We start from the raw sequence: 144179 nt of genomic DNA, 5'->3' as shown, positions 1-144179 counted from the left end.
AACAGTTTGGGTTTTTAAAAGCCTGTAAACATTCCCCTTATGAAAATGAAGGAATTATCTCAAATCAAAATTTAGTTTTTTTTCTGGTTTTATTATTCTTCAGCTACGCAACATTAACAAAAATTAATTATATGTGGCTGAATCATGCTAATATATACTGTGCTTGACAAGCATAAAAAAACAGGTTCAGGACCTCACATCCTATGTAAAAAACTGATTTGTCAAAAACTTGAACACATCACATCAAACGAGCAACAGTCTCCTAAAAATGGCCCAAAAATCTATCTTGTTTCCAAGGCCTTGGGTTATGACTCAAGTAATTTAGATTTAAATTAACTGAAGCTTCCTTACTCCCTTCAAGACCAGCATCTGTCCTTCCCTACATTCTGAAGTCTCTTGTGTGTTCCTGGAGAAGCCACTGAACTCCCTATTCTCAGACAGACTAATGATTCAGCTTAGAGGACCAGAGAAACTAAATCCCTCACTTAAGTGGAGGGCTCATGTGCCAGTGTTAAAAGCTGCACACTTGCTTAGGTAGGAGTGGTTCAGGAACCTGAAAGCCTAAACTTAATACAAGTCAACAGAGAAACAGAGAATAAAGGTTTAAATGCAAGTACCATCCAGGGCTGACGTAGCAGATTTAGTTGCAACTGATGTGCCACATAAACACATGGAATTCTTTCCACACCAATGTGAGAGACACAGGACAAAACCAGCAGAGGTCTGTTCGGAGGCCCGAGGGCTGGATCAATCATGGCCAAAATACGAGCCCATTCCTCCTGACGATCATGCTCTGAGAAACAATTTTTAACATATGAGTCTTAAATACACACAAATCCAAGGAAGCATTTTGTTGTTATTTCGGAGGATTTTTTTAATTTCTTTTTTTATTTCAGAGGTGACAAAATAGAGGGTTGGAAGGGCGAAATGATCTAGTTCTGCCTATCACATTACTGATTCACCTGCACTCATGTCACACAAATATTAATGTCATATTTAGATGTTATTTAAGGTCTCCATAGATTCTACAGGCAACCTATTTCAGTCCTTAACATCAGTGTTTTCCTAGTACCTTACACAGATCAAAACTGCAACAAGCCATTCAGACATACTCACATACTGTACAGTCAGCAGCTCTTCCCTACTGGGTGTACTTTTCTCCTTAGTATATCCCTTCACATTTTTTTTACCCACTTCTTTTCTGAACTAGTCCTTTCTCTCCATTTAAAGCTGATGAACGTAAAGGTAGTTACAGTAATATTTGGATTATTCTCTTACAGGACTATACTAATTTAGACTAATTGCATCTTTTACTGAAGTTTTCCTGGTGAAAGTTCTGTTTCCAGACTATTACACCACAAACAATGTATTTCAGGCTTTTCCTGCACATGGTCAAGGGTTTTGTTTATGTTGTTTTTTAATCCAGATGATTTCCAACATGTAATTTAGATAGCAATTGTATCAGTATGTGCCCCAAACAAAAGAAGGAGCCATAACCCCTCAAAGGTTGATGAGAAAGTGTCTAGGATAGGGAACCTCTTCCACAGGATAAGCCATGAAGAAATAGCACTAATAAAGCAAATTTTGAAAGGATGAGAATGTGGATTTTGATGTATTGTATATTCTTTGTAATTTTTATAACATTCCAATTATTCTCAAAGTATGAATAAATAAAGATAAAGCCCTTACTTTTATGAGCTTCTGCATTAGCAACATAAATGAATCCATCCACTACTTCGCACACCTTCTTCACTTGATCTATTACACTGTAGTGCACGGCTTGCTGATTCCCTTCTGTGCTGTTCTCTTGGTAAAACATCTTATTCACAGCAACAGCTTGCTCTGTCCTTGCTCTCCTCCTTTCCACACTGGAAGATATTTCAATATTTCAGTAGTCAGGTTAACTGAGAAAGCAAAACTCAATCCTAAGAGTCTAGGTAGCAGAGGAAAGGGACAAGAAAATGGTATGAACCAGCAAAACGATTTTGCTCCCTCCTGCCCCACCTTCTTTCCTGGTGTTCATATACAGATGGCTAGCAATCTGCATATGAAAATACACCCCGGGACGAATTTATATAGTGTTGCAAAAGGGAATCAACCAAGGTTTCAAGAGGGATTGAAGCACCTGTACTGTAGGTATGTAAGAGGCTTGGAAAAGGTTTATCACTTCCATGTGAAAACTCAGCAATTGAAAAAAAGAAAGGAAAAGCAAAGATATTGATGCTTCAATTTATAGGGAATTTCGATGCATGTGAATGCACATATAGAAGTCACATGACAAAAAGATGAGGAAGGTATGAAATGAATGAGAAACTGTACTTTTTATTTAGCAGAGACCAAATCTTATCTTACCTGGTGGTGGAGTACAATGTCAGAATATTGAATTTTTGACTGTTATTAAACTGAAAACTGACTCCTGATCCAATTCCTACAGGGAAAAAATGAATATATGAGATTACAACTACTTGGCTACTGAATATAATTAAGTAGTAGTCTGAATATTCCAGTGGTGCTATAAAACGGATATATTCAAGCCTAGATACTGCTGCTAGGGGTAGCAGATTTACTATCTTACAATTAAACTTTATACATGCCCTAATTGGTCAGACTATTAATTTAATGAAAATCAATTCAATTATATTAAAAAAAATGAGGCATTTCCATATTTCTGATAATTAGACTTGAACCTAGAAACCCAAATCAGAAAGGAGGCAGACTTGTGTTTCCTAGCTGAAATTGTCATAGCAAAGGCTCTAGTCTGTTAAAGACAAGCTGCATTGAAAAGGATGGAGAGAAATTAAAAAAAAAAACCTAAAAAATAATTTTCACACTTCCTACAAATACAGTTTAATTATTCTAATTCTGATGTGCTGAAATAAACATTAGTTAAAAAGTAATACATTTTTGTCTCTGGTTTGGACTGAAGTGAAATTACAGATGTTCAAAGTTATTCTTTTACACACCAAAAAAAATCCTTCACCTGCTCCTGTAACTCTTCTAAATGAAATTTACACCATTTGACATAATCATGTAAAGGATCAGTCTTGAGTTCTTGTATAAAAACAAAAACGTGTTTTTTAACCCCTCACTGCAAGCAGTAGTACCTAAACGAAGTTCTGTCTGCATTTATCCATTATAACAAGAGCTGTAACATGGAATTTTGGATGAAGTAAATACGAGGAGCAAAATGATCCTTCTGACATTGTGCAAATTTAGTCATAAATTCACTGCAGCTATTAGTTTGTCCCAAATGTTCTCTGCATTTATCCTTCTGAATGAATACAAAGAAAGAAAATGGGTTTTTTCCATGATGTTACTGAATTTTATGGGGACAAAAAAACCCATCCTTTTTCTCTGTTTCTCCAACCACATTTTTTTGTGTTATATTTGTTCACAAAATATAAAGGTCAAAAGCCAGAACCATCATTACCATGAATTTGTCTATGAGGTAGGCCAGCTACTACCAGAATTTCTGGGCACGTCATCATCTTTTGCACTAACGAGTCGTCCAGCTCTTCCAAACCCGGCCCAAACATGGCAAAGCGAGGTTCTGCCTGAGTGACCAGTGATTGCAGGAAGGAAGTCACAGCCCCATACCGGGGTCGGCTTGATCTCAAACTTCTTCTACCCTGAGGACAGCTCTTTTTGTATCTGTGTAAAATAGATGCAACTAGAAATTAAACACAAGATACAGAAAAGGTATTAATCAAACAACATAAATTGACTTAGGTCCCACACTTCTTATGCTTTGCTACTGGTTCAACTCAGAAAGCATAGGTCAAAAATTATAGAGTTCCAAACTGATGCTTTCAAACACCAGTACAAAGCAGGCAAAGACATCCGTTGTTTTGAAGTCCAAATACTGACTTTTTGGACCTTGTTATGTTGCTATCAATAGATCCTTCAGTTTATTTAAAATAAAATAAAATAAATTAAAATAAAATAAAATTACACATTCCCCCACCCTCATTGAACACACAATACAGATAAAATAACATCAAAGCAGATGAGTCACATAAATTAGGAAAATTAGACTGGTGAGTGTGCATTTCAAACTTTAATTAGACTGCATCTGTGCTTGAATCAGGTAACCACCTGAAATGGACCGTGTCCCCTGCAGGTACAGAGCATGCATGCTGTGAAAGATGAGTGTTGTTTGCAAGCCTATACGCTCGCTTGGTGCACAAGCTAGAAAACGTGAAAAGACTTTGGTAACCAAGGGGAAGGGTAACAGTAAGACAGATATCCTAGAGCAGCAGCTTCAGTCTGCTTCTGCAGTCATGGTAGGCTGTTGCTGGACAAACTACTTCTAAATGAAATTTACACCCTGTGACGTGATCATATAAAGGATCAGTCTTAAGTTCTTGTATAAAAACAACAAATGTCTGCTCTTCTACACCTACACTGAGATACTTCAGTTGAGATCAGCAGAACCACTAAGTGCACACAGACACAATAGAAATCAGTGGGAGGTGGTTTCAAACAGGTGATGCTCTGAAGTATTCAGACCTGAAGAGATTTAAATCCAATTTCAAAATCAGTATATATTTTGCACTTCAAATTCTGGGTGCATTGTTCCTGTCTGTAAAGTGGGGCTGAAGGGCACAGAGATTGCAGAAGCTAGTCCATTTAACGTGAAAAAACACGTTAAGCATCACTTTGGAAAATTTAACTGCAAATAAATAAAAAACCCCAAACAAACCCACGAACCACTACTACAAATTAATCAATGGAATTGAATGAAGTTAAAAAAAAAATCCCACAGAATAATCTGCTTAAGAAGTTCTTGTCAGTCATCTAAACACATTGTGAGTGTTGCTATTCTTGTCAACTATACTATCTGAAACCAGTCTTTTACAGCCTTCAACAATCAGAGCTATAGCAATACTACTTGTTCTTCTGTGCACATTCAAAAAAACTTTTTTTTATCATTAGGTCTTCCATGTAAGATGAAAAAAATAAAGATTCATTCCACTTGCCGTAGTTTGAAAACTTCTTAGTACTTTTATTAAAGAAGAAATCACTTGCCATTGTACTGAGAGCAAAGAACACTTCTTATCAACAGTATGCAGAGCTTTTGAGATGACTGTATTTCTGTGGCATAGCAAAGCATAGCAAAGAACAGCTTTAATTAGCTCTTTTTTTACAATGTCTTACATTCCTGTTGAGCTACAAACAGAAAGAGCTGACCAGATCATCGAACAGCAGGAAACTGTATTTCCAAAATAAACGATGGATAAAAGATCAAAACTTAAACAGGAGATTACAGCAGAGCTTTATTGCTGTATACATGAAACATGCCTGTGGGCTGAGTATTACTTCTGAAGAGAGACTGAAAGTCGTGTAAGGGAACACGAAGATACTTACACTGCCATGTAATCATACAGTGCCTTATCGCTGGCCTCTGAAAAGGCTTTATTAAAAACCTCCACATCTGGAAGCGACTTCCAATCAACAGACGCCCAGAGGGGGAGATCCCGCAGGAGAAAATACCTCCACAACAACGGGTCCCGCACCGCCGCCCTCCAGTAACTACTCGTGCTTCCCAGGTGGCACAGATCTTGGGGCGAGAGGAAGGACATGATGTTCAGCTGCACGTCGATCTGAAAACCAGGGAGAGCAGCGGTTTAAGCGACTCGGGAATGTTCCGCGGCGGAGCCGGGATGTCCCGACCCGGGCCCCACTCACCGGCAGCCTCTGCAGGGCGCTCGCCTCCTCCGCATCTCCGCATCTCCCGGGAGCGCTGGATGCGGGGGGGCCGCGAACGCGGCGGGACCGCCGCGTTCGCGGCCCCCCGCATCCAGCGGCTCCCGGAGAAACGCGCAGCCCACCCCTCACCGCCGCTTCCAAGCCTCCTCCCCGCTCTCTCCTCCCTCAGCAGCCATGGCGCCGCCGCCGCCCCTCACACCCGCAGCGCGCCGGCGCCGCGGACTTTGCACCGCCGAGGAGGCGCCGCGCCATCCTGCCCGAGGGCTGGTTACTTGGCAGCTTTGTTGGAGTGTGTGTGGGGGGGGTTTGTTTTGTTGGGGTTTTTGTTTTGTTGGGGTTTTTGTTTTGTTGGGGTTTTCCCACTCCCCCGCCCTTTCCCCTCAGAAATACTGGATTACACTTTGGACCTCGGCATTCCAGTTCTTTGAGACTGTGCGTGTGGGTTTTTGTTTTTTTTTTTTAATGCAGCAGAAGTATACATTTCGATTTAAAAATTAATAATAATAATGATGATAATAATAATAAAAAAATAAAACCAGACACGGAAGCAGAGGCAAAACTCCTTAGTTGTGCTCCGAGGACACGGGGTTTCTTCCGGCGGCGGATCTTAGCTGTGGGATTTCACCAAGTCACGCAACATTTGTTTTGCCGCCGTCGTGTTCCACCCTTGGCCTTTTAAAGGTCCCTCACACACGGTCACATACTTCGTTAACATGTTTTTCCCTGTTTCTTGGAAGTCCAGCCACACGCTCTGTGTTCCGCTGCCCAGGCTGCTGTCACACACAGGATCTATTGACTCAGGGCTTTCCTGCTTCCCTTCTCCCCCGTGTTTCAGTCCCCAGTAGCACATTTCTCCACTGTACATCATTGCCAGTAAGTGTGTGTCACTAAATATACCTGCAAAAATAATTTATATGGAGTACTTTATTGTTCTAAGAAAGTACACAGCTTGTTAACTTTTTTTTTTTTTAGTTTCCTGGAAAAAAATTCCAAAATGACAGTCTCAGCCTGTTAAATAGGTAAACCAAGAAACCAACTCTTAACCTTGAGATGACTGACAATGCCCAGAAGAGAACACAGATCAAGACTGTGCTTATTACTCTGTCCATTTTGGCCCTCCATAATGCTAAAATCTTTAAGATTGCCATCTAACCAAAATTCTGATAATTATGTTTGCCTATTATCGTTGAGAATTTCAGTATTACGCAAAGGTATGACTGTGCATATTTATGTTAGAATATTTCCGTGCCTCCTGTAATTCAAGACTGAAAGAAGATAGTTCTATAGATTGCTCTATAGTAATGCAACTTACATAAAGCTATATAGTGACAGAGAGAATTTGCTAAATCTGAACAGTTCTGCATGTAGTTTTTACCTGTGTGAAGTCTTTAATTCTTTGTACCTGTGTTATCCTAGAGCTAAGCAGGCAGACCAATAGGCAAACATCTAGCACCCTCTGCAGCCGTATCTGTGCCTTAAACATCTGTCAATTGTCAACTGGATGGCTGCAAAACACACATGCTCAGCATAAAACACCCGCAGTCTCAGTTCACCTTCATCCAGTGTGCTCAAAAACACAGGGAAAATGACCACCACCACTTTCTAAAATCCATGAGTCAAAAAAGAAGGGGGTGAGCACTGCTGCCTGCTTATTTGCCTCATTATTACCTTCTTGTTCTAAAAAGTGACAGGTTTTGAATACAAATTCAAAAAATGAAAACACACAAAAAACCACTTCATAAAGTGAAGCAGTTATTAAGAGGAGGGGGTTGTGGGTCAGGTTTTTTGGGGTTTGTTTACCTTCACTGAGTAATCTAGCTGTGTCTTTATCTTGAAGTAAGACATCTTCATTTAGCTGAAGAGGGCATCTAAAGCTAAGCATCTTCATCAAGTAATGAACTCCATCATTAAGACACTGAGTACGGTTAAAAACAAGGAAAAAATAAGTTCTGGTTAAATTAATGGTAGCCAGAAATACTTCTGTGAATTCCCCAAAACCCTACTAGAAAAAAAAAAAAATAAAAAGAAAAAAAGATTAAAAAGCAGCCATATTTTAAAAGTGAAGAGTCAAACTTTAAAGCTGTATTCACAAGCTCATAGAATGTTTTCATTTACTTTACCTTTTTAAACGTGGCAATGTTTCCTTGTAGCCATTCTCTCCTTTCTTTTGCTGTATGACAGTACATGTAAAGCAGGGCTCCTTTCCTCCAGTAAAGACATTCTAACAGTTCTGCACCAAGGATGTTAATGGGCTGAAATAAAATCCAACAAACTGGGCTAACACAAAAATAACCCACCTGAACTAGTCATAAACACAGTAACACATGCAAAGAGTCTCTTACTTCAGAGGCTGTACTTGACAGCAACACTCAGAAACACAAGACTAACCGAATACTGAAAACGGCCAAATCAAACTATCATTAACATGTCATACAATCGTAAAATGTCAGTGAGAGAAATTCTGAGCGCGCAACAAGTTATTTGAAACAATATTTTCAGGAATCAGTATTTAAATACAAGAAAGAGTTGAAAATCTTTCAAAATTCCTCAAGGTCTGCCCATCAAAAATACAAATACTACCATCCTGTTTCAGATTTTTTATTTTAAAATACTGAAATAATTAATCCTCTGGCTCAAGAACATCAGTACTCACTTCTTCATCTACGTTGCATTCCCTCACTAGATCTTCTGGTTCTGAAAGAATACAAATAAGTTCTTTAAGTTTTTGCAAGGAAGTTTCTTCTGGAAAATCGTCATCCACAAGCTGGTTTTCCTCAAAATACGTTATGTCTAGGACAGCCTATGAAAACAAGAAGACATACAAAGGAAAAACGCTACCGGCAAAATAATGAACTAGTGGTGTGTTGTAACATAGAAAACTTATTAGTTTATAAAACAATACAATTTGAAGGTATTTTTTTACATTTTGTTTACTAAAGGCTCAAGTTATAAGTATTGAAAGATTGCTGGCAGTGAACGTAAAGTCAAACCCCTTTCTGTCCCTAAAGTATCAGTACAATTATTCTCGACTCCCCAGTTATCCAAGTCAACTGCAGCCATGTGCTTCGCAGATGTTCACCGTACAAACCAAGTAACAAGATATCCTTTTCTGCTCTATCCTCCTTTTTACATCAAAGCTTCTCTCACAATATACACAGATTTTCTTGAAAGTCAGCTTGATGGTTTAAATACAATACCTGGGTATAGAGCTGAAAAAGAGCAGAAGGAGGCTCTTTCCCTTCGTTACAGAGGTCCTTCAGCTTCTCCAGAGCAGCTGAGCCTTTTGCTAGGAAGGTATCTGAAGGAAGAACACAATGCTTCCTTAGCACTGAAAGGCACTCAGCAGGAGCCTCGCTTCCTCTCCTTTTTCACATGGCTTCATCCACCCTCGCGGTATTTACAACAGCAGCTGGGTAACACAGCGCTTAAGCAAGCCAGCTGTCCTGTTAGCCCGCACCTTTCACAATTAAACTGAGGGCATCCGCGGCACGCTCCGCTGTTCCCAAGCCGACCCCCACGCTCCGTTCGCGGGGATGCCCTACACCCCGCCCTGAGGGCCGCCCTCCGCCTGGTTCTCGGCCCGTCCCCCCTCGCAGTGCCGCTCACCGTCCCCGGCCGCGCCCCGGGGCGCCCAAGCCGCCGCCCAGCGCCGCCAGCCGGGGCCGCAGCGCGGGCACTGCCGGCAGCGCCATGGCCGCGCCCGCGCACACGCGCAGGCGCAGCGGGGCCGCGCCGGCGGGCGGGAGCGGCGGGCTGTGGCACAGCAGGGCCGCGGGAGCGGGCGCGGTGCCGGGCGTCGGGGCTTGCCTCGCCTCCCTCAGCTCCCGCCCCGCCGGGACAGCCCTGCGCGCAACGAGGGCCGCGAGGGCAACTCTGTTTGTGTGGAGGTGTGAAAGCTCTTGAATAACAGGCGTCCAGGGCGTCTGCGGATCCGTGTCACGGTCCCCCGGGGAGAGTCGCTCGCGTGAGCCTGTATCAGCAGAATTTATGTAGTGAGAACTTACATGTTGGAAAAGATCTTTGGGATCATCCAGTCCAAGCTATGACCAAACACCGACATCTCAACTAGACCATGGCACTTAGTGCCACGTCCAGTTTTTCCTTAAACACCTCCAGGGGCGGTGACTCCACCACCTCCCTAGGCAGCCTATTCCACTATTTAGCCACTCTTTCCCTGAGGAAATTCCTCCTAATGTCCAACTGAAACTTCCCCTGGCACAGTTTAAGACTGCATGCTCCTGTCTTGTCTCGAGTTGCCTGGGAGAAAAGACCGATCCCCTCTGGCTATAGCCTCCTTCCAGGTGTTTGTAGAGAGTGATGAGGTCACCCCTGAGCCTCCTCCAGGCTAAACAACTCCAGCTCCCTCAGCTGCTCCTCGCAGGACTTGTGCTCCAGACCCTTTGGCAGCCTCCATGCTCCGTGCTCCAGCACCTCAATGTTCTTCATGGATTGAGGGGCCCAGAACTGGACACAGGACTTGAGATGTGGCTTCACCAGTGCCAAGTATAGAGGGAGAATGACATCCCTGGTTCTGCTGGCTACACTATTCCTGATACAGGCCAGGATGCCGTTGGCCACCTGGGACACAGCTGGGCTTTGTTCAGCTGGCTGATAACCAGCACCCCAAAGTCCTTTTCTGCTGAAAAAACTTGATGGGGGTGCTGTCCCCATCAAGTAATGCTTTCCAGTGTCCCTGTAAAATAGGTGTTACCCATAAGCAAACTGAAACAAAGGCAGCAAGGATCAAACAGTGTATTTATCAATAAATGTTGTTTGTTTGTTTGTTTGTTTTTAAACTTACACTTTAGTGTTGAATTACTTATCATGCAGAGGTACAGCTGCGAGAGTACACTTAAATCATCCTGAGACCACATACTTTTTGTTAGAGGAATCAGGCACTTTCTCCAACATTTTGTCCAGCTTCAAACAGCACTCTTCATGAACTTCAGAAGTTATGAGTAGTTTTCCTTTTATTTGTAACAAAATCTTGCTACTATGTGACAGTAAATCATGCACTATTTTGTGTTGTTTAGTTATAATAATACTGCATTTCACTATACTGTTTCCCTAGCCTTCACCATCTCTTTACCTGCCTGGAAAAAGCTAATGCATCAATGTCTGTTGGAGTAATGTGTCATGAACTCACACAATATTCACGATATTTTTACTTGAATATTTTAAAAAAAAGTTTACTAAAGACATTCTCCCCTTTTCAAGTCATATACTGTTCATCCTGTTAGAGCTTGTGACCCACTAAAGTACTTAAGAAAAAGGTGCAATTTACTTGGGTACTTTAGGCCATGAAAAGCTGTCTACTTGCAGGCACAGATGTTTTTGCTGTTGTCTGTCTTATGAAAGAGTTGCCAAACAGATCAAATACAACAAAAAATGTAGAACTTAAAAGGCAAAATTGCATCTGCTTCCAGAAACGGTTCGATTTATAGAAGAAACCCGTGTTTTGATTGGATATGTATTGTTGTTCATTCCTGCATGGTCAATAGTCAGATACAATTTTTCATCTAAGGAACAGCCAATACTAAAAGTATTCTGGTAGTTAACTATATCCCATCTGTGAGTGGAAGAGGTGGTGCTTCATGTCTTAAGTAAAATACAATGCTTTCCATGTTGTCATCTTTGGGACTGAAGAATGCCTGCGACATTGACAAGTGCCGTTCTTCAGGTCATTTGCTTGCTTGGTCCTGCCCTTACTTCTCTGTTCCAATACCCAGCTATGATTTAAATGTTGCTTTTTTTCACAGTTAGTCAAGTGGGCAGGTGTGTCAGCCCTTAATAGTGAAGGAGACATCATCCAGCTTTCAAGATGTGTCCTGTAAAAAACTAAAAAATTAAACCCCGCGAAGCAACCCAAAACAAAACAAAACACCAAATGGTTGTGTGCTGACTCATTTGATAAAGGAAGTGGTGTTTTCTTCCTGTGCCTCAGGCACTGCTGCAGCTTACTTTAGCTCTGTCTGTTTTGAAAGCTGGATGTATACGCAGTGACTGTTTTTTTTCCAGAAATGGTTATCCATGCTTTCTTTAAATATATAGTGAAATCTGGCTTTGACCTTATCAGTGCCTGAAATGGAAGAGGTGTGTGGCTGTTAATATCAGGTTGGGAAAATAGAATTTGCTCCCAATTTTTAAAAAGAGGGTGATGCACAGTTCTCTTGGAAGATTTGTAGGGGGTTAGGTTTTAATTTCCCCAAACCTGATTTTGTCATGAAATGTGTGAGGGAGCAGAAGACACCTCTAGTGGCATTTTTCTTGTATTATACCTTACATACTCCCACTGGGAGATGGTTTGTGAGAAATAGAGGTGACAGGACTTCTGGGCAAATACCCAAGAGACTGCAGAGCCTGGAAGAGGGGCTGGGCTGAACTAGGATGGGGGTGGTGCCTCCTCACTGCAGTGGGGGGGAGCCTTCACCCCTCCCTGGCAGGGAGCTCTGCCTCCCTCCTGGGTGGAGTAGCCTCTGGGCAGCCTGTGTCCTTCCTTTCTTACCTCAAAGCTGTATTCCCTTTGCCACTAAACCTGCAAGTTAAATTTTATAATATGTGGAGCTGCCATGGTAGTCTTTTCCCACACCTTCCAAAGTGCTTTGGTGTCAAGAGTGGTGAAAGATAAGGTGTCTGATTGAGGGAATGGTGATTTCAGTTTGCCTTTTGTTTTCACTAAGAATCTGTTCAAATAAACTCCCTGCCAGATATTTGAAAGCCAGTGGCCCAGTTAGGGCTTTACTGCCTCTCACTGTTCTTTTCAGGGCTTGGAAATCTTAACGTTCAGATTTTTAGAGCTTCACACAAAGTTGCATCCCAATATTTTTCTGAAAAATTCTGATGTTTAAGAAGAAACATTCTTTCTGAGTGACACAACATAAATTATGTTGTAGCAAAAAATGTTTCACTCCATATTCTAGGGAACAGTTAAAGTAGGGTAAAATGATCTCAGATGAAGGGATCCATGTGGGATTTGTGATCTGTCAGTGCCTACAACTACCTGGTTTTAAGGCTGCTGTTACTAATGAGGGAAGGTGTAGGGTGCTGACTGTTTAGAGACAGGCTCTGTTCCTAAATTGGTGGAAGAAAACAGGAAAAGTGTGGTGCCAACAGTTGTGGTTGATGGAAGAGAGAAAGCTGTGATTTTGTCCTTCAGAGGCATTGCCACAACTGTTTTCTTTTTTGGGATTTGTATATAAATCTTTCTCTATATATGCAAAGGTATATATGGTGTGAGTGTAAATTAGGTTCTGTAGATTGCTGCAGTAGGTTCTGATGCTTCTTTCCTTCCAAACCCTTAACTCTTCCTGTCCTTCTTGAGATGTGTGTGTAAATGTGTATGCTGCTAGAGAACAGGCTGGTTGTAATTAAACATTTGGAATTATTTTTGTCCTATATATTCTGTCAACACTTACTAAGTGCTCTAATATATGTAACTGTGAAAGTGGGCTAGCCTGATGTCTCTGAATACCTGAAAACTTTGAACATACTAGAACAAGTAATGTCTTGGATATACATAATTGTCCTACTTTAGTAGTTCTAGGACAACTTCTTTTTGTATTGAAAATTAAACAGAGCTTAAAACACAAGAGTGTCGTTCCTTTGTATATTTAATATTATTTAAACTAGGGAAATGTTTTTAGCTGTAATTAAAAATACAGAGTCATTTAAAAAAAGCAGATTTGCGCAGCAATGACTGATACATTTTTATCATTATTAGCAGCTTCAAGAACTTGTAAGTTTTGCAGGTTGTGCAAATTTTCTTGAACTAGGGCACTTAAAATAGGTGATAATGAACTCGTACAAATTCTTGGAGAAAGTAGCCAAGACAGGAATTTTAGTGGGTTCGAGTAAGTTCATGTTCATAGAATCACAGAATACTGCAGTTTGGAGGGGACCTGTAAGGATCAGGAAGTCCAAATCCTTAATGCCCAACGTGAACTTCCCCTGATGCAGCTTCATTCCATTTCCTCAGGTGCTGTCACTGGTCACCAGAGAGAGGAGATCAGCAGCTTCCCCTCAGCTGCCTCCTCCACATCCAGTGGGGAAGGTGTAGACTGCTGTGGGATCCCCCCTCAGCCTTCTGATTGTGGATGTTTTGTTCTCTAGGAAGAAAGCTGAAAGAAAGAGGTTTTACTTTCAGCAAATTAGTCCTCTGAGCAGAGGTTACTAAGCCTGATGATGATCACTTGATTACTTACTGCTTTCTTTGGTTGTGAACTGACTCTTAATGTTTAAAAAAAAAAAAAAGAGGAAGAAAAGAGTGTGTGTGAAGGTGGAAGTAGTTAGTAATGGAAAAATTGAATGGAATTAGAGAGATGGAAACCTACATCAGACCTATTCAAATAGGACTCAAATGATGTCAGACATTATCCCTTATCTGGCAGATTCCTAACAGTTTTAGAGTTTGTGGTCAAATTTTGTATTTGAAATGAACAGAGAAGACATCATGGATATTAACACAGAAGTATTTGGCTAGTTTGAGTTTATAGCAAGTGAATCAAGTATAGCATGCTTCAAGTCCTGTAGAACCTGGGAGAAATGATAATACTGTATTTGGTACAGCATCTTAGAACGATGCTGAATTACTATAATTTCAAGGCACATATTTTGACTCTTGGGGTGGTCCTGTACAGGGCTAAAAGTTGGACTCCATGATCCTTGTGGGTCCCTTCCAATTCAGCATACTCTGTGTTTCTGTGATTCTGTGAAATGTATGCCTTTAATAATGAGTGGCCCTCATAAATTATAATAGGTAATTTAAGTGTTGGACTGCAGTCTCTGAATTCTATACAGCAATTATAACTGAGACAGATGTGAGTTGACTTAGAAATTATGAGATAGGCATATTCATCTATACGATAGGTTTCACAAATGTATTAAATCTCTGGTAAAATACTTAAATCAGGAACATATTTATAAAATATTAGGCAGTAATGGTGTATTTTTGTTAGCAAAGAAATGAGACTGACTTACCTTCTTTGTTTTTTTTTATTTATGAAAATTGCTAACTTTGACAGTCAATAAAAGCATAACTGCCTAAATCGATAAATGCCATTTTATTGGTTCTTAGTGTGAATTCAGGATTTTATCAGAAATTTTTTGTGCATGGTGGACATTATGCTGATTTAGCTGTCTTAGGAATGAGACTGTTATGGTGCATCTCTAGTAACTAAAGAGCCACTTCACAAAAGTTAATGAAAAGTACCTGCTCTTTTTACTTACTTATATGTATTATTGAACATTTATTCATATTTACCTCCTGTGGATTTGAGTTGCTCAAAATAAGTTTGAAGTTTATTTCAGATCCATCTTGTTTCATTTTGATGAGTTTTAGTGAGCAAAGAGGTGAACTGAAGCAATGTGCCTTCACAGTCTGTTCTGTGGCTCCCCTGGTCAGAGCTGCCTCAGCAACAACTGGATTGTTGCACTCAGTCTTGGCTGTCAGACTTGCGCCATAAACTGTGTTAGCTGAGAAATATGAGAAGTGTTGTTTATAAAACTACTGAATTTATTAAAATGTGTTACAGAATATTTGGTCCTCCACATATGTTTCATCACTATATTATTTGAAGTAAATATTCCTGCTCTTGAAAATAAGCAAAATAAATATTTGTATTTATGCACAGAAAATATGAAACAGAGGTCTTTATTTATTGTATGTGAGTTTCATTAGTTTATTGTATCTAATAATATCTGTAAGAAAGATGGTCAATACTATGGTATCACCTTTCAAAATCCTCAAATTCAGAAACCCTCAATACTTTGGTATCACCTTTCAGTTCCTCAAATGCAAAAAAGGAAATGTAAGTTCTGTCTTGCTTTCACTGTGTGGCTTTGCAATTACCAGGGAAGGGGTGTAAAACTGGAATTTATTCAGAATAATGCTAAGAAAGGGCAGATAGTTACCAAAGATTTCCTTCCTATTTGTGAGATGAAGGACTATGAAATAATTTCCAGAATCCAGTGTCATGTTGAATAATGTCATGGTATTGTTCATATAATCATTGCTCATGAAATTATATAATACAGTATCAAATTCAGTCAGTCCTCTTAAAATGAAGCTGTGCGTTTAGCCTGAAATTTATCTAGTTCAGAGCTCAGAGCATTTGTTACACTGTCAATGCCAAATGTGAAATCAGGGAATAAGGGTGATCTGTAATGGAATTTTACCATTGTGTCAATAGATGTGAAATAGATTTATTCTGCAGAAGCATGTGAGTGCCAACAGTTAGTGAAATTGCGGGTGTGTCGTATTTTTGTTTCCCTAGCCTTACATGACTTTGTTCTACCTGCTTTCTACTTTCAGGTGGTGCCCTGACAAAACATAAACCAGCTGCTTTCTTATAGCCTGCTATTGGGACAGTACCTGATTTGAAAAGCTTCTGAACATAAAAAGTGATTTGGCAGTTTGATTTCTGGTTGTTAGGGTGGCATGCACTGAACTTTGATGTTGGAATTGCTCTCTTCTACAGAGACCGGCCTAGAAGAGGGGAGCATTAGAGGCTGACAAATAGGAACTTCTTCCTGTTTGAGGGAAAGCTGAACTAGCTTCTTTTTAAAAAGCAATTGTAAAGTGTAAAATATTCTGTAAGGGAATGAAACAGTTTACTTGCAATAGGCAAGGAAATCTGTGTTTTTCTATTTTATGGTTAATGAACAAAGAATGGTGTGTACTGTGGACACCTTCATCCAGAAGAATGCTGTGCCTACCACATGTCATTTGTAGGCTCCTGTCAGTGTTGGTCTGGTCTGGGAGAACTTGCTTACAGCAGTCTCCATCTCAGTCTCCAACTGTTACAGATCACTGTGCATATAACTGAGGGTATTGCTTCACAGTCGGCTTCTAGAAAATGCAGAAGTAATGTCCTTTGGTCAACAGACTCATGTCCCTAACTGCATGTTCCCATCTTTAATTGTATTAATTCTAGAGTCATGTGATGACTTGGTGTATAAGGTCTGCTTGCTTATCTGACTGAATGCTGCCCTTTTTTCCCACAGACCTAGTCTGCAGTTGGATCACCAAGCTGATCTGAATGGCTGTAAGATGAGACTGTAGCTTCCTTCTGAAACTGTAATATGTAGCATTCTGTGAGAGAACCTTTATTTGGCTTTTACTCAAGCTTTTTTTGCCCCTCTAAGAGGTTTATACAGTTAATTCCCTTGGATCATAGCAAAATTAAATCTACTAATTTGTGTATTGTATTAATCTATGTAGCAGTCAGCATTAAAGTTTTTCCATTTCTTCTAGGGTTTCTCTTTATAGGAAAAAAACACAAAACAACAAAACCAAAACCAAACAAAAAACCCCAACCAACTAACATTCCTGAAAGGATCATGGAATGGATAAGAAGCAATGTAACAACTGAGGTGTACAGAAGACAGGTGTCATGCCTTAGTCTGGTAAACATTAGTTTCAGAAGAATACTAATTTAAACGTCTGCTCTGCTGTCTTGCCCCTTTTCCCCCCTCTTTATGAAAAGGCGTTTTAAGTTGTGCTTATGTGATTGTATGCAGTGAAAATCCCTCACTCAGCACCCTTTGGGGTGAAAGAATCTACGGGAGACAGACTTTGTCCGGGCAGAACTCTCTTGCAACTTTATTACTCCATTTATATACAGAATAAGGATCTGAGCTATCAAGCCAGGCCAGGTGTTATCTGCACACATTCTACAGGGACACTCCTGTGGCCGTCTTCGCCCACAAAGAACAATCATGATCCAAGCGGCTTTCCAGCTTTACCTTGCGATTCTTTTCACACACACAATTAGCTCTGGCTCACTCAGGACCACAATATTTTTGCTTTAATATTTTCTTCTTCTATCATCCAGGTGGCCGATGATGTCTTTAGCTGCTCCTACGTTTGTATCTTTCAGATGAACATGACTGGGAAGCTCATCGCTGTTAAAAGCCTCCCCACCCCTTTTCTAGTACTGCAGTTGAATGTTCAACCATGCAAATCCATGTACTGCTCTTGCTGGAGCAAGAAATCCATGTTTGTTGAACGTTAAGTGTGGAGTAGAATGTGAAATGTCTGTGGTGTTCTGGCTGGCTTGCTGGAAATCTGCTACCTGGGAGTGTGAGTGCCAAGAGTACCCTCTTGAGTCTATGTTCAACTAAATATCCATCTTTCAAAGTCATAAGAAAATAAATACAAACATACTGATTTTGAAGACCTAAGTTGTCACAGGTAATTCTTCTGTTTTGATGCAGAACTGTTGAAGTGTCAAGTTATGATAAGGTTTTACACTGTGAGGTAAATGGAAAATCCAAGATTGCTGACAAATTTTGATTCCTCTTGCAGATAAACTTGCTAGCTGAGTGAAATTCTGGAAGTGCTTGTTTGAATTCTTAGCAATGTAAATGCACTACAAGCAAAAAGCATCATGTTTATCACTTGGATAAATGTTCTAGTGACGTGAATTACACATTTTAAAATTATGTGGTAATCTGAGACCCTTTTTGCCATTCCCGTAGTAATTAGTTTCAACCAAGTTTTTCTGGTTACCATTGGTACCTAATGTTCTCCATGCCACACGTGCTACAGAAGTAGCAACTCGTTGGAGCCTGTGAGTCCTAAGTGAGGACAGGCATTGGTGCTGAGAAGACAAAGACCTCGAAGCCATTTTTGTTTGAGAGTTCAGCAGAACGCCACAGGGTGTCACCAATACGCTCAGTATAGTCCAGCTTTTAACCATGACATTTCATGGAAGTGATGTCAATATGAAATGATTGTGTTTACTGAAACTCTGCAAACCCCAAAAACTGGAATATAGAATTCTTCAGGGAACAGCTGGGGTATGGCTTCAAACTGACTCCTGAAAGAAACCATCAGGATCTTTGACAAGATGTTTTGAACTGGTGAGATGGTGAGCAAGAGGCCTAAGAGCTCTGTGACAAGAAACAGTGTGCTTGTAAATGGAGGGAATCTGCTGCTTAGGCTTATCTCTGCTGCAGGCTTCTGAGCTCCTTGTGAGTGTGTATCTGTAGAACCAGGTTTAAAATCCAACTTTACCAAAACCAGGGAAGAGCGGAGGGAAACTAGGATGCTCTAAGACAATGGATTCTGAAGGCCTTTTAAAAAGATGGAAGAGTGAATGGTAGGCATTAATTCTAAATCACTTTCTAAAAGAAATTTTTAAAAGCTTCAGATTTTGCCATATATCTTGTGTGAAAGTTTTTACCTTCCCTACAAATTCTGTTCATGTGATTGTGACTGAGAAATGAAATGTCACAGTAAAGGCCTATCTGCTTTTACATGTGTAAGTTTTGGACCAATATTAACCAAGCCGCTGATGAGCTGCCCACTGTCAGGGGGAAGCCGTTCTGACAGCTGTTCCTCCTGCAGTTGGATGTACTAGAAGAATTGGGCAAAACAATTGGCACCCAAAACAGGTGGAGAATGGATTGGCACTTGATTTTGTCAGTGCATGCAGGGAATTGCCTCCCTTGTCAGGAAATGATAAAGTAATTACAAGGGCTTAGATTGCATGCACGAGTTTGTGTGCTAGACTCTTGTAGACAAGAAGCAGTCCTTTCCAGTTAAGCTCCACACCCACAGAACAGATGGCAAAGTCCAAGTTTCAAAGGGGGAAAACCAGAGTTACAGGCAAAACTTGCTGCCAGGCAGGTGTTGCCTTTCTTCATTTATATGCTTGGGCCTGTAGTCTTGCTGTGCAGAACCAGCGAGGTGCAGAGTGAGGTGTGCATGAGATCTGTTTACTCTGTACAACCTCTGCAAAACAAGGTTTGCATAATCATCTTAGGGCTCTGTTAGTTGTTTTGTTTTCTTTTTTAATACACTGTGTATCAAACACAAGGAATAAAATTTCTTCACTCGTATTTTTACAAAGTCCACCTAGGTTCTGTGTTTATGGTACCTTCTATTGCTGTTGAGGTTTGTTTGAAAGAACCCTGTGGAGCTCATTAATGTAACATTGCACTGCAGAATCTGGAAAAGCCTGTTACAGTAGTGCTATCAAACATGAACTGACTTGCAGTGTGACAGCTGCTCAGGATTCCTGTTTACAGTTTACTGTTTCTGTAGCCACTTTTGCTGTGTTTACTCTTACAGCGCTATTGGTTGTAGCGTAAAATAAACCCATTCTTTCAGCTTGTCCAGAGGGTGTGGGGGGAAAGACTTTCCTGTTCTATTGCATTCTTGCAGAAAAAAAATCGTGGCAAAAGTGAGGAGTGAGAAATTAGTAGGGTTTTCTGAATAGGAATTTAAACCATCCTCCAGAATTATCAATACACAAACATATGGAACTTATGCAGCTGATGTCTGCAAGTATCTGCTGAATAGGCATTTTGGTTTTTCCTCACTCCTGCTGTAAAAGAATGATAAGTCACTTATCCTTTCTCCAGAACTACTAGACATACTGACTGTCACCTTAGCTTGTTTAGACAATGTTAATGCCAGTTACTAAATGAGCAATATATGAACATGAATGGAAGTGCCAAGGATCATACTGAGTAACAGACTTTGTAGTTCTATTAAATTAAAATGACACCTTAATTTTAGGTGCTGTATAATTAAATCTTGTAAGTACTGTGGTTTTGAATGAGGTTGCAGTGTTTGCACTGGTCAGAAAGCTTGAAGTTTTGTCATTTTTTTAAGACAACCAAAGTGAAGTAACTACTTAACCGTGGATTTAAATGCTGATATTTCAGGGGCTATTTCTCAGTGCTGTCAAGGTTAATTAGCTGCAGTAACATTAATTATCAAATTTTGCCCAAGTATATAATGTTCAGTGGCTTTTAAGAAGTTCTGCATAGTTGTTTATCTTAGCTCATAATAATGAAATAATAGTCTGACAAGATATAGAAGTTTCTGTATCCTTTATATGAGAGCAGGACATTCTACCTAAAATATGAGACAGCTGTACCTAAAATTCTACCTAAAATTGCCCAAGATCGTTTTTCACAGCATGGACCTCCTCATCCAAGTAGTAGGGTTTTTTTATTATTATTTTCTTAATTAGATGACCTCCTGTATTTTATTAGGATATTAATTGTAACAAAAATATTTCATGACTTACTGTTATCTGCTCAAGAGGTCCTTCAGGGATAAAGAAGTAGTCTTGCCAAAGGATTGTTGATTCTTCCTTATTATGTAGCTTCATGATCATTTCAGAGTTTTGTGTCCTTCTTTATCTTCAGCTTAGGACAATGAATGAAAAATTGGCAAAGAGATTCCTCAACAACTCCACATATTTCTTTCAAAAACCTTGGCTCTGTGGTTCTTTCATTTGCTTTACATTTGCATCTAGACAACAGCTTTTAGGGCTTGGGGTTTCTAATTGTTTTTTGTTTGTTTTCCAATTTAATTTTGCCTTTGGTATTTATATTTAGTTATGTTTGAACTTTCATTTGCCAAATCTCTGCTGATTTTTAACACGTGTAATTTTCATTAGACTTGCAAATATTCATTGTAATGACCTTCCTTTCACTGAAATCTTATTAATAAGTTGAGTATTTAAGTTCACATGGTTTGCTCAGTCATGTAAGCATTGGTCATACAGGTGGCAGCCCTCTTCTCTTAGTTAATCATACATCCTGTAAGTGCTATGAGTTGATCTTAAAATTGTCGAATGTATTGCACAGGGGCTTGTAATTATTGTCATGTTCTCATCATATTTATAATTATGTAATGCCTTTAGGTCAGTATCACTCTGTTCTCATAGGAATATGAGAATGCTATGAAATAATTTTTCAATTTTTCTTTGACTTTCCATCTCATATCAAAGGAATCAGGTTTATTGCACTTTATGAAAGATGAGTTGCAAGTGCTTTTAAATGACTAATATAAAAATACTTTAATATTTTGAGTAATAATCAAAAGTACTAAACACCAACCTCTTGTTTCAGAACTGGGACCTACTAACATGTTGAAGGTAAGTTTAGGTGTTCTCTGTGTGTTCTAGTTGCTGCATAGTTAAATGAGCTTTCCCTTCTCCTTCTCACTGTGACTCCATATGCAGTTTTCATGCCTCACTAACTGAATTTTCTTGCCAAGTTCCAATGGATCTGAAAGAAATTACTAAATTTTCATTAGCTAAAATCTGGATCAAGTATAAGCAAATTAAAAAAAAAATGTCTAGAAACAAAGTTTTTCACCTCAGATTTCGGGTTGTTCCTCCTGTGCAGGTAAATGAAACTTGCAAACTCTCTGCTAACTCTTTGATGGCTTCTTGGGGAAATACTGTTTCACTGTATTGGAGTTCTGACTTTGACATCTTGTGCTTGATGGCAGTATAAGTAAGCTGGTGTTATACAGTGTGTATATAATGATTAACCTGTGGTAGCTGTAGAATGCCTACCTGCTGACTTGTTTTGGGCACCAAGGGCTCAAAACTCTCCTCATTTGTAAATGCTGTTAAATTTGGAAAGTGTTTTGACTCACATTTACTGCTGTTATGTGATTTACTTCACTGAACAAAATATTAAAAACATTCTTGATCACTTTAGAGACTTGTTTCACATTGGCCACTTAGTTGTAGTTCTTGTTGTGTGACGAGCTTTAAGACATCTTAAAAAAAAAGACAAATTAGATGATCTACTGTCCTTTATAAACTCCAAACCAAATTATTTTATCTACTCTTTCAGTCATGCTTGGAGCTTTTCTAAGCCAAAATAAGATGCTTGCAGTCCAAAATATGTGGACTTTTCAATTTTTTAAAAAAATAATTTTAGTCTTACATAATCTGTAGCAGATGATAAGGAAAAGATAGTTTAGAAACTGTAATTTATGTAAGTAGAATAACCACTTTGCATAATAGATGTTCCAAGTAGGTATTAATACTCACTCATGCACATATACAGTTAGCCCCTTTCCTTCAGTCTGCAAGAAGGAATGCTGTTGGAATCCCAAATAGTGCAAACTCCATGCAAAATAAAATGCTAGCTGGGTATGTAACAAGTACTCAACACTGAACACTTTGATAAGTTTGAGAATGCACAGTATTGGTTTAAAGGAAGATAATTTATTTAACTGAAAAGAATAAACTTACTTTATTGAACTGAAGAAAATAAACTTAGTTTAGACAAGTTTTTCTATGCTTAGGGAAATTTTGTCATGAAAGGAAACATGACTTAAGGAATTTACATGTGTATATGAAATTTAGGAGGAACCAAGGTTCAGAAATCCAGCCCTGTGAAACTTTTCTGCTAATGCTTAGCCCTGGAAGAATACAAGCTGTGCTGTTATTTTGGTTTTAATTCATTAAGCCTCTATAATTTGTAGCTTTTGACACCTGGAACTGGCCCAGACTTAACTGACTAGCTAAATATGATGAATAACTAGAAAAAACTAACCAACCGAAAACCTTCACAACAGTCAAGGCATCACCACCACACTTCATTGGCATCTGCAAGGTTTGTCTGTTATGTGAAATATAACTACAGGTCCCACCTTTTAAAGTGGATAGGAGAGTGGCATGCCACAGGCCATGAACCAGCACCTGCAAGGCTGGACCAACGCTCTGAATAAAATGGACGGGGTGTGTAGCACATTCTTAAACCTTGGTTTCCTTGTAAGTTATCCTGCTGCATGTTGATTACTGCAATGGCAAAGTACAGAGAGGCTGGCAGCTGCAATGGAAACAGCCTGGAAACAGGACGAGGAGCAGCATGACCTGCCAGAAGGGTGACTTGTCATGCGCATGAGAACTTATTTTCCTGCATGTGAACAGCTTCTCGCATTTTCCTGTGAATCCTTCTGTTCTATTGGGCGTTGTTGGGGCAGGCACTGATTATGTGGGGTATTTTTAGAGAGCATAAATAATGGCAGAGTCATGCTTTGAATTTTCCTCCTAAAAGCAGCAGAAGGGCCAGGAGTTCACCTCACGTGGCTGCTGCTTAAATGAGCAGACATCTATTCTAGTAATATTTTCCCACCCAAACATAGCATCCAAGTGCCCTGTGGAAACCATGTGCTTACTGGAGCCCGGCTCACCCCGAGGGCTGTGCACTGGAAACGTAAACCATTCAAAGCCTCTGTCCTTTCCTTTATTCTTGTGGTGTTAGTCCTCAGCCAGAAAGTGATAGGGCAGAAATTTAAGCCACCTTAACTTGCAGGGAGACAGCTGCGATGGTGCATCTGAGCTGTCCATTTGTGGGAAGCGTGGAGAGGAAAACAGGAAAACCTGTTGTTTATTGAAGTGATTGTAACAGTGATGTAACACTGATTGCTTTCCCACCCGTGTGGGCTCTGATGGTTTTTATGAACAAAACCGCTGTCTGATGGGCCGGCGGTGTCAGTGGCAGCTACCGGAGTAGGGGCTGCTCCTCCCCGTGGGAGAGCGCCAGCGACGGCACACCCTGGGCTCGCCGGCCGGGAGAGCTGGACAGCTGCTCCCCGCCGCGGAACGGAGCGGGCGCGGGGGCTCCGTTGCCGCGCCATCCCCCGGGCCGGCCTCGCCAGCCGGCCCCGCCTCGGCCGCACCGACGTCAGCGGGCGGTCAGGGCCGAGCCCCTCGCACTCCCGCCCGCGGATCCCCGTCCGCCGCCGCGCTCCTGCTCGCCCTCTTCGCCTCGCCGAGCACCAGCACCCGCCCGCCCCGGCCGGCCGCCCGCGCCCTCGCTTCCGCTCCCCGACAGCCGCGCATGCGGCGAAGATGGCGGCGATTCAAATTCCTGCTGGCAGCCCTGGCCGCCGCATCCTCCTGCCGTGCCGCGCGCAGGGCGCGAGGTAAGGGCGGGGGGCGGCGGAAGGAGGCGCTCAAGACGCCCTGCAGACGCGCCTTCCAGAGCCCTCCGCCATGCCCCTTGCCGCCGGCTTGACTCGCGGGGAACTCGCCCAGCGCGCCCATGCCGGGACCAACCGTGTCCCGCGGGGGTGGCCGGAGCCGGGCGGGGGCGGCCGCCCCGCAGCCGCGGAGAGGCCTCTTCCGCCCCACGGGGCCGCGACGGCTTTGTTTCGTGAAGGGTGTGTGCCGAGGGAAGCTCCGTGGGCCGGGCGGGCGGAAGAGGAGGCAGAGCGCGGCCCCCGCGCAGGGCGGCCCCGGCGGTGGGTGGGCGATGCGGTGACCTTGGGAGAGTGTCACGGAGGTTTGGCTTGCAGGGGTTTTTTGGGTTTTGGTTTGGTTTGGTTTTTTTAATTTTTTTTTTTTACGTACTTTTAAAATTTATTTCCCCAGCATTTCAGAAGGCGGCACAGTTACAGCGTGTTACTGTGTGTTTCCACGTTGCCCTCACCGCCCCCGGGGGTGGCGGCAGGTGTGCGCACCTCGCTGGCAGCCCCGCCATCTCCTACTGCCTTCCTGCCAAACCTCATGGCTCTAATGGTTTCCAGCCCACATAGCCAAGTTATTTTCTTTCTTTCTTCAGAAAGAAAGAAAAGAAGAAGTCTCTTTGTGACTTTTCTTTTTTTACTTAGGTGAAACAGCTCACCTTCTCATGCCCATGTTTACTTCTCCTGATGATAAATCTTAGCACATAGCGCTTCCAGGTTTTATTTTGCTAAGTCATACTTTTGCTTTTCCATAAAATTTACTTCAGTTCAATTGGTTATTCCAAGAACTCATCCATCCCTGTGTTACTTTCTTAAAACTGGGCTGCCAGAAGTGCTGCCAGATCCTGAGATCTTAGCTTGCTGCTCCAGTGTGCAGGACAGCATGGGTGATCCTTTGTCACCTCAGCTCCCTGAAAGCCCACCTTTCAAACAGCAAGGGGATGGGAAAGAGACTGAAAGGAACATATTTAGTATAGAAGGGCAGATACTCTTATAAGTGATGTACAACCTGTGAATGCACGCTTGTGTAATACATGCTGCTCTGTTCACCACTGTAGCATGCAGACGGGAAGATTAAAGAAAAGGTGCCACGTGGCCTCTTTAAAATATTTTCCTATGAGTAGGTACAAGGACACAGCAGAGCCCTGGCCTCCTTTCAGCCCTGGCTGTCGAGCCTGCTTGCAGCCCAGTTGTACTGCAGCTCACAAGGCTGCCAGCACTTAATACTTCTTTTGTCAATTGCACACCAAATGGGACCAGGAGAGATGCTCTTTTCAGCCTATTGTCATTATGAAAAAATGTTTCTAAGAGAATCGTAAATTATAGGATAGTTTGGGTTGGAAGGACACTTAAGTCCTCTAGTCCAAGCCTCCTGCAATCAGCCAGGACATCTTCAACTAGATCAGGTTGTTCAGGGTCCTGTCCAGCCTAACCTTGGATGTTTCCAAGGATGGGGCACTCACAGCTTCTCTGGGCAATTTGTTCCAATGTCTCATCACTCTCGTAGTAAAAAAATTTCTTCCTTATATCTGGTCTGAATATACCGTCCTCTGGTTTAAAACCAATATGCCTTGTCCTATTGCTGCAGGCCCCACTAACAGGTTTGTCCCCATCTTTCTTGTAAGCCTTCTTCAAGTATTGAAGGCTCTCTGGAGCCTTCTCTTGTCCAAACTGCATAACTGCAGCTCTCTCAACCTGTGCTCACAGAGGAGAGGTGCTCCAGCCCTCTAATCGTGGTTCCCCTCTGAACATGCTCCAACAGGTTCACTTCTTTCCTGTACTGGAGACCCTAGAGCTGGATGCAGTGTGCAAGGTGGGGTCTCACCAGAGTGCAGCAGAGGGATAGAATCCCCTCCCTTGCCCTGCTTGCCACACTGCTTTGGATGCAGCTCAGAACACATTTGGCTTTCTGGGCTGTGAGTGCACATGGCTGGATCATGTCCAGCCTCTCATCCACCAGCACCCCCAAGTCCTTCTCACCAGGGCTTTTCTCCCCATCTGTACTCATGCTTGGGATTGCCCCGACCCACATGCAGCACGCTGTACTTGGCCTTGTGGAACCTCATAAGATGCCCATGGGCCAGTTCAGTGAGCTTGTGCAGGTCCTTCTGGATGGCATCCTGTCCCTTGAGGTGTCAAGTGCAACACTTGGCTTGGTGTCACCAAGTTTGCAGATCTGCTGAGGGTGCATTCGATCCCTGTTCGTCATTGATATTAAACAGTCTTGGTCCCAGTACAGACCCCTGAGGGATACCGTGCATCACCAGTATCCATCAGGACTCTGAGCCATTGACCACTACCCTCTGGATGTGACCATCCAACCAATTCCTTGTCTATCAAACAGTCCATGCAATCAAATCTGTCTCTTTCCAAAGTAGAAGGATGTTGTGGGGGACCATGTCAAAGGCTTTACAGAAGTGCAGATAAATCTGTAGCCCTTCCCCCATCCATTATGAAGTCACTCCGTAGGAGGCCACTGGGTTAGTCAGGCAGGACTTGACCCTGCTGAAGCTGCGTGGTCTGTCCCAAATCACCTCCCTGTCCTCCATGTGCCTTAGCACAGCTTCCTGGAGGATGTGTTCCATGGTCTTCCCAGACACAGAGGGGAGACTGACAGGTCAGTAGTTTCCAGGGTCCTGCTTTCTACCCTTTTAAAAGATGGGTAGAATGTTTCCTTTTGGACAAATCTCGAGGGACTTTACCTGACTCTATGACTTTTCAAATATCATGGATCAGTGAAGAAATGGTTGTAGTATGATTTGGCATGTGGAAGGCTCTTGTAGTCTTTCTCACCTGACACTATTTCTCATGACCCACATACTGATTTTTGATTGAGCCCATAAAAGCAGAGGAATGTCAGTGTTTCCACTGGGAAGGCTGTAAGCTTCCATTCAGAAAGTCTTTTTAATATTCAGTATAAACTCTTGCAGCTTTAATTTTAGAAAGAGGACAGTTTGTGTAATCTTGAAACTGAGCCAAAAATTGTTGTCCTAGTTGTAACTGTATCTTAAGGCAGCTCTTCAGGGAAGAATTTAGCTATTGTCTTTAAAACATTGGTTGATCACCTTGTTTATTTATTAATTTTTGTTCCTCTTTCACAATCTAAAAATTTTCACTTCTCCTATCAAATAAAGAAGTGGAAACACTAGTTGATAGTACTTTAGCTTCCAGATTTTCTCAATTTATTGAGACTGTATCAATGTAGTGGCTTAAATTACAATTTTTTTCTGGTGCCTGAACAAGTACTTGGTTAGTATTAGTGCATGATATTAGTTGGAAATTCTTAAAGGGAAAAAAAGGTGACTGTAACCTAAGAACGTTATAGATGAGTTATTATGACTTCTCTGTAATGGCTTTGCATTTTGAAGTGTCTGTTTGGGGGTGGGACTTACATTGATTTCCTCTTGCCCTCCATATGTCACACATTTTTTGGAGTCTCCCTGATTCTGGGCTGTTCTTCAACAACACAAAGAGAGCCTTAGACTCTGTTAGGAAGCATTAAGACTATGTCAGGAAGATGGGGAAAGTTCACTCTGTTGAAGGGTGTCCCTGCCTACTATACTGCCAGTACAATGCTGTCCTTCATACTGTTCCTTGGCTTCCATTCAAGTTTTGTGGTGATGGTGCCTCTCTGCTTCAGCAATTTCTGTTTATGTTTAGTGTCTGGATATCTTTGAAGTTCCACATGGCAGTATATAGGTTTGAGAAGTCTGTGGATTGCTGTAATTTGTGCTGAGGAATTCCATTTGTAAATCTGTTTGCAGTAAGTCACAATTTGTTGGCAATTCAGGATGGAATTCTTTTGTTTTGAAGACCTGTGGCCTTCTTTCCCCCACATCCCCATGTTAAGTATTTACAGTAGCAATATATTTTTTCATATATTTTCCCTTTCATGTAACCAGAGGCATGGTTTTCATTATAAAGCTACTGTATAATGCTTTTTGTTCATTTGCTTGTTTCTTTTATTGTTCCAGATTTGTGGATGCTATTTTTCTACCAGCTCTCATCGCAACACCAAATTTTATACTGATCCTGTTGAAGCTGTAAAAGATATACCCAATGGGGCAACTATACTTGTTGGTGGTAAATATTTAAGTTCCTTAAGGATGCAGTCACGTTCTGTTAATGAGATACTTTTTATTCATTTACCATGTTTCTTTTAATATTAACTAATTTGAGAATTCGTGGAATTGCATGGTTTTTTAAACAAGTGGTTTCCTACTCTGCCCGTGAGGGGCATACTCTTTCAGTGAGAAAATCCAGGTTGTGCCTTAGGGGAGGGAAAAAGCCTCAGAAACATCATTACTTTTCTTTCCCACTAAAAAAATATTGGACTCTACTTGTCCTAGTTTGAATCCAGAAAATCAACGTGGGCTCCTTCAAGATAGCATAGTTATTTCACGATTTGGTTTGATTATTTTCATGGTAACATTCTCTATATCCTGTATCTGCCTCTTCGGTCTCTGTGACCTTGAACAAATTGCGTAATCTGCTTTTGCTGTTAGGAAGTGAAGATACATATACTTATAATACTTATCTATGTTACACTTAATCGTTATGTGTGGCATTTCCAGAAGAGTCAAGAAGTTGTATCATACTGACTTTCACTGTGACTTGAGCCTTTGAATATTCTAGATGCCTCCACAATTTCATACTGTTCCATCTGTGTGAAAAAAAGTGATTTCTGTATTTTGAAGGTTGTTTTGATATTGAAAAGGTAATGAATGTAACATTGTAAAACATGAGAAACCTCACTGGAGATGTATAATGAGGCAAAATTCCTTGTGGCAAAATATTTTTTTGGTTGGTTGGTTGTTGTTTGAAGAAAAGATCTGAGGCCATGATAGGTTGGACTTGATGATCTCAGAGGTCTTTTCCAACCTGACTCTGCAATTTTGTGAAATGGTAGTACTGTAATGTGACATGGCATTTCACTGGGTTCTTGCATAACAAGTGGGAGTGTGAGGCACCTGTGCCTGAGTGGAGATTTGGGTTACTGTGCTTCCAGTTACACATCTTCCCAAGGGTGTTCAGATTCCCAGATTTTTATCACCTAATTATAGGCTAAGCTGTATGGGATGCGCAGCAGAGATCTGCAGGTTGGGTGGGTAGAAAGGGAAGGAGAAATAATGAGTACAGGGGTTAGGATGTCACGAGAGCCAAGGCCCTGGAGCCCTTCCCCAAAGGCCATTTGTGTGTGAGCAGATCCCCTGATGGCTAAAGGGCTTTCATGCAAACTGGGAAGAAGTCTGACCAGGAGATTACAGTACTAGGGTGCAAATCTTTCCAGAAGTGTTGATTTATTTAGTCAGCTAAGGAGCTTGTTTTACTCAGAAAAGATTTTTAATTCCCAGACTTCTAAATAATCTGTGTTCTTTCAAACAGTTATTACATATTCAGTTTTCTTGTATTTTGTGTAGGTTTTGGATTGTGTGGGATTCCTGAAAACCTCATTGGGGGTTTACTGAAGACTGGAGTAAAGGGAATAACTGCAGTCAGTAACAATGCAGGGTAGGTATTCATGTGTCTGTGGTTTAATAGGTACAGAGTAAATATTCCACTCACAGGAAAATGCTGATATATATGAAAAACCTTTTATTTTCACCATCATCATTTTCATATTAACCACACAGCTTGGTTTGAAAGTGTTATTTTTTGAATGAGCCCAGAGAGTACAGTATGTATGTATACTCAGCCTTGTCAGGGAAGAGCTGTCACTGTTGTAGAGAGTTGCAATTATGTACATTTATATATATTCAACTAGTTGACTGTAACTAAAAATTCTGATTTAGATGCTTTAAATGTACTGTCAGTGATTTTATGTTTGTACATGTGCATTTCCAAATGATGATATACTTTTAAACTCAATTCGGTGCTTTCTGACCTTCCTACTGTATTTTTGTTACTTTAAAAAAACCCCAAACAACACAAAAAACAGTGGAGAACATCTGCAATAAAAGAATGGAGAGGCTCTTTAATAAGTCTTGAAATTTTTGATTGATTTTTTTAAAATATTTTCACATTAGTGGGTTTGACAGTGAGAATAGTTCTTCCACATGTAATTTCTCAGCTTCTCATTTGGCCTTATTTTTACAGCAGCTGTTCATTGCAGTAGACTCCACAATACCTAATGATCTTCATATAGAAAAATATTTACAGCCACTTCTGTTGAATGCCTTAAGAAAATAGAAATGAAATTAAATAAAAATATTGATATGCAAAATATGAATTGCATATTCATTGGATAAGAGATTATTTGTTTTGGTATTTGGTACATACACAGTAAAACTTAAGCTCCTTAGGATCTTGTGGGAAGCAATTTTTGCTGGAAGAAGGAGAGGGAAAGACAGTTTTGAGTAGAAAGGTCAGTCACTAGGGATCATTAACTTTCTTCATCGTCTTATTTTTGGATGACACACATATATGTCCACAGAGAGATTGCACAGATGTTTCCGAGAGGGAGGTGAAAGTTTGACTGTGAGGAAAAGTGGAAAGAGGAGCATTGTGGAACAGAATGGAGAAGAAGATGTTTTGCATTGTTTTCTGCATATAGTTTGTGATGTTATAGGTTAGAATTAATTTTTGTTGAAATAATGTTAACTTTCCTGAAAACTCTTTGAACTTTGCGGCTGAAGTGATTTCTGTAAAGCTTTTGGTTGCTGGCAGGAAAGCAAAATTTAATTCCTTTTTTCCTGGAAACCAGTTTTCCATTAACATTTATGGAAGTCTGGGGAGTTCCTCACAGAACAGTGTAACAATTTGAAAATGCTCAAGGACATCTAGAGTCTTCAAAAAGTCTAGTTTGTAAAAATACAAGTTTTGCTCTCAAGTTGAACAGTATAATTTATTTTGAAATTTAATTAATAATAAAATACATGTTTTATCTGTTGTTTTTATTTATTGAATTATTCTTATATGGAACTTAGCCTACTGCAGTTTGGTAGGATTTGGGAACCAGGTGAAAACACAGGTGTTGTCAGTAATAGAGTCAGAATTCTCATCGCAGCAATTGATATCATTTCTAATCTTCTAATTAGCATGTCAAAAAGCGTGCTTTTCTAATACTGTGCATCTTCTGATACCATGTCCAGAAGCATAGTGGTATAATCAAGTATTGCAATACTAATAAATGTCTTTACAACTGAAGTAGCACAGCAGTCATATTCCCTGCAACAGTAGTATTCAAAGGGTTAATTGTTCCTCTAATATGGAGATGTCAGGCACTTTATGGGATGAGTAATTGGCCACTTTCAAGATGCCACACCAGTGTATTTGCTTTGGTGACATTGTGCTGCAGTTGATGCCCTGCTGTGTTTCAGCTTCCTGACTGCAGCTGTTTTCTTCTAGCAAACAGGAGGTAATTGGTTGTGGCTAGGTTTTCTCATCCTGCAGTGGGGTTAGCAGGCAGCTTGTTATTGGAGCAGGGAAGGAGCCAAGTACATAGACAGACAACCTATTCTGGAGAGCAGTGCAGCTACATGGATTAAGTCAAATGCCTGTGAACCACGGAATGTGTCAGAGAGCTATCTGTTTATAACTAAAATAGCGGCAGTGGAGACAGCGATTCTCTTACATCTAGGGAAAAGCAGTAATTAGGAAGTCCTGAAGTGTTCTTGCCAGCTCTCTTTCAGCTGGAAAGAAGGTTCAGCTTGGCAGTCTCTGGAAACAACTTTAAAGGAGTAGGATGTTCACAAGTTCACATCCTACTTACTGTTCTGTGCTGCAGTGTAATGGGGAGGAGATTCCTCCTGCAAGAACTTGTTCTAGTCATATAATTGCTGGCAGGTGAAGTCCTTGTTTTGGCCTTTTTATTGGGGCCCTGGTTAGAAACATCATACTGCTAAACTTACTGTCTGCTGCTGTGCATTGCAGTAGTGCTCACACTGTGTGCTAGCCAGTGGAACAGCACCTTTAAGAGCAGTTACTGTTTTGCCAAGCCAAACAAGGCAAAGTGTTTGAAAGGGAAGCAGTACAAATATCCAATACCTCTGCTATTTACACAACTTGCAGGGGAAACTGAAGCTTGTGAAGCAGGGTGATAGCGAAAGATAACCTTGATAGGTGGATGTGCTTCTAGAATACAACCTCTCATATCTTCCCTTATAACTTGTTTTGCTCATATAGTTCATATTTTAAATAGTTCCTTTACACTGTGTTTTTTAAGTCCTTTAAATTTAGAGTATTTTGTCTTAGTAAGCTACCAAAATCCATTTTATTAAAGTTTTGCTGCATTTTTTTTTAAATTTATTCCATTCTACGTATGTCAGTAGGTGCTTGTTTTAAGCATTGATTCAGTAAATTCCCAGCATAACTGTGATTGGTATACAGTACATTCTTGCATGTGGCTGTTTTTCCATCTGCTTGTAACTTCGTGGTATCTTGTTGCATTCTGATTTCAAGTTACTTGGAGCTTGGGACTTGGAGGTTTTGGGTCAACCCATGCTAAGCCTAATGCCTAATGCAGGCTATCAGACCTGTTGTTTCAGGATCTATGTTGCAACAAAAAATGTGTTCTTGTCAGCATAGCCAAATATTTAAAATGAAAGTTTAAATAGTCGAATGAAATTATTGTTTTTAGTTAATTGCGCTTAATGGAATGGATAACTAATTTTGGGTATAACCATATTCTGACATCAACACTTCCACTCTGTCTCTACCACCTTAGTAAGCTGAATTTGTGCTGGATATAACCGAAGCCCACTGTCTGTGGTAGCTGCAGACGTGGTCTGACTGTTCTGTCAGAATTGGGCTTTGCTTTTGAGAGTTAAATATGCATACTTTTTGGATGCGATAGTGTTGAACAGAAGGTTTTCACTTACAGTAAAAATAGAGAAGTCACAGTTAATGTCTTAATTACTAATCACCCGAGTGATCATCTAAAAGGAGATTGACAGCATGCAGTCAGATTATCACTGGTTCAGACAGTGTTCTTAAAAGGCATTACCAGCTTTTTGAACCTTTGGTCTCTCTACTCTTTTTGAAGGTCTTTTGAAGTTACAGTATTATACATTAAGAAAGAGAAGTATAGCTTTGACATAAACATTTGAACTGTTGGTCATGATGCCTGAATGGAGTTACTTAGTTCTGTTGAGCATAATACTCTTGCTTTCCTAATGGGCTGGGCTATTTGTGGTTCCCAAATCTCTATAAGGCACTATTCTGTGGGATCAGATGCATTGGTAAACTTATGCACCCCATATTCTAAAGCACAGAAGGCAATTTTATATTCTTAGCAATTAAATGTTTTGAATTCAAGACAGGTTTGATAAAGGCTTTGCATTTTAAAGTTTAAGGTTTTCTCATTTTTCAGTCATTGTTTGGAATTGTATGTTTCTGTTAAAACCAAAACTCATCCGCCATCTTTGCCACAGACTCCCCATTTTTTCTTGCATGTAGCTCCTGTGGCTTAATTCCATCATTATTGCTACTAAAATTATCTGTCTGTCTGTCTGTCTATCTGTCTGTCTATCTATCTATCTATCTATCTATCTATCTATCTATCTATCTTTATCTATCTTTATATTATGTTTATTAAAATATGTTAAAATGTCCATGTATAGATAACAGTACCTTCAGGTGGAAGTTGCATTCCAAATTCACAGGAACTTACGATGTTTTTCAACATAGTATTAGGTATTAAGTAATTTTAATGGAATGAATTTGACAATCTCTTGATTCAGAAAGCTAAAATGTAACTGAAAAAGCCTGAGAGACTTGGAAGGAGGCTTGTATGTAAACAAAGATGGGATCAAGGTGATGCTCAGAGTGTCTTAGTGTTGTGTATGTCATTTTTGCATATGCATAAGAATTCTTTAAATGTGCCAGTTAAATTTACTTTCAGAAGTGAAATACAAGGTTGCCCAGGACTCTTATTTCACTTGGTAGAGAGCGAAGAGTGGGGTTCTTTAAAAATCCTGCACATGGCAAGTTGCCAAAATCAGGAGGCAAGGTATATATTTTCAGTGGAGTTGATTGTTTGAAGCAGTTTACATTTTTTTAAAATCATCGCCATTTTTCACAAAGAATCTAACAAGATGCTTTTTTACAGCTCTTAAATTGGTGACACTGTGTGAACTGCAAATCCCTGAAAATCTGCCCAGGTCATCTAGCTAATTTTAGTGTGGAGGTTATTTAGGATTTTGGCAGGGCAAATTGTACTAACTTTGCACTACATGGAACTATTTAGAAATCAGCTGTGCAGATAACTTTCTAGTTATGATTGGAAATGAGAACAATATAGCTGTGGAACTCAGCATGGTTGAGGAAATGTGTCAACTTGGTTACAGAAGAGTGACAATGAAAGTTAAACCTATTTTTCAACCAAGTGACTTTTGAAGTATGATGTATTCATGATGAAATTCAAATATTTATCAGATTAACTCTATACCCTATAAACTTCGTTGTGAAGGAAAACTATGGTGAATTTTAAAAGTTCTCAGTAGAGTTGTTTTACTTGTAATAAATACACAGTATGCCATTTCATAGCAAAAAGGAATGTGGAAGAAGGAGATCTTGCTGCTTATGTAACCATGCAATGTACAGTACTTTGTCCTCTTAAAAATTATCTACCTTTGAACCTTTGGATGCTCTGGGCCTATATGCCTGCACCCATCATTCTCACAGGATATTTTTGGAGGATGGCGGAGGAAGAATACTGCCATTTTGCTGTGAAACTGAAGCTGAGATGAGCGAAGAGGACAGAGTTCCCATGAGAAGACTGAAGTAGCACAGGGACAAGGGTACAGTGCAGACACTGTAAAGAACGAATAGCGGGGGATTAAGGCTCGGTCATGCCAGTTTGCATGCTGAGCTTCATGATTCCCCACAACCACAGCTCCCTTATTTTCTTTTTTCTTCCTCCGCTCAAAGTGAAAGAAGTCCCAGGCTGATGAGCTGAGAGATTCAGTGCACTGTTTATTTTGTCCTTTGCCATGGACTGAAAAGTTGATGAGACAGTTTATATGGTTTCTGGGAGCTGTGATCCACTGCCCCGTTTTCTGTTCTACTTCTTCCTTCTCCTGACCAGGACTGCTTTAGCATATGGCAGCACCCATACTTCTGTCTTCCTCCTCCTTTCTCATCACCTTCCCTGAGAGAACTTCAGCCTCTCTTTTCTGCCTTCCATTAAGCAATTTGCAATTGGACAGGTGGAAAAGTGTCCTAGGAAAAAGAAGGTGGTTAAGGTAGTGTCAAGACATTTGGCTAAAGACAAGAATCAACAAGGCAAATAAACCTCATACCTCTGAATAATTTACCTTTCTATGAGCTGAATCTGTTTTTCTCTCTCTCTTAAACTCCTGTTCCTCACCTTGCCCTATTCAGTGTACCCATCTGGAAGTGATGGACAGAGAAGGAGAAACAGAATATTATTTGAGCTGACTCCTTAGTACTCTTCCAGTGCAATACATGGGGAGATTATTGTGGGACATAGTCTCATTGCTATGAGCCAGCTGTAAGACTGGGGAAGTAATCAAGAACTGTTACATGACTGATTGTCCACATTAATTTTGCCCTTGCCTGTACTTATGTTTGATGTCTTCTGGCAAAAGCCATCTAGGTAGGCATCTACTCATTTTCTGCACAAAGACTATAAAGGATCTCTTTCTGGTACTGCCAGAATTATATTTTATTTTTGTGGACCTAAGAACACAGACGGTGCTTTCATCCACATACCTTCTTTCATGTTGGTAAAATTTCAGGCTATAGTCAGGCATCTCTGAGCCTGAAAGCTTAAGATTGTGTTACTAAGAAACACAAAGTGATTCATGCATTCTTTTTAGTTGGGGGGCATATCTAGTCCTACTTAGGAATTGTGGATCTATCTGAAGGCATAATTGCATGTAACTTGGAGGTCTTTTGAAGACTGAGAAGCTGATGTTTACGAAGAAAAACAGCCTCTTCTACATGGAGAATGATAGAGGAAATTGTTTTCTAGCCTATTGCCAAGAAAATGTCAAGCTCTGGAACAAGTCCATCTGTTACTAAGTTTCAAGTGTTGCTTCATTATGCAACACTTGGACTTGCTGGATGGCTGCAGAGACTGCTCATCTGACTCCAGAAGCTGACTAATGGCTTTACATAAAGCGTTCCCCAGGAATAGGACCAACCATTAATATGCTTTTTCTCTGCAGCAATAGCTAGTTGCAGGAAACACTAGTTTTGCCCCAGGATTCATATTGCATGCTTTTCTTTCACAATTTGTAGTCTTCAGCGGTGAAGTAGTTACCCTCCCATCTTTCCAGTCCCCAGATTATGAGAGGAGAAAGATTAGGTAGGGTATCATGTTGGCTTCTCATTGGTGAATGTGTTTTAATTCTCCAAAACTTAAGATACTCATGGTAATTTTTCCTAACGAATGACTTCTGGCCTTGTGGGATCTCCCAGGAATATACTGTCTCAGGTTCTGGAGAATCTTTTAACAATGACTGTAGAGGAACACATCGCTTTAAGAAATCTAGAAGGAGGCCCTCATGCTAATTGATGCTGCTTACCTTCCAGTGAGGGGAACCGGTCTGTTCTGACACTGCCACTTTTTTAAGACATATATAGCTGTCTTCACAAAGGCAGAGAGAGAAGAGAGTTGTAATTATCTCCTTTTACTCAAAAAAATCCCCAAACAATAAGCAATCATATGTCTTGTGCCAGAGTGTGACACTCGAAGGATCCTTTTTTTGTGCCTAAGAATGCAATTTGCTATCCCTTGCTTCATCAAGGTGTGTAGGGCTTGTTGATGTGTGAGGCTTTTATCAGCTTGGAAACAGGTAATTTCTTCCCTGTGATGCTGTAGAATGTGTTTTGCTTGAGCCACCAGACAAAAAGGTCTGAGGGCTGCAGATTATTGTTTATCTGCAGTGAAACATCAACATGTTGCCTTTGACTTCCAGTATACTGGAGATATGTGGGCTAGATCTTTGCAGTCATCCTTGGCTGCTTTTTTTAATTAGAAAAGGCAGACATTAGTTTTCGACAGGAAGGTTTTGTAGGTATGAGAGGGACAAAGCAATAGGAAGAAATGTTGCTAAACAACCAGACCTCTGTAATTTTTCTTGTCTGCATCAGTAGAAATGGGGAACTTGGGTCACCTATGTCCTTGATGAGTGCCTAGTTAGATCTCTTTTCTGATATATATTTCTTGTATTCTGTTGATTTACATTTCATCCTAATACAGAACAGGGAAACTTCTAGAAATCTTAATAATTTTGAGGGTAAAAGAAAGCATTCTCTGTCTAGCACTAGTGTGTACTTTCCGTTTTCCGATAGCATATATAACAAGCATGTCAGCTTCCACCACACCCTCTTCTTTCCTATCTAGGGCAAAACATTTTTATTGTGCTCACCTTTGTTTAAATTTTTAAAGGACTGAGTCCAGCTTTTTAAATAGAGATATAGAATAGGTTCTTTCCATTCACTCAGTAAAAGCTCTATTTTTCTTTTTATAGTTACTGTTTGATAGGGAGAGCATTGCCTAAAAGACAAATATTTTAGGGGTAACACTTTCAACATAAAAGTAATTAAAGCTAAAAAGTTCAAAACCAAACTTTTGTGCCTGAAACAACACAACCAAGAAAGCAGCAAGATATGGGAAGGGAAAACAACTAACTTGAAATGACCGTAAAGTGTTATAATGAAGGAAATTTACCCAGACAATGTTTTTCTTATTTTAATATCTGATAGAGATGTGAAATGACAAGCAAAGGGTTGGGAGAACAGAAGTGAGAACAGCATTTTATGTGTGCAGCGTTGGTTTTTTAGAACATTCAAATGTAAGAGAAAACATAGGAAACATAAAATGGGCTGAAGTCCTTAAAATGAGTTTTTGGAGAGAGATGAAAACTGATATATGTGGAAAGCAAGAAGGTTATTTTACCTGGAAACCTGAATGGAGGTTACATCCTTAAAAAAGAGGTGGGCAATGATATATTTCTTTAAAGAAATTTACATCTAAAATAAATATATGAGTAACAGCAACAGGATTTTGTGATGCTGCTCTAAAGATTAAATGTATGTGAGAGTTGAAGTAATTTTGTTTTATCAGGCAGGCAGAGCCTCCTGGTGCATGACTTTTGAAAGGTAAAATTCTTGTTCTCATTGGGATAGGGAAATAAGGTTCTTGTAAGATCTGTGTGCTCAGTGACAGATCCTCACAGCAATTTCGTTTTTGAACAAATTTGGCTGCATTTGAAGGGACAAGAAAAAGTGACTTAAGTGAAGAGCTACTTGGCATGACTGTGGCAGAGAATAACTTTTGGCCGACTTTCTACTTAATTTCTTTGTTTTATTTGAGAGAAGATGCCTCTTAATAGTAGATTGGGGAATCAAGTGTATCCATATGGGATCCTGCGTGGAATCTTGCAGGATGATATGCAAAATCCAGTTAAGGACGGTGTGTTCCAGTAGCTGGAACACAGGAACATAGGAAGAAGGATTATGGATCTTAGTGAAATGAGGCAGAAATTTCTTCAACCATTAGAGATCAGCCCCTGACCTTCTCATGTTGCCATCCTTTCTCATGTGAAAGCGCACTCAGAATTTAATTGTCTGCATACAGGAGTCTCGTGTCTGCTTGTTTCTACTTGATAACTTCCAAGTTTTGCAATGATAAGAGTGGTGTTAACCACCCAAATGATACACAGAAATTGCAAACTCTGGTTTGCAAGCAGGTCAAGCTGCCCCTTGTTCTTGCACTAGAGAACACTGCACAGTTTTTAAATTCTCTGTACTTTTGCTACACAGCACTGTAGTTATACCAACCCATTAAACTGACATCAGATGTTGGCTGGTTTGTTATATTTGCTTACTACCTTTCATAACGAGAAGTCAGGGTTTGATGGTTTTCTTTTGAGGGGGACTATCCTGATTTGAATGAACCTATACAGGAAATTACAGCATTTTTATTTTTATTCTCATTTTTAATCCCTTTTGCCCACAAGACTTTCTATTCTATTCCCAGTGCTTTCAGTTTCAAACTGCTAGATTTTTTTCCTGTGGGGAGTTATAAAAATACAGGTTGTTTCCAGGCAACACACATTTTAGTCTCAAGGCTTTGGCACCACAACATTTTTGAAGTTGCATCAGAACTAGATTTTAAATTCTTCTTAGTAGGTCAGAGTTGGAGAATGGAGCAAGCTTTGATAATATGTCACATTATTTTATATCTAGAGAACACAGAATAAATTCAGAGAACCAGATCAGAGAAGCTTGTTTCACTTCCTCCCATACAGTTTCCAAAATGCCTGAGTATGCATATTAAGTGGGCCATCTTCTTAAAATAGTCCTAACCTTAAAATAGTGCTCTTTATGCATGCAGTTGCACAGTCCTTCTGACTGCATGTGCATGTCTGTCCATGCAGCTGTTGTGAGTGTTTTGGTTGGAGGTGGAGAGCTGGTGCTGGTCCTGCTCACTCGGCCCCTCTCCTTTCACCTGCACTACTGCAGCCCCTGTGTGGGATCCAGCGCTGGCAAAGCATTACCAGTCTTATATTTGAAAGTGAATACTGCATATTAGTAAAATTTTTTAATCTGGTCCTTTTCGGAGCTTTCCATCAGCAGTGGTGTTTTCAACAGGATGCATATATTGTAAGCACGTGTGTGTTAGTTACAGCATGCTGAATCTTAAAGGATTATTCTAACATTTTTCAGTATTTCTTATCCTGAAATCTCAAGCCAGTGTGTGTGTGACTAAGTTTATGTTGAACTAAGCCAACTAGTGGCAGATATACATCACTGTTTGCAAGGTGTTTCTGGATCATGGCATGTTTCCCATGGGGGAGTGGAAGTGCTGAGTTCTCTGCTCATAAGTTGCAGAAACCAACATAAATGTAGAAGAGGTTTGTGTAGATGTAGCAGTCTGCTGTCATCCTGCATAACGTGTTGGAAATGTGATAGAAACATGCCTTTACAATATTGTCTATGTTTATTTCCATTTTTATATTTTAACCTCGTATTTCCTCAAATTGAAGTAGCCTTTTTTGTTACAGGAATTCTTGAAATATATTCCTGTTCCATTAGTACACAATATATAGGATGACAAACGTCAGAAAGAATATCAGAATTTTAGAAGCACTGGCACAAGAAAAATGTTGTATGTCGTCTTTGTCATTCACTTTAAACTGACACAGACAAGAAAATCTTGACTGCAGCGCTAAAACCCTGCTGGAGTAGGCAATTTCTTAGTAAGAAATTAAAATATTTACTATAATAAGAAAATTTGTACAAATATTGTGTTACCTCATATACAAACTAGTGCTGTAAATGTGAATGTGCCTTTCTCCTTGGACTTCTAAGCAATCACCTTATTTCTGGGGAGCAAGAGTGTAAACAAAAATATATCTTTGTTCAGTCAAAGCCATGTATGACTATTAATTGGTAAGACTTTTTAAAGGATATGTAAAATAACACCACTTGTCAAGCTGTTATTTGTAGCTGTTAACATGTGAAATGTCCTTAAAAGGAAGTTTTGGAGGTATTCTGTGCCTAGGAAGAGATGAAGTCTGAACACTGAAATCTTAGATTTTAATTATAGTTTTAATGTTTTCCTGCCTACAAGCTAGAATTAGATTTTTGTCTTCAATTCCTTATGCCTAGTGGGGAGAGATAACTTTGTTCTTTCTTGTTAAATCATTAAAGCTTATCAAGTGCTTTGTTTACAACAAAACTCTGTTGTCTGGCTTTTTCTACACAGTGTTGACAATTTTGGACTTGGTCTTCTGCTTCAGACTAAGCAGATAAAACGCATGGTGTCATCATATGTTGGAGAGAACGCTGAATTTGAACGCCAGTATTTGTCTGGTGAGCTTGAAGTTGAGCTTACACCACAGGTAAGGAGTGTCTAAGAGACTGGTGATTTCTTTTAATCTAAAATACGAAGTAGACTAATGCATAAGTACTCTTATAAAATTATTTTGCAATCCAACTGTTTTGCCTGTGTTCAAGTGACTCTTGCCATCTGTGGTGGGTTGACCCTGCCTAGACTCCAGGCACCCAGCAAAGCCACACTGTCACTCCCCTCAGCTGGACACGGGAGAGAAAATATAACAAAGGGTTCATGGGTCGGCATAAGGACAGGGAGAGATCACTCACCAGTTACTGTCACGACAGACTTGACTTGGGGAAATCAATTTAGTTCATTACCAATCAAATCAGAGTAGGATAATGAGAAATAAACCCAAATCTTAAACCCTCCACGCCCCTTCTGCCACCCTCCCCTTCTTCCTGGCTGTAACTTCATTCACAATGTACTCTATCTTCTCCCTGTCAGCAGTGCAGGGCAAGGAGGGAATAGAGGTTGTGGTCAATTCATCACACATTGTCTCTGCCACTCCTTCCTCCTCAGGGAGCTCCTCACACTCTTTCCCTGCTCCAGCATGGCGTCCCTCCCATGGGAAACAGTCCTTCACAAACTTCTCCAATGTGAGTCCTTCTCACAGGCTGCAGTTCTTTATGAACTTCTCCAACATGGGTCCATTCCATGGGGTACAGTCCTTGAGGAACAGACTGCACCTGCATAGGACCCTTCTGCGGCATGCAGTCCTTCAGGAACAGACTGCTCTGGTGTGGGTCCCCTGCAGGGCCACGAGTCCTGCCAGCAAACCTCCTGCAGCATGGGCTTCTCTCTCCATGGGGCCATAGGTCTTCCCAGGAGTCTGCTTCAATGCGGGCTTTCCATGGGTAACAACCTCCTTCAGGCATCCACCTGCTCCTGCGTGGGGTCCTCCAGGGACTGCAGGTGGATCGCCGGTCCCTCGTGGACCTCTATGGCCTCAGGGGCACAGCTGCCTCACCATGGTCTGCACTACAGGCTGCAGGGGAATTTCTACCTGGAGCACCTCCTCTCCCTCCTCCTTCACCAACTTAGTGTCTGCAGAGCTGTTCCACTAGCACATTCTCACTCCACTCTTTTCTGGATGCACTTGCATCTGTGCCGTAAGTTCTTTGTTCAGTATGCTATCGGCACAGGTTCTGTCAGACATGAGGAAAGCTTTTGGCATCTTCTCACAGAAGCCACCCCTGTAGCTGCCAAAACCTTGCAACCCCAATGCACCATCTTAGGATCATGTGCTGCAACTGTTCTGTTAAGAACTGACCAGCTGCACTGTGTGAATTCCTTTTATAGCTTGTTACATTATATTGATTTGAAATATATGTATTTTTATATATATATACATATACGCACACTTGTATGTATATTTTATTGAACATTTTTTGATTTTTGGATTTTTTTTCTTACCGATTGTTAAAAATGACATGAATGATGCTCACTACTGTGGTCCTTGTAAGGAGAAGGAAGTCAGGGAACTGCTCTGTTCCCACCGTGGTAGCATCTTTTGGGGATGTGTGCAGTGTGTGCCATCTAGTGGGCAGGAATCAAGTTAGGAGATAGTGTTATGCATAGTGTTATGAGACAATTTACGACTTTAATTTTTAGTGCCATAGTTTGAATTATTTTAGCACTGCTAAGCTACCCAAATCGCCTGAATGCAATGAGATCCCAGAATCATCAGTAGCAGTAACATTCTATTGAGGTCTCCTTTGAGACATTGGTGCTCTACCTTTAAAGCATACGGCATGTTAGTGTGTGACATTTTAAGAGGTGACACATGGCCTTTGGGCTTTAAACAGATATTTATATAAGTTTCTGGAAAAAACAACAGTCAAAGAATCACAAAGAATGTTCTGTGTTGTAAGGGTCTTAAGTTTTTATTGAGAAGAGTATCTTGGGCTCCATTTCTTGGGAAGCACAGAATCATAGAATGGATCAGGTTGGAAGGGACCATAGTGGGTCATCTGGTCCAACCTCCCTGCTCAAGCAGGATCATCCCAGAGCACATGGCACAGGATTGCATCCAAACAGCTCTTGAATATTTTCAGTGAGGGAGACTCCACAACCTCTCTGGGCAACCTGTTCCAGTGCACGGTCACCCCTATAGTAAAGAAGTTCTTCCTCATATTCAGGTGGAACTTCTTGTACCTCAGTTTCTGCCCATTGCCTCTTGTCTTATTGCTCGGAACCACTGAGAAGAGCCTGGATCCAGCCTCTTGACACCTTCACTTCAGATACTTATAGGCATTGATGAGGTTTCCTCTCAGCTGACTCTTCTTGAGGCTGAACAGGCCCAGCTCCCTCAGCCTTTCCTCATAAGAGAGATGCTCTGTTCCCTTCACCATCTTTGCTGCTCTCTGCTGGACCTGTTCATGGAGCTCTAAGTCTCTCTTGTCCTGAGGAGCCCAAAACTGGAGACAGCACTCCAGATGTGGCCTCCCTAGGGCTGACTGGAGGGGCAGGATCCCTTCCCTTGACTTGCTGCCAGTGCTCTTACTAATTCACCCCGCAATATCATTGGCCATCCTGGCCACAGGGACTCACTGCTGGTTCATGGACAGCTTGTTGTCCACCAGGACCTCCAGGTCTGTCTCTGCTCTTCAGCAGGCCCCCAGCCTCTACCAGTGCCCAGGGTTATTCCTCTCCAGGTGCAGGACCCTGCACTTTCCCTTGTTGAATTTCAGATGGTTCTTTGCCCATCTCTCCAACCTGTTGGAGTCCTTATGAAGAGCTGCACAACACTCTGGGGTGTCAGCCACTCATCCAACTTTGTGTCACAGAATCATCAGCAAACTTGCTGAAGAGGCATCTGTTCCTTCATCCAAGTCACTGATGAACAAGTTAAACAGTACTGGGCCCAGTGTAGGACCCTGGGGGACACCACTAATGACAGGCCTCCAACTAGACTCTCTACCACTGATTGCAACCCTCTGGGATCTGCCATTCAGCCAGTTCTCAGTCCACCTCACCATCTACTCATTCACACTTTCTGAATTTGCCTATGAGTATGCTGTAAGAGAATGTTTCTTAGAATCCCTGAGGTGAATGGAAAAGCTCTTATACCCAGTCAGCAGACATGAAAATAACTAGGCACTTGTCACTTCCCATGTTTTGAAAGTCATAAATCTCATAAAATAGTTTTTCTTCCTTTCCAATGTTATGTTCAGTCGTTTTATCTACAAGACCTTGAACTCGTTAGACATATAATTGGCTTTGTGGAGTCTAGATAAGCTGTGTAGATCCAACATGGAAATAATGGGTCTACAGTGTATAATGGTAAACAGTAATGTAAATTAATGACTTGCTAGGAGCTGGGGGGATTTCAAATATTTGTGTCAAGATAAAATAACCTGTTGTATAAAGTTAAGTGTAACTTCAGGAAAAATGGGAGACTGTTGTGTCCATGTTAGACAGTAAGGGAGAGGTCATGGTGAGATCTTGAAATGCAAAGGCTGCTTAGAACAGGGCTTTACATGGTTTGCATCTGCCTCCTGCCACCATTTTGAAAACCTACCGAAGGTCACTGTGCTTCTTGCAGGATAAATGAGGAAAATGCAGCCTATGTTGTGGAGATGGATAATTGACCATGATGATCTTGTCTTGCTTTGACTCTAGAAAAATATAAAAAAAATCTGGGAAATGACATTAATGAAAACAAGAAGACACATCTTTGGCCATAAGTCCATAACTAAGGCTGATGAGGAATTTGCGCTGTTAATGTCTGTAGTACAGCTGGACATAGAGCAGAGTGCGGGCAGGGTGGTCAAACAGAGTATAAGGAAGCTCTTTCAGCTTCTTGGTATTCTTGGCATGGGCAACCGAGATCACTGGATTCCCTCTCCCTTTCTTAATCTGCCCTCCTTGGCTGTTTCAGCTTGGAGTGAGTTCTGAAGTTTTTCTTAAGATGTTGAACAACGAAACATCAATATGGAGGACTTACACAGAAAAAAAACCCTTCTAGGATATGTAGCCAGGTGGGAAAGAGGAAAAGAACTCTGTACTCTTCTCAGAGCAATGGGTTGGAAAACAAGTTGAAGGAGAGGAGGCACAACCAAGTGCTGGGGCTTGGTAATTGGAAGAGAGTTGTGTGACAGCACAACTTGAGCAGCTTTTGGCCATGCATCAAGCATTTCTTGCCGTATCCACTACCAATCCCACAAAGGAGAGCTAAAATGGGAAGGAGAAATAGATGATCACATCTGTTGGCTGAGAACAGAAGGAAAAGCTCCAAATGAGAGGATGTAAAATTAATTTAATTCAAGCCATTCATTAGAGTTTGATTTATTGTTACCAAATGACAAGTTCTTAAATATGTCTTCCCATAGGGTACACTTGCTGAACGTATTAGAGCAGGAGGAGCAGGAATCCCAGCATTTTACACCAGTACTGGCTATGGGACGCTGGTGCAGGAAGGGGGTGCACCCATCAAGTACAACACAGATGGCACCATTGCCATTGCTAGCCAGCCAAGAGAGGTAAGAGTTCTGTTTGCCATTCGGAAGCCTTCAGCTTTGAAAAATGAATTTCTAACATATTTCCAAGAGAAACAAGAGCCAAATTTAACCTTGCTGTATGGAATTAACTACATATCTGTGGTACCAGGCACATCAGTTTTGCTCCGACTGCTTTCTTCTGTCCTTTGTGATACGTTAAAAAAGCTTTTACAGCTTTAGGGTGAGCTGGTCCAAGTGAAAGCCTGCCTTGCTGATTTAATCTTCACTTGACTGTTCTCTGATCAAGTTCACTGTGTATTCAAACAAAATCTTGTACCAGGCCACTGCAGTGCACAGAATGGTCTGAGAACAACCTCCTGCTAGTGTGGCAGGTGCTCCTTAAATCCTGTGTTATGCAGTAAGCAGCACTGCAGCTGCACCTGAGACTTTATCTTTAGAAGAAACGGGACATTTTCCTGTTAAACGGGGAAGAGCTCAGTTGACACAAATTCCAGGAATTGAATTTCCCAACATCTGAAATACAATTTAGTCTCAATGTTTAAAACTTCAAAGAAATAAAAAGAGTGTGGCTTTCAAGTGAGAAACAAGTGCTTCATTTTGATATTGGATGTAGAATTTGAAGAAGGGAAGATGTCTCAATGCCATAACTGTACTTGAAAAAATGGGTGGGGCTACTGCTGTGTGTTCCAAGTAGGCTGCATACAGTATTAAATTTTACCTTGAGCACATCTCTGGGATAAAGGTAATTCCACCCTAGCCCATGATTTTCATGTATTTTATACACAACTATTTGCAGTATCTGGACATTGACTTAGTCTCTTTTATTCCCTTATTTTTTTAACTGCATATGTCATTGTGATGTTTTACCATTTGGAGGAATGCTTTGTTTATTAAATAGCTTATAATTTTAATAACATTTTTCTTCATTTGTTTTCCTTTTGACTTTTGTGGGAAAATCTCTCTTAAGTCTCCCCAGTCTAATAACTGGGGGGCACTAATAATATGACCACCATGACTTGTTCAATTCCATTCTCCACATCCAGTTTGCATGGAACTATTATTTTATAAAGGCTCAGATCTCCTTTTATGGGACTGACAAACTGACTTCTGGTACCCTTTTGTCATTCTTCCTTCCCCTTTCAGAAATTTTAAAAAGCTCTCAAGTACTATTTGTGTATACTCTAACTACCTACATTGTTAGGAGAAATGCTGTTTCATCTCTCTCTTTAGGATTAAAAGACTAACTGTGAGTCAATTCCATATTTTGGCTTCAGGCACAGTATCATTCATTGCAAATATTGATCATAAATGCAGGGAAAATCAAATGAAATTCCACCTGTCAGATGACATGATTTGAGTACCATGTCTCAAATCGACTTCACTTTAGAGTTGGGGTTTCTAGTGTTGGGCAGTGATTATGGACCTTTTCAGCAATTCTGCTTCAGCACTTCAGTTTTTGGTTAACTTGTAGATGTGTAGGAAGAAGCATGTCTAAATCCAGTAGATGGAGCAGGAGGAATATGGATTCACATGCAGTTCTTGAGACACTATAACAAAACTGGGGTTTACAGCCCTTTCATGCTTCTCTATTATTATACAGTTTTTCAGATAAAACTTTATATAGTACAAAAAGAAGTGTAAATATAATAGTCTGTAAAATTAACCCCATAAAATAAATATAACATGAGAAATCTGTTGGAAGAAACCTATATCTCCGTTTTGTACTTTTCTCTGTAGGTGCGAGAGTTTGACGGCCGTCACTTTATTCTGGAGAAGTCAATTACAGGAGATTTTGCTCTTGTGAAGGCATGGAAGGCTGACCGTGCAGGAAACATCATTTTCAGGTGTGACTTGTTTACCAGTGGAAAAAGATTCTTTTAGGATTTAGGTAATGAAAGAGAAGGAGAATCCTGACTCCTGTGTGATGGCAAAAAAATATTTTACTGATTTTACTTTCTTTCATGTTGCCTTTCCCTACTCTCAAATTATACTGCTATAAAAACCCAAAATATAATTGCTTATTCTAATGACTTTTGAGAATTCAAACATAGGTGTGAAATAAAATATTGGTAGTTTAAAATAAGACACAGCAGACTGAAGTCATTACAATTACTATTGAGAAATTTAGTGTCTTCTACTCTGTTCAGTTTTCATGTTAGTTTGGGTCCTTTTTCTTGAGCAATGAAGTTTGATCCATTCATATATGACAGAAGGGAAGGGAGCTGAATCAGTCTTCTGGACAGTCAGTGATGGGAAAATTGATTCTGTATAAAGAAAGCAGTGTTTAAAGTTGATTTGATCTGAGTGGTGTAGGGAGAGGCATCATACGAATTTAAACATCTTTGCAATGAAAAATTTGAGTGTTGCACTAGTAATTACATCTTTTATATGAGTTGCTATCCTTAATTTCTAGTTTGTCCTGAACTGAAGCAGGAGAGGTTTGCTTATGTTTAATGCCTGGTTTTTATTTGTTTGTCTTATGGCTATCAGATGAAAAGGTAAGTGTAACAATTGCTGCATTTTGCTACAAGCAGACTGTGAATGACACAGTCTGTCTTTGTATGTATTAGAACAAACAAGGAGTTGAAAAAGCAGCTGAAAAATATATGTATAAAATAATACTCATAAAATAATGCTTTTCTTTATTTATGTATACATACACATGTATTCACATTAATTTTATCTATATATCTTATAATATTGAATTAAAATACTTGAACATTAATAAATAAGCTTTTTTTTTGCCCAAATCTTGACATCCTGGCTTGCTCACTGGTAAGACAATATGATTTCTGATTGAAAACTTAACTTTCTTGTGTGCATGCACATGAATTTGAGGACCGTTAAACTGCTTTCCTTGGGTTCTGGTACACAGAATACAGGAAACACTCTTCCTTCTTAGGCTTCTTTTTGTTTACTCTTGAGCTACTACTGTCTGTGCTTTTACCCTGTATCTATCTACTGATGCATAGTTACCTCTGAAAAATTCTTTAATTTTCCACGGCAACAGACTGGTTGCATTCTCTCTTTTACCCCTCTTCCTTTATGTCCTGTTGGTCTCTATCCTTTTCCTTCTTCCTGTTTTTTTCAGAAGTCTTCAAGTCTCCCATATTCTCACAGTACAGTTAATACCAGATACTATATCCATCTGGAGTGAAGATCTAAAAACCTCGACTCCTCCTTTCAAGTGTAACTAATCAAAGATGGAAACATCATCATCCAGTGTCTTATTCCTTGTAGAATATTACTAACTTAGAAGAATTTGCTTATGATAAGCAGTGTCCCATCCTGTTTTGGGATGACACACAGATTACCTGATGACCTAGAACAGAGAAACATAGGCTCATCTGATAACCTGCCATCTGCCACCACTTTCCCAGCAGTGTGGTACTATTTATAGTGTGTTTCCCATGACTGGTATCTGTGGAGCCAATAGCTAAGGAGTAACTGTCTGCCAAACTGTTAATCACCCTCAAGCTAAGAGGTTTTTTAAATCTAAAGGTGTACCTTAGGTACACTTAGTTTGACCACAGGCCGGCATTAATTTTTTTGTCTATTCTCGTATGTGAAGCTATACTGTTTTCTTGGGAATCCAGAATGGCACTAACTTCTTTAGAAAGCAGTTTTTTAAGCTGTTTTTTTTTTTCTTAATGTGATACTTCATTTCTCTTAGATCTTTTCTTCCATACAGTATATTGTGGCTACTTTCATTCCAGGCATCTTCAAGCTGAGTAGACTATTCTGTACCACAGCTTTTGTCTAACAAGGAAGCCTATGTCTAGCCCAGTAGATAGTAACTTTTAGGTATAGTACACTATTAGTAAGACAAATAATCCAAGACTCCCTCAAACATAGTGAAATAGTCTCACCTTGTTCCTATGATAACTGAAAGGATGCATATATGGTCATTTTGCTTTGTTAGTCTGATGTAGATACTAGTTCTGCTTAGCTGAACAGACTGTCTCCCAGTCTTGAGCTCCCTTGGAGCTTTGTTCATTAGGAACAACATCAAGGAGTGCCACTGCTTTTGTGGATAGTCATCACAGAGTCATAGAATGGCCTGAGTTGGAAGGGACCTAAAGATCATCTCATTCCAACCCCCTTGCCATGGGCAGGGACACCTATCCCTAAGTCAGATTGCTCAGAGCTCCATCCAGTCTGTCCTTGAACATTTCCAGGGATGGGGCATCCACAGTTTTTCTGGGCAACTTGTTCCAATGCCTCACCACTCTCACAGTAAAGAATTTCTCCCTAATATCCATTCTAAACCTACTCTCTTTGTCATGTCACTGCCTGCCCTTGTAAAAAGTCCCTCTCCATCTTTCTTGTAGGCTTTCTTCAAGTACGGAATGGCAACAATTAGATTTCTCTGAAGCCTTTTCTTTTCTAGGCTGAACAATCCCAATTCTCTTAGCCTTTCCTCATAGGAGAGGTACTCCATCCCTCTGATCAACTTGGTGGCCTCCTCTGGACTCTCTCCAACAGGTCAATGTTCTTACTGTACTGGGAACCCCAGGGCTGGATGCAGCGCTCCAGGTGGGGTCTCACTGGAGCAGAACAGAGGGGCAGAATTGCCCTCCTCAGCCTCCTGCCCACACTGCTCTGGATGCAGCCCAGCACACAATTGGCTTTCTGAGCTTTAAGTGTGCATGGCCAGTTCATGTCCAGCCTCTCATCCACCAACACTCCCAAGTCCTTCTCACCCGGGCTGCTCTTGATTCCCCAGCCTTTGTTCATACTGAGGGTTGCCCCAAGCAAGCAGCAAGCACATGTAGCACCTTACACTTGGTCTTATTAAACCTCATGAGATTTCCATGGGCCCACTCCTCGAGCTTGTCCAGGTCCCTCTGGATGGCATCCCATCTTCAAGTGTGTTAACCACACTGCTTGATTGATGTCATCTGCAAACTTGCTCAGGGTGCACTTGATCCCATCATCTGTGTCATTAATGAAGATATTAGTTAGCACTGGTCCAAGACGGACCCCTGAGGGACACCATTTGTCACTGATGTCCGTCGGGGCTCTGAGCCATTAACCTCATTAACCTGGATGTGACTGTCCAACCAATTCCTCACCCACCAAACAGTCCATGCAATCAAATCTATCTCTTTCTAAATTAGAGAGAAGGATGTTGTGGGGGACCATGTCAAAGGCTTTACAGAAGTGCAGATAAATGACATCAGTAGCTCTTCCGTTGTCCACTGATGTCAGTACACCACAGAAGGCCACTGGGTTGGTCAGGCAGAACTTGCCTATGGTGAAACCTTGCTGATTGTCTCTAATTACCTCCCTGTCCTCCATGTGCCTTAGCACAGCTTCCAGGAGGATCTGTTCCATGACCTTCCCAGGCACAGAGGTGAGGCTGACAGGTCAGTCATTCCCAAGGTCCTCCTTTCTACCCTTTTTAAAGATGACTACAGTGTTTTCCTTTTTCCAGTGCCTGGGACTTCATATGACTGCTGTTATTTTTCAAATATCAGAGAGTGGCTTCTCTCCATGATATTTGAACCTCCTTTGGTTTCCCTCTCTTTTTATCTTGGTACCATTCTGCTTTGGAGTTGTTCTAGCCCAGACAAAGTTGTTGCTTGGTGCTGATGAAAATAGACTATTGACAAAGGAACAGAGATGTTGAATTGATAATCAGAGTCACGGCCTCTGCTGTCACAGTCATATCAGATCATCTCTTCATGCTTCAAGTGGTTCTGCAGTGTATAAAATTCACCTCATATCTGAGGTGTTTCTTCACCTCTGTATCATTAGGTACATAGTTTGATGATTTAGTCTGCCATGAAGTAGTTTGCTGTCTTTTGCCTCTGGGAGAAAACACATTATGCCTTTAGGTCAACTTGGAAATCCATCACTGGAAAAATAGATGTTGTAGATGTTGCTGAGACTAGATGTCCAGAAAGCCATCTTAAAATAAAAAAGGCAACTTCATCTAGCTAGTTTCTGAATTTCATACTCCTAACCCCTTAGCATTATTTGGTGTTGGAAAATAAGTGTAGTGCTTCTGTTTTTTTCTCCTTCTCGATGATGTGCTCTTTAGAAATAAGGCCTTTGATCCCATAAAGCTTCTGGATGGTGTGTTCTTCAGAAATAAAGCCTTTGATCCTGTAAAACTTCTGGATCGTGTGTTCTATAGAAATAAGGCCTTTGATCCTGTAAAAGACTGCTGCTTCTGAAACAACTTTACTAACCCAGGAACATTCTAAATGGCAGAAGCTTTTATAAATAGTGTCAGAATAGAGCCCATTAGCTCTTCTTAATGTTAAATTAACATCGAAATGTTTTCTTGTAATTTTTTCCCTATGTAAAAATAATTTTATATCAGTTTTTTTACTGGAAGACTAGTCATTACAATCTTGTGAAAGGCTTTGGCTCAGAAAAATAGTTACACAGGATGAAATACTGAATTCTTAGTTTTCACATCTGCTTTCCCCATCTGTATGCATTTTCCTGCTATTTTAATTTGGCTTTTGTAACTCTGTTTTTGTTCTCATTTACTGCTCTACTTTGATTAGGATAGTTTTTCCTAAATCACTACCAGCTAGGATTGTATTCATGCTCTCAGAGAAGGATAGAATGCAAGCTGTGGTTGGTTGGGTTTGTTTTGTGGTTTCCTATTCTTACATCCTTTTGGGTTTACATAGCCACTAAGAAGATTCGTTGACAAAAGATGTTAATAGAATCATAGAACATGCTGAGTTGGAAGGGATTCATCAGAATCATCAAGTCCAACTCCTGGCCCTATGTAGAACATTCCAAGAGTCACACCATGTGCCTGAGAGCATTGTCCAAGCGATTTTTGAACTCTGTCAGCCTTGGTGCTGTGACCACTTCCCTGGTGAGCCTGTTCCAGTGCCCAGCCACTCTTTGGGTGAAAAATTTTTTTCTGCTATCCAACCTAAATCTCCCTCAGCTCAGCTTCATGCCATTCCCTCAAGTCCTGTCACTGGTCACCACCGAGAAAAGACCAATGCCTGCCCCTCCTCTTCCCCTCACGAGGTCTAAAATGAGGTCTCCCCTCAGTCTCTTCCAGGCTGAACAGACCAAGTGACCTCAGTGGCTCCTCACACAGCTTCCCCTCAAGGCCCTTCACCATCTTTGTTGCCCTCCTTTGAACTCTCTTTAAGAGCTTAATGTCTTTTTATATTGTTGTGCTCCAAACTGCACACAATATTCCAGCTGAGGCCGCCCCAGTGCAGAGCAGAGTGGGACAATCTCCTCCCTCAACCGGCTGGTGATGCTTTCCTGATGCCTCCCAGGACACGGTTGGACCTTCGTTAGAGGCTTCCCAGCTTCTGTGTATTGCCAATAAAACAGCATTTCCATGAAATATGTGTCTTTGGGTATAGCTTTGATTGTGTAGATATGTGCACTAGAAATCCTGTTAGCACTCACTGCCTGTTAAGTCTCAGGATTTGACTGTTTCCTTTCCGTTCCTCCCCGGAAGCCACGAGGTGGCAGCAGCCCCCCAAAGTTCAGAGTGGCTGTGGTACTGGGCATGGTCCTTGCGGGAAGGGAAGGAGAGAGGAAAACACGTTGGAGATTAACTATTGGACTTGATCGTCTTATGGGCTTTTTTTCCCACTTAAATGGTTCTGTGAGTCTATGAAATAAGTATGGTTAGGGAAAAAAATGCTTCTGTGTAAAAAGGATGGAGGAAAGGAAGTTTTGATTTGTTTTGGACCCTGATTTCATGAATTCTGATGAAAATTTTTCAGGAATTCTACTTTTTTTTAAAAGAGAAGAATGCTGAGAACACCACTAAAATCTACAGAGCTTTTCTTAGTTATTAAATATACCAAACAGTTTTGTTTGGTTTCTGGAAAGTATAGAGAGCAGCTGACAAAGGTTGCATGTTTTTCCTTGTGCCTGCTATGATCTTGATGCAGATCCAATACGTGTCATGTGTTGGTTTTTTCTAGAGATTCTTTTTCCTTGGTACAGAAATGCTGTGTGGGAATACATAGTATCAATGCCAGAGTCTTGCAGTGAGTGCCAAAACTGACACAGGGGTTTTTTTGATGAAGAGAATTGGATTACATTTGCTATGCAGAGTGCTATCCGAAGTCCTGATCTGAGTTATGAAGGCATACGGGGGACTTGAGAGATTGTTAAGCCCTGTGCTGACCCCCCTGTGGAGATGGATTTCATTCTTTGTGAAGTAAAAAAATGTGAAAGCACACTGTACAAAGTCCAGCTTGCCGCTGCATTTGGATCTAATAAATGAACATACCAACAGCACATCCAATTTCAATTAAACAATGTGCTGATTAAAAATCAAAAGAGCTGTAATAAATATTTTCTAATGTAGCAAAATATGATTTAATTTCAGATGCATCTTACACAATTCCACAGTACTTTTTCCCCTTCCTACTTTTTTTTATTAGTTCTCAAGCTATTTGACAAAACAATTTGTGATGTTTATATTACAGACATACTTGTAGTAGCTTATCTCTGAAAAGTCTTTCATTGTACTGTTATGGCTTTTAATGCTCATTAATTTTCTTTTGTTTTGCAGGAAAACTGCAAGAAACTTCAACCAACCTATGTGCAAAGCTGCAAAGACAACTGTGGTAGAGGTAGGGAATTGAAACATGATAAGCTTATCCTCTTGTAGTCAACATACCCCTTTGTTTTGCATGGTGTTCTGGGGACACAGTGGGGGGATTTCAAATCATTGGAGGATTTGATAATAGGGACAGTGGTCTAACCTGTCTCCTTGGATTACCTACTCCTGACACTCTGCTCTGCTTTAGTGATTAGTTCCTCAGTTTATTGCTGTTCATTTGATCCTGACCAGGACTTCGTGTTCACTGTGATCAGCCTTTAAAAGGGAAACATGGCAACAGCCTTCTAGTATCTTAAATAAAGTAATATGTGGATGAAAGAGGAAAACAGTAGGCTCAGCCTGTACTTGAGAAGATTCACCTAAGACTTTATGAAAAGCCTTCTGAAAATAAGAACATAACAACACAGATGAGGTAAATCATAGAGATATCACAGCTGTGGTCTCTAAAATTTAATAAATTACATAACTATCAGTCCAGAATGAGGTACAGATGTTTGGTTAAGTCTTGAGAAAGAGAATGGACTAGCTGACCTAGAAAGTTCTTCCAATTTCTTTGTCCTTTTTCCTTGTCTGAAATGATAATGTTTAAAAACATGGAGCAACCTACGCTGGAAAAATATTGGTGACTGGAGAGTTGCTAAGGAATAGCAATAGCTAAAAGACAGAGTGCTCTGTTAGCTTTTACTTCACTCTCTAGTAAGTTTTTTTATGCCTAATAAAAGCTAAATATGGTTTGTTAGTAAGGTCAAGACAAACTCTTCTAGACTATTTCCAGTAAATGCTATTTGGAAGAGGCTTGTGTTTCTTCAGGGGTTTTGGTTAGTTTTGGTTCGTTGGGGGCTGGTTTGGGTTTTTTGTTTGTTTGTTTGTAAAATGTTATCAAGAAAATATATTTGTTATATAAACATCTCTGGATAATACATTTGGGAGCTTGAGTTATTACTTTGTGTCTTACAGAATAAAGACAAAAAATGCCATGATATTTACCACACAACTTCCAGTGACAATGCAGCAACAGTGAATTTTCACATTTTTTTTCAAGAAAGGTTTAAAGTATTTTTCTATTTAAAAATTAAATGAAGAATCTTTCCCTCTAGACACTTGTCCTTCATACCTTGTTCAGTCTGGCATTTAGAGAATTTAAGTAGATCAAAGCCTTCCACCTACATTCCATCTCACTCTCTGTCTCTGCTCTTCTATCCACTTATGATAGGGTAGAATTTTCTTGTCAGTGAGCAACTATTATGTGACATCCTTCTTTCTGTAATTCCACTTAAGAGTCATTAGTAGATCTGCTGTGAACTGTGTCCACTCTGAGTCTTATTTTTTCAATACCATTTGAAAACTGTCAAGCTTTTTGCAAGAATGGCATATTAATATTATTTTACAATGTTGTTTTTTATGGGCAAATTAGGTGAAGAGGCATAACCATGTATTTAGCACAAATTTAGAGCCAAATGCAATGCATCATTGGCTTTACTTCTACACGTCATTCTTCCAAAGTGGAATTCAGAATGTTGTGTTTAGATTTAAGGTTTTAAACCAGGAATCAGAAGGAAATACCTCAATATGATGTCTAGTACATCCTCAGTACTGAGCATTGTCAGCTGTCTAAGCTCAGCACTAGGAAACTGAGGCAACTGAAAATCCAAGTTTTGCCTGACTCCATAGATACTGTTGTTCAAGGCTGAAGGGTGAAATGAGAATTCCATTGACAGGGAGAAGAAGAATGTTTGTGTAGGGTAGTAATTCAGATACTCTCTTGGCAACAGGGATTTCTAAATTCTGTTATCTGTTACTGGCTCTGTTTCTGTTTTTCACTGACTGAACATTTAACTGAGTTTAAGTAGACAGTCCCAGTCTCTAGAAGTAGAGATTTGAAGCCAATCCTACTCCTTGCCGTCAAAACAGCCAAAGGTCAGGCTTGTTTTCAGAGTCCTGCGGTCATTAATTGGGATTTTCAGAACTGTAGTTTCTCCATCTGGCACTTTCCTCAGATTTATATTAGTTTCTGATCATTGATAAAAATATGGAATGGTGTTTGGCATAGTAAGATCCATACCAAGGAAATATAAACTACTGGAAAGCCTATCTGGGGGAAAGTGGGAAGTGCACTGGAAATCAATTGCATTTATTAACTTGTCCTTCTAAGTTAACCTTCTTAAGAGAAACTGTGAAATATAACACACATGCATAGTGAAAGACACTTTTTTCTTTACTTAAAACTGCTGTTCTTTAGCTTTAGTTAGTGTGGTGTTTTACACACTGATAGATGACACAATTTTTGCAACAATTCAGAGATGAGAGAACTTGGCAGCATTTGTGTATGTGGGGATAAGAAAAAAAAATGAGACAAAAAACCCCAGCTCTCCATCTCACAAACTGATACCTACTGCTTGCTTACAAACCCTTGTGCGTTGTGAGTAGCAAGGCTGGCTGTGCTTAGAGAGGCTTCTAAAGAAGGAGGAAGTCAGGCTGTACCATTGCCAGTTATGTCTGGGACACACAGTGGAGAATTACTGATTTTTAAAATTCCACTAGAACAGATTTCTGATTGAAGTATTTGACCTTCAGCCTTGTTTATTTTGAATAGACAAATGGTCAGAAGTAGCCATGCAGTACTCGTTTTGGGATCAGAAATACATTGATTGCAATCTTCTATGAAATGCAAGAGGTGCTTACAAATATTTTGGACTGTTACATGCATTTCTTTTCTTTAAGTGAGAGGGAGTGGAACATTCTATCATGATAATAAGGATGTATGCTGAGACACAGATAACTGTAAAAATCCAACTGCTGGGTCCAGTGGAATTTTTACTTTTATTTGAAGATGACCATTATTAAGGGTCAAAAAGATTTGTGCAACTGAATTGCATGATTCCTGTTATTTGGAAGTTAACCTTTGCAGAGAAAAATGTTAAATAATCCAGTGTTGACAACATCAGTTAGTTTGGCTTTATCTATATGTAAAAGCAAAATGGTGCAGGAGTTCATCTCCTTCTCACTTCGTCTTGCAGAACTTGCAGAAGTTAAGCACACTGTCAGAGGTGTAATTTTGTTTGAACCGGAGGCCTCATGCACACACTCAGCCTGAGGCTTCCAGTTGATTTTCAGATCTATAAACACTTTCCTGCTCCTATTGCAAAGACAGAAGAGCTGGGAGATCAGCTGATATAAAAGGAACTCGATGATCACAAGTTACATACAAGCCACGAGCCCTTGTGAAGGATGAAAGGAAGAGCTTGACATGTGAAGAAACTTGAGGGACTGTGTGGGGTTACATATGTGGTAACATTTCCAACACACTGTTGAATGAAGGTCGTATCTGCTGAATTCAGCAGGTATCACTGCTGTCAGGCCCCTCAACAGAGACAAGTAATTGTGTGATGGAAAATTAATTGCACAGCAGCTTGGAGTTACAGGGAGGCCTCCTGGATGTGTGCCTAGACTGGTGGGACAAGGGCTGTGATAGCAGGATGCTTCTTAAGATGTGCATCTCCCTGTAGAGGCTCCTGTGAGCAGAGCCCCACTAGGAGGGAGAACTGGTTTTTGTAGTGAATTGAGGCAACCCAAAGGCACAGTAAAAAACATGGTGTGACCTTGCCAGGTGTGGGTGTCATGACAGCATGGGAAAGATGAAGGGTGATATAGACTTAGGCTCTTGTTTTCCTCCATGGGGGAGAACATAAACATGTGTCACTGCCCCAATTGTCCCTAGGCTGTTACCTGTTTTCTTGCCATTCTTATTCTCTGCTGTGAGACCTACTGAATATTTGTCCCTGGTGAAGTGCTTTGAGATCTCAGCCATTGCCACAGTGTGTTTGATAGTGGTAATGGTCAATATGTTTAGAAATATTTATTGACTTGCTGTTTGAATATCCAGTTTGAATAATTTTCTTGTTCAGATCAGAGAGGATAGCTAAATATATCTCCTTGTGTAAATAGCATTTACACCTCAATATCAGCAGAGGGAAAAAAGAGAGTGGGCTTTCTCATAAAAATGCATTAAATAAAAATCATTAACCCCTGCATTTTATCTCTGGTTGCCTAGTAACAACACAGCCACATCAGTGAGCACCATTTTCTCAGGTACAATGAACTGCGCTGCACTAAGAGACAGAATCAGAGTGAAATAAGCTATTTGTATCCTGTTATCTGTGCTAAATCATGGCATTGGGCTTTATTGAGGAAACTGGAAATGAACCTTTTCTTCTGTGTGTCTTTTCCTCCAAGTACTTTAACAATGGCAAAACTTTCCTCAGATGCATAGCTCTGTTCTGAGGAATTTTTCAAGGTTTTACACAATGACAGGTTACTGTAAAAAGCCTGTAAGCACTATTTTAAAGTGAAACAATAATCTAATAGAGTCTCTTTCATCACCTGAATGCCTCAGCTGTGGAAAATGAACCCTGGTGCAGGATGTGGTTCTGGATTTGGGATGGGCACAGACTTCATGTTCTTTCTGTGAAACCACAGATCAGGATGTGAGGCCAAAGTGGACACAAAATTGAGGTCCTTCCTTGCAAACGCTGTAACCATCAAACTGTTGTGTTGCTATAGCCTTTTTTGATATTATTTAATTCCTCAGTGATGATTCCATATGTGCTTCAGGCAATGGTTGCTGAGGTAGTGTCCCATGTATCTGCAGTGGTGGAAGTGCGTTGTTTGAGAATCCCATTTGGCACAGGATGGACACTGAGCTGCTTATTCCTGCCGCCTTACCAGCCACTTCTGGCACAAGTGACAGTAGAATTCAAGTTGCCATAATATGCTAGTATAATAAATGCAATATATATATATTTTATATATAAATATATATTATTAGTGTAAATACAGAAATCTTTGCATCTTAAACATGTAGGTAGTTAGTCAGGAATTTTGACTGCATGATTGTATTTACTTACCTAGGCTTTGGCTAAGTCCTGAATCAAAGATGCCTGTGGATATGAATTTAGATAACTCAAACCTAGTGTATAAACATTACAATATCCTTTTCAGAGGAACCTTGATTTAACACTTGTGGGGAGAGTATCTTTGAAATGCAAGCTCATGATCCTTAGAAAGCGTAGAAGGGAAGATGGCCAAATACCAGGAATGTCTCTTAGGCAGACTGATTTCATGAGCTCAGAGACTTGTATTGATGAAGCCTTCTGGGAGGTATAGCTAAGAAGAAATAAGTTAGGGAAAGACTGTGTTAATGAGCTTGAGAATAATATATTCCAACATGGAGAAAGCATTGGAAAAGCAGTAGGAGTTTGACCTTGATCACAATCGTTGTAATTTCATACACAGAAAAGCAAAATGACAGAAACCGAGACCAATGTCAGATGTCAGAGGCTAAGCATTACGAAACCGAAACAAACCAAAAAGCTTAAGCTTTTAAGAAATATCCAGCCTAGTACAAAATAAAGAATACTTGAAAATAACACGAAATCTTTTTAAGAGTACATATATAGTGGACTGTCAGACAAAGCATGTTGATACTTCACGGATCAATGAAATGAATAAAATTATCAATGCAGATTGCAACGAAGGCTGAAGTGCTTAATGCCTTTTCTGATTCCATATTCAGCAATGTTAAAAAATAGTTTGGTGGCTATTATGATGCCAGTCATAAAAAGTTAAAGAGCAAGTCAGAGAAGGATTAGAATTGAAATCCAGGGACTACTAATATTGATTTGAATAAACAGCTCCTAGAAACATTTGCACACTATTGCCACAGTAATTTTAGTTTGCCAAAAAGATTCCCACCCCTAGACTTAAATACTCAAAGAGTTGGTTTTATTTCCCTTCATCGTATTTGATTCCTTGCTTCAGTGTGTGCATGTGCTTATTAAAAGCAGAACAGAAAAAAACCCCACATTTGTACAGCTGTTGTGGAGACCATCTTAAATTATTTGAGAAGTACTGGAATAGACTGGGCTAGAATAGAGTTCATATGTTAGTTCTTTTTACATTTAGTTAACATGCTTCTGATTCATGATGAGATTTTTGGGTTGTCCTGTGCAAGGCCAGAAGTTGGACTCGATGATCCTGATGTGTCCCTTCCAGCTAAGCATATTCTGTTCTGTGATTCTGTTCCGTTCTGTGATTTTCAGGGGAGTAAACCTTTTTAGTAGTTAAGCTATGTGGGTTTTGTAACTTTTTTTTGTTTGTTTGATTGGTTATTTTTGTTGTTGTTGTTACTGTTGTTTTTTCCTTTTCTGTTTTGTTTTTTTTTTTCCCTACAGTTGCTTTTCTTTTGTATGTAACATAATTTGTGGCTTCAGATTTGGCACTTCATTGCTGGGGTAGTGAATATTAAGGGGTTAAAATTGTTTGCTGCTCAGATTGCTGCTCAGATGGTTTTACCTGCACACAGTATAAGATTTGAGTTTGTTTTTATTTTATCTGTCTCCTATATTTTATTCCTTTCTAAATGATGCTTTCTTGAACGAGTATCATGGTTTTCTCAGCATTCAGTTTCAGAAGTTCATTGCAGATGTGAATATAATCTTGCAATGAAAAAAAATACTTTTATCCTTGTCACATATGTTAAGAACAAATATGACATTCAAAAACAAGAAAAAGCAAGTACGTGGTTATCAGTGGATACTGCAGATTGCCGGGAAGTCAGTGTGCTGGAGAAACTGATGGAAAGCCTCTGTTTGCTCCTAAAGCTAAATTTAGAGGTTTTTTCATTATGTTTTATAGAAAGCCTGATAGACTGTGCATTTGAAATATATTTCACTGCCAGAACTTGTGTCCTCTGTCATGAGAATTTGAAAATTAAAAGGATTTAAAATACTCTGGATTTTTTCAGCCCTGCTTTGTGTATAAGATATGTTAATCAATCAATGACTTATCTGTCTCTGCATTTGAAATCATGCATTATTATAGCATTGAAAAGATGGTGCAGAGAAAGTTTTATGCATGATTCAAGGAATTTACATGCATATATACTTTTACTTCTGTGTCTCAAAGCAGTAATTTGTTTTCTGTGCTAATAGCATCTCTAATGGAGATTTCTAGTATAAAATGAGAAAGACTTGATATTCAAACTGAAAATCTTACAAAAAAATTACCTTCTGACATGAAGCAAATGCATTTTTTCAGGTAGTCAAAATACTGAGATTTGAAAAGCTGCAGCCTTGTAACTATTGCTGCAGTGAGGATTTTTGAGTAATTGAATCAGTTGCTCAGATTTTAGTTTTCTCTTGCAGGATCCCTCCCCTGCAAATGCTATAGAATTATTCAATTTAAAAAGTAAGTATTTAAAGAGGAGTAATGAGTTGAGATACCAAGACTGTCTTGACTTCAGATTGTGCTGATTTTTCAGGCTGCAGACAATGGTAAAAGAATGAAAGAAGACAACAGAGTAGTTTTCCATCTCTGTCTCTCGAACAGTCACCTAGTTTTTCTTCCTCCCCCCCAAATATTTTATTAAATTTCTTTATAACCCACACTCATAATGTCCAGTGTGTGGAAATGCACTCCCATTGATATTCCCATGAATTAGATACTGAGATCCTTAATTTGCCACTTCTGATTCTGCTGGAAACGGCCATAACTAAACATTATTAAAACAACTTTAAGTTTAAACAGGTGTTTTGTTTTTTATTATAGAGCAACAAGCACATTCCTTATTTTTGTTAAGCTTTGAAATAAGTCAAATGTATTTTATCAGTTTTCTTCTTGTTGAAAGAAGCAGAGAAAGGCAAAGAGGAGTCCTAGGGAATAATCCTGATTAAAATGAGGGAGATATGTAGCCAATTGGCTATGTAAGCAATAAGATAAGGAGCATTTATGCCTTCAGGGTCCTTAGAGTGCTGCATTTCTCAAAAACTGAGCATCAAGAGCTGCAAGTGGTGGTACAAGCTCATCTAGCAATTAGATTTTTAAATAAACTAAATTTTTCAATGAAAATATTTTCAAGTACTTTCAAAACAGACAGTTTCAGTTTTGTGCCAGAGTATTTGCCTTTCTAATTCCAGACTGATGGAAGTTATACTGATGTCTCATGATTCTCCCTTGTCCTTTAAGTGAATTAGGTAAGGTCTTAAGCACCTTTGTTTCTGTTGCTTTGCGCTGTTGGATTTTTTTGTTTGTTTGTTTGTTTGTTTTTGTTTTTCAGCCTGTGTATTTTGAAATGTAGCTTTTGTAACATCCAGGGATAGGGCCAGCTAAGAAACAGGCTTCCTAGCTTGGACAGCAGCACATTCTTGATGCTGTGGTTTCTGATCATCTCCTGAAGGGCATTTAGGAAAGGTTATGTGGTTTGTGTTTGCCTTTGCCACCAGCAATTAAAAAAGACTCCTGTGCATCCCCCATTCACACCAAAGGAGACTGTCCCTCGATTATCCTGAGCTAATCATGCATTCAGTTTCTGCTGGTGTTCATACATTGGGAAAAGCTATTTTTACGTGGGTTTGGTCTCAAGTTTTTCAGAAATTATAGATGTATTTCATCATTCAAAATTAGAACTCATTTGGGATTTTAAGAAATTCTAGATTTAAGGGACTAAATCAAGCCATCGTACAAGTACAAATGAGTTGCTGTTTGTGATGGATTCCATCAGATTCCATCAGGATTGAACATAAGCTAACCAATGTATCCTATTTAGATGTGTGGCAGGAGGCTTGAGGGAGAGGGGAGAACCATCTGAATTATATGAAGTTAGCCACCCAGATATCATCCAGACTTTCAGACACAAGAAGAACAAACTTGCTAAATGAAAGTAAAGGTTTCTCAGAGTGCTGAATTTTTCTTTGATCAATTGAGAGGAATCAGAGACAGCAAAGAAATGGATCATTAATGTACTCCTATTTTGAGGGGGCTGGAGAGGGAGAGGTTAAAAATCCAAACAAATAGTTTCTCTAAAATTCATTTTAAATAAGTTGTGTAATAGTTCTATTGGAAATATTAGCCAATTAATATTGGATTGATGTGCTTCAGCAGTTATTCTGCCTGATTTATAAATACAGAGACAGAATAGAAAACTTGGTATGATCAGGAGATTAGGGGTTGTACTTGTTATGACTTTGAATATTAGATGTTCTAAAGACAATTTTTCCATTTTCTAGTGAAATCAGAATTTTCTCATTAGGCTGTGATAAGCAAAAAATTCTATTTTTATGATTTGAAGGACTGTTTTAACTATGTTTCTGTCAGCTTCAGCATCAAATAATAATTTTGGTTCTGTGAAGCACATAATAAAATTTTGGTTTTTTGGTTTTTTGTTTTTTTTTTTTTAATTTCCATGCATGCCTAGTGCTCTCCTTTCCAGGCAGCTTTCAGGAAGGATAGTGATTAAGTGCAAGAAAAGTTTAATTTTTCTTAAACTTTGTTACTGACAGTCTCTTTATACCCACATTCCTGTGGTCTGTTGAAAGTGTCTAAGTGGCATGACATACTGCCGGCAGTTGTTTTTTCTTCCAAGCTTTTCCTTGAAAAGTACTCTATCTACCTTCTTCCTCAACACTGGAAAAGTTTTATCATCTTGAATGTTTTGGATATTTGGGATATCTGCTATGTTTCTGAAGGTGAAATGGACTACACCGATGCCTTGTTGAGAAGAAAGTGGTAGCATGTAAAGTAGTTTTCAGAAATCTTTATGAACTACTGTTGTCTAAAATGAACAATAAGGAGAACTAATACATGTGTGCACAGAATGTGTCGTTTTGAGATGATGTCATATTGTTGCCTTCTCTTTTTTAGCAGAGAGAACCAGCAACATAATTTGTTACAAAACAGCTGCTAATTTATTGTTTTACTGTGATTGCTGTATGTCTCCTGCTTAGCATGCTGTGGTCTGATCCTTAGAATAGAGGTATTCCTTGAATTTGAAGGTGCTTTAGTTGGACTTATGTATACTGTAAAGTACAAATATTACCTTCTTGGATAGTACAATTAAATCTCTAATTTTTTCTTTATTTTTATTTTACTTTTTTACCTCTCCCTTCAGTACTTAAATTGCAGTGAGTAAGCTGAAAATCAGTAAAACTTAAATTTATCTCCTGACCTTTAAGTTATATTTCTTTGAATGCGTAGGATAGGAGATCTCTTTCATTCTCTTTTCGTTCGTCATTTCTCTGAGTAAGAAAATAAAATCTTTTGTTCTGATTAAAGTTGATTTTTTTATTGGGGGGCAAGAGTTCAGTTATTTGTGATAATATGTGAATAATTTCAATAAAAATGTTATTTTTTTTACTTCCTAATCAATTAAAAGGCTTTCAATGTAGTGTAACTTGAAAATAAGCAACAAAGTACAGGAATAATGTATTCAAAGCAACATAATGTTTTGTTTGAAAAAACTGTTAAATTAAGTCATTCTGGTAGAGTTAATATTGTTAGCAGCTATTCTGTTCTGGAGTGCAAGGATTTGAGGTGTGAGCAGTCACCTTATTCAGCAGAGGTACCTAGTATATGTTAAACAGGTTCTTCTACCATTAACTAACCCTTAAAAAATTAAAACTACATTCACTGATTGTGACATTTTTGCTTTCCTCTGGCTCTTCTCCCATTATTTATTTCATTGATTGAAAAATAATTACATAATGTAATCTAAAGCCAGATTTTCCAAAATTGCCATCTCCAGATCTGAGAAAAATATTTTGTATATATTCCATATGGATTTTTACATTATTTTTTTTTTAAGAATTTGGATATTGAATACAAATTGGATGCTTTATACTTAAAAGGTGAGAATGTAATTATATTGCTTTTTTTGTTATCACTGCTATCATCCAGTTGAGCATTGTAAAAATAAGCACTGAGCACTATGAAATCATCTCATTTAATCAAGAAAGCACAGGTCACAAAATGTGATCACAACCAGCAGGAGTTCATTGATGGCTTATATGAAAGCAACCACAGGGTTTCTGAAGGAATTTCTCCTTAGGTGTGCCTGCTGTAGGAGGCTGGTTTGGTTGGTAATACTGGGACTGGTAGTTTGCTGGATATTAAAGCAATCTCTTGTGCTTTTAATTCAGGTAATTTTACCATAGAAAAATAGTGTGAAATCCTAATGAATTAATTAAAGGATGCAAGAAAACAGCTATCATCACTTTAACTTTTTGATGCATACAGAATAATATAGACCTGCTTCTGCAGATCATCAAACAAGCAAGTCAGTCAATTTAATGGAGGCACTTCCTTTGAGAAATGTTAGTGTTGTCTGACTTTGAACATGTTCTTGAAACTTAAGACTGTTGTGTATCCTGGCTGTGCATTATGTGACTATCTTAAAAATTTCTCAAGATGTGTACATGGGAGAACCTCTCCAGAGACTGGTGGTTAAATTTTTGTTACTCTTTCATGCATGCCCACAGCTTTACACATGGATAGCTTTTGCAGATAATCAAGTATGCTTCCTCTTTTCTTTGCAGTGTTTATCCCAGAATTACTGTGTGAGTACCTAGAGGAGGTAATTTAGTGCAGTCTGTTTTCTCCTCTGCTGTCAGCAGTACAGCACAGAGGAAGATGTCAAATGTGTGGAATGGAAAGGGGTGGTTGGAGGAAACATGGAGCAGGTGCAGAGAAGTGTGGGAGAAGAGTTTAGGCCTGAGGCAACTACAAGTGAAGGTGGTAACTGAGGAGATTTAGAACAGAGAAAACAAAGGTGAATTGAGTATATTTTAGCAGAGGCTCCTGATTTAGGTGGATGTGTATCCACATGACAAAGAACCTGGAGACAAACCTACGAGATTTATGTCAGCTTTGCTCCTTAATTATCGGATACAACATACTGAGAACACAGCTCACTGTTTTTCTCTGTGGTGTTTACAAAGTGTTACAGTCTATTAGAAACCAGGAAAAGAAAACTGTTCGTTCCTGGTTCATCAGAAGCTATGAAGAAGGTGGTCTGTGTCCAGCCTCTGACTGAGAACATCCTTAAACTGCACATTGCTAGTAGCTGGGAGAATATAACCAGAAGTACCACATACTATCTTGTAAGCTCCTGTTGCGAAGAAGGAGGGACCTTCAGTGTGACCTAGACCAGTCGCATTAGGTGAAAGGTTCTCTAACAAATATGAACATTACAGATCTTTACTGTTCCCCTACCTCTCAGTATGCTTATGCATTTATTCCAAGTCTGATGTGAGCATAATATAGTCATTATCGACCAAGATGTGCCTTTTTCAGGCTATTTGATACTTGCTTGATTTTTAAGTTGTAAAAGTCTCATTTTCAAAGTGGTTGTTGACTGACTGTCACTCCATTAATACAAGATTTTGACTGAAGTAGAAATTTCGTGATCTGGCTGAACTTAGAAAAGGAAAGAATTGAACTCAGAAGATTCTCTGTTTCATCTCCCTGTGTACAGGCAGAACTGAGTAATATTGACCTGAATTTCTTAAAAAGCTTTGATGCTGCAAAACAGTGAAATACACACTGAAAACAGTTCACTGGAAATTAAGAACACACTATATGAACTTACTTTGTCATAGCTCAGTAAGTTAATATAGTGTGTTCTTAGTTTCCAGTGAACTGTTTTCAATGTGTATAGAATCACAGAATCATAGAATCGATTGGGTTGGAAAAGACCTCCAAGATCATCGAGTCCAACCCTTGGTCCAAATCCAGTCCATTTACTAGATCATGGCACTCAGTGCCATGCCCAATCTGTGTTTAAAAATCTCCAGGGATGGTGAATCCACCACCTCTCTGGGCAGCCCATTCCAATGCCTGATTACTCTCTCTGTAAAGAATTTTCTCCTGATATCCAACTTAAATCTCCCCTGGCGGAGCTTAAGCCCATGCCCCCTTGTCACTGTTTTGCAGCATCAAAGCTGCAAAGTCTAAACAATTAAGATTAATGTTTTTTTCTCTCTTGTTTGTCATTAACCACGGGGTTTTTGTGATCTTGAGTGAACTAGAGACATAAAATTTATTGTCCTAGTCCTTATTATGTATTTTGATTTTTTAATTCTTATTATTTTATAAATGTTATACTGAGTTATGCAGTGACATCATGACTTTTCCAGTAGTGAACTGAAGAAGGGCTCTGATGAGGCTAAATTTAATTTAATTTCCGTGTTGTTTTGGACATTTAAAGAGTCGTAATGTTTTATTTTACTTAAGTTCTGCTAGGAATTTTCATTATTTCAGTTTTAATAACTGAAGCGAACTAGAATAATTAAGATAGTGATAGAGAGATTTAATAAAGTCAGTGCAAAAATAAGCTACTTACAAATGCATAGGTTTCTCCCTCCATCTCTTTCTTTCTCTCACCCACACGTTTTTGATTTTTTTCCTGTAATAAGGAATTATATTGTCATTTCTGCTTATAGCTTAATTTTATACTGAGATTTAAAACTAAAACGTTTCACATATCATAACATACATAATTAGGCTGCAGAAATAGGTAAAGGTATATACTTAAAACAAAGGCCTTTTTATTTTGATCAAGTGTTTGGCATGAAAGTTTGTGTCAGTGTAATTTCCTCACCTATTTTTGGTCAACAATCAGAGTTCTTTACTTTTCTTACTAGGAGTCCATTCAGAACGTTTCAGAAATTCTGAAATAAAGGTGAAAAATAGATGAATTTTCATAAGTAAAAAGAAATCAAACTACTTTAAAAAGGAAAAGTAGATGTAAGTTACAGAAGGAAGTGATATTATGAAACAAATGACCATTGATTCTGTGAGTGCTGCTACCAAAAGGAATGGCAGAAGGCTCTTGTGAATCATAGCAGAGAACAGCTTTTATGTTCTGGGTGTACTTGCAGATAAACCAGTATTCAGAAAAGTCTGCATTTGTTCATCCTGCTTCCATTGTCAGCAGTCACAGAAGATTTGCAGAAACCACTATATCCAGGAAGAAAAGCAATACTGTGAAACTCTTGAAACAATGAAAAGATTTTTAAATCAGATATCAGAGCCTTCCCAGAAGACAGAAGTCAGCTCATGCGGTCTCCTGAAGTTACCTTTTAGCTCTACCATTGTAGCAAAGATGTAAACATTTGCTGTCTTTTAGCACACTGATGAAATTAAGATTTAAACTGAACATTTGTGCTCAAGGCAATCTAAATGGTACCAGAGTATTTTGATTTTCTAATTACAACAAGTGCATGAGGTGGTCTGCCCTGATTAGTTCCCTCTCTCTGCATTCCCAGAGTTGGTGTCTCTTGGGTGGGATGCCATGTAACTGTTTTTGATGCTTACAGAGGTTCTTCTGTGCATGACAAAATAAAGCCTGAGGCAAGGTGACTAGAGAGAAGAAAGAGCAGAAGGGAGAGCAGAACAGGAGAAAAACTCACATCCTTTTAATTATTAATATGGGACCTCTCCTGCCTGTTTCCTTGTGGCTTAGGCTACAGATGTGTTCCAGAGAAGACTCCTAAAGAAATATGAAACCTGAAAGGGAAGTGAATATGCCCAGTGATGGGACTGTTTATTTTTGCATTATCATTCTTGTCTAGGAAGATACTTGGGTTATGCCCTGTGGTGAAGTTAAGGTGCTGATTCCCATAGCCATCAGATTTCCTGGTGTCTCTTCTGTTGGCACAGCTTCATCTCTGGCAATACTGATGGTGGGCAGCCCATCTACAGTGCCTCAACTGGAGCATCATCTGGTTCCCTGTGAGAGGAGCTGAGAGAGAGAGCTGGAGCAATCAGGTGGCATTTGTACTTCCCCTGTGTGAATTATTCTTTTCTCATATAAACATGCTGATTAATTTCACTTGCAGAACTGGGAAATAGTTATTTTTGCATACATCACATGCAAATTCTTAATCTCTTTTCAAAATTCCACTTTATTGCTGTGGGATATTTGAACTTACTTAATTTTAGTTCGATTTGATGCTTATTTAATATAATGGTAGAACATGGAAATTGCAAAACACCAGTAAGAATAGTGGAGAGTTGCCTGTGCACAGAAAGGTGTTGCAGTCTTCAGGGATCATTAGGCTTATCTGGAATCCTGGGACAAAATACAGTTTCCAGTGTTATGTTCATTTAGGATAATGTTTGGAAATATTAGAGGAGAAGCTATCATGCTGACTGCTGTGTCCAAAGAAACAAAATACAAACCAATTAGCAGAATGGCATGACTAATAACAAAATTCAACAATTTATTGTTGGATCAATTATTTATCCTGTGTATTCTGTGGGGTGGGGTGGGGTGGGAGAGACAGTGTGTCAAGTTTTCTAACAGCATAATTCTATTGGAGTTGGTTGAATTGTGCCAAGATTCCGGTTTTATAATCTCAACTCCTGCAGCAGATAGATGTAGTTCTTTTGTGAGAAAATTCCAATCAGGACCAATTAGTATTCCCCAGGCCTAATTTTCCACCTGATAAATGAAGAAATATTTAATTAGAAAGGATGAATTTGAAAATTCTGCTAGTAGCAGATGATCTTGCTCGCCTATGACTCTGTTGAAGAGTCTTGTCTCCTGCTTCTCCTCCCTTTTGAGCATATTCTGACAGTAGTCACTGTACCAGGAGTGCAGTGTGCTTCAGCTGTGTGCTTCAGGAGTTTATCCTGTGTTTGATTTGGTCTCCATATTAATCTTAAAATTCACATATAAAATAAAAAAACTTGAAGTGAGATGAATGCAAGTGGAGCATTTTTTCATGAAAGCCCTAGTTAGAATTTTCAAAATATTGATTTGATTATCTCTCATTATCTTGTGGGTAAGGGCTTTCTGGATGTGGGATTCTGCTCTGCATGAGCACTGAGTTTGGTGTTGCTGTGGCTGTTATTGCGTCCTCCTTAGCACCTTTGTCTTAGAGATTTCAAAGCTCATCTTTTCTGTCTCCTTAATCCAGGGCTTTTTTAAGGGATCATCTGAACCTGATCCCTGGTCTTTAGTTTGTTAATTTTTCTTCTCCCTCTACTGCTCTTAGGGTGGATTGGTTTGTGTGTTTGTTTGTTTATTGTCACAATTCAAGACACAGTAGGAAGGTAATTGTCTATCAGATATACTATAGATTTTAATATTGATCACATTGTGCAGTAACAGTAGGATGTCAAATTGAATTTTAAGCTCTTTAGTGTTGCTTCACTGGTGATGGCTGTTAAGTGATGTACCCTTACTGATTTATCATACTCTAGGTCTTGTTTTGGGATTATTAAACTACAGACATTCTGGAAAGTTTAACTAATTCCTGGTAATAAAGGAAACTTAGTGAATTTCTTTTAAACTTTGAATAGATTGTTCTATATTATCTTTGACCTCTTGTTCTAACATTACATGTTTTCCCGTGGTTGGATTCAGGTACAACACTAACATTAGTGTCTGTTTTGTGGGAGAGTGAGATGTGCGCTGTGCACTTCAGACGTGCACCAGACGTGACTGAAGGTCTGTGCTGCAGGAAGCTGCCTATAGCAGGATCTCTAGCTAGACCACCTTGAACTCAGACTTTGAAGGAAGGAAAACCTTATTGTCTGTGGTGCTCCAAATAGGTGACATTTCAAATCTATGTGTGGATGAGTGTCATTTTGTGCTGAATCTGTTTCACTTACTGTAGAGACTTCTAGATCTTCATCTTGCAATCCATTATTACAGTTCAAATGTTTTCTATTTATTTTGAGTACACTATGGAAAATCTTTGAGCCAGCTTCTATACTTGTATCCTCAAAATTCACAGTTCTGCTTTATATTTTGTTACTAGCATATTGGTTTCCTCTGGACAGAAATTATTTTTGGGTACAAAAAACTCTGACATAACTGTACATGTTATATTTCTTCAAGTTGGCCATACAGATTGGGCTGTTAAAACATAAACTACTTTCAATTTGTATGAAGAAATATCCTTTGAAAGAAGAGGACAGATAAGCATCTAAATTAACCTATTTTAAAGGCTGTATGTATTTTGCCCCATTCCTTATTTTTCTTGATGTAATACACCGTATATTTAATATTTGAAACTTTATTGTTATTAAACACTTTAATTGAATACTTTTTTCTAAATGTTTTCACTTTCCATTTTTTCTGTAGGTGGAAGAAATTGTTGATATAGGAGCATTTGCCCCAGAAGACATTCATGTTCCCAAAATCTATGTCGATCGTCTATTACAAGGAGAGAAGTTTGAGAAGAGAATTGAAGTAAGTAGCTGAGATTCTTGGTCATGATGTATTTCAGTTTGGAGCGTATTTAAAATTTGCAGAGTTTTTGCCATACCCACCGATTCTTAACACTGAGAAAACAGTGTGAGAAAGACCTGTCAAGTTTGGTAAGTACTGAAGGTTAGGTAGGTACTTACGTGGTGAGGTGGGCTCTGGGAATTTATCCTTGTTTCTTAAACCTCAGACCCTATGGTTCAGTCCTTGAATGATTTAGAGCAACTGCCTTCAGACCTGGATGGCTTTACCACAGCTGAAAATTTGGTGGAAAATGCTACTTCATTCTCCTTTCTTCCCTCAGTTCACTTGCTGTAGGCACAACAGGGGGAACACCTAGACCAGAAGCTGACTTTGATGATTAGATGCTGTCTTTTCCACTGGAAAGCTCTTGACATGGGCACATAGGGCCAGTCTCTTTTGTGCCATGTATTGAATTATGTTGTGCTGCAAAGGTCTTGGAAACTTTTGTTTCCTTTTCTTTAATCAGGAACTTTTTTAGCCAGTGGCCTTTCTGGTCTAAATAAAAGATGTCAGTAACTATTAAAAGTTGCAGCAATAATATTCTACCACTGAAAATTATGATTATGTAATTGTTGTCTGTTGTTTCTGTGGCTTTGCCTCACTCAGTCTATGTCTCTGTATTCGTTTTGATGATGTGACAATGCTTTTAAAGTGCAGTTTAAAATTCTGTATTTCTCTTGTATCTCCATACTTGGGAGGGGAATTTTTCAAAATGTCATCAGAAGAGCTGGCGGAGAGGGAGAAATATGAGAAGGAAAAAAACGTTTGGGGTAAAAAAAAAGGTGCAGAAAGGAATTCTAATAGTTAAACTTTCATTGTTAAAACCAAGTCACAAAATGCTGGAAAGTCATACAAGGCCTTTTCTGTGAGTAAACTCTTGTGAATGTTAAAGTTAAAAAGCTTTTTTTTCTTTCCATCTGTTCATTCTGCAAGAACATATTGCATGTTGTTAAGTAATTGACTGTAAACAGATGTGTCAAACCTTTTTTTTTTACCCCTCTGGTCATGTCGGGTTAGATTGCAATTAGTGGTGTATCTCCTTCTTCTGAATGGATGCATTATCTCACAGAAGAGCTTTTCACCTTACATGACAGAAATCTTTTTTGCATTTATTAAACTGTTGCTTTTACTGCATCTTGGGCAAATAAGTGAATACACCTGCCTAGTCAACTGCCCCCTTCCCTATATGCTTAAGAAAAAAAATAAAGGGAGGGTAAAGAAAGCTACTATAAACTGCCAAGCAAAGTTGTAACAGAGATTAATTTAGGTTGTGACAATTTTGTAATTCTGGCAGTGGCACCTCTCATTACTAGAGGTATAGGAAAGAAATGGCAGATTTATTTACTCTTCCATTACATTTTATATATGAAGTGGCTGTACGAAGTGTTGAGTATGATAAGTGGTGAGGGAACATGAGGAATAAGAGAAATAAAGAGAAGCTAGTCTGTCGTAATTCTTACTGGCTCTAAATAGCAGTTCCCACCTAATATGGCTCAGAAGTGGTCCCTCTCGTGCAAGTCATACTTTCTATCCAGTCTTCTCTTTGCTGCAGAGAAACCCTCTGTAATTGTTCTTAATTCTTCTATAATCTGCAAATGAAGCAATTCTAGGGAAAATAGCCAAGGCATAAAATGAAAGTTGCTGGGAAATTCAGGAGGGTTGATCCTACTGGTTTCTCACTGCCAAGGGTGAAGGTGACTCTGCAAAAATTCTTTTGCAATGATGAAAAGTAACAGAGGATAATTTTTCCTGATGTGCTAATTGTAGGCCTGAAGTAAGAGAGGATGTGAAGGCAAATGGGGGTGTAGGACATGATGTTGTCCAGAGGAGTTTTATGTACATAGGAGAGATGAGCAAAGGACATAATCTATGTAGACAATAATTTACAAAAAAGGTGTCACAAACTTCTTTAATGTCATGGCTTTTTCACCAATATGTGATTGGTGAAACATCAGCTTAAGGCCAGAAAATTGCAGGAAACAACTTCAGGCAGATGTATGGAAGATTACAGAGATTTTTGTTAGAAAACTTCTGTTTCTTAGCTCCACTATCTTTAGATGAATGGCTTTTGTCTGTCTTATGCTTATAAATCTAGGATACCTCATTAAATTGAATGAATGCAGAAAGAGAAAGATATTTGTGTTTTCAGCTGACATTTTACAAATCTATTTAGGTGTCTCTGGGGTAATGAATCTCAGACTTGCTAGTATTCGCACTAATGCTTGGTGCTTTCTTCACCACTTGTCTATGTATCAGGCTTGGCAATACAGACCAAAAAAATAACATTTTGCTGTAAGGCTGTCGTTGGCAGTATTTGATGACTGCGTTGGCCTAGGTAAGCTTGAATGGATAAAATAAAGGGTCATTTTTTTGTAGAAGATGTAGAATAAATAACTTTATTTTCAGACCAAGTATCTCAGTGCAATCACAAATCAGGCTTTTGTGTCTTGAGAAGCAAGAATCTGGATTCTACTCTTTACTTATGATTATTTCTTATTTTGCAGCGTTTATCAATTCGAAAGCCTGAAGACTCAAAAGCCAAACAAAAGCAAGGAGACAACGTGAGGGAGAGGATCATCAAACGGGCTGCTTTGGAGTTTGAAGATGGCATGTATGGTATCCTTCAGCTGTGCTATAGATGAAAATGAGGACTGATTAGAATAACAACTGCATCTGGCTTGTTTAGGACAGGTTAATAAGCATGCTCATTGTTTTTCCCAGACCCTCTGATTCTCTCATTTTGTTAATATGCAATTGAAAGAGAAGGGATGCTAAGACATAGAGTACCTGGAGTTTTTATCCGGGGGTATCTGGGGGGTTTGTTAGCAGTTGAATGTTTTGAAAGAATTTCTTGAAAAAGTTGAAAATGAAGCTTTACTTGCACTGTCATTTTTTTGTCATGTAAAGGATTTGACAGAATAAAATTAGACAGTCCAAATGGCAAAATAATTCATCACAAATATGAGACATATAAATAAAAATGAAAGTGTTTGTGAAGAGAACAGTTCTAGTCTAATCATTTTACAATGATAACTTGTTTTGATTTACTAGTTTGCAGTAAATGTTTGTGCCTTAACCACTTCTTTTCAGCTAATCTGGGTATTGGAATCCCACTGTTGGCCAGTAACTTCATCAGTCCAGACATAACTGTTCACTTACAAAGTGAAAATGGAGTCTTGGGTTTGGTAAGAATATATTGTGGTCACTTACTACAGTGTTTTTATCTTGGAGTGGCTAGGTTTTATTCCCCGCTGATCTCCAACTTGATTATAATTTTAGTAAAAAATCATATTCAAATATATGCCATATTACATCACCATAAAATTCTTATTGTACTGCAGGGAAGTTAAGTTTTTAAAGAAATGCTCACTTTATGATTATAGTGCTACTTTGCTAAGGATCTTCTTAAGTACATGTTTTGCTGGAATCAGAACCTTCACTAGTTTGCAAGGCCAAGTATTGTAAGTCTTATCAAACATAATTTTAAATAAATCTTAATATTATATTCACTGTCAATATAGCTTTATGAAGTTGCAGTTACTTAACTTTTTCTGAAAAATGTCTGTCACTTTGGTTAAGAACAAAAAAAAACCCAAATCAAACAAACCCCCCACTTCATGGTTGTTTAGTAATTCTAGCAGCCTCTGACAATATGTCCATCAGGCCATGTGTTAGTTGATGTAAATTGTTGCTTGTATTGTCAGGATATTTTTTCTGCTGAAGATAAAAAATGCATCTCTGTGATGATCTGTTTTCAGTAATAAGCATAGGAAATAATAAAACAGTTATGAATTGTATTTCAAAGGTATTTTAATATAAAGCTGACATACATCTTTATTGTTGTCAGGGTCCTTATCCACTTGAAAGTGAAGTAGATCCAGACCTGATTAATGCAGGTAAAATATTTTAATTAACTTTAATTCATGGAAAGTGATTATTCATTGTTAACTTAAAAATTTTCTTTTGATGTAGTACTTGAACCCAGAATTCTGTTTTATTTGTTCATAAATGTTAATATATTTGTCTTCCTTTTAGTAAAGGCTGGTTTTGATCAATGGAGATATTTAATATTCTTGGTAGAGGGCTTATGCTTTGATGCATTTTAGTAGCTACTAAAGGAAACTCTCTTCCAGGCCAGTCAGTAAAGGGTCAAATCATCATTTTCACAAGTGAGATTGTTTCGTGCAGCCTGTATGGAAATATGTTTTTTTTTCTTGCTGCTTTTCACCTTGTGTTTTTTAGAAAATGATTTTCAGTAATTTATGCTTGGGACATGTTTTCAAACATCCTGTGTATAATGGCCTGGTTTATTCCTGGCCACGCAGTGTAACTCATTTGCATTCAGAGAGGGAGTGGCAGCCAAGGCGGGGGAAGAACCCTGCCCAGATGGGACCTGGCACAGTGAGGGGCTCTGCTGGGGGCAGCTGCTCTTGCCACTTTAGTGGGGGAGTGACAGTGCTGGTTTTGCCCAGCTGTTTTGGTGCATTTCACCTCAGAAGCAGCCATGCAATGTAAAAACATAAGCTTTTTATGATTTAGTGCATCTGTCTGATTTTTTTTTTCAGTAAGTTGTGCCTATGTACATTTTCTGTTTCCGTGTAAAATAAGTCTTCTATATTGTGTTATGACAAAGAAAAGTGGGTCTTGGAACCTTCTCATGGATGTTAATGGTACAGGTTATAGACCTGACACATCTTAGAGTTTTTTTCATATGGCAAATATATACTTTTCATATTTTTTTATTGAAGTATACATATACATACATACAAATACAGGTATGCATGTGTACACATGTATCTATACAGACAGTGCCTTTCTCAGTGGCTGTTAGCAAGTACAATTAAATTCTGAAAAGTCAAAGAAGATGAAGCACTGACATCAAATAAGCTTTTAATTTAATATCAGGGTGCGGTCCAGCAATTGTTCATTGACTTGAAATATTTGCTGCTTGGCTCAACTAATTGATACCATTATCATACTGCTATGTAACTGCCCTTGTTACAGTACTGTATTTTAAATAGTAAGTTATCTGAGGCCATCTTCAGGTTTGAAATAAAAAATGATTAAGAAATTGAGTCCATCATTTCACCAGTAGCTACGTAATTCTTTTGATACACTGTATGAAGGAATATTTCAGAGGTGTCACAGGCAGGAAAACATTATTTAGAAGAAAAAAAATACTATAAAAGGTGAAATTATGTGCTTGTCTTTTAGAACTGAAGTTTTTATATGGGTGCATATGAAAAATGCACATGTTAACAGAGTGACAATGGAAAAAATGTCAAAGAACTTCATAAATTCCCTGAAAAGTCATTTTGCTTTAATGTGGAAGTCAAGATGATCTTGAATTGTTATTTGTAGTTGATAAGAATTTTTGCAGAGAATCTGGAAGGGATCAAGCTGACATAAGAGGTCAGAATGCAAAATGAAAATCAGATTATTCTAGTATTGGAAGTTCAGTGTTAAGCAGCTTCACATTTTCCTCTGAAGCTGCAGTAAACTGGACATAGGATAGGTGAACCTCAGATCTACCACCAAAATTATTATTGCTATAATTGTTGAAACATTCAGAAGCTGCTAAATCCCACTAACACATGGCTGGATTAAAACTATTCTAGGTGCTTTCCAGCCAAATTTATAAAATGAAGTGCAGAAAACAGAAGCTAAATGGCAGAGGAATAGAAATTGATTCTGTTCTCATTCATCAACTGGAATGATCCAATATCAGTCCCAAAGTCCACATTTTGAAATGTACACCTGGCCTGGGCTTTTGCCAAGTTTTTATCTGCAAATGTAATTGTATTGCTATGAGATATGTATGGGTTTTTCTGTTTGTCCCATTTTCTGAGTGTGTCACGTGAAGTTTATCTTCACTGCAATTGAAAGGTAGACTACTCTATTACAGCAGAAATATTTAAAAGTGCTGACATCCCGAGAACATTTGCAAGAAATGGGTAATGTGGTGCGCTTTCTACATTATTCTGTAGTCCTAAGCCTGTGTCTCATTTCTTCTCATCATTGCCTTACCCGTCACTTTATCCTAGGCCTCTGGCATCATGGCACTGCCTGCAGGCCACATTGTCTTCCCACTGCCTTGAGTGGGTGACTGGTAGGGAAGGACAATTCAGGCAGTCTCAGCAGGTCTGGGCTTTAGCATGAGTGAATTCTCACAGTGTGACTGCAAGACCACTTGTATGACCTTAATTCTATATATTATTCTGTGTGTCAAAATTTAATTTCCATACAACTAGTATATAAGATACATCAGGTGAACTCAGTAATTAAAGCAAGTATATTAGATCTGTGTTTTAACTTTTCTACACTGTTTTATTCTCTATTCCCATCCTCTCAGTTAATTTCATTGTCTTTTTTCCTCTGTTTTTCGGAAACTGTTTAATGATGCCTTATTCCCCTTTTCATTTGTAATGATACCTTATTCCCCTTTTCCTTTGTTGTTACACTGTTCCTTTACAATGTCATCTGGTGCTAAAATATTTCGGTTTGTTGGTTTTTTTCTCTCAAGTTTCCCATGCTTAGTTTATAATTTCACCTTTGTCTGTCTTTCTTATGCCTTTTCAGAGGCACCCTGTATATGTGGTTGTTGCTTAGACTGATTCAAAGAATTGGCAGGAAAGGAAGAAAAGAGCCCTGGACAGACAAATAAGATGCTTCCAGGTGTGCTCCATTGCTTGACCCAATCATTGTTCAGAGAACAGTACAGCACTCAGAAGCACATTTTCTTGTGCACTTTAACAAAGCAAGAATAGACTAGACCTGTCATTTATCTTTCTGTATTCTACATTGTTAGCACTATAAACTCTGTCACTCTTTCTTGCAGCCTCCCTGTCTCCTGAAGACCCTCTCTTTCTCTGTTTCAAAAGAGTTACTTCTCACTTTTTGTATGAATTGTGCAGAAAGCTAAAGTCCACAGATATTTCTTACACTCTGGTTTTAGTGATGTCTTGCCTGGAACTGCAGGTGGTCAAAGACCAGACAATCCTATCATTAAAACCTGAAAACAAATTGCTTCACAATTCAATATGACTGATTAGGGTAACCTTTGACATAGTAAGGGTAATCAGGTCCATAGTTGTACTGACTCCAAAGGAATTTCATAAAAAAACCTTATTTCTTGATTAATAGCTGTGACTTGATTTGTCAGAGAAATAAAATACATACATACTGTAGCTTATTTCTTTTACAGGTAAGGAGACAGTGACTGTTCTTCCAGGTTCTTCCTATTTCTCTAGCGATGAATCATTTGCAATGATAAGAGGGTATGTAACAACACAAACCCTGATCTTTTTGAAACAGGAAAAGAATAAACTGAGTCAATGACTGAGCTCATTAGTATTTCTTTCAAATGTGGTTAGCATTTAAAAACCTGTAAAATTATCATGGACTTAATCAGTGATGGTTTACAGAGGATTTAGCCTAGCTGTTGGAAATAAAAGAACCACTGTAACTAATAGATACCGTAATGATGTTTGTGCCTACCACCACCTGGCCATATATAAACACATTTATAACTATGTTTTAACAACTACTTTTTAGTCATTTCCAAGTATCTAATCTGTACTTGCACTCTGTATTTTTTTAGCTCAGCTTGCAATGGTGATCCTCATTCCACCTCCTTCATGGAAATTCACCCTCTGCACCTGTTTTTTGTTTGTTTTTCGGAAAGGAGGTTGGATGCAAACAAACACTAAATCCTAATGGCTCTGAAAGGATAATGAGTGCATGTAAATATGTGAAGGAGTGCACTTAAAAGTAGGAGTTCGGAGCTGATTGAGTGTGCATGCAATTAACCAAAACCAGATGAAAGTAGGAATGTTTTTGAGGCTCAGTAGGCATAAAGAGAAGTTTGCACCAGCGATACATCTAGAGGGGAAAAAAACCCAGCTATATGCGTGGCACAATGGTTGCTTTCTCTGTCATGTGCCACCATTTTTAGACTGATGTAATGAGAATGAAAAAAAGCTTCTTAAGGTTTGTGGGCTGTTACTTGAACATGATATGCTAATTGCAATTTTCTGTTGCCAGCGGCCATGTTGACTTGACAATGCTTGGAGCTATGCAAGTGTCCAAGTACGGTGACCTGGCCAACTGGATGATTCCTGTAAGTAGGTGTTTGAACTACTGTCACTATATTTAGGATAACATAGATATAGCTGAGGGTCAGGTGAAGGAGAAAAGAGCAGAAGTAGAATGTGGGTTGTGAAGTTCAAAGCATTAAAATAGAGGGTATGTGCATTTTTTCTGCATATTGCTGGCACCAAGCAATCTGCTTTCCTCTAAAACTATGCTTGCACTGAGCACTGTGAAAAGCAAAGCATGATTGATGCAAGCCTTTTTCGTTCCTCTCATGCCTTTCAAATGTCATGGGTTTTTTGCTGAGGGTTGAGAGCGACAACTCTTGTGTGGTTCCACTTGGAGCAGTGACTTGAAGAAAAGTGTAAAATAGCAAGCAACTCATTATAAAATTATAAAAAAATGCCTGCATTAGTTTTCTGAATGTTCCTGTTGACAGATCACACCATTGCCCTTTTGAATATGTTAGGAAGGAAGCGATACCACTGTATTTAGCAAAGCAGACCTACAGGTTAGAACCACAGAAATGTAAGCTAATTCCAGTATTATTTAGGCAGCTGATGACATTAAGCCATTCTTCGAACTTTATGTTTTAACATTAAACAACATATGTAACTTTCATACTGTTGACAAGTTTGATATTTTCAATGGCTTTCAATATGATACGACATCTAGACATGTCTTTTTGGCAGAGATGTCCAGAAACAAATTTTCCTATTAACCTGGTTTCAGGTATTTTTGTCTGCCTGAGCAGTGCTAAACGTCTTGGGAAAGTCTGTGAAAACTGAAAGCTGAGTACAAAAGTTTTGTCAGGAGGACACAACTGTGAAAGAATGTCCTATCTCTTGGAACGCGTTAGTTGAGACCAGCAGTCTGTAACCTCTCCAGCAGACCTGTGAGCATGGAAGTTGTGGAGCAGTGTTTGGAGCATAAGGTGCTTTTTTTGAGAGAGGACAAAGTCTGATGTGGGAGTACACAAGCAGATGTGGGAGAAGGGGTTATGTGAAGGGCTATTCCAGGTGTCTGTGGGCAATTGTAGCGCATGTGGAGGAGTTATGGCTAGGTTGAAATATGACACATAGAAGAGATAAATCCATAAGAAAACAGTTTTCCTTAGCATGTGTTTGCTTAGGTGTTCTCATAGCATAACCTGTTTTTATGGTCATACATCTGAGAACAGCTGGACTAGTGCTGACTAGATCTTTTCAGACCCCACTGATAAAAGTGCTTACTTTTTCAAGACTCTTTTCTATTTGCAGTGTCCTCCAGTTAGTATTGTGAAAAAATGAGGTCTGAAAATTAGTGCTGCCATTACTCCACCACTCTGTGTGCTCTTCTATTGGTGTTTTATGTCTCTTTATAGAACTTGGTATTTTAAACATAATCTGATGATCAGGTATACTGTAGGAGTCCATGTATGATGTGCATTAAGGTTATACTGGTTGACTTTGCTTTGTCCTATTCCAGTTTCTTTTTTTTGTCTTGAAGTACTGGAACTAGAATTCAAAAGTGATTAATGAAACTGGACTCCAGAGAGTAACCCACACACACTTAGAAATATAAGGGATAAATCGTATTACATGTTTAACCCTAGATTTGCTATTTGAGCCAAGGCAAAATTATAGTAGTGTAAGTTTTCAGGGAGTTGAAGTCTTAAGTAACTAAAATTGGAGTCCACCTGATTTGGCTCTGATTCTCAAAGTTACCCAAACTCTAATTGCGTATTTTAAATAGCTCACTTAAAAAAACTTACATGTTGTAAACTGTATTTTTTCCAGGTGTTTGATGTAAACTATTGTAAATAATCTAAACTATCAGCCTAGTACTGCAGGTATATGTCAATGAGAGTCTAAGCAAGGTATTTTTCCCTTCATATCAGGCTAAGAACTACTCTTTTGTTTTAACTGGGTGAAGTAGAGCTGGTTTAGTGAAGGCACTTCTTTTATGTTATCTTGTGGTGGCTGTGATGTCTTGTACAAGTAGAAACTAATTGCTTACATAGTGGCTTTTAAAAATTACTCTGAATTATTACATTCTCTGTCAAAATTTTGAAAGTAGACTAGAAAAATTATTTAAAGGTAAGTTGTCATATATAAACTAAATGGTTTTTTTGTAAATGATATTTAGAAGTTTTTTTGTAGGTGCAGTTCTAGATGATTTTAATCTATACATCTTTTTATTTCAATTGTCAGACAAATTCTAGGTTTTGTTTAGCTGTGTTGCCTTAGTCTGACATTATTTTAGAAAATGAAAGTCACTATATAAATATGTCCTTAGGCTATACTTTATGTTCAAGATTTCTTAACTCCTGAGATTTTCTTCTTTGACAATCCTTTGATCCTACTAAAACGGTGTTGAATGTTTCTGCACCTGGTGAAGCCTTCTGTTTACTCAAGCTGTACATTGAATTTGGGTAGGAAGAACTAGTTTCCTTGCTTTTTCGTTGCTTTTGTAAATTGAAGTGGAAAGAGAAGTATTCTTCAAAATACCCAAGTGAACAAGTAATAAATAAAGATTCCTGCTCTAAAGTATTCCTAGTAAACCAGCAAAAATGCATCTCTGCTTGTAGGTCATGAGGTTGAAATGTTTGGAAAAAAGTACTCCTGAATAATCATTAATAATAATCATTTTAAGGCCAAAAAATGCCAGTTGTTTCAACCAACCGTATTGGTATCTGAGGATATAAAATTTCATGCAGTTACATTTGTACTGAATCTAAGAGCTATTCAATATAGCAGTCGTTCTTGAAAAGCAATGTCATGAGCTGGAGCAATTAACCACCTGTTTTTTTACTTGGTTTCATCTGCTTGGGATGGTTATTTGAGTTTTGAATTCCGTTCCCGTTGGCTTTTCCTTGGACTTTCCTTATATGTTCCAAAGCTTTTTAGCAAGCAGTGTTCAGGGTTGTTATTCATTATAGTAAATAGAGTTACTTTTTTGATTTAAATTAAAACTTGCAGTTAAAATCAACATATTTTCTCATATTTTTTTCGTAGTTCTGTCAATTCTTTATTTGGCAAATTAGTCATGCCCAACAAGCGTTTTCTAAACTTGATAAACTACATCAATTTTTATTTAATACCTCAAGGTGTATTTTTATATCATTTAAGCATTGAATCAAAATTAATTTGGCTCGTAGTATGTTTACAGTTATCTTTTGAGGAAGAGGTGAAAATTCAAGTTTTGCTATATGTAGATAAACTTCAAATTCTATATATTTTCCCAATATAATTAGTTGACTGTCTAGAGCTTGTTTAATTCCTGTTAGAATCAGCTTCCAAAGATATATCACAACTGGAGAATATCAGAATTATTTTTATGGGTTTTTTTCAGCTTGCTAGAAACATCTGTGTTGAAGCAAAGCATGTGACAGTCTAAACTGCTTCTAAAATCTGAACTTTAGCTTGTGTCCTAAATTAGACTGAACAAAAGCACAGCATTCACAGATACTGCAGGCACAAATAATACTTACAATACCCACACAGTCCTTTCAGGGACTAAGATTCACTTTTCCAGTAGCTTTTTGCACTTTTTACTCTCTTTCAGAATACTTTTTACTATAAAGAAGTTAAACTGATTTTTGTGATGATGTTGAAATTCTTTCACTGAAATTTTGTGTGACTTACCTTCCAAGATCTGAATAATCAGAAGATGAAGGTGGTATTTTGTTCTAATGCACAGATTCATTTACACATATATTTCTTGAAACAATGAAGCTTAGATTGATTGTGATCTTTCTCAAAACTGTGCAGATTTACTTATTACTTCCTTTGGTGCTTTATGTTTTCTAAAAGGTACTGATTTTAGTTTTTCATTCATATATATCAAGAACATTATTTTCCATATCTGGTATTGCTTATTTCCTATGAAGATGGTTCTCCTTTCTGTTCAACCCCAAATTTATGAATAACTGGTATGTTTTCAAAACAGGGAAGTATAAAATCAGACTTTGGGTAGAGTTTGTCTTTTTGTTGTCTTTGATATGTACCTTTTTACTTCATACTACAGCATACACCACATGAGTCCCTATGGCTTTTTGCTATCTCTATTTTCCACGCTTCCTAACCTTTGGGTGTCTGCAAATTTCTTCTGCAGTAAGTTTTTATTTATCTGTGAGTAAATATGCCCAGTGACACTCCATAAATCCAACCAGGAGTCTTTCCAATCAGCAGTAAATTCTCCTTGGTTACTCTTATTGAGATCTGTTGGATGGATGATTCTTAATCTGCTTTATTGACATGTCACTTGTATTCTACAGTACAGATTTTTAAAATGGGATTAACCAACCCATAGACATTCAGATCATCCTGTTTTTCTTGTAAATAAGATGATATTTTATTGTCAGTTAAATTTAATTATGAGAAAGATGTATTTCTTTTTTAGTCACAAGATTTGTGTAAGGAAACTTTAAGATGGATTTTGTTGTAACATTTTTCACTTCGCTTTTCATTTAGATTTGGTTAAGCATTTCTTATACACTGTAGCTTTTGAATTCTTGTATTGATGGTATTTTCAGAGGCAAGTAATAGCTCTATGTGTTTTGAATAAGTGCCATCATGAAGCGATCCTTTCTATTCCATAAGAGCTTGATAACACTTGAGCCCTAGTGCGTGCATGTGTGTATTTACTTGCACTTATTATTAGGAACTGAGCTAAGGAAGTCTCATTGCAATAATTACAGCCCCTTCTTTGCTCTTATCAGCTGATTCTTAATGGAGAGAAAAATCCCATGAGTAAAGGAAGAAGAGAGTGTGAATATTTTAAGCACATGCAGTAAACAATGCTGTTCGCTTAGGCAGAAGTTACTTCCTAAACACTGGTGTTTGTTGGTAATTTTATTCCATTAAGCACTACTATTTAATGGCTTTTTGTCTTCCTCACTTTGGTATTTCTCCAAGTAACAAAAGTGTTTCTGAGGAGGGAAAGGAAAAGGAGGTGGCAGATTTCTGTGGAGCCCCTGGGAGGAGTGTGCAGTTGGGAGAAGTTGGTCAAGAGAGGTAGAAGAGAAACACTGAGGTCACAGGCATGGAGTAGGGCAGATAGGCCAGAACAGATAGCCCATGACTGCTGGGAGCTACTGGATGGAGCCACATTTCAGTTCATGAGTGCAGGACACACCTGACCTATCTGTGTGTCTCAAGCTAACGTCAGAAATTGCTGCTAGCAGGGCAATCCACAGCATGTACAGAGCAGCAGCAAGACCATGCACTCTCACAGCGGTGCTGGCTCCTGCGGCAATTTAAATTAATTGTCTCACTTGAGCTTTCAGAAGTTGTGGGATTGACTGCACATAGCCCTGTGTGTACTTGCTTTGTTTGTAGTTCCTTTCTTCTGATGTCTTTCTGAGACCCTCAGAATAGAAGCATTTATGAAAGAGTTTCCACTGCCCTTCTGCAGGGGCAGAAGCTTACTACAAAGTACTACAGTTACAACTTGCACAAAGTACTGCTTTTATTTTCTCCATCCTTCCTAGTAGAAGGCACATAACTATGATTGTTGTTGTGACATATATCAGAGGCTGGGCACAGGTCAAAACAAAATACCAGAGCTTCTGCTGTGTTCCTCTGTAACACCAAAACCTGTCTTTTTGATACTCATTTCTGAACATACCTTACCATTAAACAACACTAGTATAACTACTGATACAGCTGACATGCTGTACTAGCAGAAAAACCGTAGAAACAATAGTGAAGGGACCCTGCAGCTGGAAGTTGATGAATCTGAAAGCACAAAATGGATGAAATGCCTGTGACATCAGATTTCAGTAGGGAGAAACTTACTACAGGAGAAAAATATAACTGCAGCATAACATTAAGGAGAAGGTAGCATACTCAGGAGGACTACAAGCGTGTCACAAGGTTATGCAGGGAGAATATTAGAAGGACCAAAGCCCAACTAGAAATTAATTTGGCTACTGCTATAAGAGACAATAAAAAGTGCTTCTGTAAGTACATTAACAGCAAAAGAAGTGCTAAGGAAATTCTCCATCCTTTACTGAATGCAGGGGAAACGTAATGACAAAGGACACAGAAACGGCTGAGATACTTAATACATTCTTTACCTCAGTCTTTTATAGTAAGACCAGTTGTTTCTCAGGTACTGAGCCCCCTGAGGTGGGAAACAGGGACAGGGAGCAGAATGGAGCCCCCATAATTCAGGAGGAGGTGGTTGGTGACATGCTACACCACTTAGGCACCCATGGGTCAAGGGGCCAGATGGGATCCATGCAAGGGTGCTGAGGGAGTTGGTGGAAATATTCACTGACCCACTTTTCATCATGTACCAGCAGTTCTGGTTAACCTGGGAGGTCCTTGGTGACTAGAGGTTGGTGGATGTGACACCTGTGTACAGAAGGGCCAGAAGGAGGATCAGGAGTTGCAGGTCTGTCAGCTTGACCTCAGTGCCAGGGAAGGTCCTGGAGCAGATCATCCTGAGTGCCATCATGCAGCACATGCAGGACAACCAGGGCATCGGCCCAGCCAGCACAGGTTTGTGAAAGGCGGGTTGCTCTTGCTTTGAGCAACCTGATTGTCTTCTATGACAAGGTGACCTGCTTAGTGGATGACGCTGTGGCTGTTGGCTGCCTTGACATCAGTGAAGCTTTTGACACCGTTTCCCACAATGTTCTGGAGAAAGTGGTGGCTTGTGGCTAGGATGGGTGGACATTTGGCTGGGTAAAAAACTCTCTGGGTGGCCAAGCCCAGAGAGTACTGGTGATTGGAGTTACATCCAGCTTGGGGCCAGACACTAGTGGTGTTCTCCAGGGCTCAGTATTAGGACCAACCCTGTTTAATATTTGTATTGAGGATCTGGATGGGGGGGATCCAGTGCACCCTCAGTTTGCAGATGACACAAGACTGAGAGGAAGTGTTGATCTGCTGGAAGGCAGGAAGGATCTGCAGAGGGATATGGACAGTCTGGATCGATGGGCTGAGGCCAGCGATATGAGGCTCAAAAAGGCCAAGTGCTGGGTCCTGCCCATGGATCTCAGCAACCCCAAGCAGCACTGCAGGCTGAGGCAGAGTGGCTGGAAAGATGCCTGGTGGTGGAAGGACACTGAGGTGTTGGAGCATGTCCACAGAAGAGCAACAAAGCTGGTGAGGGGTCTTGTGAGCAGCAGCTGGGGGTGTTCAGCCTGGAGAAAAGAAGGCTCAGGAGAGACCTTACTGCTCTCTACAGCTAATTGAAAGGAGGTTGTAGGGAGATGGTGTTCAGCTTCTTCTTCTAACAAGTGACAGTACAAGAGGAAGAGACCTCAAGTTTTTTCAAGGAAAGTTTAGATTAGATGTTAAGAACAATTTCCCCACCAAAAAGGTTGTCAAGCATTGGACCAGGCTCCCCAGGAAAACAGTGGAGTCAGCATCCCTGCAGGTATTTAAGAGATGTGTGACACATGTGGCACTTAGTACTCATCTTAGAAGAATACTGAGGACTGATTAATGTGTGTAAATTCACAGAGGCAGCCAGGATACATCCAAAGGTGCCAAAGAAGCTGGCCATTTCCTAAGCCACCAGCCGAGTGGCCAGGATTAACAAGCAGCAGCCTCAGGGATGATACTGGGCCTGACACTATTTAGTATCTCTATACTCTACAAAAAATACAAACCAAATACAATTTTGAGCAAGAAAATTAACTCTAACTTTGTATATTCTTCTGGTGGAGTATAAAATTAATGTTTTGATTGCTAAGATAATGCAGTTAGTTAGCTGAGGAGAAGAGTCACGTAATTTGTGCAGGAGATGTAGTTTAGTTACATAAATCTGGATCATTCTTGGAAAAAAAAAATCCTTGAATATTAGAAGCAGTAGCCTTAGATTTTAATGCTCTGAATTGGACTAGCCAAACCTAAAGGATTAAAGCATTAACAATGAAATACGATGAAAGAAAATTATACAGATATTCTAAGCTTTATCAAAGAAGATTATCTGAAAAGAAATGAGGAAACCCAATTCCAATTCAATAATAAATCTTTTAATTTACAATCTGTAGAGGTGAGTATGACCTAAGGCATTAGGAATATAATTTTATACATTATTGGTAGTTTTTCTACAGAGCTGCAAAGTACATCTCTTGCACAATTTGGGATGCTTTGACCATGAAGTGAACTGCATATTCATTAGTAAAGACATTTTTAAAAATAAAAGTAAACTGACAGAGACCAGCTGAGTCCATGACTGTGTGACGGTTTTTTGGTTTTATTTTTACCTTTATTTGTTATTTGTAGTGCCAAGTCTGGGAGCAGAGGGCTCCACAGCAAGAGTTTTTCCGACTTGAGATTACCATTTTTAATGATGGAAGAAAGGACGATTCTTCATGAATGCATCCTTGAATGCCTGACAGCACTGTAGGTCTTCTCCAAGGAGGCCTATTGCAGCCTGTTTGTCACTTGGCTAGAATAGGAGTGTCTTTGCACACGGCTTATTTTCATTTGGAATCCAAACACACTGTCTAGTAACTCTCCTAGTTCTCCCAGTATTTCTGTTGCACTGAATGCACTAAACTGTCTGTGTTTTGTTTCAACTTGCAAGAAATTTTGAGAAAGGTATTTTAACTATTAACTGTAAAAATAAGTTAAGGACTACAAATTGGCTAAATTCTGTATGAATAGAAAACACGCAGGTTAATTATGCTCAGTGACTGAGTTGCTCTCTAGTTATATCAAGTTGTCTGATGTTTAGGACTAGTGGGGCTGCATCAGTATTTGAATCAGTTACCTAGAGTCTCCTTGGAAATCTGCTTTTCAATGGGACATTGTTTTAATCTGCAGATGTATTAGGTTTTTGCAGACACACTTCTTGAAATTAAGTCTACAGTAGTATATAAGCTTGCTGCTTATCTCCCAACAAACGTGCCAGAAAGCCCTGCAGAGCCCTTGCAGCACATAATTACCATCATTGGAAGAGTCCTGGAGCCACAAAGGAGAAAGGGAGCATATTGTGTTAGCTCTACTTCTTCCACCCTTTTGAGAGCTTTCTCTGTCAATTTTCTTCCTGTTTATTTCTCTTCAGACTGCACAGAAGGAATGTAGGAGCTCCTTGATGGTATTTTATTCATACTCTCTTAAATTTTCAATGTGGGAAGTGGCAGCTGTGCATTAGGCATCTGTATAATGAGAGCTGAAGAAATTCTACCTGTCTCAAAAATACAAGCATACGTCAAAGGACTTCTGATCTGTGGGTTAGTGATAAGAATTGTTACTACGATATGGAGCCATCACTTTCAAGAGAGACTAGTATTATGTTAGCAGTAAAATTTAATTATTGCATGCTATGCTGTGTGTTTTGGAAGTGGTATGCGAAGGTAAATGGACAGCTTAATTGTCCCATTACACTGAAAAACGCTCGTCACTGGAACGCAAATCCATTTCAATGAAGCGTGTCACAGACTGTTTTACATTGCTCCTGAGATGCAGTTTCTTGGTGTATTCATTTGAATTTCACTCTGTCAGTGAAAACTGTTGCCAATGGTTATTTCAAGCTAGGTTTATGGGAGAATAAAAGAATAAAATTTGACCAACTTTCTTCACACATATCTTATGCTGCCTTAATATTCTGATTATGAAAAGTAAAGATGAAAATATAGTTAGTTCCTTAAAGTGTGTGTTACACTTTAAGGAAGAGTTATTAATACATTTTGCCAAGAAAAAGCGGTCATTCAAGAACTTACGCTCCATTCTTTCAAAAGTTACTTTTAAATTTTGCTTTTCATTTTGTGTGTGTGTTAGGGAATACCTGGTAAGCATTCTTGAAAATCAGGCCGTTTTCTGTGTGGCTAAACAGTACAATTAATCCTTTTTTTTTGGATCCTTTAAAAAATACCTTTGCTCGATTGTACATTTGGGGTGTGCTCAGTTTTGTTGCATTCAGCCAGTATTAACTTTTTCTTGTGTTGTTGCATTACCCACTCTACTGATTGAAAAATCCCATTAATGATTTCTTAATTTTTTTTTTTCTCAGAATAAAATCTAATCCAGCCGTCCTAGTTGACAGTAGAATTACAATAATTCTGTAGGTGGGACATATAAGGACATAAAATCAGTGGAAAATAGGACAGAAATTGTAGTTCAGAACACTTAATCTTGAGCTTTATCCGTCTTTTTTGATACAATCATCATCCATTCTTTTTCACTGAAAAAATGGAAAGTGAAATCTGAAAGAGTTGTGGCTTTCATTTTAGAATCAACTACAAACATACCTCTACTTTAAACATGGGACAGGACTGTTAGGAATGGGAAAAAGATTGTCATCTGCGTTTTTATGAAGTTAAAGTAGATGTATGCATATTTATTTTTTTAATATTACTTTCTGATTGATATCTTTTTTGTACAACCTGAAGGTTTGAGCTAATATGCACCACCCCCCCAAAAAAACAAACAAACAAAACCCAAACCAAGCATATGGAACTCCACTGCAATTGACAAGATATTTCTGTTAGATAGGTGTATCAGGCTCTGATGACCTCCCTACCTGTGCTGTGTGTGTCATTTGATGCTGGCACATCTGTAAAGGTAGATGGTACCTATACAGAAAGGGAGCGCTGTGGGTTCTGAGCGCTGTGTTAGTAGTGCCTACACACCACTGCGGAAAGGGGCAGAGCAGAAACCTTTGGAGGGCTCTTAAGTTCCTACTTTTGATTGCAGCATTAGCACGACTGTGGTCATGATGGCAGTATCTTGTGTCCACTACATTATCTTAATTTCTGCTTTTCTCTGTGGAGTTCGTACTGTTCCAATTGCTCTGAATTTTAGTGTCTGTCCCTAGCACAATACAGTCATTTCCTTCCATAAGGAAGCTAAGTCTGGCAATAAATTCTGTACCTGCCACCTAGTTTGTGTCTGTGGCTGTCAGACACAATGCCGACATCTTTAAATTCTTTACTCTCTCATTCTAGGTAGCGTGTTCAAGGTCTTCAGGGGGATGTGTGAAAATCGAGATTGAATGGGAAGCCTGCAGGTTAAACTAGAGGCACTGGTTATCTTCTGTAAGACTTTTTGAAACAGCAGTTTCACTAATTTTGGGCGTGTGAGGCATGTGTATTCTTTTATCTGATAGAAGGAAAGAGAAATTTCAGACTAAATGCTGTTTGTTTAATAGAGTGTTAGGGCTGCTGGCAACATTGGCAAGGACTCTTAACAGAGAAGTGGCTCAGTTCCTTTCCAAACGGGTATACATTTTCACCTTGCCTGTCTTTTGATACTCAGTTTTAAGTGGAATTACTCAAGCTGCATTCTAATATGCTTTTACCACTGATAAGTTTTCACTGTTTCTTGAACACGTCATTAGCATCTGCTTTGCTGCACTGTTCATGTGATATGTGTTTGTCTCAAAAGATTATGTTACTTTAACTTAACCAGAACTGTTCAGGTGTATTTTATCCTATGATGTTGGGAGTAGCTATAAAATTCAATTACGGAAGAAAAATCTGTGTTCCCTGGAGAATGTAGAGGAAAGATTTAAGACACCAACATGGATTCAAGACCTTAGTAGTGTTAGAAGGCTCCTAAGTTTTCCTCTTTTCTCTCAGCTACCCCTTTTTAGTCTCTTTGGATGTTCTTATAAATTGTTTCCTGCTTGCTATGACATTTTTCTAGCTTGCTTGAAATACCATTTTGGAAAAACTTCACATTCTCTTGAAAAATATCTTGACTGTCTCACCCACTCTGGAGTACTCACAAGTTTCCTCTGGAATGCCAGGTTGTCTTGTGTGCCGCATGTGACCAAATGAACAGAAAGGTTTCTGTTTAGGAATTACTGTTAGGTTAAATTAATTCCTCGAGCTCTTTAATGTAATGTTTTGACCACTCAAATGATATTCAGATATGAGGACATTAAATGAGAAAGTATGTACCCTTCTCTCATATTTTCTTAAAGATACCCCATCACCACAATAACAATCAATTTCTTATAAGTAGGCATTACAAGAAATTACAGTAATTTTGTGTGGATTTATGATGGTGAAGAAGCAGAAGAGTTGATTATCTCAATTAAAAAAGAAAAATCCATCAGGTCCAAAATTTCTGCATCTTATTTGGACTGAGACTTAGCAAGAAGTGCTGATGAAAACATGATGGGAAAAGCAGAATTCCCACCTTTTGTTGTAACTGAGAAGGTGCAAGCAAATTGTCAGCTTGTGTCCTCTACCTAACACTCTGTATAAATATTGCCAAAATTTCACCTCCCAGGAACCACATGATTAATTCAAAAATCCTTTATTCTCACTTCAAGCTGTTGCTGGTGAAGTGGGTTTTATAACAGTATTTCAAATTACTAATGCTCTACCAGTGCTCTAAACCTTTGCTTCTGGTTTCTTAAATTAGCAGCACCAATGCAATTGGGAACTAACAAAAATCGTCTTAAATAAATAAATGGAGAGAGTGAAGGGTGGGGGGCAAAAGGGGGCAAAGTGTCTTTTTGGAATCACCTTTTAGTCTTGAATATTTTAATTCAAATTTAGGATGCAGCTGGCCAGTATGATGTGGGGGAAAGTGCAAGTTGTGGTAGTTTGGTAGATGCAGTGAGGGCAATGTAAGGCTCTTCTGCTTCGGGTATTCCTCAACGTGTAATTACTTGGCTGGTTGCATGTAATGCTTAATTGATTTGCTTCACCAGGCACCACCCTACAGTGATGAATATGTTTTCCTAAAAAGCAGGAGCAGATGAAGCTCCCTCTCTTTGACTTGCATTTTCCTGTTTCTGTGTACACAAAGGGATGATGTCTCTTCTCTCAGTCCTGTATGACTTCTCCAGAAGTAGATTTGTTGTTGACCTTCATCAGCACTTGGTTCTTCAGGTATTTACTTGTTGCTGTAGGTCTTTACTAGTTAATAGAACTAATAAGCCTGGAAAATGAACTAATGGCATTGTCAGGACAGGTACATTGATAGCATAATCCTCAATGCAAACGTATTCTGAGTTACTGGGGAGATAATATGTCATCTTCAGCTACTGCATTATCTTGTAAGTGAGCCTCTGGCAGGTATGTGAGAGGTCACTGCAGTCTCTCTAAGAGCTCTGTATTTCCAGGTAGGATGGAGAATGATCTGAGCAGTACCAGGAAGCTAAGGACAGAGATAAATACATTTGTATTTGCAAAGAAATATTTAGTAGTCACGATAATTAATATAATTAATATTAAATATTAGTCTGGCCAGAGCAATTCCAAAGGGATTTGGAAGATATAGGAAGGTGTGATTTATTCTCCTCTCTGCAAACAGTAGAAAAGTATTATTTTGGGGAAGGGAAGAAGGGGGGACAGTGGTGAATACTCCCTTCACTACAATCAAGAGACCATAAAGATCAACAGACTAATAAGTTGCTGGCTTGTCAGTTTAATGAGACAAGTCTCTTCCATATGTTTTTTATCATGGACCATAGGTACTGATTCTTATAAGGTACTGAATCATATAGCTGATAGAAGGAAGCATAAGAGAAAAGCTTTGTACTAGGAAGTTTTCCAGTCATTTAACCATAAACTTTTAGGTTTTGTATATAAAACAGTATACGTTGTATTACTGTCCATATAATCAGTCACAGCTTGATGCTGTGACCACTTCCCTGGGGAGCCTGTTCCAGTGCCCAAACACCCTCTGGGTGAAGAACCTTTTCCTAATATCCAAACTAAATCTCCCCTGACACAACTTCAGACCATTCCCACAGGTCTTGTCTCTGCTTGTCAGAGAGATCAGTGTCTGACCCTCTGCTTCCCCTCACAAGGAAGTTGTAGGCTGTGATTATGTTTCCCTCAGTCTCCTCTTCTCCAAGTTGAACAGACCCAGTGCCCTCAGTTATACGGCTTTCTCTCAAGGCCCTTCACTTTGTTGCCCTCCTTGCATCGTTTCCTACTAACCTCTCCTATCATGGTGTTCCACTCCCCTTTTTGCCCTCCTCAGCAACTCTGGATTGGTATATGAGGTTGTTGCCATGTTTGATTATTGGGTCTAGTGCTTGTTGTTCAAAAATGATTGTTCTGCTCCTACTGATAGAACTTTAAACCTATAGTCATTTCCTGTCAGAAGTGTACGAAGTTTGGATCTGTTCTAAGATCAGGTGCATCCAGTTTAAGGTGATGGAAGCAGGCAGGGATTGAATGCTGTAGCACTACAGAAAGTAAAAGTAAAGGTAGCTGAACACCAAGCCATAAGACAGCTGCTGTCATAACAGGTGCAGTTCTGACACTCTTTGAGAGCAGAATGAGTCCCGAGACTGAAAGCATTGCTTAGTTTGAGACATAAACACAAGTGATTACTGAGCCACATTTATTTATTTGTCCATATTCTGAAATGACCTCTACAGACATCTGGAATAGATCAAAACATTGGTTTGTGCTGATACAGTGATGCAGGGCATGACTTTCTAAACTGGAAGGTGGATAGTGCTCAGATGTTCTTGTTACTAGATGTCATGAACCAAGATTTCTTTTGAGGAAGTAATGACATTTTTATCAATAGGAGGATGAACACTTTGCTTTTCTAGTGACAGAGCCATTGGAACTAAATTCATTGCTCCTCAGTGTCAGTGTCCCATTAAGCCAATGGTACTACTCAGATTTTGGTTACACCCCAGGGCACCAGCCATACCAGTGGGTCTCCTTGTTCTACTCATCATTCTTCTTCTGTTTACATCATATAGACCCTAGAAAGAGAAAGCTGTTTTCACTCTGGTGAAGCTCTGTTGGTGTTTGAATACAGTGGTTATGAAATAGGTGGGCTTTCAATGCAGGAAAAAGTGACCATGTTGTGCTGTCACTGCAGCCAGAATATTCTCTCTCTTTTCTTTTTTTTTTTTTTTTTTGAAATAATAAAAATGTTACATTTCCATTAAAATTTAATTTTAGGGTAAGATGGTGAAAGGGATGGGGGGTGCCATGGACCTGGTATCCAGTGCACAGACCAAAGTCGTTGTCACCATGGAACACTCAGCCAAGGTAAGGCTCTGCCACTTCTTTCTAAATGAGTGTTTTGTGCTATACCAAAAAAAAAATAAAAAGAAGCAAGTGGAAAAAAAGAGACATTAATTCTGCTTCTTTGTGAGATTTGATAGTTTTGCTGTTTGTTATTATGGTGGTGCAACTGAGGCTAGGTTAGAATGGTTCCTTTCTTCTTGTAAGTGAATCGTTCACCATGCGGAAAAAAATGAAATATTAACTTGGTGTTTAAAAGCTGCACATGTTTTTTTAGCTACTTCATGCAAATTTAATGGGGGTGGCAATTGCCAGAGCCAAAGTAGATGCTGCCCTACTCTTTGCCTCAAAATAATCTGAAAAATGAGGTTCCCCGTGGCTAAATACTTGTTATGATGGAAAGGTATTTACCTTTGAATTGCCAGTCAAATTGGTGCCGACAGCTTAATAGAACAGATCTTTTTGATGAGATGCAGGCTGCCTTACATCATTATGTGTTAGTGGTTAGTGGTTAATTGAAAGACTTCTTTGTGGGTGCAGTGCTATAGACAAAAGATCGTAGGAAACTCTTCATTTGAATCTTCTAACATGGGACTGTGCAAAATACGAGAAAAATGTACTGAAGGACAAAAATCGCTATACCAAATGTTTAAAAATGCACTTCTTGTTTAATTTCTGGGTTTCTGGTATTCCAAGTTTGTTGTATGTCTGCAACAAGAATTAATGTGTATTGTTGAAAATAATATCCTTGTCAGAATGCATATAGGCAATCATAAGGAATTTGCATGGTAAGCTATAGCAAATACGTAAATATGGAAAGTAAGTATAGTAGCAGTTGTGTGATTTTTAATGAGATTTGAAGAATTAACTTTCACTTAAAAAAAAAAATTGAAAAATGTAGTAGTTTCACAGTTTATACTAAGCTGTGATCTCCAGGGGCACATTGTCAGTGACAGGCCTGAGTTTAACCCAACAGTTTTCATGCTGGTATGCATAAATAAGTAAATGAAATTAAAAAGCAAATTCATCCTTATGACTTGCATCACTAGCCCAGAGCCTCCCAAAAACTACATATGTATTTATCCATTTTCTTATGCACACACTTCAGGTGTTAATGTGATCTCAATAAATATTTATTCTATATTTCTACTTACTGTGGAATTTGGTTAAGGCTCAGAGTCCAGGAAAGGTGTAAGTATTCAAGCCAGTTTTTCTATTTAGAGAGACTATTGCTGAAATATTTTTTCAAAACAGTGTTTGAAAATTGTTTGCTGGGTTTTTTTTCTCTGTGAGAGTACTGAAACCTGAAAAAATGAAAGCACAGATAGCTTCACTGTTATGAACGGTCCAGTCATAGAATCATTTATTTTTGCATACATATACCTACTTTGGGCACTAACGTGCATGCTGTGCCTCCTATGCACTTCAGGAGAGCCAGTTACAGGCTTTCATGAATTATTTCTTCTGCTTTTGTGAGAATGCATTGTCAAACTAAAGTCTATGCATTATTTTTATTTTATACTTTTTTTAAAATGGCACTCTTTCCTCTTACCTAGTATGTTTTTGGGGTCTTCATACTAATACCTCTTGTTTTCTCAAAAGTTAAGATGATGAAAAATAGAAATCTCATGTTTAGAAATCAAAAACTGCTGTTAAAGTTTTGAGGTGCTCTTTTTTTTTTTATTTAAAAGACAAGCAAATATAGCACCCATGAGGCCAGTTCTGGAAGTCAGAAGCCTTTTGTTGGGTGTGACTGCTTTTTAATTTTTTACACTGAAGATTTTCTTGCAAACTTATTGCATCTGAATCTATGTATCAGAGGAGCAGTGTTTCATCCTGCTTAAAGCCCAGTGTGCTGTTGAATGAAAGAAATGTCTGCATGTACTGAGACACACTCTTGTCTGCTGGCACAGGCACAATTCTGTCATCTTACTCTCCAAATAAATAAGAAACCTAGCATCAGATGCCAAAATTTGCTGTATATCAACAGCAGTCAAGATTTGATGGATGAAAATACAGTGGAAAACATCGAATGTACTCAGTACCTTCAATGGAAATGTTCAAGAGTTGCTGCAATAGGTAGCTCTTGGGCGCAGTTTTGTCTTGTGAATGATCTTTCAATCCTTATCAAGATTTTTTGTATAATAGTAATGGCTTGTTAAACATTAAATTTTTCCGAGAGTTTAATAGCCCTTCTCTTTTTAGTACAGACACTGAAGTTTTTAACATAGAAATAGTCTTGAGTCCTTGCAGCACAGGCAAAACATAATTTACAGTTAATTATGAGGATGAAACTAGTATCTGTCTTAACACTCAAATACTCAAAGAATTTTCCTCTTTTTAAATTCTGATATGTAATATGTTACAGAAACAAATAAATACACTCAGTCCCAAATTAACTACATTTTTAATTACCTAAACTTGTACATGTATTGAAAAACAAAAGATACAGAAGTTGGATGAGAGAACATGGAATGAGATTTGTAGAAGATTCTTCAGCTTAAGAAACACTATTGAGGAGGGGTAACGAAGAAATATACATAATAATGAGGGCACGGAGAAGGTGGATGTGGAAGGGCTTGTCACTGCCTTATAAAAGAAGTAGGGATACCTAACTGAAATTAGCAGCCTGCATGGTTGAAACAAGAACAAACACTTTTCACAGCCAGCTAACAAAGTTGTGGATGATCAATAGAACGATATAAGATCTCAAATAATTAAGCCTATAAGAAAGGGACTAAACTGCTTTATGAGGTTGAGTTCATCAAGGACAAATAGCATTGCCCAGAAGCAGTCTCTGCATCAGAAAATCTATGTGTCACAGCATATCAGAAACCAGGAGGGCATATCTGTAGAAGGGTGTTCCAATTTTTGCTCTGTATGCTTAGGCCACTGTGAGACACTTGGGAAATGAACCTGAAGTCTAATTCATTAGCCTCTTTTTTAATTTATTTTTTGCTAAACTACCTCTTTGTTTATAACCATGAAGAAAAAAAAAATAATAGAATAGAAGGCTGTTATTTAATGTCTAGACAGCGACTATGCATCTGTGTCTGATCTGCTAAATACTGCCTGAGAGAATTAAAAGTCAAGTTCTTACCCCCATACCATCATTGACATGTTTTGCAAAACATCATAAAGTAAGGCTGGTAATTGTTCCATTTTGTGAAAAGAGTTTTCTACACTATTCAGAAAAATAGAATGGAAACTGGTTGAAAGCACTTGATTTGGACATGACTGAAACATGGAGCACTAAATTGAAATCTCCTTTCTCAAACTGTGTTGTGCAAGATTAAGGACATTTTGGTTCTTCAGTAACAGAATTTTTTTACTTAAAGCAGACTGGAACACCTTAAGACTTTATATATCTACACAACAGTCTTTTCCTTTATCTGAACAAGTCCTGTATAAATTCAGATGGTAGAAAAGCGTTCCATTCAGATTGCTATTCTTACATCCTACCTGATGGATGTCTTCCAAAAGTCACAGAATCGTTTTGGTTGGAAAAGGCCTCTAAGATCATTGAATCCAGCCTTTGAAAAGATCAGGAAATGCGTGTCATCTTCAGTGCCAACTGGTAATACAATATTCTTCAGCTCAGGTGTTAAGAAGCTCAAATGTATCAGTTATCAGGGACACAGGAACCATTCAAGCTGCCACCTCTGCAAGTCCATGCATTTAAATCTCAATTAGGTCCCAGAAAGAGACACTTCATTTCATAGGGCTGAAAAGTGTATCTGATATGTTTCCGAAGATTTATGAATAGCACAGATTAGTCTTGGCTCTTAGACAAAGTGCATAAGAATGTCCTCAAGAGGGACAGGATATAAGTAGATCAATTGAAAGTAACTAGAATGAAGAAATAGTTCTTCACAGAAAAAAGATATATTCAAAAGCACATGGATTGCTTATCTTGTTTTCGCTCGGGAGTCAAACTGGCTGCAAGGTGGTTCCTGAGTTTATATTAAGCCTTAAGGCAAAGTGGTGATGGTAAATTTTTTGAGTATTGCATTTAGATGGTTAAATGAGACATGTTACACTCTGAGAGTTCTGAACTGAAAATTGATAATTAGAGAAAAAAATAAAAGGATGGGATAATGGGAGAAATGTGCACTTAATGGTACCTCTGTAAAACACAAATACTGATGAAAAATGTAGCAATCTATTTTTTTTATATCCATTCAGAGCTCTTGAAGCCTACATTAATTTAGTAGGTTCTAAAGCCATTTGTGAACTCTTACTAAAAGAAGGAAGAAAAAAAGAAAAAAAGGAAATTAAAAAAAGATGGAGATCACCCCCAAAAACCCACCACCCAAACCTTACCTGTCCAGCTTCATATCAGAAGCTATGTCTTCTCATGAAGTAATATTTTTCCCAGGATTTAGATTAGCTGACATTTGATGCCCCTGAAAAGAAAATGCTTTTAAGTAAATCATGTTTTCTACTACGTGCTAATTTGTTCTGTCTAAAACAGAGATAATGTAACTTCAGCCAACACTTCAGGATGAGCATATTGCACTCATCTCTCAGTCTGCTTTTGGACTTTCCTGGAGAGATAGAGGGAATGGGAATTCAGTGTGGGTAAAGAAACTGTATTTACTATTTGCAAAGCATAACTTTGCATTTGAGCCCTGGGGGTCTGAGGTGCCTCTGTTTATGGCTGATTCTGCACATATTGTTTGTGATAAAGTATAAGACAGAGAAATATGTTTCCCATAATGTTATTCCCTAATTTTTTTCTTTCATGTGTCATCGGTGAGGTCCCATGTATTTCTTGTCCTCACATTGCAGCAGGAAGGGCAGATTATTAAGCAGCAGTATGCAGAACTTCTAAACTTAGGAGTCCACTCAGTGGTACAGTAAGATTCTTATTGGTCATCTTCCTCTATGTAGGATTTAAGTAATAACTGTCCCAAATTGCCAGAGATGTAGTCTGCCATAGGAGTGAATTCGAAGAGTGTTCTGAATATATTGAATGTTTCAATAACACAGAATGACTACAGCTGTGGTTTTCGTGTATGTATTTGAATTCTGAGTAAGTTGTGTTGTTTTTGAAAATTTTTGTTTGTCTCTATATTATTAAACACAGGGCAATGTCCACAAAATCTTGGAAAAATGCAGCTTGCCACTTACTGGGAAACAATGTGTTGACCGCATCATTACAGAGAAGGTAAAGTACTTTTCTTGAATCCTTGCTAACAAATTCCTCCTCCATCCGAAATGAAAGTAGTAAAGCTTAGTAAAAATGAAGAATATGTTTAGTATCTGTTGCCACTGGAGGGAAAAGACACCCTTGGAGCTCAGGTCCAAAGGTCTTGGGGCTCATATTTTTCCTTTTAAAGCTATGAATGTTGCATGCTGAACTGTACCCTTAGACACTTTCAGAACAAAGATACCATGTATGACAGGCATGAAAAGTGTGTATCTCTTTATTTTTCCCAAAGTATTCCTGAAAATCTGCTGTGAGATGCAAATCCTCAAGTACAGCTGTAATCACAGCTTGGGGTTTTTTGGTTGTTTTATTATTTTGGGGGGGGGGTGTTTTTTTGGTTTTTTGTTTGTTTTTTTTTTTTTCCCTGGGGGGGTTTTGTTTGTTTTGGGGTTTTGTTTGTTTGTTTGTTTGCTTGCTTGTGGGTTTTTTTGTGGTTTTTGTTTGGGTTTTTTTGTTTGTTTGTTTGTGTTTTTCTTCTTTTTGTTTTTGTTTTGTTTTTGGTTTGGGGTTTTTTTGTGTGTGTGGGAGTTTTTTGTTGGCTTTTTTTTTGTTTGTTTGTTTTTTGATTTTTTTTTGTTTTCCCCCAGCGGAGCACATATAAATTAGACAATCGGCATCTTTCTTGGTGTGTACTACAGACTGTTTCAGATATACCTGTAGCTGTAGCAGAACTTGAAGTCTTTTGTTCTTACTTGATTCCGTTAGTGAAGCAATTTATTCTCCTGTGCAAGTATATATGAGCATCTGATATTGTTGCTTCTCAAAGTACATTAGTGGGTCTTTTCAGCAAAGGATCAGTGACTTAAGGTTTTTGCTGTAATCATACTCCTTTTATTATCAGTGTTTACATTTTTAAGGACTTGAAGTAGTCCCTCTGTGAGCCATCTATCGTGCCAAGTAGAATGCATCAAAGGTGCTGATGTAGAATTTGCTTTCTCAGTGGTATATCGCTACATTTAAAGGATTTTTCTTCACAAATTAAGGAAAAATAAAATATGGAAGTTTTTTCCAGTCCTCTACTCACTGGCCACATACAAATATAAGGTACAAAGAAAATGAGAGGGAACAAAAACTGATATAAAATAAACAATAAGCAAAATTTCTCTTAAGATTCATCAGTTGCCAGATCTTGTGGCTTTATTGGGAGATGACACAAATGTACAACGGCATTTAGATAATGTTGCAAATTCTGTTACCACAGTAGCATCCTAGTGTGCATGTTCCTTTATGACCAGCTTCTCTTTTAAGACTTAGAGGAGCTGTCATTTTTTAGTCCCATAAAGTGGTCTCATGTGCCCAGAGGACAGCTAGTCTTCAGTACATTTCTGTGATGAGCTTAAGACTGAACTTTTATTTCAAGTTCAATTTTCACTGGTCTTCTGGTACTGAACTTTTATTTTTAAGGAAAATTACTTTAAACCTTATGGTTTCCCTGGCAACTAGCTTGCAACCTGCGTATCTCCCTCTGGTAGGCACTATTAAAGTGCACATTGTTTTACAGATGTTTTTATGTGATGTGCTTGTAAGTCTCAGAATTGGATTGCATATCTTATGAAGACATCAGGAACTTTGCTCCTTCAGCCATTTCCGCCCAGGCTTTCTATTGAACATACAGCAAGAAATGTTGTTCATTGCTAGCTTCTGAAAATACTAGCATTTGCACTGGGTGTGCAGTAACTGTAGGAGAAACTTACAATGAGACAAAGGTGATCTGTACTCTCTACTGGCCTTAAAATTAAATAAAACAATGAGGGAGATGTTCACTTTTCCTGTTTCTTTCATGGTCTCTTGCTGGGCATTGTCTTGCAGCAAAGAATGTTTCAGCGCTTTCCTTTGAACTTCCCATTCTCACCAAATGGGAGTGGCAGGCATGGTCCTCATTTCCTGCAGGGATAAACAGTTGTACATTTGTCCCACAAAACTAACACATATAGTATTTTAAATTCTTTCAGATTCAAAAAAATGTAGCAGAAATCTTTATTGATCAGTCAGAAAAGTGAAACCAATTGATAGTGACATCTTTTGTTATTGAGGGAATGCTACCTACTTCAGCACACTGTTTTGTACAATATTACCAGTTACATCCCTGTTTGCTGCTTTGGTAATAAAAAAAAAAATTTTGTGCTTTTGGATCTTTGTAGGCGGTGTTTGATGTGGACAAGAAGAAGGGACTGACTCTCATAGAAATCTGGGAAGGACTGACAGTGAATGATATCAAGAAAAGCACTGGCTGTGACTTTGCAGTAAGTAATTTTACAAACCTATATAGTTAGTCTGGAGTCAAAACAAATATTCTCCACAAGTGTTCATCACGTGAAGACTTGTAGATGAAGTAAGTTTCTTCTTTATAGGTGAGGACTGAATAGATTGCCTGTGGGATTTACAATAAAAACGTAATTTAAGGCTAATCTAGTGTGATTATGTCAGAAGCATCAGAAGCATCAGAAGCTAGGAAAACCAGGAGAGATGGAGAAATGACTAAAAGGACAAGTGGAAAGGAAACTTTTATGCTTTGAAGAGGGAGTTGATCATTTTGGAGAAGTGCATGAATATTTATTTTTCCACTGTATAAGTCAGTTTACCTAAGTGTATGTTGCTAAGTTTCCATGCTGTCTTTAGGTGGAGTTGTAAGTCTTCTCAACAGGAGTGACATGCGTCCACTCTGTGTTAGTAGTGCCAGTCAGTGAACTGTCCTACCATTGATATCTTTGCTTTGTCTCTCCCTTTGTCTTCTATGAATGGAACTTATGCTCTGCATTAATTCAGAAAACCCCTACCTTTTGACATTTATTCTTGTCTCATTTACAAACACAAAAATGGATTATTAATGGAAAGCTGTAGCACACTAGGGTGTAACTGAATGCATGTATGGTTGATAATATAGTTTCTTCATGGCCTTCCCCTGCATGAACATCACAAATTTTTTTCTTTTGTTTTGTGAAGTCTTTTGGGGCAGTTCAGCCCTCCTTTGGCAAAGACAGCAAGTATGACTATGCAAATGCTGCTGTAAAAATAGTTGGGGAAAATTTAGTAGTGAAACGAAGTACTCTTCTTCTATGCAGAGTTTCATGGCAGAGCAATAGAACATAACTGAAAGACTGCAGAGCATTCAGTATGTGAAAGGGTTTCTTAATAAGGCTTTGAGCATACTGTTGGTAGTAAGTAAAACTTTCAGAGCAATGAGCCTGTGAAATTCCATTCATTTTCTGTGTCCATAAGAGGGCATTTCTGATAACTAAATATGATAGTGTATGTTTTTCTTTAGAAAATTTTAAATAAAGAGCTATTCACTGCTGAAAATAGCTTAATTTATCTGAGAAAAAATTTTGATTAAAGACAATTGGTCTGCAACTGCAGAGTGCAGAAAGCTGCTACAGAATCACTTTGGTAGGTTACTAATTTTCCAGGTAAAGTCATTATTATTTTTTAATTTAAAGTGGAAACAAACTTCCATATTCAGCAATTCTGTGTGCAAAAGAAATTATTCAGCTTCTGACTTTGATCTAGGAAAAAATTATCAATTTTTTAAAACTTTGATAATGTCAGGACATCTTTTTCTTGCACTGATCAATCTGTCAAACAGCTAGCATCTAAAATTAAAAATGAACTTTGTAGGTTTGTAACTATTGCAATCAGTCACTTTGTTTTGTTCTTTTGTATTTAATTTGGGGAGTAACTTCATAATGAATTTGAAGGCATGATGTTTAGTAAGCATTTGCATAGATGTAAACTACAGGAAAGGACCTCTGTTTTTGGAACACACTAGCCCTTATTTTTTCAAAACCTGTTTGTTTGGAAGGATCTGGGGCTTTTTTTTTGTTCAGGTGACCAATATATATGTATTCAATTAAATGTGTTTTTCCCAAAGTAAAGGCCAGAAGCCTGTGCTCAAGGCAATGAGGACAAAAGCAACCAAAAATTCAGAGAGAGAAGTGCGAAGTGTAAAACGATGGGCTATGAGGTAAAGCTTTGCAGCAGGTGTGATAGGGCAAGACTGTTAGGTCCAAAGAAAAGAGTAGCACCACCCAGCAAGTTCCTTGCTGCTTTTCTGGAAGTGTTACAAAGGACTGGTATAAATTTCAAATACTTAATGTAGCCTGAAGTTAGCAGTTGATGAAAAGTATTGGAGCAATCCACTGTCTGGGTCCCTGGGATATGTCTTACTAGGATCAGTAAGGGACACTCCACAGGCACAGTTTCCTTGCTGTCCAGAGAGCACAGTCTGCTCCGCAGGGCTGCCGTAGTCAGGCATGAAATCATGAGTTGCACTAAAGCACCTGTGGGCATGAAAAATGTAGATGCTGCTTGGCTTATGCATCTACAGGTACTTTCCTTGAAAGCAGGTGGCTTACATAAATGCTTTCAAAGTAAGGCATGTTTGCAAAGTGTGTACCTCTGCCAAAGTATGCACAGGAGTCAGTGTGACATACAGGTGAGTCATTACAAAAGTGCTTGAAATCTCTACAGCACTGCGGATGGAAAGCATGAACCGCTGATTTGTTTGTTAAACTTGTGGCATGGAAGCACACTAGCTCACTCTTCCCTTCCTTCCTTCCTTCCTTCATTCTTTTCTTTCTCCCTCCTTCCCTCCCTCCCTCCCTCCCTCCCTTTTTTTGTCACCCCTCCTCTAAAGCGTGTTTCCAGACCACAGTGTCCAAGTCCTCCTCTCATTGAAATCCTTACCAAATCTGTTGAAATCTTTGACAGCAAGACTGGGTTACTGTTGTATAATACTGGACCCTTGATGGCCCAGTTTTCATCTATACCAAACAATGGTATGTCCTTCACTTAGTTTTGAAGCTCAGAAAATAAAGATTTGAGCATTGTGATAGGCATTTATTCAGAAAGCAGCATTCTTGGTCCTTTATTCCATGTTTCAAGACTCTGCCTCAGGCTTTCTGGCAACAGTAGGTCTTGTGCTTGTGATTATTTATGTTCACTGAATGAGACGTCTTGGTTTTATATGGGTGACAGGAGCTTTAGTGATACTGTATTGCCACAGTAAAAGCAGGATCATATTTGCCTAGTTTGAAACAGAACTAATTGGGGAAAAATGAAGAGTTCACCTCTTTTTCTAGCAGCTTTTTTCAGTGGATGCAGTGAATGATCTGAACTAAAACAAATATCTCTGTAGGTTCACTAGAAATGAGATTTTAAGGGGTTACTGTAGCTTTGTATATAACTACCTCACCCCATGCAGACTACTCCTATTTGCAGAGGAGAACTTCATAGTCTGCATGGCCTTATTTGTGTCACATTTGATTATACAGTCCCATTTTCACAGCCTGCTTACTTGGAAAAACATCTCCTAAAGAACATTTGCAACAACAAAATGTCAAAGGAAACATGATTTAAACTTAACAATCTTCATTATAGACTGGCTCATATAAAACATGAACAATTCACCCTCAATTTTACTGTGCTGTGAAAACAAAATGTTGGCTTATCTTGTATGCTTAAATCAGATTTGCTGTAGCCTAGCATGTAGATCACCTTGGCGGGCAATCTGTTTGGGCTTGTACTGGCTTATACCATTGATGAAACCATGATAGGACATACTTTTGCAGATCTATTTCATTATAAAAATAATCAAGATAAGTCTAAAATCTCCCCCCTCTCCCCGCCTTTTTTTTTTCTTAATGTAAAACATCAGTTTTACAAAATGTTCTTGAAAGATAGTGTGGAGAATAGGAAAAGCATCTGTCAAGGCAGATGCTTAAATAGAAATGTTTAAAAAGAATGTTCAAAAATAAATTATTTATGTTTAAAAAGAAAGTGACTGTCCAATTGAGTACAAAATGGTACAGGATATTGGTTTTATTTTCTGGAATTACATTTTCCTTTGAGAAACATTTTCTTTTGAGGCTGTTGCAGGATTGACTTGATTTTTAAATGGATGTTGTGTTTTTATGACTTTTGTATCATATATACATATATATATATATATATGATGATGGATTTTTTTGATTTTATCTGAAATTAAATACAAAATAGGAGTTAATAAGAAAAGCAACTTTTATTAATTTAATGAGGTAAGCAACTTTTAACAAATATGCTAACTTTTTTTTTTAGGGTCTCTTTTTACATTTGGATCAATAACTTGCTTTTGCACACTGGTCAAGGTTACCAACTTATTAAGACTCAGCATTATTCAGAATCAGGCCCTGAAAGAACATTTGCTACATAGAAAAACAATTAAATGAGCACAGAGTTGAAAAGTATAGTTAGGGTTTGGAAATCCGACAGTCAACAGGCTTGAATTGCAGGGAATCTGTGAGGCTCTGTCTTCTTACCAGTTCAAAGGCCATGTACTGGGCTGCCCAGGCAAACTTCTCCCTGTACACCTGTACAACATAAGCAAAGTATTTTGAAGCTTCCAAGATAAGATGTTCTTCCCATAGGTGAAATAATGAGAATGTTGCTTAGGAGGTGCTGTAAGAAAGTATCCACTCTGTGCACTGTGAAACAGTCTACATTAAGGACCTTCAGTCCTTACCAAAAGCTGTGCTCTTAGCACAGTGCGACACTGAATTGACTGCAGTACTAGGATTTAAAGCAGTGGACTCAGGAGGCTTTCCGCATTTCAGATTTGAGTACTTGTTGTTTTCTAAGCACAAACTTGTGTTACACTTGCATTTTTCTGCTTATTTAATCACATGTTATGTAGAGCAAACAATTTGGGTCCAGTTTTGGTCCAGTTCTGAGTGATGCTGAGCTCTTGTCACCTCCATTACCTTCAGCAGGCATTGTGACACATCACACTCATGGGCCCCAGACCCTTTCTGAAGCAGAGTGTGATACACACAAATGACAGCTGTTAGCATCAGATGGGCAGACATTACATTTAACATAATATGCTCATCAGATGTGAAGCACTTGATGTTTTGATGGCACCGAAATCTGCAACATTAGAAAAAGAGTAATCTCCTCCAGTAGTTGCCTTTTGTCATTTGCAGAATACAGTTCTTGGTGGTTCTATCTTCATCCTCCAGCTTTTACCTTTACCTCAATGGAACCATCCCTGGTGGAGGCAGAAATAGGCCTAAATTATGCAAGGCACATCAGAACTTGCACTCTGAAACATTGAAACATTTCTGGAACTAACCCAGGAATGCTGATGCACTCAGGGAGTTTCTCTTCTACACTTGTACCTTTTAGATCTCTTTATTATCCTAGTTCACACACAACTTTGAAAAAATCAATGAATGGTTGCCATCCATTGAAAACATTTCATTAGCATTTGATATGTAAACACATTCTTCGTGAACTAAGCTTTCCTCTGTGGCTACTCTCATAAGGTAATAAATGATGACACATACTGGCTGGAGGAAAGATAGCAGAAATGACTGGTACAGAAAATACAACCCTGTACTTCTAAAAGAAAGAGGCTTTAATGCTTGAAAAGGCCCTTATATCATTCTTTCATGGGTTAGTGTCATTAGTACTTTTAACTGAAAAAGATGGGTTAAGGAGGCAGAAGGATGCAGTAGGTGAGGTTTCCATGGGACACATTAATCAACTAGGAGACAGATTGTCCGTGGAACTGTTTTTCATCCTGAACAAGCAAGATCACATGAGTTATTTTTGCTCTTCATCCTGGGGCACCTATTTAAATAGGGCTGGGAACAGGAGATAATTAAAGGGGCTTGGATCTTCTGTGGAGACCTATTCGTCACGGTATTTCTGTAGACCTGCAGTCAGAGTTCAACCAAATGTTAACCACTCATACTCTGAAAGGTCTTTTCTGTATTGTTCCTATTTACACATTCTTTCCTTCTTCAGCTTCCTGTTTAGGCTCACTGTGTTTTATTCTTGGTTTGCTCTACATTTATAGTATCAGTAACTGATTTTTTGAGTATAGGTAATTAAAAGACTAGAATACATAAATGTGTCCTCACACAAAAATTAATGTGAATGGAAAAAGGCAAGTTTTTTTTAAAAAGTAAAATTAAAATTATTATACTATACAATCATCAATCAAGTAAAATTGAATGTGAATGGAAGACGGAAAATTTTACAAAATAGGAACAATTAGAAGTATTCTACTGTATTATCATCAAGCATTGTCCATCTGCATTGAACTCTCCTACTGCTGTTCATGGCATTGAAAGCCACGTAAGACTGCAGGAGGCAAGTGCGGTTTCAACTGCCCAGGTTTAATCTGCTTGCATTTTTACATCAGTAACCCATCTCAAAATAAATGAAGTTGGGAGGCTAGGTGCTGATACCACACATCAGTTGTATTCTTGCATCAGAAAATTTAGTTATGGGAGTGTTTATTTCTGAAATACTGGACATACTTCAGTTTAAATAAATACAGTGTCTGTAGTCTTCAATGGTACATAGTTGGTAGAGGTGGGAGTGAATGGTGGGTTGTGCTGCTATATCTTATCTGTGTGCCAACTGCTGTGTTTTTTTCCCTCCTTTCTGCCAGGTTTCGCCAAAATTAATACCAATGAGGCAGATTTAAATGCGAAATACAGACTGGGCTTAACTTCTCAGAAGGCTTGTTTCCAAATGGGAGAAATCGGTGACTGTTTTGCAGTTCTACTTTTTTTTTTCCTTTTCTTATTTTTTAAGGGTTTTGTAAGTAGTTTCCAGATAGTTAAGCTCAGGCTTTGACTATAAACCTAAATTGTATTCTGCTTTCATAACATTACCAATTTTAATGGAAGGGTGAATATATTCCCTAAGTTTTGAATCCTATTATACTAAAATGTTAATGACGATTGTAAAAAAAAAAAAAAGCCTTGTAGTCTGTCTGCCAGATACTATGTTTTTTACGCAGAATTAGAAAACAGCCATGCAAAACTTATGATTGCCTCTGCTTATCCTGATATCTGTTGCTCTGGAACTGTGGCACTTATCATGTCCGTTCTCCTGTAAAGGTGTGGGGGTTTTTTTCTGGAGTCATCTATAACAAGTGTATGTATCTGTAGAGAGACATCAGGAATATGGACTTTCCTTTTCCTGAGCCTTTTAATCAGTCTGTGATAAAACTATTTACACTGGTGGAAATAACTAAATGTATCTGCTGCTTCCACGGTGTGCGTCTTTTGGTATTAGGAAGCCTACACTTCCCAAAGTCCAACTGTGACCCTTTATATTTTGATCATACAAACTAGAATGGGGCTGGTGTGAAGGAGGAAGATTAAAAAGGCTCCATCCCCATGCAGACAACTGGTAGCTGCACAATTTCCCACGTTAACTACTCTTACTCTCCAGATGTAATGCTTCTCCCCAGATACCAGTCAAAGGCAAATGAATATTGTTTCTGGAGTGAGGTCTGTCCTTCCAGTGTTACACGGAGAAACAGGGAAAGAGAAGGTTGCGGACACCTTGAAGATTCTTAAGAAGGGAATATGGATAGTTAAGAGTAAAAGCATTAAATCTGCACCACTTCCCAATCAAGGCATCAGAAAAATCTAAAGAATTTGTAAGCCAAATTTATAATAACTAGAATAAATGCCATAAGACAATCAAAATGAAAAGACATTATCTCAGAGTGGTTCTGCTGTTTGGTGAAGGGTTTTTTTTCCCTGTTGTTAATTATAAAATTATTTTTATATTTTGTTATTTTTGCAAATAGGTGACATGACAGCATTGAATCTCACATACCAAATCAGCACAGTATGTCTTTATTATACAGAGCATGAACTGACTAGAAATCAACATTTACTAAAATATAGTGTTTTCTCCGAGCATAATGGTTTCTGTCATTTCTGTCATTTGTATAAGTAGGAGCACTTAAAACACTTCAGTTAAAATAATCCCTGATATAATGTTTGACATCAGGACTGGAACATATTAAGTGACTGAAAAGCATGTAAAATGTAGATACACAAAGTGTACATAATGCCTATCATACATGTAATAAGCAGTGTTGGGACATGACATAGAAGGGCATTCTAATACTGGCTGAATGAAGGATTCACCATAATCCATGTGAGTTGTGGAAGGAATATAAAACAGGTCTCGGGAATCAGATAGGAAAATCTTGCGACATTTAGCTCCTGTACTAACCTTTGTACTGTTTTATTTCCATTCTAAAATAAGAAATCCTTCTTTTTCATGGAACAGCTACAGAATTTGCCTTGATCCACACACAGGTTTTATAGCAGTAAAACTGTTTTGATTGGAGATACTATTTTGTATAGTTGCACTTACCCTAAACAATTCTTTGACAAACTCTTGTCAATACCGTAACAGGTTATCCTTCATCCTAGAAAGAAATAAACAAAATGCCTTTGTAAACACCATTATGTCAGTACAGAAGTGCTCCAGTAGTATAAGCTCTATGAGTTGAACTTGTGGCTGCTAATGGGTGGTAGGCTCTTGTACAGCCTGAACTTGTAGGAAAGACCTGATGCTGAGCCCGTGGGAAAGACTTATGTCGTACAAAGACTAGTGCTGATGTCATGATCAACATATACCAGTGATTTGGTCAATAGGTAATTTGCATTGAAGACTTGAACCTACATTTATCAGAGTGCTCCAGTATTCCTTAACCCAGCATGTTAATTTTCATGTTTTCTCTGTTTAGATGTATTCCCTGTGTTACTCATTCCAAACAAGTTATTTTCTTAAAAGTTTGGCCATTTCTGTTGCTATAGAGGTGGACTGAAGTTCTGCTTACAGAGGTTTTACAGATTAAAAATCTGTATATAATAAAACCTGACTATTTTAGCTCGGTATAAACAGTTTTGCTTTTGGGTAGAGCAGCCCAGAGTTCTCTTCCCCAATCCATACAGACAGTTCAGTGACAATTCTGACCCTTGTGGTGCTGTACACAGCAAAAGGTGCCTGTCCTTTCCTTCAGGGCCAGAGATGGGTGAAGAGCTACTCTGAGGGGATAGGTATCATCCCTGAAGGAGATTTCATTCATCTTCACTCAGACTTCTCATAGACAGTACTCAGAATGGATTCTGGTTTCGGGGAGGAGTATAAAAACTATTATACAGGGGAAGGGAGTTACTATTAACTTCTCCAAAAGGAAAAAATAACCCAACAAAAAAACCCCAAAAAACCAAAGAACACAAACATTTAAATAGATGTGAACAAGTTCTTTAAGAAATCTATACATGAAATGTTGATCTATTGCTACATTAGTTGTAGGACTGATTAGTTAATTATAGCAAACATTTACTTATGTTTGTAAAGTACAGGAGAAGTGTCTGAGGGCAGGATCAGGTGTGCTCTGCTTCTGCCATAGAGCTATGCTTTGCTGGCACACGCACAGAAGCCATTGTTATCGTTAACATATGGCTATAAAAAGACTAATGACCTGGTAATGTCTGGGAGTTTAATACCTTGGTTTCTGAATCAAAGAATTAGGAGCCAAGAACTCCTGATTTTCAGCTTTTCTGGTTCTCCACTTACTGCCTTGTGGAATGTCTGCTGTGTTCTCTGCCTTGTCTCCTGTTGCTGGAAAAGGGGATGTTTTTCTTCCTACCTCACAGGGATGTTGTGAGGTATAAGAAACTAAGATCTGTGCAAGAGATTATCTTTTCCTCTTCAACTTGGGGATCACACTTGATCAAGAGTGTGCAAGAGTACTTGTAGACTGTCGAACATGCTGTACATTTGAGCTCTGTGTCTTATTTGTATCAGTGTTAATGCAAGAGAGAAGAAGTATATGGTGCTGAAAATTGGGGATAAAAGGAGAACAGGCTCTCTCCTTATACAGCAGCGATGCTGTAGCAACAGGAAACAAGGTACAGATGTCACACAGGAATTTTTTTATCTTGAGGACAATAGATGTGGTAGAATATTGGTATTGTTATGAAAATGTCATCTGTCCGCACAAGCTAATTGTGACAAGCTCTGAATCCACTTTTTTAACTCACTTGTCAAACAGGATTAGAAATTAAAGCACTCCTAAGCATTTCCCTCTCTGTGGACGCAGATGTGGTTCATAGGTAAGGTATACTCTGAGCAGTAGTTGCAATGATTGGTGTTGCAGGGATGAAGGTTTATTGGGACATCACTGAAATCATTCCCTCCTTGACAGCACTTCATGAGACAAGTTGATACTCTTTGTCCTGAAGAAGATGATGATTCTGCTGTATTATCACATTGGACTTATTTCACTTTATATTTTATTGATTTTTTTCCATGAAAATGCAAAAAAAAAAGAAAAAGGAAATATTCTAGAAAATGTAGTTGTACTGTAAACTCTGCAAGTTAAACATCAAAGTCCTTCTTGTATTTGCAAAACAATCAATAAAGTAAAGATGTAAAATCTCAGGTTTTGTCTATTGTTACCATTTCTCATGGTGTTCTATTCTGCTATTAGGAGCAGTAAGATATTAGCTCATGTTCACACCAGCATGTCACACCTCAGCACATACCAGAACATCAAGGTCTTGGTTGAATGTGGATGGGTTTGATAAACAGAAATAATGAAGCTCAAAACTCAGCTAACAGCTGGATTCTCCACATTCTCTCTTCTGGCTGATGCATCTGTTGGGTCAATCTCAAGCATAATTATCACATTCATTTTCAAAATGACTTGTTTTTCAATCAAGTTAAATAATGGACTGCATATGTAGTCCTTAGAGAAGTGATTTTTTTTACCTTTTGATTAAAACTGCTGTAGAACTGATCGCATTTGAGATGTTAATCATTGATGTTAGCGCGTGGCTGCTCTCTGAAAATAGTACTAGATGACACATGAAGACAAATTCCATTAACCACCTAGTGGATAATAAAGTACATGATTGCAAAGGGATGAAAATGCTTGTCTGTGGATAGTGGGGTTATCCTTCCATACCTGTCATAAGGTCATGAGTAAATATGTCATAGAATCATTTTCTCTTCAGTATCATCAGAGAACAGGTTGATAAATGTGAAGAAAAATGTTTAGTGTCATAAAAAAACCCTGATGATTTGCTCTGAAATGAAACACTTCAGTAATTTATATGTGTGGTCAAAATCCAACAGTCTCTCACCCCTGTGAAGGGGGCTACGAGGTAAGTGCCAAAACCACTGAGATGAAACACCAGTCTTGCAGCTCTGAAATCCAATCACACAAATGTGGAAGGTTAAGTTTTCCTCTGACAAGACGAGCAATTTGTTTACAGGCATATCCGAGCAGTTTTGTGGTATCTTGTGTAAGTTCTGTTGTTGTCTGTTGTGCTGGTTTGGGCCAGGATAGAGTTAATTTTCTTCACAGTAGCTCGTATGGGGCTGTGCTTTGCATTTGTGCTAAACAGTGTTGCTAACATGGGGATATCTCCCTTATTACTGAGTAGTGATTGCACAGAGACAAGGCCTTTTCTACTCCTCATCCTGCCCCACCAGTGAGGAAGTTTGAGGGTCACAAGTACCTGGGAGACAACACAACAAGGACATAATTTCTGTGGTGCACAGCAGTACTCTGAGCCCCTCTTCTTCCCATATCCATCTGCTGCTGTACACCAGAGGTCGGCTCTGGATATACCTACACCACAGGATATGTGGCAGCTTTAAGGGAAGAACTTCGGAAATGCCAGGGTGGGGAAGAAATTACTTTTCTCTATATATTTACATAACATCAGATTTTGAGGCTCCAGGAAAAGTTAAAAGTAACTATTGTGTTTGTGTTGTGAAAACTTGCTGAGCCTGGTTCACATGTATATGTACATATTTAGAAGAAGTGAGAGCATGGAAGAAGTCCATGCCACCTCGGCACAGTACAAAGTGGGATTTTTCCTTTTAAGATTAGATTGCCTAAATGAATCAAATTCTCTTGCAGGTGCCTGTGTCAGTTACTTTGTTTGGATAAGTTCCTAAATATTCCCTTTGATTCTGTTGCTGAAAAGTTCATAATACATAGGTAGAAAAAGGAAGTGAAATCTGTAAGTGCAGGAAAAATGTTTCAAAAAGAGCAGGGATTGCATCCAGGAGGAGAATTAGTTTGCATAAACTAAACAAAATCAATGTGAAAAGCAAACTTATCTGTTACACCCAAAAAACAAAGGCAAACCACAGAAACAGCATCTTAGTACTACCTGAAGTATATATTAATTCTAGGACAAATTTAATCTCTTCTGTCTAGGCAGTGAGTGAATAAAGACTATGAATTGGATCTGATGCCCATATCCTGCAAAATCGTGCTTCCCTCGCCCCTTTGGAAAATCTGACTGTATGAGCAATTAACACTAGCACTCAGATTTGTCCAAAAATAAGGCAAGCTGTGCAAAGCTATCACTGACAAAGCTGTCTTGTCCAATAAATATTCCTAAAAATACAAACTTCAAAGCAATAATCAGACACACTGGCATTCCAGTTATTTCTGTCTACTTCCTTTTTGGATTTGTCCCAATAAAACCCTGCACCAGTAAAAGCACCTATGCTTTTCTCTTTCTGGCACCGTGCTAATCCTAAAAGAGTAGCTCCCTCTGCCCAAGGCAGACTGCTCAAATTTCACCAGTTTTCCTGCTTGCCTGGGCTCATTCTTGTATGAAGGAGTGCAAGTAGAAGTGTGTGTTTGTTCCGCAGAGCCAGTGGGGGAAGCAAGACCAGAGGAGCAGAGTGGACAGCATGGGCAGAGACGGTGCTGGGGAATGGTCTTACAGAGCTACTGCTGGGCATCAGCACCTCTGGCTTGCTGGCCTGTTTCTAATGCACTGCTACTCATGCATCTCCTGCCAAAAAAAAAATTAAAATAAATAGATGCATGATATGTTCTTCTCTTTGTTTTTCATTTTATTTAGTCTTGGAGATCACGTGGAGGCTCTGTTTGAAAAATTAAAATAATGAACTCCTGTGAAGTGGATGCATCTGAGCGAAGAGCTGGAGGCTTGGCTACCCAAGCCCTGGGCGTTCTCCTGGCTGCAGTGCCCACTGGGGCAAGGAGGAAGACACCAGGCTTGGGCAAGGTTCTCCTCAGACGCTGGATGCTCATCGTATGGGCTGTGCTTATACAGCGTTGGGGGACAGGGCTGTAGCTCCACATCTGTCTGGCTTGGCTGAGAATGGCTCAGGACTTGGTTGGGGCAGGAGGCAGGGCTGAGATCTGGGACTGAAATGGTACAAAACCACTTTTCTGCCCTGCCTGGCAGAACTGCTGGCAGGTCCATCAAGGCAGGTCCATCAGGGGATGCTTCTCATGGTCTTGCTAATACTTCTTCAGGATTACAAACTGGTATTGCTGATTTTCTGCTGGTGTATTCATTAATACTTACATTTTCAGACTCTTCTTCAGACAACCTTCAGCCTGGAAAAGGAAAAAGAAAAAAAAAAGCCAACTACATAAATCTGCTAGCTATAAAACTGAAGGATGGTGAAATTAGTCTGCAGCAGCATAACCATGTTCTCATTAAGAGCAATTCAGCATTTTTAGGACATGTTAACTGCTGCAATGAGGAGAAGAGGCTGCAGATCAATATAAAATAAACCACAGCCTTGCAAAAACCAATTTATAATTTCCAAAGTACTTTCCCTTAGTTGTGCAGGAAAGTCATTGCTGGTATGCCAGTGGGGTGATAGTTACAAAGAAAGCCTCAGACCACTTTGGGTCTGGAGTTGCAAAACTCATACAGTCTGAAAAAAATCTCCATCCTGCAATGGGGATAACCTGAGGTAATCTGTATTGCCACAGAGAAACTGAGATGGGAATGATCACCAATAGTTTCACTTCAAAAGTGGACAGGTCATGAGTGGTAATTAATTATACAAATCACCCCTATGTATATCTCTACCTAACAAGCTGTCTGGCCATTTGCTAAACAGCCCCTCTGGGAAGGCATCAACCTGAGACCTTTTTTCCACAGGGATTTTAATTGTGCAGTAGATTATTTTCACAGTGGAGATGGAAGGGATAGAGGGACCAGGGAGCAGCAGCATCGTGTCATGGCATTACTGGTCCTGGGGCAGCAAAATCCTCTTTTGGGTGATCTCTACAAGAGCACACATTGTTTAAGTATATCTTTAATCAGATCTAAGTGTGTGATTGGGGACCTCCAGGGGCACCTTGAGGAGCATGAGGTTAGAGGCAAAGGCCCGAAGAAGGCCAACAACAAGCATCCTGACCTGAGAGGGCTTTTTGGCTCCAACAGAGCATGTCCAGGCAGGACCTGACAGCTGCCAGGAAATCTGTTTGCAGTGTGTGCAGGACACACTGCTGTCCAGGGGATGGTGTGGCAGGAAAGCTGGGAAGTGCCATGCAATGCTGCTGCTGGTCTGACAATCTCCCCATGACTGCTAATCCCCATCTCTGAGTCTGATGGATGCTGGGTAGAGCTGCCTGACAAGGGGAGACACTTCAACCTGTTCTGCAGAGATTTTGCATCTCTTTCCAGGGATGGTTAGTCCTAAACCCTGGCTTGGATGTGCACATCTGAAGGCTATCGTACACAGAACAGCTCTCCTGACATAACAAATTTTGTCAGTACCTGACAATTTTAACCCAAAGGGAGACCAGTTCTTAGTACCAGACAATATGACAATATGTACAGCATGATGCTCCAGCTGGGGCATGGGGAAAGTGTGCGTGGAGGTTGCCCAGAGCAAATTTAGCTAGTTAAGCATTAACTTCTAAACATGTATTAATTTAGTGAGCTTGTGGCCTAAGGATCCCAGAATTACTGCTCCCAGGTGTGGACTTCCATCACTGAGTACACAGTAAATGTTTTAAGCATGTGGCTTTCAAATATTGAGAAGGGTTGCACTAAAGTCTAGAAATAACCTAATAATAACATAATCTGAAATCTAAAAACTGTATTTAATTTGAGAGGTTCTATAAAAATCCAGTAAAGAAAGAGAGCAGGAAGAGAAGGGCTTTCCCGTGACTTTTTTGCCACTTACCACTCCAAACTTTGTACATTCGCATGGTGCTTCACAGTTTAAAAGAACTTTGGAAAATGAAACCCAGCAGCAGCCATTCACCTTTATAATTACTGGGCACCAGAGAAGATGAAGCAAGCTCTTATTTCACCACCCCTATTCGTAGGTGAAGCCTTCAATAATAAAAACAAATACAGCTGGAGTCTTACAGTGAACCTTTAGGGTGGAAAATGAAAAATTATAACTGTGTTTGCTGAATAAATCAGCACTGTCATCCCTGCTGGGTAATGTGGTTACCTGCATTACGGCAGAAGGAGGTCAGTGTCCTGTGCTCAGGCTCTGTGCAATCACCCAGAGGAATGATGGTGGGGCTGCAAAGACAGCTGGAAATAGTGCACCCAGCACATCCTCATCCACAGAGGGGTAATATCCAAATGTGCTGAAATGACAAAAGGTCAGTTCTTTACTTGTTTCTGCCACAAAAGCCCAGGACTGCAGAGGAGGAAAGCTGCTATGTTCGCTTTAGGTGATTTAAAGTGGTGGTCTAAAATGAGCATTAATTTCTCCCCAAAGCATGATTTGCTGGGGTGGCGTGAGCCGTGGGGTGTTGTCACTGCCCTAGCTGTGAGGCTCTGGGTGGCAGGGAGCCAGACAACACCCACCAGCACCTCCTGCCAGTTTTGTTGCTGTTACTAATTTTTAAGGCATCACAAAACAATGGAGGTCTTTAAGCACGATGTGGAGCTGTGGCTGAGATATTATTCAAAGAAGAGGACTCTGCTATTTGAGTGGTTCAGAGTAAGATTGCAGAGCTATTTGTTAATCCCAGTAAACAAAAAAAAAAAATCCTTGCAGCTGAGAGCCTCCAAAAATCACAGGCAGGATTGACTGTCCCACATCATTCTTCCGCTGTTTTCCTTCTCTCTCAGTCATGTACCAACACAATATTTCTCACCCTTTGCCCTGTGTGAGGGAAAAAATATCAAATTTTGTCTTGTAACAAGAGATATTTTAATTTTTTTTCATACCTTTCCTTCCACAGATGCTAACAGGATCCTCAACATGTGTACATGTGTATGAGTAGTAAGATAAAGGGGTAGAAGATGGCAGGCAAATGTTACAGTGATGCTAAGTGGCATGGGGATAGAAATGCTGCAGTTTAAGAATAATTTAAAATCTCTTTGGCCAAGTCACTCTCTTGTTGCCAGTCCCAGAAAAGTAATATTGCATCATATTATGTATGAGCCATAGTGCCTGAAAATCCTGTGGCCACTTAAAATGAGGGAAAAGTGAGACAGCAAGTAGGTGAACAGTTTGTTCCTTGCCCATACCCATGGCTGGAAAAAGTCCTGTGAAACTTGTTTTAAGCAGAAACTTTTGGCCAATAGTGATAATTTTCCTCTTACCAGAAAAGTTATTTTCTTTACCTGCCATCTGACAGCATCATTAAAAGTTCATCCTTCCCCTTAAACTTCACTTCAGCTCCTAATGAGTGTAAAGTAGGTTTGACCATCTGTATATTCCCCCTATTAAATGCTGTTTTCATATTTAACTATACAGTAACTCTCCCAGGGTGATAAGTCTGGCAAATAACAGTGTATTCCAATGCAACAACTCTTTTCAGGTTAAATCTGCTCCAAGAGAGCAGTCACAAGGGACAGTGCAGCCTTCACCCATGTCCCTACAGTGGGCTCATTTCTTGGATGTTTATGGCAAGGGATGTACAGGGTACTGTTGTTCAAGACAATTTCCCAGGTTGCTAGCAGTGAGAGTCCTGAAGTAACCCTGGAAGAAAACGAGGATATTACATGACTATTTCTTGGGATTTATCACACTGTGTAGAGCATTGCAGGGCCAGAGGGAAGTGCTGCATGAAACACAGGCAGAGGCTCATGTTCCTGAATTATCAGCAAGGCCGGTTTCCTGCTCTGCCACAAAATAACACCAGAGGAAAGTACTCTAGTCTGGCAAATGAGACTGCTTTCAGCAGGAAATGTAAAAAAAATCACGATTTTTTTCCCTTATCAAAGCTGAAAACCTTCAGCCCTACTGAAGCTGTGCTGCCTGGTTTTGGGTACCACCAACCCACCTCAGCATGCCTGGAGCCATTCCACCCTGGCATCTCATACCAGTCCAGCAGACACTTCAGGAACAAAGGAATATTCCCCTTCAGGGAAACTGCAACCCTGGCAAAAGCCTGGGAAGAAGAATTGAAGGCAAACAAATGGCATTTCAGACCATGTTTTTTTTCCTTTTAGCAGGGGTCACTGGAATGGTTGAGCACCCTCCCACCAGCTTCCACAGCAGCTGGTCCAAGACCCTCCTCCATCACCCTCTGCAGGGCTTCACCCCTGTTTGCTTCTGTGGTCGTGCTGCAAAGGTGCTGGTTTCAATTTTTTGTCTTGGCAGCCTTTCATGAAATTATATTATTTATAGTCCTGTGTCCATTCACATCATCATTACTCTCTAACAATAAACTTAATAATACCTTTGCAAGCCTTTGTTATTTGCTGAATGCTGTGGGGTGCTGTGTTTCGGAGCTATCATGCACTTTACAGAGCCTATGATTTGTCTCTCGGGTATGTTATCTTGCTATTAGCTGTAAATAGGGATCTAGATAATGTTTTACATCTGTACCATTAAGAAGCAACAAATTAGACTCTTCCCTAGCCTCTTCTCCTAGCTCACTAATCTTTGTTAACTGCAGGAAAAATGGAATTAAAAAAATCATTGTTCATAAAGATACAGGCAAAGCTCTGCAATTCATATACTTGAGACTATAACAATTGAGATTTTAACCACATCTGGTTGAAATTCAATATTCCTTTTCCTGGGAAAGCCCCAAAATGTTGCTTTTTTTTTTTCATAGCACAATGAAAATGAAGCCCAAAGCATCAAACTTTCCTTTACTAAATGAGGTAAATATTAATTTCAAATCCATCATTTAGAACATTTTGTTTAAATGAAATACAAAACAAACCACTTCAGAATAAAAAACCATTCCTTCTTGGTGCAACAGAAGCATTTATTTTTAATATATTTTCAAAACAAAATAAGCAGCTTCTAGGTATTCTCTGGAAAGTTCTTTTCACAGGCTGACTAGACAGCAGCTTTCAAGTTGCAGACACTTGAGCAAGAAACGCTGAAGTTCTCCCTCCCCAGTGCTGGAGAGGTTTTGATCAACTTCTGCAAGGCAGGGGCACAAATGCTTTTTAAAATTTTCTTTCCATATTGACAAAGCTCCAGTCTTTTGGCTTTCTTAAAGTAATGATTCAATATCTGAGTCTAAAGAGCTTCAGTAGCTTTGAAGCTTAAAGAGCAGAAGGACAGAGGGGCTTTGCAGACAGACAGCCTATGCTGGTCAGTGTGCTAAGCTGGTGGGACAGACAAACTGCTCAGGGTCCCTGCTGGCCCCTGGCCCTCCTAAGACACTGATGCTTTGCCTGGCCTCTCTGCAAAGGGTGCATCTCACTCAGTATAACATTTTCAAAAGTGATGTGTTCAGAGGTTTGAAGTCCTGGCTGAGCACTCTGAAGTCAAGTTTAAAGATGATGGATAGTTTTATGACACCCAAAGGGGTCAATATCATCTTGTTGCATGAACTCCAGGAAACACCCCACAGGCAGTTTTTTGCCTTTTTTTTACATACCTGATTTTCTCACTAGGTTTTTCCTTCCTGGGAGCACTGTCATTAGCACCTGACACTGATGCAAAAGGACTTGGGAATTCACTACCAACCCAATTGCATGAGGAGACCATTGGAGTCCACTAGATATTCTGTTTGTTCACCAAACTCATGTTTGTCCACCTCTTAACATATCAGTGTCATGAGCCAACCACTCTACTTACAGAAACAGACTGATTTGTTTTGTTGGAAACCACCACCAGGATGGAGAGTGGGCCTGTCAGTGGCTGAGGAGACACTGGTGCCTGTGAATACCTCATTTGTGGGTGGTGCTTGGAGTAAGGGAAAATCTTTATATCACAGGATCAGTGAAATAATGTGAGCATTATTGCCAGGTGAGGAAGCTTAGTGCACTTTCACAAGATCAAGTTAGCACAATTTAAGACTTGGGGAAACCTGAAATTTGGGAAGGATGTGCCTGCTGATGGGCACCATGGGGTGTAAAGTTCTCCTGATTTCTCATGTGAAGGTTAATGGGGTTCGACACAGCTTATCAGCATCTCACACTGCAATAATACGTGTTACAGTCAGAGCACAAAAAATGTTATCTCAGCCCATAGGCACTGCTGATGTGTAGGATGGTATCAGCTGTAACAATGGCTGACAGGAACGAATACAATTTTTATGGAATATTCATAGCATTCTTAACTGCTCCCTTTGCTGTGTTGATTTCACTGCCTTCCGGTTTTCGCCACTGAATTTCACCTGCTCTTTCTTCTGGATCCACAGCTGCGTACTGATCCTCCCAACAGGGTGCAAACTCTCAGGGACCTGGAGATGGTAACTGGCTGCTTCTCACTGAATGCTTCCTAAGGGAGACTCACCCCCACTTCAGGGCTTTAACGCATTTGCCTGCTGCACCTCCCTGCCACTTACTCCAACACAAGTTTCCCCTTATTTGCTTCAACTGTGCACTATGCAATTAAGAACAAAGACCAAGTGATGTATTTTCAGTCCCTCTTCTTTAAATCCTGCATCCTCATTTCCCTCTAGGCGATTGGGTGATTTCTTCTACTTTTGGTTCATAAAAGCCAGCAGTCAGAAGGGTTACCTGTAATTTCACTCCTTTCACATACTTGGAAATGTTTCTAGAAGAAGCAAGCCAAAGCTGTGGTGTTGCATATCTGCAGATGTAAGAAAAAGAATTGATTTTTCTTCACAGAAATATGTGCTCATATAGATTCACAAGATGAGTTACTGCAAAGTAAGAGACGGTTGTAGCACCAGGTGTGCAAATGTGGAAGCTGAAACCATCATTTTTGGATCCTAGGGGAACTCAAACCTGGCTTTGGATGCCAGACTATAATTGCTGAATGTGTAGGACAGGAGGGACTGGGCAGGTGCTCCCTTTATTTTAATGTGTCCAAACAACCTTCTTCAAAGCTATGCCTTAGAACATCTCAGGGGAACAGGAGGCAGGACAGGTACATGAATAACCGGAGGGTTAGGTACTGCCTTGTCCATACTGAAAAGCATGGACATAAATCCTTTCTGTATCTTTTGTTTCTTTGCGTCTCTCATTTCCCACCCCCTCCCCTTCCCTTGCTCCCCCCCCAGCCTTGTAAAAAACCACTGAATTAAAATATCCCTGGAATATCAGGGGTGAGTGGTGAAACACCAAGGAGGCCGTGCTGTCCCCTGGTGTGCACCCAGAGGGGCTCACAGGTGCACCCAGGCATTTAGACAGTTGTCAGTGAAACATGAACACCAAAGGGGATTCCAAGCAGATCAGCTATAGTAGATAGTATAAGGATAGTGATGACACTGAGTGGGTGCAGCAGGGCTGCTGTGGTTGGAATGGCCCCAGGGAGAGGTGTAGGAAGACACCTCTTGTAGGTGTTGTGCTTCCTGCAAGCATCCCTTCCCCTGCATATGAAAAAAACAAGGAAAAGAGAAAAACCGAACTCATGGATGGAGGGCCTTGCACTTGCTGGGTGTTAACCCACTGCCAGGGCCATGCCCAGGCTCTGCCCTGACATCCAGGCAGCAAAATTCCCAGACTGCTCTGTCCAGGCAGCTCCTCTGGGGGGCTGGGCTGACTGGTGGGTATGTGCCACAGGAGCAGGCACCTGCCAGGAACAGTGTTTGATGCCTTTCCAATATTTGGGGGAGTGCTGCTGCAGCAAACTGTGAAATCTCAGCCAGTGTTTCCCCACAGGTCTGCTCTGCCTGGCACCAGGGATGGTGGGGTGCTATGGGGAAGCCAGCAGGCTTTGGTCCACTGCAGCCACAGATTTAGTTTGGAGCACAGGGAGGCTGCAGCCACCAAGCACACTGCCAGCAAGGCAATGGAATGGGACAGTGCTTGAGTGTTGCTGCTTGCCCCTGGGGTGGAAAGGCGTGGTGCAGTGCTGGTCCTCCCTGGTTGGTACCATTTAGAGTGTTTGGTGGTTTCTCATTGTAAGCATTGGAGGCATTAATATTTTGAGAGGGCAAACATGAGTATAAGACAAGATGTGGTATATATAGTCTGCTTGTGCTAATAAACCTCCAAGTAGAATCCCAGCTGGTCACAGTGGTTTACTCAGGCACTGCAGGGCCTGTGCAGGCAAAGGCAGCCTTCCCTGCTTGTTCTGGTGGCTGGCACAGGGGGGAACTGCTACTGGAAGTATTTTCATGCAAGAGGATTATGGATCACACACAGGAGCCAGGACTTTCTAATTCTTTTGATTCTTTCGTCCATGTCTCTTACAGTCGGACTCCATCTAAAAGGTCTTTTCCAAGCTAAATGATTCTCTGATTCTTGCCTTAATTTCGTGGGAAATATATTTGATTGGACACATCTAATGTTGGTGGAAACTGACTTTTATAGCTGTGCTAAGCATGACCTGAGAGAGATAAACTACTTTTTACATTGTTACATGTTGGAAAAGGTGAAGTTGAAATACTTTTGACGGTGATATCATGCCTATCAGCTCACTGCTGATGCCTTGGGCAGCCCAGAGAGGATGTGCACTCTCCATCCCTGAGGAGGTTCAAAACTTGACTGAATGCTGCTCTGAGCAACCTGCTCTGGATGACCTGATTGAGCAGGGAATTTAGGCAAGATGACCTCTTTCCACCTCACCCATCCTGCAATATTACAAATTATGAGCATTCAGAAGCTTTTGCATTCTTTCTATTTCTTAAGCTCCTTCATATTGCCTTTGGATGAAAGTGGAATGGTCTATGGATCTGTCCCCCTGTCCCCCTGGCTGTGGTGGGCCTCCAGCCAGCAGCAGCTCTGAGGGCAGCTGCAGGACTTCTCCCTTTCCACGTTTGCCAAGGACACCAAAAGGCTTTGAAGCCCAGGCCTTGTGCAGCAAACTGAAAAAATGATGGAAAACCTCCAAGTGAGACAGAATAGAAATAAGGGTTTAAAAGAAAAAAACAACCAAAGAAAAACCCCACCAAAATCACTTTGGTCCTTACTGCACCCTGCAGTCTGGTCCTTTCTTTCAAGGCTTCACTCACTCCATAGTGGGTTTACCAGTTTTCCACAACATCCTGTGCTCCTCAGGGAGCAACAGCCATATCCAAATGTGGCCTGCCCTCACCTCTGGTGGGATGTGATCAGCCTGACAAGCACATTTCTAGTGTAGAAAGTGACAGAACTGTCTGCAGACAAACTCAGGTTCTTGGAAGTGGGCAAAACTGGAGCTGTATTCCCGTGTGGTGGGGTGTGTGCCTTTGCACATGAACTGCACAGAAACTATTTCCATTAACCACTGTTTTGTCTCTCACCCACAGCTCACAGGCATGTTCATGGGCAGGTGCTGTGGGAGGGTGCTCACTGCAGAAGACATACAGAGACAGGAGAAAGGGCCAAAAGAGACTTGCCTTCTGGAGTGGCATTAGCTGCAAAAATCAGACTACCCTATCTAAAGGCTTATCGGATTTAAAAAGAAAAAAAATCTTAAGAAAGACTAAAATGTTGGCAGTGAGGAAAATTGGCCTCCAGTCCTTCAGAAGAAAGAAATTTAACAATTTGGCTCTGTCTTGCTTTAATATTGTTTTAAATCACCTACTTTGAAAATAAATTCATGTATTGCAGTTTCCCCACAGTATGTGGCACTGCTGAAAAAAGCTTTTGCTGAAGGAAAGGATGTCATTAATGTGTAGTGAGAAAATGCTTGATTGATTTTTTTTCTAGACCTAGTCTTAACATATTTAAATTACAATGTTTTCTGGTTGCATCTGTCATTTCTGAGACAACAACCATCAAATGATATTTTTGATCATTGATTTTTTGCCAAAGCTGGCTGCACATGAAAACCCTGCTTTTCAGAGAAATTGGCTTTGAATAATGTGGATTTGTGGCCTTTTTTATAAGTTATATCTCAACACTTTTCTTGGCATCATCACATGAGGATATTCCTCTGTTCTAGCACCTCTCCCAGGTGAATCCCTTTGTGACTGAAGAAAAGGCAGATAATATTTTCCTCCTTTATGATATTTCCTTGGGGATTCGGGAGCTGTATAAAATTGCAAGCTCTTCCAACTGCAGGATCTTGGCTGGCCCTTCATACTGCTGTTGGGTTCTTGTTCAGGGGAGGGAAAGGGAGGAAAACCAGCCTCAGCCACACACTAAATGGCACATGTGAAACTCTTGCCTGTGTTTGTGTGCTGTGTCTGGCAGAGTCAGGCTGCTCCTGTTGTGTCAGGGAGGCTGCACACGATCACACTGATGACCATGCAGCCTTGTGATGTTCAGTGGTTGGAGCTCCACATGCTGATGAAACCCGAGTCCGTGTTTAGAAATACTGAAAGGCAAAATATCCTCCAAAGCCAACAGTAAAAAATGAGGCAAAAGGAAGCAAGGAGTTATTCCCTTTTAGAGAACAATTTCTGTTCTTCACTTATTAGCTCATCCTTGACTTGCCATTTGAATTTTTAATGCATTAATTGTGCTGTGTATATTGTTGGAGACTTCTGAAAATGTCAGTGAAATTAGATTATTATTTGAATGGAACATAAAGGCTAATTTAATTTAAAGTCATATCATCTTCAAACTGAAATCCTGTGTTCAGGTTATATCCTGTTACTATTTATTGCTTATACTGTCAATGTGCCTTGGAGCCCAAATCCTGTGTGAAGGATTTAGGAACAAGGGTCCTCTCTGCCCCTCTCTCTCCATCTCTTCCTCCAAGGACCTGTGTTTTTCTTTTGCTTATGAATGATTTATGGGCAAGACATATATAACATCAGTTGGAGCCAGGACTAATCCAGCCAGGAAAGAGCTGCAGGGATGTAATCCCACAACATACAAGTTGAAGACAGGCTGAGAGAGTTGGGGTCATTCAGCCTGGAGAAGAGAAGGTTCTGGGGAGACCTTGAAGCACCTTCCAGTGTCTATGGGAGTGGTCTATAAGAAAGCTGGAGAGGGACTTTTTAAAAGGGCATGTATTAACAGGACACAGGGGAATTGCTTTAAACTGAATGGGGTAAATTTAGATTAGATATTAGAAAGAAATAATCCTTCACTATGAGGGTGGTGAGGCACTGGAACAGGTTGCCCAGAGAAGCCGTGGATGCCCCATCCCTGGAAGTGTTCAAACCACGTTGGATGGGGCTCTGAGTAACTTGGGGTTGGAACTACATGATCTTTGAGGTCCCTTCCAAACCAAACTACTCTGTGAGTCTATGATGTGTGACCAAATCCTGGTCCTGGCATGTTCTCCTGAGCAGCTCTAGTACACATTGCCCGAAGTGACCCCTCCCCAGGAGAGGTGGTGTGCAGAAGCTTGGGCAGTGTGCTGCCATGAGCCACCTCAACTCATCTGCACAGCACCCTTCAGCCATGTGGTGACATTTGCATCTTCATCCGTCACCCTGTAAATGAAAACACAGGCATTTGTTTCGCTGCAAAACTTGTCTTCCATGAATGTCTTGACATTTATGTACCACCAAGAGACGTTACATTATGTCAGGATTTTATTCTTGTGGCATTATCTACCCTAATTAAAGCTGTCACTACATGGCTGAAGCAGGTAGGAAAGTAATGAAGTTGTTTGGATGTCTGATTCCTTTTGAAGTTGCAACGAAGGAGGCAGTTGACGCCAAGGGGATGGGTGCCACATCTCTGCAGTCTGCCTGGAACACTGCTCATCGTCATGCCATACAGGAAACTCTCCACGGTGTGTTCTGAGCAAACCTGTGTCCTCAGCTCTGGCTGGCGCCAAAGCTGTGTTCAGCAGCTCCAGCACTGGAACAGCCACTCTTGCTGAGCATATCTGCATCTCTCTTGTAGATCAGCTTCTATAAATTAAAAGAATCATGCTTTCTGGAAAGCTAGGAAAGACCAGGTTTAAATCAGATTGTGCAGTGAAAAAAGCACTTGCCAAGTAGATGAGTGCAGGCAGTGCGCATCTTTATTTTCTTGCATCTATCTCCCTTTTCTGGTGTGCAGGCTGGGCAGGCAGTGGAGCAGTGAGGCAGCTCTGTGGAGATGTCCCAGGCTCTTGCATGACTCAAGTGTCTCAACACCTCCATGCAGACAGCCCAAGCATAATCTTGGGGCCATTTGTTCACCTCCAATTTCTGCCAGGTGCTGTAAACTGTGTCCTCTCTTCTAACCTCTCTGAGATGAACTGGGGCTGGGCCAAATACCCATAAGGCCACTTGCAGGATGTAAACCATGTGGTTTGCCACGAAAGAACTGTAGTATCCCATTAGCATGTTTTTGCTCATGGATGAAAATGTAACAGTTTGGAAAAATGAAATGCAGATGAGGAAGAGAAATAATCTACAGCTTTTACAAGCTGTATCAGACTGCAGGGCAAGGACATTTTGCTTCCTCTATGCAAATGGAAGCAGTTTCTCTATCATTTATAGAAGCAACTTTGTCCTGGCTTCAGCTGAGGGAGAGTTCATTTCTTCTTAGCAGCTGGCGCTGTGCTGTGTTTTCGATGCATTACTTGTTTTTTTCCTTGGGTTTAATTTCTTTTTTTTTTTTTACTTTTGATTCTCCTTCCTGTTCCACTAGGGTGGGGCTGGGGTGTGGTCTGGTAAGGGAGTGTCTGCATGGTGCTTAATTGACAACTGAGCTTAAAGCATGACAATCTTTTATATAGATGCACATATCTATCTACAGTTCTTGGACACATGGAGATGCTGTAAGACTCATTGTGATTGAACTACAGCGAGACAGAGAGGGTAGAGGGTTCAACAACTGATTAATCCTTCTTGCTGGAGTAGTTTTGTATTAATGAAGTACCCCTCACCTCTGCAGGACTCTAATTCGGACAAGGGAACAAGTACCTCAAGGGTACTCTCCCAGGCCGTCTCTTCCCAGGCACTGGTGAGCAGTGCCATGTCCCAAACACAGCTTCATGTCCACTCACTGACTTCTTGGAGAAGACTCTAATTAAAACCAGAGACTTCTTTTTCTACTGTTCTTTCTTGGAAATTAAGTGTTTAACATATTGAGTGCTTCTGGTTTAATGACAGGGCCCTTCCCCAATGTGAGGCCAGATTTCCCTGTTTGTTTTTAGCTGCCATTCAACCTCTCATATACCAAAGTAAGAACATAAATGTCTAAAATCACAACTTGGATAAAGAAATAATTTTATTGGTTTTTTTGGTTTTTTGTTTTTTAAAATGGGTGAAAAGAGACTCAATTTGACATGGAGCCAAGTAGGTTTGGCAGTCTATGTCAGTGGAAAGCAAATTCACTACTAACGTGTGAAGCACTGCTCCTCAGCACAGTTAGTCCTCTGCCCCCCACTACAGATAATGCAGTGGCTGTCTGTGCCGTGGCTGGAGGCATTTCCTGAGACCATGCTGGCAAAGGCCAGAGGACGTGACAAGAGCTGTTCCAGCTGGAGGCTCACTGGATGCTGGACGGGTTTCATACTGTGGAGTGTAAAGTGAATTATCCTTATCTTTAGTTGGAGACTTATTCATTGCTGTGTTTCATAGGGAAATGTGTATTTGGGAAATTAATGATTGTCTCCAGCTAAACCCTCTAAGGCAGGTACCTTCACATTGTAATTGTTACTACTGAAGTCCCCTGACTTTGTAGTCTCTCTATTCTCTCTTGTTAGCAGAACTGGTAATTGCATTTTGAAATAATTACAGCATTTCCTCTGATGAGCTTAGCTCATTTAGCCAGGTCGAAGAAAGGTTAGAGGAGATGTAATATCTTCTAATAAATATGTTGGGTGGTAAATGCTGAAAAGAGGAAAGAGCTCTTTGATCTGAAGGATAATATTAACTCGGGATTGAATGTTTATATTTAGGTTAGGATAAATTTACACTTTAAAAAAGAAGACAGTTTCTAGATATCTGAAGAGGCAAGTTGTGAAGAGCTTCTTCAGTCAGAGAAGTGGAGGGTTTGTTTTAAGATGAAGTATCATGGCCCCATGTGAGGGGCAGAATAAGTGAAGGGAGGAATTCATGGAGTAAAGGGATGAAAACGATGTGCTGTGAGGCCTTGGGTGCAGCAAACTAAATCCAAAGGAGTTTTGAAGAGGTACTGGGTTCCTCTACTAACGTTGTACTTTGTACTGTCATTCCTTTTGTTTCAAGCTCTCTGGGGTGCTGGGAAGGACATGTCTCCTTGGCTTTACCCAGGACGGTAGCTGATGAACAAGGGCAGTGGTAACCTGCACTGCTGCTGCTGGGGATTCACTTCAGCGAAACTTGGTCTAGACAGAAGGACAACTGAGGGCTTTTTGTGTTTACTCTGTCAACATGAACCTGGTCTGCTTTGTTGGTCCATTCAAAACTAATTTTTCTTAATTTTTGCAAAAATTTTTTGCACATCAATTTGCCAATTGGAAAGCCAGTGATGTCCTGATCTCTCCTGATCTCTTCCTGTGGGTAAATCTTGGTTTATCATCATAAGCTCCGAGTTTGCTGCAAAGGTGGATGCTCTATGGCCTGCAGTATGTCTTGGCAGATGAGTAGGTGTCCTGAGGTCCCTCTAAACTTGACACTTGTTGCTTGGCACCTTGTGATCATGACAGTCCCCCTGGCTTGGCATGCCTGTAGGTACTGAGTACTACTGTCCATTGCCCTGCAAGTAGCTCTGAAAAGCAAGAGATGCTGCTTTGTAAGGTTTTTAGTTCAGGGTGAGTTTTCACAACATTATCATCACTAAAATTACCCCTCTGTATCCACTTGCTGTGCACTTTTTCCAGCCTTCATACATGAAATCACGAAGTTCTATTTAGGTGAATTTTTTTTTGCTTAGAATAAACTTTCTCTTCAAAAATGCTAATTCATATCAACCGGGCCTAAGATTGCTCAAAATATAACATGGGAATTGTTTGGATAGAATCCTGCTTGTTTGACTGTGCAGTGTGGTCTGTTCTAGAAAAGCAGGTTCTTTCTTCCTATATCCCTCTGCACTCACTGAATACCTTCTGAAAGCTTAGTTCATAACCCACCACAGACTGAGAACCAAATCTGTCTTAGGTTGCAGCACCTACAACTTCTAGGACTATGAAGGAAGATAAATCAGGCATCACGTCCATTTTTCTACTACTCATGCTCCCGCTGCATATGCTTTGCATGCCCCACTCTGGAAGGCAGATGCAGGAAAGCTGTGAAGTTTTCCATGTGGCAACACCAGCATGCAACCCTGCTTTTTTTTATTCCACATTTTTTTTGCCTGTGGTAGGAGGATGAAAAAAAAAAAGCTTGACTGAGGAAAGATATCGTGAAAGCATTGATTCAGTATCTGCACCTCACATCAGTCAATAGCTCTTCCGCTCCTCACTGCCTAGCTCTTTCCCTCTTTCCTCCTCTGCTGGAGCAGGGTACAGAAGGAGTATTAAACTCCAGTGATCAGTTTTGGTTAATAGAGGATGAAAGACCAAACTAGATTATCTGTCAGGGAGATTTCTTTCGGAAATGCCAGCAGAGTCAGACAGAAAGCAAGAGCAATGGCCCAGCAAGGAGACAAGTCTGAGAAAGACAGTCTTTGGGCAATTCTGAAACCTGGAACCTTGTATTTTTGTACGTGCAGGCAGGTAGATATAGTGTGTCAGTGGCAGCAGTAGTCCTTTTTTCAGAACAATATTTCCTACTGACATTTCCTACTGACAGGGAAAATTGTTTTGTTTGGAAAACATAGCTTAGGAATAATTACATTTACTTTATATTATATTTTTGATTTTAAGCACTTTACCATGGGCAAGCTAATTAAATAATCATAGATACCTTAATAAAGAAATCCAGTAGGTCAATAAATTGTTTATAACTGTGGTTAATTATCTGTAATCAGAGATGTGCACGGGACCGTCTCTAATGGTAGCCACAGGAGTCTGGCACATAATTTAAGGATTCTTTACAAGTAGAGTCTGCATAGAAATTGTGACCAAAGGTTATTAAAAGCCACCCTTTTCACAATCTGCCACCTCCCTAAATGAGAAGTGTGTGGGGCTGTAATGTCAGCATCCTCTTTGGGGGTGCACAGTCCCACATGTGTGTGGGGCTCTTGGGTCATGAAACAGCAGAACTTGCTGTGCTAGGTGAAGTTTTCTGGACAGCTTTGTCATCGTCCATAAGCAAAATCAAATCAGTCTGAATCGTTGGAGTATTGTTGTCAATCTTCCCAGATTACAGGAATCCTGCACATTCACTTTGGGGGAAAAAAAGGAATTGTCTTGTCCTTTGAGGATAGCCTTTCATTACACAGGAGCTCAGGTATGTATGCTTGTAACCCCTAAAATGTGATTCCCTCTTTCACTCAGAACGTTCAGCAGCATACTGATGGTGAAGAACACTATCAGTGCCATCAGTTGAAGACTGGAGTCACTACTGTAAAATGAAGGCTTCTCTGGACCATTCAGGTGGTGCATGCATGCAATGTTACTCGTTTATTCCTCAAAATCTCCCATTGCTCATGGCCGTTTAGTATCTGATGCACAAGTCATGCATGAAGGCATGTGCTGTCTGCTGCTTAGGCTTACAAGTCCTAGAAATAGTGGCTGAGCAACAGCTTTGTCACATGTTACAAGGATCTGCATTTTGCTGGTCCCATTGAACACTCTGACTCTTTGTGAACAGCAACGTAGCAAAATCCACATAGTGCCCAGTGCTGGGCCAAAGCAGGCTTTGGGGATGGTGCTGTGAGACACCTGCAGGCTCTTCCATTTATGTGGCTGAAAAAATATTTCAAAAAGCCCTTGAGTCTACAGAGTTTAACTGCTTTATACAAGAAACAGTGGGCTTGTAATTCATTCTTATACAATATTAATGACATTAAACAATCTTTTCCCAGATGATCAGAACAGAGATTGTTGTTTCCTTCATCCCATTTAGATTTACAGCAGAGAATAAACTTTAGAAGGCACTACATGAAGCAATTCACAGTGTTTCCTTGCAGAGGCTCTAATACATATTATTAACATCTCCCTTCTGTATATGCATATCTAATCAGGATTGTACAGATTTTATATAGGCTTTTACAGAACCCCCATCAGTGTAGTGTCTGGAGGGTTTCCATGGTACTTCATGGGTCATTCTGTAATATGTCTTCAGAGAGAAAAATGTAGTTGTAGAAGTGCATTTTATTTTCTTATATTTATAACCATTTTGAGTTTTGGGTTCTATTAACTTTACATAGCTACAGTTCTGGTGGCATTAATAAAAAGCTGTGAAACCAAGGCTGAGACACATGTGAGGATGGGAATAAACCTCTTGCAGAGACAGCAAGGATGAAAGCACTGTTCATTGATGACACCTGGCATCAGCACCATGAAAAAAAAGCATATCTCAGGATGAACTTTGTCTGCGTGCAGATGCGCAAATACAAGCCAAGCCCTCCTGAGCCATCGAGTATAGTTTCCCATTATTTCTGTCTGTCACTTCACATTTTCCCATTCACATGTCTACCAAGCCTACTTCAGCATGTTGTCTTGCCCATTGTCCAGGCTGAGGGACTGCTCCAGAGACTCTGGTGGCTGCATATTGTCCTCTCACTTCCAGCCTGACACTATTACTGGCAGTTTGTATCTTTTGATGTACTGCCAAACACACACCTCTTTCCCTAAAAATTCCTCTTTCTGTTGTTTAGTTTATCCATACCGTATTTCAAGAGAAAAATCCCACTACTCCTTGAATATGGTTTTCATGGCTAACTGTTCCAGGTAGTTTTATGCCCTGGGGACCAGCCACCATCTTGATTTGTGCCTGCTCTAGTCCACATTAGTTTATACTGCAGACAAATTGCTTTCATTGTAAGCCATCACATTTAAAAATCAGATTATGTTAGCCATAGTTTCTAATATTTTGTAATAGTATTGCTTAATGTTAGTCACTGAATGATGTAAGGCCATACCCTTTTAGATGGGACCTCCTACCCCATTTTTGTGTGTGGTCACACTCACCCCCTCTGCACCCTCAGGACTATTTCATTATCCCTTGCAAAGTGGTATTCCAGCAGAGTCCATAGTTGGTGGTTTGTGCACTCAGGCAGGTACTGTGTACTCACACCCTTCTAGGTGAGGTTTCCTCATGGAAACCCATGTTATGAGTGTCTGGGCAGGCCCTTGGGGTCCACAGAGTCTTTCCAGAGTGTTGATGAATGAATGTGGCAGGAGCGAAGGGTTTAAACTGGTGACTCTGCATCCTGGATTGGCAAATGGGAAGTTTTAGGGCTCTAGTGATGCAGTATACCTTGAGCCATTTCCCTGGCTAATGGGCACCAGCCCAGCCATGGTGACCTGGGGACCTTCACCCACCTCTTCTCCAAAATGGCAGAGCACAGGGAGCTCAACCTATGGCTCCCTGAAATGGATGGGAAACTCTGTTTGAAAGGCAGGCATGCTAGGGCAAGGATTTTTATTGCACCATCACCATCAGCAGGGGGAATATCACTGAAACAGTATGAGCAAGTGGTTTGATGTTACCTGGAATATTTTTGAAGAAACCATGGAAACAGCCTTCCTCAAAATTAATAGCAGCTTTGCTGTCTGGGAGCTCATCCTGCATCTGCTTAAGCTGTTACCGGTTGCTAATCCCTTTCCTCTGCTAGGGCTGCCTGAGCAGGTGAAGCCAAGCACCTGAGTACTTGTCTGTGAGTTTAGTCATTCCACCATTGTGGCTTCAAAGGAACAGCAATTTTGTCAGTGAAATCTCCGTGTATACATATGAGTGTGTGTAATTTTAATATATTCATGTATAAAAGCTCTTGCAGTTTGCTGTTTGTCCTGCCATTGTTCTCATACATGGACAGTTCATTCTTCAACACCATGTCAGAAACAATTACTTATGGCCTGGTGAAGATCTCATTTTTCGTTATATTTTATCATTCTGCTTTATACTAAGCTGGAACTGTTTGTTTACTCAAAACAGAGTGGTTCAGCAGTATTTGTAGGTACTTTGTATGGCAATGCAAAGTGCAGTGAAGAGAGCTGCTCGCTGAGTGTGCTTATTTTCCCCATGCACAGGGCTGCCAGCATTACAGATGCAGGGCAGAACCCACACTTCACTTATTCTGCCAACTTGTGTGTATTAATGCTATTTAATATTCATTGTGAGGAGGGTATTTTGGAGGACTTCTAGGGATCAGTTTAGTCTCAGAGCTGTTTTATCTGATGAGGTCTGCTTTTTTTTATTTATTTTTTTTATGGGGTTGGTAAATAACATCTTCTCGGCAGTTCTTTCAAGAACTTCTCTTGTTGTACCTTGGGGCTGTTTTGTACCTTGTGGGCTATTGTAGAGGATATGCTGCTGCGTGGTGCTGCGGGGGGCTGTCTGGGGGGAGCTGGGCAGTGCTGTGACAGCTCCTGGGCTTGTCACCCAGCTCGCACAGCAGGACGCAGCGTGCAGGGAAGCCACCGTGTAAGAGGCTGTGAGGCTTCCTCCCTACTTTGCTGCAGCTTCCCAGGCAGCCTGAGAGTGAATTAATAGCCATAATATGATATTTTTTCCAGAGATTTCTGAACTGTACTGTCACAATCAAATGGAAGAATAATTAATTAAAAAAAAAAATCCAAGCATTCCAGGCCCATATTTCTTGAGGATTTTTTAATTAGCATGAATCACTGTTATTAAAATAAAAGCTATTCCCCTAGTTGCTGCAAACAGAGTCAATGTTTTATGATGGAAGTTCTTTTAGCTGCATCTGCGTAGAGCCTGATGCTTTTTATTGAGTCAGAGACAGAAAGAATTTGAACAATACATTACAGCAAAAGCAGAATCTCATAATTTTGTTGCTTGATATGGTGATACATCTGTAATTCAATATCAGTCATATATCAGATGGTAATAAAATCACTGTGAGACAAAGCACAAATCTGATGGTGGTTTTTTTTTAACTGAATGGAGGTCCTTTCAGCCTTTTTTTAGAGGCTCTTCTCCCTAAGAGCACAGAATTTGCTTTTACTTGATCCAATTTCACATTACTACAAAAAGTAAATTTCATGCTACGTTTCATTTTCAGATGTAGGATATAAAACCATGAGCTACAAAAGAAGGTTTTATACTGTTCTTATCCTTTGCCTAATAATAAAACAAACAAACAAATAAAAAGCATGGAGAAAAACACAGTTTCCTAAGGAAAAAAGCCCCACCATACAGGAGTGAAATCAGGACCCTTTGTACCTTCCTATATCATATGTTGTGGCTCTATTTATTTAATGGGCAGTGATTTGCCCACTGGAAGGTCAGGAGTTTATATCACCTGCCTACCTCGATTCCTACCTGAATGCATGATCCTTCATTCACTGCTCTGGTTGGTTGACTAATGGTTATCAAGGCTGGAAGTTGGCTCTAGTTATTGAGTCTGACCCATACACCACGTGCTATAAAACTTCACCCTGGCTCATTGATCTACGTGTGATTTATCTTCCAGAAAAATACCCAGTCTTGATTTAGAGAGACCAAGTGACAACTGAATGTCAGTGTCTCTTGGTGCTTCGTTCCAGCTGTCAGCATCCTCACCTGCCAGACTTTGTGTCCTCATATCTCCGAGGTGACGTTTGCCATCCATTCTTGTTACTTCTAGTCTGTGACAGAGATGGCTTGACTTTACCAATGGTTATATTTCAGCAGGTGGCAAAAGGAACCCTCTGTAGAGCTTCTGAGCTCACCTTCTGAGCTCTACAGTTCTGGGAAGCCCTATACCTCTTTATCCAACCCAAAAATAAGTAGTAATTTTTAAATGATATAATTTATATGTTATTCTAAGACTATCTAGCCACAATTAGACATTTGGCCTTTATTTTTGGCTGAGGATTAAACCTAGCAAAGGACATTTCAGATAACTGACCTTTTATTTGAAAATCTTGAGACAGTATATTGCAGGAAAAACATCATCTGAGCATTTTCAAACAACACAGAAGAAAATTCACTACCACTGATGAAATACTACAAAGTCTGATCATGTCAGATCAAACCTAGCTGCATGTCTTCAACAACCAACATTTCTTCATTTGTTTTGTGATAAATATATTAAAAGTAGGTAAGAAAATCCATCAGACATCACCATCCCTGCAGAAAACTCATTCTGACTCAAAGTAAGCACAGCTGAAAACTCTTGATGTCTTTCTGTGTTGCCATTGCAACAGGTATGCAAGTAATCTCTCTCCCAGGCACAACTGTACCAGTCAAATCCTAACTACTCTAACAGCTCTGTGTGGCACACAGGTAATCAGTCCTGCGGGTCCGTTGTGCTTTCAGGGGTTCTCTTCTTGTTTCTGAATAAAATTAGAGTGATTTTTACTTAGAGATAAGAAAACCCAAGAAATGGCCTTACTGAAACTTGTGTCTACCCTCTCCAACAGAAATGCAGAAGGCTGTGTTCTGCTGAACCTCTGTCTGTCCATAGCATGGAAGCTATGAGGCCTGGGAGACCAAGAGCATGTGCACCTCCGTGGAAACTGTGCCTGACCCACCATCTGCAAATGGATATTATACATAACTTTGACATCAAGGAGTGTTAAAGATCTTATATGAGGACTTGTGAACCTCCACACACAGAGATAAAACTTATTGGGTCCTGGTTAGGCAGACATTTTTGTCTGTGTAGGTCTGTATATTAGTGAGTTACCCAGGCTCTACTTCTCCCCCTTTGTTCCTTCCCTCCCACTGTGCATCCACAGGGAGCTTGTGAAATACTTCTTATGAAATATCATACCTCTGTAGAGTATACAACAGTTTTCCTTACTTTCCTTTTTGCAAAAACCCCAGAGCTTGGAAAATCTAAACTGAAGGGCAGAGAGGAGTTGATGGAGGTTTTACCCAGACAAGACATACCATGAGCATTAATGATGTTGTATAGTACTAGGAAACACTTTAAGATTCAACTTCACCTTTTAGTCTGACCAGTATTTTAAGAAGCTCAAAGCAAGTAAGCAAAGTACAGTATAGCATATACACGTTATGTATATGTTTGTTTTGTGTTGGGTCAGAAAGTTTTCAGGTAGTCCAGAAACTTTTTTTTCCCAAGCAAAGAAACATCTCTACTGATCCATATTCCTGTCACGTTTAGTATAGAGTCTTACAACTCTTTAACAACTCTTTATTCCTCGGTCTTAATATAAGGAAGCCTATGATTGTACAGCATGCAGCTAACATGCCTCAAAAACAATGATGGCCAATGTGAGCAATTCACAACTGTGCTTTGCTAACCATGTTTCATCCTCCTCAGTTTTAGAACAGAGTTCAAAATCATCCTCCTCACAGACAGAGTCACTGCCAGAATAATCATAAGTTCTCTGCTACTCTCTCATTCCGAAAACTCCATGCTTCAGGGAAGATAAGACTTCCAGGTAAGGTTCTTGGTCACTGGAGACGCAGAGGGCATCTTCAGTTGAATATCCCTGTAGGAAGAGGGGAGAGTGGGCTGAGCATGAGCCTGACTGAATTGTATAGCACATTCTTCTTTAAGACCAGGGATTGGTACTAAAGCCAACACCATGGCAGAGGGGTTGGAACTACATGACCTCTAAGGTCATTTCCAGCCTAACCCAACCCCTTCTATGATTCTAACATGTGCTAAAAAAACCAAAACCACCAACCACGCCCCCCCCCCCCCCCAAAGAAGACATCTAACTCCATATGTATATATATATACACACACATATATATATATTCACACCCTGCAACAGGGCAAAGAAATGGGCCAGGCAAGTAGGAAGCAGATTTGTGATTAAGGTGTTGCCCCCAGGCTTTATGTCTAGGCTCCTCCTGTCCATTTCTTCAATCCTTCTGGACCTTGCTACGTCATTTGTAAAATGATAGCTTGAAATACTGTTTTTGCCTTTTATCCAGACAAAATTAAATTATGTCAACGGATGATTGTTAGAAACCAAGATAACGTGAGGATGAGAAAAATACTATTTGCTTTTGAATCTATGGTCCTACTCAGATAAAATCAATCTGAATGCATGAATATCAAAGATTGTTTTCTAAAATTACAAATGGCGGACAAATAAAGAATTCAAGATATGTTTAATGCCTTGCAGCACTTTGGGTGAAAGTCACTATAAAATTGTTCATTCTCATATTTCTACACTGGATCAGAGAGTAGCAGCTTTCCCCATTTTTTTTTCTCTCACCTTACCTTTCTTTAGAAGATACGTTTGATGCTTTGATACTGTTTCTCGCTTAAATTATAACACTGTTGGTTCTACAAAACGTCACAAGTCCAGAGCACATGTCCCACTTGTGCTTTTCTAAAAAGTTACCACCACGATGCCACACTGTGCTTACAAATGTGACCAAGCCTGCCTTGGTTAAACCTCCAGTAACCTCCTGAGCTGAAGAAACCACCTGCTAAAGCTGACTGTCACAAAGCCATTAGTTCTAGTTTTAAGCCATTAGTTCTGTAGCACTAGCAATATGTCTCAAGTCTGGGTAGATGTTTGGCTCCTTTCATTTTGTCTTGGTAAACCATGTTGTAAGAAATTACTTAGTCTAGCTGAGATTTAATAAAGCAGTGCTATTATAGTTTATGTTGTGGAAAATGATGTTGAAGGAAGAACATATTCATCAGGAAAAAGGCTGTGCTCTTTCCTAACGGTTGTCTACCCAAGAAAAAGGCTGTTGTCTGCAAGGACTTGCTATTCCACAGCTCTCCTGGAACTTTGAGGTTGTGGTTCTCGCTGCTGTTAATTAATGGGAGACACTCCTCTGTGTGAAAGCAAGCCCTGCTGGCAGCAGGAAAAATTCAACTCATTCCTTTCTTTCTCTTCCCTTCTTCAAATTTTTTGTAATCTTGGGAATGACTGCCATTACTATTTTGAAATCAGTAAGCAACAAATTTTTCAGATTTCATATATACCACTGTTAATTAAAAAAAAAAAAAAAAAGGTCAAATTGCTGCAATGTGAAGACATGGGTACCAGTAGTAAGTATAGTGGAGTGAAATGAAATCAGTCACATTACTACTGAAAAATCTGTTGTGATTATCAAGTAACTAGTATGTTCGGGGATTATTCCCAATTAATTTGGCATACATGATATTCATTCCCTTTGCTATACACACAGTTATTTCTACAGTGGCCAGAAAAATTAAGCTCTCATACACCTGCAGGCTCTGCTCTCATATGCAGTTTAATATGCCAATAAGAATAATGCAATTTCCTGAGGATGAATAACTAGGGCTTGCTGGTTCAAGGTGTGTACAGATGCAATCACACCCTTCTGGTCATTAATCCCTGGGATCAGCATGTTCTGATTATTACTGTGTAATTAGTTAATAAAGCCCCTTTCAAAGTGGAAGAGAACTGCTTTCTCTGAGCACAATGTGCACTGCATCTATCATGGGTTTATTCATTCCAGATGAATCTGATTCCCATTTAAGAAAATGTATTCTGGGAACTTAACATCTCTATTGTGATGTTTCTGTTGTTTCCAGCATTTCAAAAATAAAAGATCGTGACAATTATTAATGATTTTAATCTGAAGCAAATTTCTAAGAACCAACTTACATCAGGCCCAGTGTTTTGGTTCAAATACAAAAAAAAAAAGAGGTGAAGGAGGAAACTGATATTTCAGAGTGAGAGGTTTACATATGTGACTTGGAGAAGATGACATATATTCTGAACAATAAATATTTTCACTTTCTGGTGTCCAGAAATGGAGTTAGTTATATTTGATTTACTATCTACTATTAAATTCCTCTTCACTAAATTTCTATTCCTACTATTAAAAGTATTTTTTTAATAACTATCTTGAAGAGCAGCTAGTCTTCAAAAATAATTATCTTGAGTTGTTTTAATTTAATGCATATGTTGCATGGCATTGTAATGTAAGTTGCCAGGCCAAAGGTTTTGGAACTCCAAGCAACTTAACATTAGTGCTTTCCATGTCAGATCATAGAGTAAATTATTTGAACAGAAAATTCACAGAAACAAATACAAAGAGACCCTATTGTGATCATGTTAAATTATTGTACTGTCTTAACCAAATATTCACAGATAGGGTGGGGGTTTGTTGCTGTTGGTTGTTTTTGGTTCTGTTTGTTTTGTTTTGTTGGGGTTTTTTTCTCCTCAGCAGTACTTGGCCAAGGTTAACTCATCAGCTTCCCAAATCAGAAAACAGGTCCTACTCCTTCCTCTGTGAAAGTCTGATGAGTTTATGTCATAGTCCAGAAGATGTAGTGAGAATCAAATCCTGCCAAAATTGTCTCAATCCCTAGTCAGCAGCAGCCTGACTTTTTTCATTATTGAAAGGGTCTTTTTCAAGATACCGAGACCAACCATTGCCAGTATCCTGAAATGGGAATGCTGATCCCCTCACTGGTACTGCTTGACAAATGGAGCTGTTACACATTTGTATAAGCAACGAACACAATGTCTCTCTTCTGACAGCCTCAGATCAACAGTAGTCTGCTTTGAGTTACAAATCTCTGCTTGGAAATTAATGGTAGCACCTTTGTGCCCCTTATGGAATAACAAAACCTGAAGAAGAGGTGGATGAAGTGAGTCCAGCAGAGAGCCACTGGGATGTTCAGGGGCTGGAGCACCTGCCCTGCAAGGGGAGCCTGGCAGACAGGACTGCTTCTGCCTGGAGAAGGGTAGGCACCTCAGAGCAGCCTTCTGCCTATGGACAGGTCACTGAGGAAATGGAGCCACGCTTCTCACAACACAAGGGAGCAGGATGAGAGAGTGTGGGCCCAAGTTGAAACAGGAGGAACCCACATTATACAAAAAGGGAAACCTTTTTTTCCCCTGTTGGGGCTGTCCAGTGTAGAGCAAGTTGCCAAGAGAGGCAGTGGAGTCAGTGTTCTTGGAGCTTTTCAAAATTGGTCTAGAGAAAGCCCCAGGTCACACGTTCTGACCTTGCTACTGCTGTTTTGAGCAGGCAGTGGCACTGGGTACCTCCAGCCATCCCTTTCAGACTGGGTTAGCAAAGCCCTTTAGAAGAGTCCAGGGACACCTCTGTGCCATGGCTATTTGGTTAAATTGTGGTATGCTGAATTTGGTAAGCCATGCAGTCTCCCACAGTCCTATCCAAGTAAGTCTATTTTCTATTTATTCCTTCTGTTTTTTAAACCAAATTTATAGTTTGAAACCCTTGCTAGTCCATTTTCTGCTCAATGTCTGACTCATGCTGTGACACACTCATGTCATACTTCTCTGTATCTCAAAACTTCCCATTTTAAGAAACAGTTCTCTCTCAAAAGCTAAGAAACTAACTCAAGATGTTTAACCAAGTACTGTGAACAGTCATTCTTTTTGCATATATATATATATATATATACACACACAGCCCTCTAAGTATTCAACATGCTCTCCCTTCCTTATGTGCATCAGTGTGATCAGTCTTTAAAAGTCATCCAGATCCCTGGGTGCAACAGAGCTCACACTGCATAGGCAAAGTTGCTACAGTCTGTATTTTTTAGGTCAAATGAATGTTTCTTCTTCTACGATTGAATTTTCTCAGCTTGGGGATTACCTCAATGAGGATTATGCTGTGCATATCTGCTCTCTGCTGATTTCTCAAGTGCACTGTACCTTGTTTACAGTCTATGCAAGCTTTCTGAGTAATACATGTTCATTTTTTTTCATTTTTTAGCTCATTGCTTAGTTTATGAGCAAGCCCCTGTGCACTGGAGCTCTAGAAACTATAGTTGATAACAGTTTTTCAGATTTCGGGCAATGTTTTTCACTATTATCTTATACGAAACATTCCAACACATTAGCCAGTTCATGTGCTTTGAAAGTATTTTGGAGTGCTCATCTTTCAATTGTGACTGTAAAAAACAGTCAAGCACATTTTACTATCACCATTCAAGACTTCAAGCCAGTTTCCTTTAAATTCTGCCACTCAGTAATTAAACCTACTGTCTGGCAAAACTTATTTTCCAAATTCAATGCATAAGCTATTTCTCCAGCTACAACTAAGGGGCATCAACTCTGGAAAATAAAAGGAGAGCAAGGAGCACAGAGAATACAGAAAGCTGGAGGAAGGCCATAAAGACCTTAACCTTTGAGATTAACTGTATCTTCTTCTTGTCTGCAGAGAAAAAACCTTCACTAAACATTTGGGCAGAATAAAGAACAGCAGTGGCAGATGTGTTGCCATGGTAGATGCAAGATGGTTCTTTTTCTGTCGGCTGAATCTCCTACGATTGATTATTTGATTTTCCACTATTTTGCCTGAGATTGCTATCATATTAGGCCACCATCTGTCATTCTGTTTGCTCCTGCTGAAGTGTGGACAATGTTGCAGCTCTTCCAGGCATCAGATATTTTCTCTGGACTCTTCTAAAATTTATGTTATATGTAAAATCAACTGTACAGAATCTTCCCCCAAAAGTTTACTTCATGACTTGGGAAAAAGGCACCTGGCCCCATTGTTTCAAGTGTTTATCTGCTACAAGCCTGGTGTGCTTCTTCGGTTACTGCTGGCCAGGGAATCATTTCATGATTGTCAGGAAAATATTTCAAGTACCTCATCTTGATTTTTCCAGATACAAAGCAGTAAATGATTATATAAAGGCAGTTTCTAATGAGGTAGAAAGAGGTGTTCATTAAACAGGTGCCCATCTTGCTTTCGTTATTTTATTTTTTTTTTCTTAAAATGCTTAAATGGAAGTTGTTTTGTTCTTTACCCAGCCTGCCATGGATCTTTATGTAATATATTAACTTCTCTTATTACACCTTCCCATAGTTAGAGCTAGACAACATATAATTTTACCTATTCCTCCTTGTTTTTTTATTGTCTATCTAGCTTCTTTCTGGTCTGTATTTGTTCAATAGGAATGTCTGACCAAAAAAAATTCCCTGCTTTGATTGTAGCTTTTTGACCATCTAAAACTTATCTTAAAGAATGACAATATTCATTCTTGTTCATTTTCTTTTATCTGGTCTTTCCCTTCAGAAGTTGCCTAAAACTATCCTCAAATAAAATAGAAGAACCATCTCCTTTTTATCAGTACTGTCACTAATCCACGAATTTTACCTCACAGGATTCAGAAAGAACTGGAACAGATACAACTGTTAAGACCTTGAAAGACTTCCAAGTGGGAATGTATACAATGAAATTTTGTGGAGAACAAAACCAACTTCTTTCAATTACCTTTTAACACAAAATTAAAATGTATGGACATTTACAGTAAGCTTAAAACCCCCATCCCCCCACCCCTCAAAATCCCAAACAAAACAAACCCAGAGAAATACCAGTTAGCAGTCTGAAGGGATGAACATATAGGATAGAAACAGAACTGATAGGATCCAGCAGCATCAGCTAGCATCCAAGTCAAATATCCAAATTTCAGAATAACCTGACTAAGACAACAGTCCTATTGTTTATAAATATACTCTTCTCACCGTTTTATCATGTTCAATCTACTCATATGCATCAAACGTGGGAAAAAAAGGAAAAGCAAACCAGATTTCCATCCTTGGGGTTTTCTCTCTCTCTCTTTTTTTTTTTTTTTTTTTTTTTTTTTTTTTTTTTATGCCCTGAACTGTAATTTAAAGTCCTTAAGGTGAGCAGTGGTCCCTGTAACACATGCTATAATTCTTCCACTTATGCACTTATGTTACACATGTTTTATTCCTCTTAACCAGGTTAAAAGCAATGCTTTTAACATTTTAGACATGCAATTCCTCCCACTAGGTGTCTGTAATGCCAATTATATTAACAGTCTTCTTTAAAATAAGAAATTTTCAATTCTTTTTGCTTCTTGCTGCAATTTCTGGCAATTGGAATGCTTTCTATTCTGTTTTTTTGCCACTATAGGCCAATTTGTTTATGACTTGTTCAGTTAATGTCTATGTTACATTCGTCTCATTTGCATGATACTTTCTATTTTTAAACTACTACCTTCCTTAGTTCTCTCCTTCCCTCTATTCCCAATAATTACTGCTGCAACACAGGAGATACTGGTCACTCAGTCTTTAAAAAACTTCTGTTTAAGGCTCTGTGAAAAGAAACCCCATTTCACTATATTAAAATCACTAATGATATGTCCCTATTATTTCTATCCTGTTCCTATCTCACTCTGAGGGACAGAAAACATGGAACCAAGTACTTTTTTCTCTCATCCGGCTAGTTTTGTTTGATATCATATTTGTTCCAAAGTGCACCATCATTAGTAGTGGTTTTTTTGATGTCTAATTCCTGCAGTTCAAGTAAAAGAGTCAGGATTTGTGCTTTTCTCCTCCAAAGAGACTGCAAGCACTATCCTGTTATTGAGCCACAAAGAGGAATGGATGCCTATCAGGTAATGTCCTGTTTAACTGAGTTTTGGTTTTTCAGAAAGTTTCTTTGCAACTGATTTGCTATCAACCTGTTAACCATCTCATATCTCCAGTCACATTGAAAAACCGTTTCTACTTCTCATCTTTTACTAGGAGACTCCAGTCTGAACTGTACATGAGTAAAAGTACTGGGGTATGTCAGAGAACAGTGGTTTTCATCCAGTCTTCTGGAAATTCCTGAATATCACCAGACGCTTGAAGTGCCTTTATTTTGACAGTTCAATTAGATGTTTTTTTGAAAGGGTTGTTTGATCTGGACCAGCATTAGTATCTGTCTAGCTTTGTGGAGTAAAGGACTCTTTATGACTGATAAAGGTCTCAGCTGAAGTGTCCTCAGTGGTATGGCTGAGGACAAGAAGGTCACAATTTTTTCCCACAGCTTGAGAAACATAAGGTGCCAGTGGGGTTCCTCATACAAAACTGCAGAGCACATCTTTGTTATTTATGCATAAGCAAACACAGAGATGCTAGCAGAGCTAAAATCAAACCATATGATGCTATATTGATATTTTGTTC

General features: G+C 39.5%; 3 protein-coding genes across 3 annotated transcripts in view; 1 reads left to right on the top strand and 2 right to left on the bottom strand.

Moving 5' to 3' along the window:
- Nucleotides 1-5961, bottom strand: part of FBXO4 (F-box protein 4) — an 8013-nt gene extending 2052 nt beyond the window's left edge. Inside the window, exons 1-7 of the mRNA XM_029959035.1 lie at nt 5907-5961; nt 5689-5807; nt 5368-5603; nt 3431-3651; nt 2353-2428; nt 1690-1868; nt 618-793 (exon numbers count right to left, since the gene is read on the bottom strand). Of these exons, the coding sequence (XP_029814895.1) occupies nt 618-793; nt 1690-1868; nt 2353-2428; nt 3431-3651; nt 5368-5603; nt 5689-5807; nt 5907-5961 (1062 nt within the window). The remainder of the gene's footprint in view (nt 1-617; nt 794-1689; nt 1869-2352; nt 2429-3430; nt 3652-5367; nt 5604-5688; nt 5808-5906) is intronic.
- A 185-nt stretch (nt 5962-6146) lies between these two features.
- CUNH5orf51 (chromosome unknown C5orf51 homolog) lies at nt 6147-9769 on the bottom strand. The gene is given in 8 exon segments (XM_018070224.2): nt 6147-6606; nt 7510-7624; nt 7830-7961; nt 8363-8509; nt 8907-9007; nt 9316-9341; nt 9343-9582; nt 9714-9769. Coding segments are annotated over 8 exon segments (1107 nt in total). The 3' UTR covers nt 6147-6316.
- Nucleotides 9770-24519: 14750 nt separating this feature from the next.
- Nucleotides 24520-111809, top strand: OXCT1 (3-oxoacid CoA-transferase 1). Its single transcript, XM_029959034.1, has 18 exons — nt 24520-24722; nt 26150-26255; nt 28417-28525; nt 29863-29953; nt 41124-41259; nt 45587-45736; nt 47453-47559; nt 54240-54300; nt 71215-71322; nt 73866-73977; nt 74452-74546; nt 75209-75257; nt 78566-78638; nt 79405-79480; nt 94286-94375; nt 99441-99521; nt 101705-101806; nt 107998-111809. The coding sequence occupies exons 1-18, from the start codon at nt 24520-24522 to the stop codon at nt 108031-108033; spliced, it is 1785 nt and encodes a 594-aa protein (XP_029814894.1). The 3' UTR covers nt 108034-111809.
- The last annotated feature ends 32370 nt before the right edge of the window (nt 111810-144179 follow it).

This window comes from Manacus vitellinus, unplaced genomic scaffold (assembly GCF_001715985.3).
Source record: "Manacus vitellinus isolate BGI_N305 unplaced genomic scaffold, ASM171598v3 scaffold_18_pilon, whole genome shotgun sequence".
NCBI classification, from domain to species: domain Eukaryota; kingdom Metazoa; phylum Chordata; class Aves; order Passeriformes; family Pipridae; genus Manacus; species Manacus vitellinus.
Note: the sequence above shows the minus strand (reverse complement) of the source record. Positions and strands in the feature narration are given on the sequence as shown.

Excerpts from the sequence above, each read along its gene's own strand:
- OXCT1 (XM_029959034.1), top strand. The coding sequence starts at position 24,520 with ATGCCGGGACCAACCGTGTCCCGCGGGGGTGGCCGGAGCCGGGCGGGG. Across the intron at positions 45,737-47,452 it reads TTGCTAGCCAGCCAAGAGAG|GTGCGAGAGTTTGACGGCCG; the intron begins GTAAGAGTTCTG and ends TTTTCTCTGTAG. Across the intron at positions 99,522-101,704 it reads ACCGCATCATTACAGAGAAG|GCGGTGTTTGATGTGGACAA; the intron begins GTAAAGTACTTT and ends GGATCTTTGTAG.